We start from the raw sequence: 144,179 nt of genomic DNA on the forward strand, positions 1-144,179 counted from the left end.
AGAATTTTATAAAACCTTTTGGGACACACTGGGGAAGAATATGCATGAGACTCTGATACAGGCACAGATAGGGAACTCAGTTCCACATTCTTGGGCAGGAGCGGACATCGTGATACTTAAGAAGAGACCCCCGCAAGAACCAGGGTCTTACCGGCCAATAACGCTCATGAATGCGGATGCCAAAATATTTTCTAAAACATTGGCACAAAGGTTAAGTAGGGTTATAGAGCACTTAGTTAGCACATCACAGCACGGGTTTATCCCAGGGAAAGGGACCACTCAGCACACGAGACAGATGATTACTGCACTAGATGCTATGGGGGTTGCAGGGGACCCTGTCGCGGCTGTATTCTTGGACGCGGAGAAGGCCTTCGACAGGGTCTCCTGGAACTACCTCTGGAAAGTGATGGAGTGGTTTAGTATTGGCAAGCGCTATATTAAGGCAATACAGGCGTTATACTTAGACCCTTCTGCCAGAGTAAGAATTAACAAAGGCTACACTGAGGCAGTGCAGATAAGGCGTGGGACAAGACAGGGTTGTCCAGCATCACCGCTTCTGTTCGCCCTTTACATTGACCCTATTCTGCGTAGACTAGAAAGGAACAATATGATCCCTCCAGTTAAATTGCATGGTAAAAACTACAAAGTGTTCGCGTATGCGGACGATGTGGCCATCATTACAACTAACCCATAAAAGGGCTTTACCGGAGATCGAGAAGGAGGCAACTTGTTTTGGAGCAATCTCAGGATACCGGATTAACAAAGAGAAAACACAAATAGTTCAGAACAGTTACATGACATATCAAGACACTAGAGTGGTCAAGGAAGCAACATATTTGGGAATAAAAATCACTGCCGATTTAGACAGACTGGTAGAGCTTAATATGAGACCCCTATTAAGTAAAGTAAAGGAAAATACCGAAAGGATACACAATTTGCACTTGACTTTGATGGGTCGTATAAACGTGATCAAGATGATTACTTTCCCCAAAGTTCTTGTATTTGTTCAGAGCCATTCCACTGCTTTTCGAACACTTATGGTTCAATAAAATAGAAGCAATAATGAATATATTTATCTGGGCACAGGGTAAGACCAGGAGAGCCTACCGACACCTTACACTACCAAGGGAAAAAGGGGGTTGGGGAGCACCAGACTTTAGGCTCTATTATTGGGCTGTAGCTATGCAGTATTTCCAGGGGCTAATTGGGAGTGGGGGAGCCGAACAAGGGGACGCTACACCTGGCTTCACTAATGTATACACTGCACTGCTGGGTGATGGGGCTGAGAATGGGTTTCTGAATACAATTGATTTTAGCTACTTCAAACACACAAGGTTCAAGACTTTACGGGCTGCTTACAACATTTGGAAGGCGATCTCAAAAAAATTGGGGCTAGGCAGATATAGCTATACACGTCTATATACGAATCACTCTTTACCTGGGGATATTTTGATACGGTCATGAGGGACTGGGACAACAAAGGGATTAAGAAGATCGGGAACCTCATGGAACATGGGGGTATCCTGCAGTTTCATGATCTCCAAATAAAATTCAAGCTAGCAGGCAGCAGCTTCTTTAAATATCTCCAGGTAAGAAGCTACCTCTTACCTGAACAGGGGGGGTGCACTGGGCTTCGGCTCATGCCGCATAATAGATTACATAGAGCGCTGCACTCACTGTACAATCCGGCAGCTATACGCAGAATTGTATATGTATAAAAGTGATGACAGGGCTAAATTTGCTACGAAGTGGGCAGAAAAAGTGGGATCACAGCCAGAGGGATTTCAGCTCTCCTTAGAGTTGGGTCGTACGGTGTTATGCTCAGCAACCTTACAATCGCAGCATTATAAGACCCTATATTCGCTCTACCATACCCCTGCTAGAATTGCCCAATGGGGAGGCAACTCGGGAATAACTTGTCCGCGCTGCGATTCAACGAATGCAGATATTGTTCACATGTTCTCACAATGCCCACAACTGTATTCTTTAAAAAGTGATATTGAGAATTTTATAGAGGGATCACTGGGTCTAAAGATTAAGCTTTCAGATGAATTAATACTGTTGGGGGTGCTGGCAGGGGCAGGCGGTATTCCCACATAGTTAATGTTTATGGTAACTGCAGTTTATCGCATATGCATAGCAAGATCATGGCTCGATAGGGTACCACCAACCTTCCAAAATTGGATCGCCAGGCTACTCTCAACTTATAATCTGGAAAGAGCAATATATGACAGAAAGGGACGTAGAGCTAGAACTCTGGGCGGGAAGATATGGCAACCTATAGTAAATTTGAAAAATGGGATGATTAACCGAGAGGTGACCACTGCCGCTAATGGCAATACACCTGCCGTCATGGGTTGAAAAAAAAAATGTAATCTTCTGGATTCTATGTGTAGTATTCATTGTGTAATGAATTAATTGATAAATATTTGTGTCATGGTTGAAATGATATAATTTGTATAAGTGTGCTGTACCATTTATTGGATTTCTTGGGAAAAATGAATCATTTTTTTAATGAAAATATATTTTTAAAAAAAGCAAATATCACATGGGTTCTATTCATGCAACCTTTCTTAAATTTGTAATTTAGGATATTCTGCCGTTATATGGATCCATCTAATCCAAAGGGGAAAGAACAGATTACTAAAGAAAGCTTGTTCACATGGCGAACGAATTGTTCCTTAACAGCCTTTCCGTAAACCAGACTCACTCTGAGGTACCCAGGCATCTTACAAGCAGATATTGAAAATTATGTAATGGTTTATTCTTGTTAGCAGAAGGCAACCTCCATGTCAGTGAGTGGAAAACATGCAAAGGGTAACAGTTATACAAGGGATATTTATTGTGCAAGACATTAGACTTTTGGTCTGACCAAACTTTTTTCAAGAGCAGAAGTGGGTGTTTACGTAAACAGAACAGTCCAAACATTTACTATTTTAGCTGTAGTTTCACATTGACCTAAACATTTGAAAATCCTCTAAATATCTTAGCACATCTACTTTTCTGTGGAATGTAAAAACTTTATTTGTGACTATTAGAAGTTTACTTCCATTTACTTTCTCCTTATAAAAAGGAATTCTTGTTCTTTTCCTGCAAATAAAAATGTTTAAATGCCCCAAATAGTTATTAAAATAGATTTGCTATTTCTCCCCCCCAAACACAACCTAAACCCTTGTACCAAAAGGGTCGATAATTCCATTCTGCAGCTGACAGCTTCATTCGATTAGGTGGTAATTAACCCAATACAGAAAACATTTTTAGGTTATGTGTTAGAAAAGGTTTTGCATTTAATATGCGGCAGCATTCAATTCAGACTCGCCACACTGTCTGAAGTCTACTTGCATATTCTTCAATGTACAAAAATGCCCCTACACATTCCTAAACAAATGAAACTCTGCCATTTCTTATTTTATGGTGGCATCCCTTCAAAACTGTCGGATTGGTTTTCCTGTGGCATCATCCGGTTCATCAGGCACTTCCCTTGGTTCGTTTGGTGGTGGAATTTTGATGTCTGAAGGCTCAACACCCCAGATATCCTTGGCATATTCCTTTATGGTCCTGTCGCTTGAGAACTTTCCAGAGGCGGCTATGTTCTTGATCACCACTTTAGTCCATTCCTTGGGGTTCTGAAAGGGATAGTTGACAGAATGTTTTAATCTGCAGCTCTGTAATAAAGTCAATGGCTTTGCTACTACACCTAAGGACTACAAAAAGTATTTCTGCAAATTACTACCTGCAATTGACGTAAACTCAATTGGCCAACAGTTAGCAAAATCGTTCCAATAATGTAAAATAAATCCACGATCCTTCCCTTTTTTCATTCACAGCCCATCGCCAAGGAAAGAGGTTTGCTCAGTTAGGCACTACAGTTTATAAAAAAATGTTGTTAAAGTGCAAATTCTGCCCAATAATTGATTAGCGCAAAAGTGTGTGATCAGTTGAAGACCCAGGAGTTCAGGCTCCACTGTTCCTATTGAAGCAGGACTAAGATGAAGCGGTCTACGGGTGGAGTGGAACAGTGGTAAAAAATAAATAATTTTTCTAAAAGGGGACGCCTGAGCAGTTACCAGTTGATTTGATTAATTCAAGCATTCCACCCATCACTTTGATTGTCTTAATCATAATGCAGTCAAACAAGATATCCTCAACTTCTTGGTCTTGGCAAGAGCTCAGAAGAACTGGCACAGTTTCAAGTTCTGCTACTAGATCCTACTGCCGGCACAGAAGAGGGACATAATTCAGCTGATCCTGGATTTTACAGGTTTATTGCACTCTAAAGGAAGTAAAACGAAATAAGGAACTTGTTTTATAGTGCATCTTTTTTCTAGTGTCTCAGCTCACTTACCCATTACAATAAAGCGAAGGCACAAAGTAATTGGACTTCTGTTGGGCAACCCAGGCCATAAATTACCTTGCATTGATGCATACCGAGTGGTTTCCAGGGATTCCCTCTTACTAGAGGACAAATACACTATTCACTCCCCAGGGCCTTTGTTCAGTGCCACACTAAACAAAGAAGGGCTATAGAGTTTAGAATAATAAAAGTTAAGCCATTCAAGATTTGGCATGCTGTATTTGTAAACCTTCCCCAAAAAGCGTCGCATGGCTTGGGAATAAAAAAAAACAAAACAATAAATCGATTGGTGGTAAATAAACTGTCAAGGACCACGGAGAATAAAAGAGCACTTTCCTGCTATAGTCATACCGGATCCCACTTTCTAAAACGTCTCCATTCATAATGTGTAAAACCAGCACAACTTTGTAAATGGTACCAATAAGTAAGTGACGCTGTTGATGCATGTTCTTACATTTAGACATGCTCCCTATCCATACCACCCTACCTGCATTACTCCAACAAGTGCTTAAAACCACTAAATAGCAGAATGAGGTCACAATTTTAGTGGCCAAAGAGCTGTAGGAGTGTAAGGCATGGCGAACGGAGCTGTGGTGGGGAATGCATTCTGACCACCAAAGAAACTGCAATGCAATAAAAAAAAAGGAAAAAGTCTGCAGCAATCTGACTTACACCACAAATAAAAGAAAACATGTGTTCTTCCAATGGAATGTGGATTTACTGCTCTTTGATTGAACCTCCTGCATATATAGCTTTAAGGAGGCTTCACTTCTTTAACCTGTATGTGTTACTAAGAACCCAAGTCAAACTAGGTAGGATGATCGAACCCAAGTCAAACTAGGTAGGATGATCAAAATGCATCGAAGCCTCTACCAGATTTGACAGAGTGCAACTTAAGGAGGCGGTGTGAGACGGGAGACAAAGAAAGTACATTGGATCAGTGAATCGAGACCATGAACTGAGAAGATCTTTCCTAATTATACAGACCACTAGAACAAGGGATGGATGATTCCTCCACCCCCAGCTAAGAAGAGACACGGCACTTCATCACTGGCTTTGTATTACTATGATTAGGTCAGACAGATTGTCATTTTTATAAGGGGGGGGGGGTCAGAGGACTTTGGCTGATCCTCAGAACATTCTGGCTCCCAGAAGCGCCCGATATCTATTTTTTGTTGTGGTTGGTAGCATTATTTAGGTTTTAAACCCAGAGGTTGGTCTTTTCCATAAATGCCCCAGGATCTTGCTAGGCAGCTTGTTTTGTTGATAGAGGTAATGGTTGCCACTGCAATCTTATGGCACCATATGGAGGTCTAAGCTGTTGATAAGTAAACTAATTAATGCCTTTCAAAGTGAAGAATGACATCTCTGCCCTGGGCATCGTTCATCGGCCCTGAGGCTTCTAGTCACTCATGGCAGTTCTAGTGGTGGCTGAGTTAGCTAGGTCGTAGATATTGCCTAGAAGCAAAGTCAATGAACAGCACACTTTCCATGCTACACTGAAAAACTAAAAAAAATGTTGTACCCGGTTATAGTATCTGTTTTGTAACAGACGGCTCATCTGCTTCCTAGGCATTCCATTCATCTGGTTGTTGTGGCGACAGAATGACAGTACGTCAGGGTGCGAAAAAAAAAATGGGGTGCTACATCTCTCCTGTACTCTCCACTCGCCTGCTTTATTGGGGAGGGAGTTTCACGTGGCAATGCCGGTCGTATGTCAAGCATTGTGGCATGGGGCATTGTTAGACCTCTTCTGGCCATTATCACGTGTTCAGTCTCATTATGAACTAATCCTCAGCTAGAATTTACATTTTTTCACTACAGTATACAAATTTTGGGCATATGATCTAACCCGGTCACAATAAGGGAACCCTGCTACTAATATGTGGTTCACTTTTAAAGTTGTGCTTGACTAGTATCACGCAGCCCAACCATAGATAGCCCAAAAAAGTACACTATGAATTCAAGCATCAAGTCATTGTGAGAGAAGGTTTAGTATACAAATAACAGTATGAAGCATAATTTGACATTCAGTAGCCATACACTTGCAGACGTCCCACCCCCAGAGAGCCAACAATGTCTTACCTTGTACAACTGGTTGACCTTCTCCTGGCTTTTTACATACGCTTCGTAATCAGCAAAGACTTTAAACCTGTTAAGTGATAAAAATGTAGTCCGGTTTATTATTTGCTGTTACAAATTCTAGTATAACAATGTTACTGAGCTATACATAAGTTTAGTGGCATTATTTAGATACCATTACATAAAATTACATTTCTAACGGCGTAGTTACAAAGTGTAAACTGGTAATGTAGTTTTGTTTTGGGCTCACACTGGAACAAAATAAATTTACTATTCACACCCTCACATCTTTCACACGACTCATGCAGACTGGGAAGTTGCTGGAGCACGAATGAAAATCAGTCTCCAGCACCTTTAGGCAGGGTAATGGAATCTTTCATAAAGTTACATTTCCAATCCAGTTAAAAAAAAAGCCATTAGATTGGAGATTTATTAAATCAAAAAGTCTTTGAATGGAATCTGTAGCCGGTACAGGTCAAAAGTTATGAATTCAAGAGTATTATCCATACTTTTATTTTTCCTGTCACACTTACAACCTGACCAGTGACAAAGTTTGGGGCCTAGTCATGGAACGAATATGCCATTTTCTAAGATCACATATGTTTAACTCAAACATTCACCCCCTTCTTTGTGGGCAGCAAGGTGGGTTTAGAAGTGACATCTAATATTTAAATTTAGGTTTTCCAACCAGATTTTGACCAGTCTGTACAGTAGGGTTCAAGAAGCTGCTGTCAGGCTACACAGGGTAGGCTTGAAGCCATGTTTTTACTGCCACTATAGTGAATGGCACAGTAAGTGCTGCTATTCATAGGTGGCATTTAACTTTCCACACCAAGGGTGTATTTCTGCCCCTAAGCTATGGTTTATAAGAATGTTATTTGTGCCAATCGGGTTTAAGGCAGTTTCAATATGTTGAAAAGGGGGGCACAAGCACTTTACATAGGGGTAAAATGCTCAGAGTTCTATAGCCAGCAACAGTAGGGTCCAAAAACAGGCAGACAAATCTGGGATGGTGGTGAGAATTGGGTTACTGGTTGAGGGAGGGTGGGTGAAACCCAACTCAAGTAGAAACCACAATCTGTCATGGTGAAACACAAGCAAACCTCAAATTAACCTGTGCTTAACCCTGTGGCAACTTGGCACAAAACAGTCAGACTTAACTTGGAGGCAAAGTGCAAATAATTTATGCATCACTTTAAACAATATTAAAGTGAAAACACAAGTAGAATGTGAACATTAAGAATAGAATATAATGTAACATAATGAGAAAACAAAATGGCAAAATTCCACTTAGTAGAACAGAGATATGCAATTTTAAAGGATTTAAGTGAAATTAGTGTCTAGAAGCACAAAGTGCCAACTGTTGTTATTTGGTCGCACCGAACCATGACTAAGTCACAAGTTCAGGCCGTCTGCGATGGAGCACAGGCTGGGTTCAGGGACCAGGTTAGGCCCACTGAACGAATTTGCTTTAATATGTTGCAGAGTATTGGGAGATCACACGCTGAAGGTGGGTCATGCAGTGGTGGTTCCGGAGAACTGCGATGCTTCGAAAAGGCGATTGACAAGGGCCTTGTGATGCAGAGGCCTGCATCAAGGATGAATCGCGCAGCAGCAATTCAGATGAGACGTCTGGCATCGGCAAGGCACTGAGCTACAGCGGTACAGATGCGGCTGCGAGTAGATGCATTGGACTACATCGGTTTTGCTTGCAGGACCACAACTGGGCTTGCAGGACCACAACTGGGCTGGCAGAGCACTAACGGGCTCACTTTCAAGGGTCCAGGAGAAGGGTGGCACCGCTTGGGCAAGACTCACCACAAGTAGAGTCAAGGTGTCTGGTTCAAGATCGTTGGAGGCTTTTTGGTCCATGAGGCTCTGATCAAGAGGCTAGTCAACTAACCCTTGAGTCACTCAGATTGTCCTACGTTCAATATGCAGCTCCAGTCCCTTCACTTGAAGACTCCGACAGCAGAACAGTAGTCCTTTTAACAGGTGCACTTCAGAGTTGGGCTTGAAAGTCTAATATTTATACCTAGAGTAAGCTTTTAAATAGGAGATAATTCTAGAGGGCGTTTGGAATTTTCTGCCTCCCTGCCCTGGCAACAGCTTTGTCTGCGGTCACAAAAGACTAGTGTCAAATCTTTTGAGTGTGCTTAATCAGAGCCTTTGTGATGTGCAAGTGTGGTATTTGACCGCTCCTCCCCATCATCCAGTCAGAGATGCCAAAACCTATCCTGCCAAAACCTACTGCCCATGGTCTCACTGTCTGGGATCAATACAGAAAGGCCAACTGCTGGCTACACCTAGTCATGTGACCTAGAGCAGGCACCAAATGGTTGGGAAAAGAAAATGACTAAATTCTAAAACTGGAGTTTTCAGAACATGATTTAAAAATCGGACTTTACCAATAAAGGATTTTAAATTACAATTCCATAAGCGCCAAACTCCATATGGCTAACTGCTCCACTGAAAGTTTACACTTATTAAAATGCCATAAGTTAATCCAATGTTATCCTATGGGAGAGGCAGGCCTAGCAGTAATGAAAAACAAATTTAAGAGTTTCACTACCAGGCATACACCCTATCATATGGGCCTTTTGGGGCCTATCCTGTGGGTGACAAATGTATTTGAAAGATTTAGGCCAGACTAAATGTTTACCTAACCGAAATGGCAGTATAAAACTGCCCGCAGGCTGCAGTGCAAGGCCTGAACCATGTTTAAAGGGCTACTTAAGTGGGTGGCTGTGAGAAGTTGACCTGGTATATGATGTCCACTAATTAAAGTGGGCACCTTGCACCAGTCTAAACAACCCTTATGGTGATTTAAGAGGTCAAAGATAACCTTAGGGATTGTTTGAAGTGGGCACCTTGCACCTGTCCAATTAGTGAACATTACATACCTGGCCAACTTCACATTGGTGAGCAGTGCTTGGTATTCAAGCCTGCATTGTTTTACCTGAAATCTTTGTATTGATAACTGAAAACCACCAAGTACTAGTTACATATAATACTAGCTTAGAATAAGTAAGTTCTACTGAACTTAGGGTTGGGTAAGTCAAGGGTCTAGAACACCCTTTCTACAACCTCAGAGTTAAATTCCCACTAAGTTAGGTAAGTGCAACACCCCAACTAGGTCTTCTAAAGGAGAAGCCAGTGGCTCTCTGCCCTCTGGATAAAGTGAGCTTTCATTCCAAGAATTGAAAGCCCTACGTGGCTGAAGACAGGGAGAACTGTAAACACCCACTGCCTCAGAGGCCTTACTGCTTGATGACCTTAGTAAGACCCCTGGGTCAGATGAACAGGAGAACGTGGGTGGTGCGGGGAATGAGGACAGGTCAGGAGGTGACACCTTTTATGACCTAGACTCAAACCCTGGCCAGGAGGAACAAGATGGTTCCCACCTGGACAACTCAGATCTTCATCGAGATGAGGAAGGCACCCACAATGGCCCCCCTCTTCACCCCTCCTGGAATAGTGCAGAGTTTACCTAGGAGATCTAGATCTCCCTCTGCAGAGTCACATCACTCAGGACAGTCTGTAGGGACCTCTGTATCTAGCAAAAGGGACCACTCTTATGACAGGGAGTACCAATTTCTGGAACTTGGGAAAGCTAAGCTTAGGCTCAGGCAACAGCAATGGGCCCTGGACAAAGTCTTTAGAAGTCCAGGGAGCTAGAAAAACGTTGAGACTAGAGTCCCATGGTGACAGCACCAGCATCCCTAGAGTTAAGGAACATTCACTTGCCAATAGGAACCCAAGCAAGATTGACATAAAATAGAGGGAGGATGCGGGAGGAGAGGACAGGGGAGACGAAAGGAAGTGGAACAATGAGGTTCAACAATATAACAGAAAGATCGACAGTTAAACATTACAACAGACAATCAGCAATACATTATAGAGGAGAGAAAGGAGAGAGAAAAGTAGTGGAGGGTAGGGGAAGTGAGGATAAAGGAAGAGACGGCCGTAGAGACGAAAGGAAGTAGGTGACGACCAAGGAGGGAATCGATGGCCCATCTCCCCTATAGCTAAACCAGGTAGCTCCATCAGGCATCAGACAAAATAGTTCGGTCTCAAAGTCGAGGGAAGAGGTTCACTCAGAAACAGGGTGGGGACAAGGGGCAGGGGCAGGTGATGGCAGAGGACAGAAGCTGGAAAGAGTAGGAGCAGAGAGGGGAGAGGGTAGGGGGGAGAGAGAGGGAGAAGATAAGGTCAGGAGAGACGCGGGAGCGTTTGCCCGAAGTCCGGCTAGGTAGGTGATAGTTCACCGGGTAAATGTCCTGAATGGAGTGCAGGATCCAGGTTGGATGACAGCTAAGATCCAGGTCAGAGCGATGGCCAGTTTTAAGATTGTCCATGATTCGCAGTACATCGTGATGAGGTCGACTGAGGCGGCCATCTTGTGTCTCTCCTTCTCTCCTCTCTCAATGTTTTGAGGCTGAACTATTTTGTCTGATGCCCGATGGACACCTGGTTTAGCTATAGGGGAGATGGGCCGTGGATTCCCTCCTTGGTCGTCACCTACCCAGTCTGTCTTTACAGACTTCTTTTCGTCTCTCCTTATGGTCTTCTCCCTTATCACTCTCTCACCTCCCCTACCCCCCACTACTTCTCTCCTCTCCCAATGTATTGCTGATTGTTTGATGGAATGTGTAATTGTTGATCTTTTTCTGTTATATTGTTGAACCACATTGTTCCACTTCCTTTCATCTCTCCATTCCTCTACTCCTTCATCCTCCCTCTATTTTATGTCTCTCCTCTCCCCTCTCAATGTATCGAGACTGAACTATTTTGTCTGACGCCCGATGGAGCTACCTTGTTTAGCTATAGAGGAGATGGGCTGAGGATTCCCTCCTTGGTCGTCACCTACCCAGTCAGACTGTAGACAGACTTCTTGTCGTCTCTCCTTATTGTCTCTTCCCTTATCCTCCCTTTCTCACCTCCCCTGCCCCCTCCACTACCTCTGTCCTCTCTCCCCTCCTGATTGTATTGCTTATTTTTTGATGTACTGTGTACATGAGAATCAACAATGTAACAGAACAAGTTCAACAAATTAAAGCGCTCCGATACCTTAGGGTCTAGCCAGCGCTATATAAAACTCTTTAAATAAAATAAGAGTCTGACTCACAATCTGATCCCTATCCAGCAAAAGTGCTGTCATCCATTGATTGAATTTGATTTTGAACACCGCCCTGTGTGAGGGGCACATGCCACAAACCTGGAAACATGTGAAAATTCTCCTGCTTTTAATGAACACCACGGCTGACCCAGAGGTCACCGGTACCCACAGGCCTATATCCCTGCTGCCTTTTTTCTCCAAGGTTTTGGAGAAATATGTCAACACAGTTAGCACCGACTATGTGGAGGCCAATCATCTTCTGCACCAGAGTCAGTCGGACTTCAGAGCTAATTTCAGCATGGAAACGGCCTTAGTAGAAGTAGCGGAAACCATGAAAGCTACTCTGGATAGGGGAGGCAATGCGGTTTTGGTGTTGGACCTTTCCGCAACCTTAGATACTGTGCCCCACAATAGACTACTGCAAAGACTTATGGAGGGCGGTATCAGAGGCACGGTATTGAGATGGTTCACTTAATTCTTAAACCACTGTTTGCAAACTATGTGGTCCCCTCCTTTTGCTGGTGTAATCCCTCCCATGAATGTCGGGGTCCCACAGGGCTCAATTTTGAGCCCAACACTGTTCAATTTGTATATGGTCCCTCTCGCACGTCTCACCGAGAAATAAGGGGCCAAAATAGTATTGTAGCGAACGACACGCAATTGTTGTTCACTGGCGAGAAGGGGGCTGAGTTCAAGGGCAATGTGATCAACACTTGTCTTTCAGAGATTGTCTTGGCTTAGACAAACCCAACTGAAGTGCAACTCTGGAAAGTCAGATTATCTTCTTGGGCTCACGTCCTTGTGAAGCATGGCACAAATGGTGGCCGCAGGATATGTCTCCCCCACATCTTCAGTTACCACCATGAAAAATCTTGGGGTCAGATTGGATCTGAACCTTCAAAGAGAGGGCAGCATCCAATCGGTGGCCAGGACCGGTTTTGGGTTTTTGAGAATGCGGAGGAACTTTCTCCGCCTGCTCCCAGTTTCTCACATGAAAACGGGTAGTCCAGGCCTTGGTGGTCTCGAGACTGGACGATGTAAACTCCCTTTACCTGGGACTCCTGGACTACTTACTAGGCCGATTGCAGGTGGTCCAGAATGTGGCAGCCAGGGCAATCTTTCTGGGAGGGCCTAGGACACGCACAACCCATCTTCTGTTTTCCTTGCACCGGCTTCCGGGTCGGAAAATAATCCATTTTAAAGCGTTAGTTTTGGTCTTTAAAGCCTTTCACCAGATAGGAGCCCCTTAACTTAGGGAAAGATTTCAACACTATACCCCTCAACATACCTGGAGGTCCTCTGTTCAGTGTTTGACCTCTACTCCCAAGGTCCTGCTTTCCCGGGTACGGGGAAGATCCTTTCAAGTGGTGGCCTCTCATCTGTGAAATAGCCTACCTCTCTCTCAGACAGGTACAGGACCTCCTCACTTTTAGGAGGAAATTAAAAACATGGCTTCCTCAAATTTTGGTCTCAGACAGTTTCTGTTTTGGGTGTTTTTCTGTTAGCGGTTACGTGTTTTTTTTCATAGCGCCGGGACACTCTTGGGAGTAGCTGCGCGCTTTATAAATACCAAACAACATAACATAACTGGCCCAACAAAAGCGGTGGTTTGTTCAGACCTTCTAGTGGAGTGATTATTGGGCAATGATTTAGAAACTTCAGCCTAGGCTGAAGTGGAATTAAGGGCTCATGCAGCAATGCTGGGCATCACTGTAGATGTGTTTGCTGTGACCAGGTCACAGGCCAAACTGATGTCTACTGAACAGGCACTAGATTCTGAAAAAATGGACCAGGTGCCTTTCAAGAGAAAGAGCAGGAGGGGTAAGGCTTTGTCTCCTTTCCTTCCCCCCCCCCCCCCCCCACGCTCAGAGAGGATCTTGTGAGGGAGATGATCCCAGTCCCTGTGAAGGAACGGTCTCAGATGAACTGGAACATGATCAGGTCGATTTCTTTGAGACATGGGGGCCTTCCAGGGCAGAACTGAGTCAGGAGCAGCACACCTGCCCCTCGCGAACCCCCTAGAAAGCAAGCTGCTGCTGGGAGTGTCAGTGGAGCCCACTGGATCTATGTGGATGAGGGACTCCTTTACTCTGAGGGTAGAGACCCCAAGCCTGGTGCCACCAGGAGGTTGGTCATACCTTTGAAGTTTAGGGGCTCCCTACTCGCCTTGGCACACAACATCCCCTTGCAGGACACCTAGGCCAAAGCAAGACTTGGGACAGGCTTGTCACTCACTTTTATTGGCCTCATATGTCAGAAGACACCAAGGAGTTGTGTCGCTCCTGTACCACCTGTCAAAACAGTGGTAAGTCAGGTGGTACCACAAGGGCCCCCCTAATACCACTACCTGTGGTGGGTTTCTCTTTGAGAGGGTTGGGATTTCCATAGTTGGTCCCACAAACCCTCCAACTGCATCTGGGCAGAGTTATATTCTAGTGGTGGACCACCATGCCACTAGGTATCCAGAGGCTATACCCCTTAGAACCACCACAGCTCCTGTGGTGGCCAGGGCCCTCCAGGGAATTTTTTTCCAGAGTGGGTTTCCCTGAGGAGGTCTTAGATGAGAGGTACGAACTTCATGTCCAATTAGATCACTGCAATGTGGAAGGAGTGTGGAGTAAATTACACAAATTCACAACACCCCATCACTCACAAAGCAATGGGTTGGTTGAAAGATTCAACAAAACCCTAAAGGGCATGATTATGGGCCGCCCAGAAAAGCTTAGGCGAAAATGGGATGTTCTGTTACTCTGCCTTCTCTTTGCCTACAGAGGTCGTCTACAGCCCTTTTAAACTTTTGTTTGGGCATCCGGTTAGGAGTCCCTTGTGTTTGGTAAGGGAGGGATGAGAGTTGCCTCTCAAACCTCCCAAGCAAGACAGAGGACAATGTACTTGGTCTCCACTCTAGGATGGCGGAGAACATGAAGAAAGCCAGCAAAAGCATGGAGGCAAGTCAAGAATTGCAAAAAGCTTGGTATGATCAAAGAATATACCTCTATTATGCTTGCGGTCACCCCACATATTGTTACAACACGGTCGTTACAACGACCGTGTTGTAACAACGCATACCATTACCCAGCTAGTCAGAACGACAACTTGGAGGGGGGCGCTGGATGTTGGAATAGAATAAATTACTATTCCAACTCCAGTCTGTGCAGACAGTAGGGAAGGTGTTGGATTTTAAATCCAACACCTTCTCCCCCCTCTGCAAGTCATGGTTACGCCTTGCGGGGTAATGGTATGCGATGTTACAACGCAATTGTAACGACCACGTTGTAACATGAGTTGACGGATTCGTAGTAAGGGCTGTTTACCATGACCAAAAGGCTGTTTATCAGCCAGGACAGAAAGTATGGGTATTGGAACCTGTGGCCCCAGCAGCTCTCCAAGACAGGTGGAGTGGACCCCATACTATTCTTTAGCAAAAGGTAGAGGTCACCTTCTTTGGAACTCATAGGAGCCCCCACAGGGTGCGCCATGTAAATAGGCTCAAACCCTATGTGAACAGGGCAGACATGGCTACTGAAGGACGTGAGGAAGAGTGACCCACTCCCTGAGCTTCTCACAGAACCCCGATGATGGCTCAGATGGTGTAGCCTGGACAGGCAGCTTCCATGAGCAACAGCAGTTTGATTATAGGAAGACCCTCAATAAATACAGACACATGCTCTTTGACTCATAGTCAGACCACTGGATGTACCCATGAAGTGGACATAGGTGAGAGTCTACCTGTAAAAAAATAAGATTTACAGGCAGCCTGACCATTTCAGAGATCGCATCAGGACTGAGGTCAAAAGGTCTCTGGAATTGGGGGCGATTGAAGCCCTTGGGCTAGTCCAGTGGTCCCGGTACCCAAACATCATACCGAGGGTGGTAAAAGAAAAATGAGGTTGTGTGGACTAGAGGGGGCTCAATGAAGTCACCAAGATGGATGCTCACCCTATTCTTAGGGCAGATGAACTCATTGACACTTTGGCCTCAGCCACATTCTTGAGCACATTTGACCTCACTGCTGATATTGGCAAATCAGACTTGCTGAGGATGCCAAACCAAAAACAGCACTCTCAACCCCTTGTAGGCATTATCAATTTATTGTGATGCCCTTTGATCTGAAGAATGCACCTGCCACATTCCAAAAGTTGGTGAACAAAGTCCTTACAGGCCTGGAAGCCTATAGTCCAGCATATCTTGACGATATAGCGGACTTTAGCTGCACCGGGGAAACACCTGGTCCACCTGAAGAATGCTTTGGAAGCTCTACAGAAGGCAGGTCTCACCATCAAGTGCTAGATAGGGCAGAGTAAGGTTGTGTACCTGGTCCACCTTGTGGATGGAGGGCAAGTTCAACCATTAAAGAGCAAAATCCAGACCATCATGGACTGGGTTGCTCCCACAAACCCAGACTCCGGTCATAGCTTTCTTGGGCCCGACTGGGTACTACAGAAGATTTGTAAAATGATATGGGTCTATAGTGACTCCCTTGAATGACCTCACATCAAAAAGAATTCATAGGAAGGTTCAGTGGACAGTTTGCTGTCAGCAGGCATGTGATGATCTCAAGCTGGCCATGTGCACTGCTCCCATTCTGCAGAGTTCTGACTATTCCAAGCAATTTATTTTCCAAACAGATGCATCTGAGTTGGGGGTAGGGGCTGTGTTATCACTACTTACAGGATCAACCAGTAGCTTTTATTAGCAGAAGGTTCACCTCAGAGAGAAACGTTTGTTAGCCATTGGGAGGGAAGCCTTTGCAGTGGTTTGGGCTCTGAAGAAGCTGAGGCCATACCGGTTTGGCACTCACTTAATTGTTCAGACAGACCATAAGCCCCTCTTATGGCTAAAACAGGGTGAAAACCCCAGACTGTTAAGGTGCTCCATTTCCCTACAGGGGATGGACTATACAGTGGAACAGACCTGGGAGTAACCATGCCAAAGCAGATGGACTCTCCAGATATTTCCACTTAGAAAATGAAGACTCAACTGGACAAGGTAAGTCTCATCTCCTTACATTAGGGGGGGCTGAAGGAAAGTAGGATCTGCTTCTAATGGTTACCCCACTTTTTGCTTGATGTTACAATGTTTTTGACTAGTCTGACTGGGATCTGCTAATCAGGACCCCAGTCTATCTGCTATCTCCTTACAATGTAATGACATGTACTTCACTTCACTATAGATTGGATACTGAGGTACCCTTATAAGTCTCTAGTATATGGTACCCAGGGAATAGGTACCCCAAAGGCCTCCCATGGGCGAAGCATGTATTATGCCACCAATGAGAGGCCATGCAAAATGGAACTACAGGCTTGCCATTGCAGCCTGTGTAAGATAGTGCATGCCCCACTTACACTTACTTTAGATATAGGTTTACTATATCTATAGGTCACTACACTACCTATAAGTCACCCCTATAGCAGGCCTTGACAATTTTGAAGGCAGGGTGCTGGATTTTACGCGAGAGGGTGCCCCTGCATGAGCAGAGCACCCCTGCAGCCTTCGAAGAGTATTCTATCGGGTTGTCGGTGAAGTAGCAAGACATAGTTAGAGGTGCATTATATGGTCGCGTAAAATGCGCTCTTGAAAATGACTTCAACAAACCATGTCGTGTTTGGTATCAAATACCTTGTAATCAGGGCTGTTTCTACCATTAGGCAAGACTAGGCGGCCGCCTAGGGCTGCAAAAGGGGGACTTTTTCTTTAATTTGAACCTACGAAAGTAAAGTTAAACGGCAGCCAAGTCTTGCCTAAAGGTAGAAATGGCCCTGGGAATAACCGAAAGCAACACCCAGCGTGTGCAGTCAGGAGACAGAAATCACACTGTTTGGCACATAAAGCGACCAAAGGCATTTGAAAATAACTGCATTGAGAGGCACTTAAGAAAAATATCCGAAGAAAAGTAATGTGTCGGCCAGTTAAAGGCGCCCATGGAGATAAACACATTTAAGAACGCATGAGGAGACACGTTCGCAAAAAATGCACATGATTTTGAATTACCTACGAAACACACAAGAACAAGTGTACTTAGCAAAAATAACACTGCGAAAACAGGTTGTATGGTGAAGAAAACAGGGTTTACCGACAACAAGACAGCGCAGGGATTCTCTGTACAAAATTGAACTCACGGACTACCAAAAACACTCTGGCAAAGGGAACTACGTGCGTATACACAAGCAGACAGGGCAACTGTGCGTGTACCACAGACACCAGATAATAGGAAGCACAAAAGACCTAACAAAACAGCATGTATTAAACACACATCAGCAAATAAACAAAACCGGGCAGAAGAAATAGTGTAAGTAACACAAATACACAGAACAAGGGTAACTGTGGGTACATCACAGACAGAAAAACTCACGGAAGGAGCCGGGGATAGAAAAGTGGGTATATAACAGACAGACATGAGCAAAAATCAAAAAACCCGATCAAGAGGGACTGTAGCCACTATCATGAGAAAAAACAGAACGTTGGGAATTGTGCTTGTAGCACAAACAGGGCATGCCATGCACACCGTTGAAGGAGTGTGTGTGTGTGTATAAACATGCATCTTAACACTGTAGCTACACAGAGAGAATGACCTCTGAGCCATAAAGGGAAAGAGGGGTTACAGGTAGAGTACAACCTCCCGAGTTAAACGAACTATCACTGAGTATCCCACTGCTCGTCCTGCAACAATTCACTGCAGAATTTAATGAGGAGAGAGGACCCGGGAGAGGATAGTAGGTGATAAGACTGAGGAGTTCAGAGAGGAGAGGAGGACCAAAGGGGGAGAGAGAGAGAGGGGAGAGGTGCAGAGAAACAACTGCAAACTGAGGCGTGAGAAGTTCTAAGAGAAACGTGCATAAGGAGGTGCGAGGGGTCAAGAGAAAGACCCACGGGAGGAGAGGCGCATGAGGACTGGCACAATAGGGAGGGGTATGAAGGACTGGCACTGAGAATTGGTACTCACCAAGGGTCTCAGGACTGATACGGAACAATTGAGCAGTGAAGACTGTTGAGTGAGGGGTACAGAGGACACGTACTGACCAAGTGACCCTGAAGACTGTTCACTAGGGGGTACTAAGGGCAGGTACTGACCGAGTGAGCATTGAAGATTGTTCACTAAGGGGTACTGAATGCAGGTACTGACAGTGAGCTTTGACAACTGTGTTCCCTGTGGGGTACTGAGAACAGGTACTGCCCAAGTGAGCCCCGATGTTGTGTTCACTGATGGGTACTGAGGACAGCTACTGGGTGAGTGAGCAATGCAAGTTACTATTTTTGTTGGTTCTGGTTGGGCATCCTTGTACATAGCTCTGAGAGTGTATGGCTACCATTACGGCTACCGTTACGGTCTGGCCTAGGCCTTCCGTTGAGGTAGTTTGCAGTACTGACTGTTGTGATAGTGTTTCCCGATAGTAAATGAGAGTAATATAGAAGGGGTCGGCAGTAGAGGGTGTTCCCGTCTAGCCTGAATGATCGGGGAGAGAGTGATGGTAGTAAAAGGGAGGGGGCGGCATTTTTCAATTCTAGCCTAGGGCGTCAACACACCTAGAAACATCCCAGCTTGGAATCATACCTCCACTCCAGTAATTGGTTGTCTGAGGTAGGATTCCACCCTTCTGAAGCAAGCTTCGTGGGTGCTTGGTCTTCCCAGTACCAGCCTTCGACCTGGACAGCACAAAATGGTTGCTGCCTACCAGAGACATTTCTGCCCTCCTGCAAGCTCGAGCAGAGGAAGGCAGCACAATAGGCATCCTGTCAAAGGGAGGTGGGACCACCTCCCAGACAGGATTTAGTGTACTGGACCTGGGTCGGTTCACTTCCAAATTGCCTGAAAGTCTGCACAATGGGCACATTTGGTGTCCCTGTGCATAGTCCAGTACAAACCAGTCCTGGGAGCCAGTGGCTCCTACTCTGGCACAAAACTTGACTAAGGACATGGGAGTAGTCTCCCCACTGTCGGAACCCTCCCCTGGAAGGGTCCCCTGAATCGGTCCAACCCTCTCCCGTGGGTACAAAGGGCATACCTGGCTGTAGGTCCCTAGGTTGGAAGTGAACAAGAAACCACTGACCTTCGACCATCTGGACACACTGGACTGCGACTGAGCCCGACTTAGCCTACTTCTCGATCCAAAGCATTGTCTGTGCCCGTGCACGGTACAGGTTCCCTGCAGGACCTTAGGGCATCAAGAACAACTGAAGTACCTCCCTTGGGGAGAAGGAGTCACTCCCCTGCATTTGCAGGCACCGTAATACAACTGACCGGTCTGCTGATCCTGAGCACCTGAGGACTCCGAAGGCTCCAGCAACACAAGAGGTGGGTTCCTATGTCCCTTGAGGTCGAGTTGCCCTCTCACCAAGTTTGAGGCTAGTATCCCTGGTGGGGACCGCATAACCCGAACCCCTGTGGACTGTGAACTTTTGCAAGTGCATATGCTTGTTGGTGTTCCTAAACTTCGTGCATTGGGCTGCAGATAGCTCCAACCTCTGCACACATCTCGTACAAAGGACTTCGGCCTCCTAGCACTCTGTTCCCTGCAAGCTGTTACTTTGTGAAACTGCAAAACTGCAAGAGGTCCCCATGCGACTTCTGTGCCTTCAGCCTATGGGTCCATTTGAGGGACACTGTTTTTCTTGGGTTCCCCTGGTTGCTCCAGGCCTGCCCCGACTCCGGTTGCTCTGGTGAGTCCCCTGGTCCTTGCTGGGCCAGACCGTAACGTTTCTTGACCTTCGTGGGTTGCCGCTGCCGAGGCTTGTTGGTGCTCCCACCGGACAGGACCCCTCAGCACTCTACATCCTTCACGTGACAGCTCGTATCAGGCTCCTGGTCCCTGCAGCTGTACCAGACATCGGTGGGCATTCATCTATCGAGCCCCTGGTCACTCCGGAGTGACCAAGACTACGTTCCCTATGCTTTCAGGTTCCTTCCATCAAGAATCCACTGGTGGGTTCCACCAGACACTTCTTTCCACCAGTGGCATTTCTTTGAACACTACCATGGAGAATGATGGCTGTTTCCGATGTCACTTCAGCCCTATGCACCCGGCTTCCCTGGGATAAGGGACTCAGATACTCCAATATCCAAGGGTGGGTGGTTCTCCAACCTATGTTTCTAAGGGTTTCCTTGAAATCCACTGGGAAGGGTCCTTAAACTGTAAAACTGCAACCATGACTCTCCCATTGAATTGCACGTAGCACACAGTTGTGTTCTCACACTGCACCCATCCTCCATGGGGTCCTTACTTACTCACCTTGGGTGATTCCTTGGGGTCCCAGCGATTCTACACTCTAGACACTGTCTCGACTCGTGGTTCTTATACCACTACTTTAGTATATGGTTTGGTCTCCCGGCAGCCCACTGTGTATTGGTGCTACTTCCGATTGTTTGTGTGCTACAATATTGTGTGCTTTGTGTTTCAGATACTGTTGGGTATTTAAAGTGTTATAATACATATATATTCTTATAGCTGTGTGGTTCTCCTTTCATTTAACCAATACAATAAGGTTGCATTCTGGTAAAACAAGCTGCTTAACAGTCCTTCAAGACTAAGCCTGAAGGCTGCTCGCCACAACTACCACTTGGATAGGTTTGTAAGGTTATCGTTGACCTCTTAAATCACCAAAAGGGTTGTTTGGAATGGTGCAAGAAGCCCACTTTAATTAGTGGGCATTATACCAGGCCAACTTCTCACAGTGACACAATACGTGCTACAGGTCCACTGGTAGCATTAAATTTACAAGCCCTGTATACATGTAGTACCACTATAGCAGGGGCTTCCAAGTAAATTAAATGTGCCAATTTGGTGCGAGCCAGTTTTACCACCTTTAGAGGAGAGGGCACATGCACTAACACGGATTATCAGTGGTAAAATACCAAAGGCCAACAAAAACCATATCACCAAAAACGGAGGAGTATGGAAAAAGTTGGGGTAAGAGCACACTAAGGTGTCATGTTGAACAGGAGGCCTTGCAGAAAAGACAGGTTCCCCACATGTTAAAAAGACAACTAAGGTGGTGAACATGCAAGTAACATGTAGGTGTCCGTGGTCTATGGAAAGCTGTTCTAAGTTAACCAATGTACACTATACATTAATTTCAGAACATATTTGTATACATTAAATAAAATACTAACTACTCAATGGATATCAGTATAGTTGTACAGTTGCAGGCATGGGATGAGCCAAAGGGAAAGTCACTATATCTTTCCATAAACACAGAAGCAAGACAATGCGACAGCCGTACTGACTGTGGATGCAAACAAAGCTTTATATCCTAGCTAACGTGTAAGTAAACACTAACCGGTCGTGGTGGAACAGCATGTCGGTAATGTCCTTGAAGAGGTCAGGCTGCTTAGGAGAGAAGTAGCCACTTTTGATCTGATCCATGACCTGCTTCAGTTCTGGGAGTTTATCGTAGTACTCCTGGGCATTGTACCTAAAAGGCAAACAAAAAAATGGTTCAATCAAAACAAACCTTTCAGGAATAAACATTAAGGAAGCATGACCAAATGCAGGAAGCTTGAAGCCTGGCGGTTCAATAAGATTGGCAATATATAAAGCACTTTATGCCACGTTATATTGTCCCCCAGAAGCTAGCCATAACCCAGCAATCCAAAGCAAAACGTTCTAGTATCCAGTACGGAATGTGGTCTTCCGTACACCCACAGAACGAATATACGTTGGCCTTGCTGTGGCTCAATAAAGTAGGAAGTGTTTAGTCTCAAGCAGAATCTTAATTAGGGCTCCCGGTTATATGTCATTTATTTTTTTGACATTTCCGTCTGTATTTTTCCAGATTTATTTTTTGTTAATTTTATCTGTATTTATCCAAATTTATTTTGGGCTTTGTGGAAAAAGTAAGCTGAAATTAGTATATTTCCACATTTATTTAACCGCTAAATATGCACTCATGCTTGAATCCCTGCCAACACCAGCAGAAAATAAATGAATGCACTTATAAGAAAATACGCACATTTCAGTAACAGCCTTGTGCATTTCTACTGGTGTTAAAGCCTCTTTACTCAAATTCATTTTTTTAATCCCCTTACCTATCAATTCACACAGCTATTGGCGTGGCAGTCATGGCAGACCGTATTTAGAATGTCAAAAAGCAACCCAATTTCCGTTTTTATCCACATTTAAAAATAAATACAGACTAGAAAATAAATGTTTTGTCTGTATTTATGTGTAAAAACGGAACACAGGGAGCCCTCATCTTAATACATAAAATACAGAAGAGTCATATTTTAAGGCTAACTAAAATCTCAGTTTTATAATGTATTAACATTTTTTCCATAAATGGCTGGTCGGGTTTAACAGACGAAAGTGTACCCTTTCTTGTCCAGTTCTGCCACATCTTCTACCCTCATTCCGAAAATGAATAAATTCTCTTCTCCTGCTTCCTCCGCCATCTCCACGTTAGCTCCATCCATGGTGCCTATGGTCAGCGCTCCGTTGAGCATGAATTTCATGTTGCCTGTGCCAGATGCTTCGGTGCCTGCTGTAGAAATCTGTTGGGACAGGTCTGTGGCTGGGATCACTGCAAACAATATTCATCATAATCCCCATCAGTTAAGGCACTTTGGTCAAGGTTTAGTTTTACTTCGGTTTACAGTACACTCATTCCAACTTCACTGGTTAAATAATTTTAAATTAATACTTTTTCTAGATTAGACTGTGCAAACAAATGCAGAAGTAATCGAAAACACAAGATGTTAAACTACACAGAAACGGGGCACTGAATGGACATTAAAATTATTATACAAATAGGAGCTGCTATTAGGTAGTCATTAAAAAAGTTTTTAAAACATGCACACTTACGGCATGAATAAATACCTATGGCTTAAAAATTAGCAGACATTTATATTGGGTAAACAAAAAATAAGGCATTCACCAGGGTTAGGTATAGTATTTAAAAAATCCGATTATAAACTTATCATAAAGTTCTGAAACCAAAGTACAATCCTAAACAGTAATAAACCTTTTCTGATTTACATAAATGACAATCTATTTATATACAGAGGTCTCGGGACCACCCAGAGATTCCAAGGTTAAAGAAATCAAGCGCTATTTAAATGATCTGCCTTTAGAAACACAGGGGCATATTACCAACAACTAGCGATAATTATCGCTATGTTGGCTTAGCGGCAATATTTTTATCGCCGAGCTGCGGCGATTTTTATTTTTGGCCGAAATGCATGAATATCGCTGAAAAAGTCAGCGATATTCATGCATTACCGAGCTAATGTTATCCACCTACCATTGGATAACATGGCTAAGAACTGCTCAGGGGCAGGTGTTAGCTTTTGGAGATATTCACGCTTAGCGCGAATATCTCCAAAAGTTGGTAATAGGAGATAGCGATGTTAGCGACTGTTTCCAGTCGCTAACATCTTGGCACGCCCACTTTGCATGTCATTAGTGATAAATTTCACTGACACGCAAAGCGGGGCCCAAGATGGTCGCTATCTCCTACTAGCTGTCGCTAACTGGTGTTAGTGACAGCTAGGTAAAAGGGAGATAATTTTATCTCCGCTTTCTTGGCTTTTAAAGCCAAAAAAGCAGAGATAAACCCCCTTGATAATATGCTCCACAGTATCTGCTGAATTTCTATGAGTAGTCGGATTGGATAGAGGGAAATCAATCAGGGATTCACTGTGAAGGTTTTTTTTTTTTTTTAAGAAGGAAACTTAACAGCAGCAAGGATAATTCACTATTGTGGAGATCAAGCCAACAGCCTAGAGCCATCTTCTCCAGAGGGGTTCCATTTTAATTGATATTAAGTACACATATGCCTTGACGTTTTTCTCTCAAAGAAGACCCCACAGAACAATGTGGCAAAACTGGCATAGAAGAAAGAATGCTTAACATTTAACTTAATACTTCCAATACTGCTCACTACAAGGTGCTATTCAAATCTTTGATGATAGCTTGGATCTTATACCCTGATGGGACATTAAAATGCCATTTAAAGCAACAGCCTTCCAGGAAATCCCACCACAACTTCCTTTATGTGAAGGGTGTCAGGCAAGTAAATCCCAGTTTCATTCTCCCAGCTTCCATGGTGAGATTTCCAGCAACAGTCTTTAAAATTTCGTTTTGGCTTTAAATATTTGCAGAAATCCTTACGCTTTGTGAAGCAATTGGAAATTAAGGATATGCTCCTATTAGGAAGGGGGGGAAGGGAGGTGTGGGCGGCGTGTGAGGGAGGAGAAAAAAAAAATTTGGAGAGTTTGTACTGGTAATATGATCATAAATGTAAGAGCAAATTGGAAATTAAGGATATGCTCCTAATATGCATGTACTTGCTATTTGGATAGGATGAAGAAATGGCAATATTTGAAAACTTGGTATGCCTAAGCTAAAGATTGGATCTCTCAATATAGGAGGATTAAATGATTGGAAAAAGAGGGGCAAGTTTGAACAATATTTAAATATGATGAATCTAGACATAATATGTCTACAAGAGACCCACTTACCCTGGTTGAAAAAACATTGGTTAAACTTTAAAGGTTACGAACTGTTGTCATGCACATCCCAGACCTCCATGATAAGAGGGGTGGCCATAATTGGCAAAGTTGGGCTGGGGGGCCAAAAGGTGTAAGGCAGACTCACTAGGCAGATGGGCCATATGTGAAATGAATTTAGGAATTACTATCTGCTCTGTATATGGGTCTAACACAGATGAGTCTGAGGTCTTTAGTCGCATCGAAAACGGACTGGCACACCCCCATAGTATTATGTGGGGATTTTAACATCTCAGCTAATTTCTTGGATGGTAGCCCATACACAGGTAGGAAGCCGAGGGTGTTTAGGGCGATAACATCAATGATGCATTCACACGGCCTAGTCGATGTGTGGGGAAATCTAGTGACGGGTGACCCAGGGTTTACTTACTTCTCTCTGCCCTTCAATAAATACTCGAAACTGGATTATTTCATGATTTCGAACACTCAGTTAAAGACTGTCCAAATAAACAAGCTTCCTAAAATTGTCAGATCACAATCCACTGGTCTTGATCACGGACATCAACAAACCATACAAGGTTCCTAGGCCTTGGACATTTGATAAAAAATTACTATCAGATATGGATTATGTTAAACATATGAAAATATGGTCCCAGGCCTTTTTTGATGCTAACAGGTACAGTGCATCAAGGGGAGTGGTTTGGGACACCTTCAAGGCAGGACTAAGAGGAGAGACCATAAGCTATAATACTCGGGAGTGGAAAAAGATCAATAGGGAAAGGGAAGTATTGATGGGAAAGTTGAGCGAGGCAGAGACACAACACAGAAAGGATACAATTTTAGGGGCTCAATCTGTCGAGAGTCTACAGAGAGTAAACTCCATAAAAGCAGAGATCCAGAAACAACTAGCAATAAAGGCGGCAGCCAACTATCACATAGATCACGCCTCTACGAAACTGGGGAACAAGCAGGCAAAGCACTTGCACTTCGAATAAGGCAGGTGGCCACTAAGAACATAGTGACACAAATTGAATATCAGGGCCAAACATATGACAAATCAGGGGAAATTTGAGGCTTTTAGGAAATTTTTTCAAGAATTATATCAGGAGGAGGCGGGTGAAGAGGTTCCCAATATAAGTTGGCTAGACATGGGCAGCGAGCTAAAACAGGCCCACAAAGAATCTTTGGAACAAGATATCACTATGTCAGAGTTATTGGAAGCCCTACAGGATCTGGCAAATGGAAAGGCTGCGGGCCCGGATGCTATACCGCTAGAGCTGTATAAAAGCTTAAGTGAGGAAACAATACCGTTGCTTTTAGATTTATTTAAAGGAGTCATGAATACAGGTATAATACCAGAATCCTGGCAAGAAACCAATATAGTGATCTTTCACAAAAAAGGCAAACCAAAGACTAACCCTGGTTCTTACAGACCAATATCTTTGATTAACAGCGATAACAAGCTATATGCAAAAATTATGGCCGCACGTATGGGGAGGATCATTGCGACCTTGGTTTCCCCCTGGCAGCATGGGTTCATCCCAGGACGGGGTACTACCGACCACATTAGGAGAGCTATCACCCTATTTGACATCGGCGCTGCCAGGGAGGAGGGGGTCGCAATGATCCTCCTCGATGCAGAAGGCATTTGATCGCGTCAGATGGGGCTTTCTCTGGAAGGTCCTGGAGGCAAGGGGGTTTGGTCCAAGATTCTGTCAAGCCATTCAGGCTATGTATTCATCACCTATGGCAAGAATCCAATTAATGGGTGTAAGATCAACATAACAAGGGGTACAAGACAAGGTTGTCCGTGTTCACCAATCCTTTTTGCGCTCTATATAGACCCCTTAATTACACAAATAATGAACAATGTGTCCATTAAACCGGTACTCACTAATGGGTATCAGACCAAACTTCTCGCATATGCGGATGATTTAGCAGTAATCACCAAAGACCCAGAGTCAGCTATGAGGGAAGTAGTTAATATAACCGATCGGTATGGAGATGTGTCGGGGTACCGACTAAATGTAGATAAAACAGAAGTACTATGCTCTAAAAAAATAGTCAAGTTGGATGTTAGATATGTGGATTCGGTGGTTTACATGGGTATAATAATAAATGCAGAATCGGGTAAAATAATTAATGATAATTACACACCGCTCTTGCATTAGATGGAAACAGAGTTAAAAAGAATGGATTCATTACAGCTGTCGTTAATTGGGAGGGCTAACGTTATAAAAATGACAATGTTTCCTAAGGTTCTTTATAAATTAAGGTCAATCCCATTTAAAATGGAAGAGAAGATTATTAAGAAGATAGAGGATATATTCATGAAATTCCTGTGGCAATATGGCAAAACACGGCGAACAAACAGATATATGTCATTACCTCAAGAAAGAGGAGGGCTGGGATTGCCAGATATAAGGAGCTATCATTTTGCCTGTCTTCTTACAGATATGGCAATCCTATTTCATCCAGGGGCCCAACCCTTAGGCAGGCAGTGATACCTTCAATCTTTCAGTTACTGTTGGGAAGTGAAGCAGCAGGGGTTTTACTGCGGAGAACACAGAGGAGTTATTACAAGAAATTTGGGTATAGGTCGCTTGAAGATGTTTGGTATATGTGGAAAACTGTTAAAAAAAAAACTAGATATACCTACTTTTCATCAAGGCACACCACTTTGGAATTCAACACTTTTTCCAAACCTTAGCAGGGATGGATCGTGGCGTCATTGGGAGAGTCGGGGTATTGTAAAGCTGGGGCAAATAATGATTGGAGATCAATGTAGAACACTTGAAGAACTTACGCAACAGTATTCATTGCAAGGTTATCAAGAGTTTAAATACTTGCAGCTTGTCAATAGAATTAAATCAATTAGGCCACGTATTAATCTGACAAGGAGATATGAATTATTGGAATATCTGAAGTCGGGGGTCACAAAATTAGGGATATATACAAAATATTTAGTGAAGCATCAATTGATGATATGGGCAAAATGGAAGCTGCATGGTCCAAAAAATTGGGGGATCCGGAAGTAGATCTTGATAAAGCTCTAGCTATGGATAAAAGATTCCTGCGCTCCTCAAATCTTAGGGCCCAACATTATAAAACCCTGTTCAATCTATACTATACACCGGAAAAATTATTCTCTTGGGGGAAGGCGGCAGATAGCAATTGCCCAAGATGTGGAAATGGCTCAGCTGATATCATACACATATTTTATGGCTGTGAAAAACTAAAAAACATTAAAACTGAAATAGAGCGGTTTTTAGAGGGGCTGCTTGATGTCAAAATTAATCTATCCCCAATCCTGATAATAACTGGATGCGATGTGAAATTAAATATGAACACTGAGGCCGAAGCATTAGTTTTTATCGCTGTAGCAATCCTTAGGATTTTAATTAGTGCAGCATGGAAGGATAAAGAAGCACCTACGTTTCAAATGTGGATGTGTAGAATGTTGGGAATCCACAATATCGAGGAAGCACTATATGAATTAAAGGGAGCAAAGATAAGGGAAATGGGTGTGCGACTTTGGGCCCCAGTTGCTGCCTGGAGGGCAGCAAGAGTGTAAAATGAAAGACACATTGGTATTGGAGCGGTTTAACTTGTTTATTGTTCCTTTGTATGTATCCATTTTTTTTTTTGAATTTGTAATTTACTGGTATGAACTCTCAATCAAAAAAAAAAACGCATTTTCTGAACATTGCATCAGAAACTATTTATGGAGTCATTAACATAAAAGCAAAATAAAAAGGTGCGTTTGAAATTTTAAAGTTGTTCCAAAATAATTAGTTTCCTTTCATCTCATGATATGGACAGTTAGTCTACCATCAATGAAATTCATAATAAATGCAAACAACCAGCTGACACGTGTTCCATGTAGATGTAGGATTTAACCTTCCATGGCCAAACCGGTATCTCTGAATCTCCCATCGGCTCAGACTAAATTTAAATATTTTTAATTTCAATCACCATTGAGTCTAGTCACCAATTAGAAGGCATCTCAAAGAAAGATCTGCAGGCTGGTAAAGTGCAGTAGGGCTCTTGTTAAGATGCAGTTTCTGAACAGAGTGGTCTTCTCAGCATCCAGGAACCTGACTGCCTTTGGAGAAATTATATACCACATACGAAACCACAAAGTGTCCGATATTCAACATTTATAAAGTACTAACTAGCACACAAGCCAGACTATGATGGTCCTATGGAAACTGGGGGGGGGGGGGGGGGGGGGGGGGGGAGTCAGACATCTCTCTGAATCCATGGCAAGTAATTTGGTGAAATATTACAAAAATGGCTTACAGCTTACCGAATGAAGAAACGCCTAACAAAATAATGCTCAGCTGGTATAGGACCCCGAGTAAGCCAAGTAACATAGTTCCTTGAAGCGGACAAACATTGTTGGAGGAAATATGAGCTGATTTGATGTAACTGGCCAATACAATCTACTGACTGGTGGGACATCCAGAGTTGTGTCACAGGGGTGATGGGTCTCCCTATACCAAAAGTCTCAGGGGTTATTGTGACTGGGACACAACAGTATGGATGCAGCCAAACAGGAGATAGCAACGAGATGGAATGGGGTTTCTCCTCCTTCCATGCAAGATTGATTACAGATATAGTCAATCATGGCAATGCTTACGTTGGACCAGCAAAAGGAGAAGCACATTTTGCACAGTTTAGAAATGGGTTCTTGTTTACCTGCAAACATCACTGCCCCACCTTTAAACTCCAATTATACTGAAACCCCTTATTTTTATTGAAAATGGGGGAATGAGCGGCAAGGCTAAAGGGCCCTGAGCAGTGGCGAGTCCTACAGGGATACCCAAGAAACTTTGCAAAAGGACTGCCTTTGTGGCAGGTTCTCCAACCTATGGAATGGGAGGGGTTTGGACAGACAGGACAGCCTTCGTGCAATCACAGAAACCGGATCACTGTAAACAGCAGCCACCTGGACCTAGATATAGCAACAAATTGTGCATTATTGGCCATCGGTTTACAATTCATAAAACGTCTTGTGAAATAAAACATCATTTTTTTGATTACACTCAAGCTACATGGCCATTGCATTTGATGTAAACATTGCTCATATGACAGCTCTATCAGACCTCGCAATCAATAGGTATTCACAACACTGGTCTCAAATCAAGGTCGGATTAGCAACTAAATGAAGTTGGTATTTAAACAAAGGTTTAGTCGAGTATGCCTATGGCATTTAAGCGCATCCAGACATGCATCTTCGTACAATACCTGAACATGTTGCTCTGGAGATTTTATGCAGCCTTTTATCCATATAGGAGATATGCAAATGGGGTATAACATTTGCAAAAACTATCCATATCCTTCTTCACCACGTGTGAAATCACAATAGAGGTTTTACACCTGTAATCACTGTCCTGCAACTCTAGCATACAGTGTTTAAAGCGTGCGATTCGGGGAGTTACTTTGTCGCACTGTGCTCGATCTCTGCCTTTCATGCCTTCCAGGACTCTAAAACTTCTAAGTATTGGTATTTCACAGTTCATAGCCCTGATAATTTCAAATCAATTTTGGAAACGTTTTTCAGTCCTTCGTCAAAGATCTTTTACTTCCAAATGGCCGCCTTCTGTAGCAGCCTTTCTTCATACCCACTACAGCCTTGCTCCCTTGCTCTCACTTTGTTACCATCAAGTAGAAGCACATTAATCCTGGCCCACGCATAAGCCATGGATTCATATTTTTGTCAAGAACCACACCTTAAGTTCATAGCTTTACCAGATTGTTGCAGCTTCCTTTTGGATCACCTCCAAGCACACGCTTGTAAACAATGCTTGCCAGAAAGATTTAACATTTCTGTGCAGCCCTGCTCTCACTTGCTTATTGAACCACGAGTGCACTACATTAACTTCCCCACCCTCTTAAAATGTTATCCACAACACTGCTCCACCCAAACCTTCCCCTCAAATTAGGTCTTGTCAATCTGTTAGGTCCCATGTCCCCTTCTCGAAGTGTTGTTTCGTATGAACTTCTTTACATGCTCTTTTACTACCCTCTTCACTTGAAACACATACTATCTTCGCTTAAAAGCCAACACTAAAATAAGTGAGGTAATAGCAGTTCAAAGCTCTGGAGACTGTCTGGCATGTGATATGTGGGTTTAGAATAGTCTTAAATTCAATCTCAGGTAGGGTTATTATTGGAATGGATGCTTTCCTGCTTTGGTCTTACTTGAACCGGTTTTAAGTGCTGAATATTCTCTTCGCTGGAATGGTACAGCTGATCTCAAAGTACCAAATTTCTGTTCTTTTAATTGCCGTTTAATGGTAGACTACTGTTTCCAAGCACAGCTTTAAAGTCCTTAGCTCACACTGCTAAATTACTTGAACAGCACACACAGTCAGACCACGTCACACCCTCCCTACATTTAAACATTCTCCTAATTTTTTTTTATCACGTGACAACCATCCAATTTGTATGTAGTTCCCCCACAGCCTTTCTTTCTTGTGCTTCCATGCTTTTAAGCTTCTTCCTTTACACCGACGCCAGTCACATGTCACGTTGCATTGTGTACAACATCATTTAAGGGCATTGCCTTGCCAGAAGGACCAGTGCATGCCCTTCCTTGAACGCGGTCAGAACACAGCCCTTATCACAGTACACCAGAGATTGCAATTTCTCCATAGGGATTCATTAGGACCTTCAATGCAGTTCTTGAAACTACTTTGATAAATTGCTGCATTGAGACCAACGTGACACCAATATTTCACATTTCACCTTTTTCCGCCAGAGATACTCTGTAGTTCTCCAAGTAGATGACCTTTAACTTGCTGCCCACAACTGGATCCTTATTCACCACCTCAGCCACAGCAGTAATGAGTCTGATGATCATCTTGGCCATGTGATACCCTGGGGCAGCCTGCAAGATATAACACCATCATTTTGGGATTGTATTTTTATTACAGCAGAAGCCTGGCCACCGAACAGCTTGGATGCATTTTTCCCCAATGACAAACCACTAGTACCCCATATTTATACAGAAGATCTTAACTAGGTTCTAAATATAAACATTTAGTTTTTTTTGCTTCTTACCAGGTGGATCTTTGCTTCGATTGTGCGACATATGAAAGTAGAGTTTTTTATTTTTATTTGTTGTTGGTTATACGGTGGTCTAATACAGACCAAAGTTGTGCAAATGGACGAAAATGCTGTATAGTATGTTTGTATACAGTGTATTTGTACATAAACACAAAATGAACCTACACAGTAAAGCACAATAAATGACCAGGGTTGCGCGAGAGCGTATTACACATAAGGAATTAATGAAGCATGACAATGAAGCATATCCTCCCTTTTTCTCAAGGACTTGATAAGATAATTGTATTCAACATTATTTCCAGCTAGACACTAGGAAGCATAGAGTTTATATTTTGTGCTGAAGAGTAGTATCCCTCAAATGTTATTCTCCAAAATCCAGTGCATATTTGCACGACTTAAAATGCGTCAGTCCCTCTGCATCTACATCTACAGGTGGAGTTGGATGGGGAGCAGTGTCGCAAGCCTGTGTAACCACAAATGAGGATCCTAGTTTCTCCATCTATAACGTTTTATGGTATTCTTCTGTGCTTGGAAATGTTCTATCCACCACCTACTGAGTCTGCAGAATTTCATTCGCCCATCTCAACCCAACAGGTCCTTCACCTTCCCAAAGTCCCAACCCCTGGCCAGTCGATGGCCCACGCGGCTCCAACTGGCAGATGGGGAACTGGGTGCCAGCAAATCTGCCAATCCCGAACAAGTCCACTCTACCTGAATAGATAAACTAACAGCTGTATAGATGAACTAACAGCCATGTTTAGAGTATAGAAACCGCAGTGATCAGCAAGTTAAGCCTAGGCTGACCAAGAGTCAATGTTGCTCACACTGCCACACAATCTACTTTAAATATTCAATGTTTCTCTTCAGTGGAAATTGCATATGGTAGGACCCACTTGTGCAGCTGCACTTCTGCTTTCTAGGCAGATATCTCAAAAAGGAAAAACAGAATCAAGAGCACCAATGGACTGAGGCCCAGGTCTTCTGTGCGTCCCACGCACTCCCCCGTCCCTTGGATCACTACTAGCATAGGCTGCGTAGAGAGTCCATCCTGCCTTCTCATGCTGCTCAATACAGTTCTTACTTTACGGATTGCCGCCTGTGTTACCCTTTCCGCCTTTTTTTGTCAAATTCGTTCTTACCAGTTGATCACTATAGTTTGGATTTACATATCAAGTGAAACCCTGATGTCGTCTAGCACCTTCTTAACATCTATGAAGGAATGTTAGTGCTTTTCAATCATCCGTCATGTCTTTATTCAAAAGATGAAGCCACTGATGGACATCCAATAACCACACCAGCCTTGTGAATTGGGTACCCTATTCTGCTGCAGTCTTTCCGAGAAGGTCGTCTTTCAACATTGCTTCCTAAGCAGAACAGCCATCTGGTCAACAAACCAGTGATAATTCAACCCTGGCACATCTCATGCCTGATCCATCATCCTGGCCGTGAATAGTATTCTTGTAAGGAGAAGGTGGATATTTTGTGGTACATGCCATGCCCCGTGGGACTTCAGCAGTCACAGCTTTCATTCATGGAGAACACCTCTGCCAGTTCAGTCACCTCCCCATTCAAAGCCCTCCCCACCCCCCAAAAAGCAGCAGTTGTGTATGCCTTTCCAGCATCCCATCTTGTGCAACAGTCACCTGCAGTCACATCGACTAGACACCGGTGCATCTCAGGGTAGGGTTTGCAACCAGAACAATGATGGTACTATGAAGGGAGTGATCACCCAGTGACATACCACATTTGTGTGCTTTTAGCCCATCAGTCTCAGCTAGTCCCCTACTGAAATATGCGGTATATTCTCCCACAAAGTGCGTACCAGGTTTGTCGACCCACCACTGCATTCCTTTCAGTCAAACTGTTCTGAAGTAATCTAAAGAAAGCCGGGGTTCTCTGCACAGCCCCTGTCTCAAGCTCTAGTTCACCCACATCACTGCTGTGCCACTTCCTAACCCTACTCCGCTCAGCCTAGTCTTCGCGGCCAAATCATTTTGTCTTTATCCATTTGGGCCTGCACTGTTAGTTTCACCACCTTCCCTTCAGTTGAGTCGGTTATTGTAACCCCTGCAGGATCTCATTGTTGGATACTTCTATTGTTATAAGTAAAGCACACCTGCCTTTTATCAATAGCAGTGCTATAGAAAACTGGAATTACATTTAGTGTGTAGCCCAGAGGTTTCTAATTAAGTTTTTTGGCAATCGCCAACATTTCCCAATAATGTTGGTTGCTGCTAAGGCTCGTAGGATTTTAAGGTTTCATTTCTTTTGAAAGACATAAGCTACAGAAGTCCCGTTAATAAAAGTACTTCTTTAAATAGCTCCAGTTTGGTTTACACTCACTTCCGTGCATTAATGCATGGCTGAGAACAGAAGTCGTGTTGCCAATGAATCAAAGTTTAAAATATTACTACTTTATCAGAAAAAGACAATGAGAAATAGATCTGGGTGCAGACATTCTTTAGCCACAGCTACATAGAATATAAGAATTACAATTCCGATAAAACTAAAGATGCAACAGCTCTGAACTACTTATAGCTTGGTCATTGAAAGATAGTCTATATCACTGGCCTATTTGCAAGTATCTGGCATGAAAGTGATGACACCTAATCCCCCACATGCGTCGACTACATACAGGATTAGTGGACTCATTTTTGCGAAATATTACCCAGAAGTGCATACACCGTGCAGAATAACTACCAAAAACGTATTTATTGACCCATCTGGTGCCTCTACAATAGTGGCTCCATACTTAAGCAACTGACTCCACGTCTGGCAGAGAAAAAAATATGTATGTCCAACCTAGTAACAGCTGCCTATTGGTCAGAGTAGTGGAATCTAATTAAGCACCATTTAGAAAGTCGGTTTATTAAAAATACAATTAAATAAAAGGCCGCTTCCTTGAAATATATGCAACTTATATAAAGGGCTTCAAGACCAATAAGCAATTTTGTTTGCATTAAAGTAATGCTCTATATTGGTTTAGTAAGGCTACAGCACCATCAGACCGTGTGGACAATGGACATCAATTGTACATAGCTAACTAATTATCACCTGTCTCTGTTCCTTTTGTAATTTTTGTTTACAAAGGAGGAGAAGGTTTCACTTATCACACATTCTTTGGAAACCACTGTGTGCTCCGATTACTATTATTCCCGACATCATGGAGAAAAAGTAACTTACTTTGCCTCCAATTATCACAGTCCTTGGTACAAATGGCTTTAAGGGTTCTTTCCGGATACCTGAAACAGATAGAATTATTTGTAAGAGCAGATCCTCATGTTGTCCCAATACATGTGAAATATTCAAGTTGCCAGACAAGACTTCACACACACAAAGCCTTTTCCCCTTCCCATTATGCAGGGTGTGTGTGTTTTGTAGGTTTTGAGTAATCAGTATTAAAGAGTACCTGGTGGCTCATGACGTACATGTGTAGAGTGAATTGCATGCATTAACATTCGAATAGAAAAAACAAATGTTAACCACCATACCAGGTCCTTTAATAACAGAAAAAGTTAAAGTGAATATACAAATGTACACCACACTAATGCCACAGTGTAGCAATATTTTACGTATATGCAGAGCTGCTCTTTAACCGCTTCAGAGAAACAGATTTTCAGAAACGTATTAGAAAAAGCTCACGTTCAACAGGACACCCCCCAAAATATAATGTGAAGCTACATTTAGCTATCTGCAAAAAAGACGTCCAAAAATAAGGATTCTATTGTACAGAGTCCCGATTCAGTCATCAATAGGTAACTATTTTACTAGTCCTCGCCCCAGGAAGCCATAATTAATGATCCAGCCAACATATTTGAAATACATTCTGGTCAAGTGTTCTGTGTCAGCCAAGATCTGCTTCTTAATATGTAAATATGTTTTGTAGTGATTGTTAACAGTAAACTATCCTCTTACATCCGTTATAAGGCCTTCTTCCCTCTTTCTGCCAAACTTTGCATCAAAAGGAAGTATCCAAAACAGCTGCAACAGGATGTTAGATTTATTCGCCCCAATGCTATGGTTACACGTGCCAAAATAATGGCTGAAAGTTACTTACGGTTGTACATGGTAATAATATAAAGGCAGTTCAAGAGCTGACGCTTGTACTCATGGATTCTTTTCACATGCACATCAAACATGGAGGATGGATTGATCTTTACTTTGTATTCTTTCTCCAGGTATTGTGCAAACTTGAGCTTGTTCTCCTAGTGGAAACAAGCATGTACAATGTTAATGAACTGTAGGAGAACTACCAGCCCCCACTTCCCAACCACTATGACCAGATCCATAATCCTTACCTCCTTCACCTTCGACACTTCTCTGATGAACACATCATCGTTGACAAATTTCTTTAGATTGACCAGCTTACTCAGATCTTTCACATATTCTTCTCCAATTTTCTTTCAAAATAAAGGAATTCACGGTTTTAATACAAGTGCTACCCAATACAAGTCATTAAGTATTGCCCTTAACAAAAAACAAGCATTCCAGTCAGAAATAGCACTGGTCATTTCCAATCATTTGCTCCACAACTAATAACCGCATGCATGATACCTCGAAGGATGTGTGATACTAATCAAAAAGTACCTGCATTTTAGATTATGAAATGTGCAACTACTGAAGTGTGTACACCAAGATTTTGTCAGAAGATTAAATGGTGGATTTAGGTTTGGATGGTTTCAAGAACTTCTAAACAAATTACCCAAACATGGCAACTGCCCCATTTCCATTTGTGACATAACCTTTACAAGAGATCTGAAATGTTCCCTCTTCTCCACTAGATTTGACCAGAGATAACTTTCTCTCTCCTCCCAAGGTCATATCTCCAAAATGCAGTGTCTCCATCACCAATTTGGAGCAGAAGGAAGAGTATGTTGGGTGGGGTGGGGTGGGGGGGGGGGGGGGGGGGGGAGGGGAGGGGAGGATAAGTCTTGTTACGTTAGGTGAGGAGATGAGCCATCTGAACAAGGGCTCTTCAAAGGATATGGACTTTGAATGAGATCGTTACAGAAATATCACAGTAATAGATGTTGTTTCCCCGCTTCTAGGAGCTCAAAAGCCTTGGCATGCTTAAGAAGAATATAAATCGAGCCCAGTAAAGCATTAACAGGAGCGCCGGACAATTTGTAATATTTACACAAACAATTTCTTAGGCCAATCTTTGAGATTTACATTTCCCAAAAGTATTCTAGTGCCACGTCAGTTTTCTTTACATTTGTTTATAAGGAAGTGACAATGAAAACGTACCGTAAAACTCAGTTTATGTTTAGAGAACAGATTAGATTTATAAAGGCAATATGTTCTGTATTTATTTTATAATGCAGAATCTATTTTTCATTCTCTGTGCCTTATGTTAGGTTTTCCCTGGGAGGGGAATTTCATTGTGTTAATACCTATAGCTGAATTTCGATAATTTTATGTATAAAACATTTGATTTTTTATACATACAAATTGGTTACTATTGCGTTTGACATGCTCCTCTAGAGCATGCTCCAAGCATTAACACCTTTATTGAACTAGCATCCTCAGAAATGTTACTCTGCTGGTGAGGTTAGTTAGCATGCGTCAGTTCGAATGGGTCAGTGGTGTGCAGTAGACCATTTACACGGCTTGGGTTTTCTGAAGAGTGTTTATATGCAGCCATGTTATTGTGAGAACTTGGCTGAATTTCAAATTCCTATTAAAAGCACTGCTTGACTTCTATGCATGATCGGGCTTAAGACTATTAGTAATGGAATTCATCACAAAGAAAGATCCCTACATTCGAATACTCACACTTGTTTGAGCATGTTGTGCAAATTCATAGCAAAATGCATTTCGATGTTTTGACATTCAGTAGTCTCGCCTACAATGTAATATTTGTTAATACCATATTTAAGCCTGTTTTCCTTTCCAGGACAATATTGTATGTCCAGGCCATATTGCTTTCAATAGAGAACTTTACTGGGCACTTACAAATGTGCTAAGGTATATGCATCTATGTGACTAATCCAGGATATATTTCGCTAAGCATGATGCCCTTTTTAAGTAGTTTTATCTCGTTTAGGCCACAGCTGACTTAATAACTCTTGCTAAGTGGATAACCGCCCACATTTTAACTTTAATGGGAATTACTAAAAGATTACCTCGGCTATTAACTCAGCCAGTCCAGGGTTACACAGCAAGAGCCAGCGTCTGGGAGTGATACCATTAGTTTTGTTCTGAAACTTTTTCGGCTCGAGATCGCTGAAATCTTTGAATCTGAAGATACAAAAATCAATAAAGAGTCACTCAAAATGGTGTAATATTCCCAGCCCATAATGGAGAACCTTCCAAACAAGCATTTGCAATGCAATAGGTCTCGCATTAGGAAACTTTGAGCTATTGGTATTTTAAATGGCAACGTTTTTATTTATGTGTTGTTTTTGAAAATAGCGAAATTAATAGCTTTGTCATTTACAATGCCAATAGTTATAACTTTCGCAAATGTGATACCTATAGCATTTGTAATGCAATATGTTTTGTATTTACATGACTTAGATGTATTGCTATTACAAATAATAATGGTGTTTAATTTTTTTAAATAGCTAATACTTAAATAAAACAATGACAACCCCCCCCCCCAAAAAAAATTAAGAAAATAGCAACCGGACACAAGATCGGGCAGTGGTTAGAGAGGTGCCAACACAAGCAAGAGACAATAGTCTGTCAGAAGCAGATGGGCTTGTAAAAACCTCAGGGACTGTCGCTGCTGGGAGAAATAAGATATGTTGGAAAAGGAACCGTGAATACTCGTTTAGTTCGCCCCAGAGAGGGCGAACTCAAAAACGAATGCATTTTCCACAAAAAACAAGAGGCCAAGTGAAGTGTAACTGGGTCTTGTCTGCTGTCATAACGACGTACAAAGTGTTTCTACTGTTGGTTTAAACGGGGGGGCTTCCTTCTGTAGTCTGGTGCAGGTGTAAAGTGCTCACATTGGTTTCACTTCGCGCTTTATTAAAAGTGCAAACAAAAGAAATGGAAAGAACGTTCTGGGCTCTGGCTCAGTCGGCAGAGACTGGACCAAGGCGGAAACTCCTTTTATTTCTCTATTTTGGTGCAAACTGGGCAGGTGTTTCTCAGGGTCGTTCGGGGTCTTCTATTTTTTATTTCACTCCGACACTAAAGATTCCCTCGTCTAGAGATGGCGTCGACTGTAAAGCCACGCCACAAAATGAATATAATCTTCATTTCATAATTATAGATTTATTTGGGGGGGGGGGGGGCAGAGACTAGTGCAGTCAACCCGTAACTGTCGCCTAAAAGCGGAAAAAAACTTTGAGTGTCTAAATGCAGCGGTCATACTCGGGCATTTACCGCATAATCCTGAATGTAATATTTTTGACACTTAAATTGCCACGCAATTTAAATGACAGGTGTACCTAAAATGTTTCTAGTTCAAATAAACGAATTAATTTGTGTTTTTGCCATGATTTAGATGACCTTCTTCCATGATGTATTCCTCTGTGCCGACTATAGTTCGGAGACTCGACAATAACACAGCTTCGCGGAATGATTTGAGGGCTCTCGTTATGAGATTATGAGTACATTCATGTTACAAAGAGAAACATAAGATATGCCTCAGTCCCCTTTAAAATGTGAGTGTTTATATCTTCGAATTGGGTGAAAAAAAAAACCCACCAAAACCGACAAAATGTAAATATGTTTGGAATATACACGTTTATACGTACAATGTAATAAATAGGCTGATCGTAAGTGATATGTGCGTGTAACACTGGCATTGTTTTAGTTTTAAAAATTAATAAGAAAGGCATATATTTTAGTGCCTCAATTATACGCTGGGATCGAATTCCGGCGTTTGCGTGCGATTCAACTGCTTGACCCTCGGCAGGCCGCTTCTAGGTCGCGCCTTTTGTTTTTCTTGTCCGACTGATGCGAGCGACGCTTGGAGAACTGGTTTTCGTGCGGGAAAGTGCCCAAAACACAACTCGCTCGCGGTACTTCACATGTAAAACAATTTTGACGTATGTACAGTGCACAGGTCAAACCGACAATTTTTGCATCACTCGAGGAAGTCTTTTTTTCCTATTTCAGTATGTTGAAAATGTTGTTTTTTTAGATAATGTTTTGCATGATTTGGATGTGAAATGTATGTACAGATCTGGTCGCGATTTGGCCCACACCGAATGCATTTCAATGTACAGAAACATGTCAAGAAGTTCACATGGGGCACCAGGATCTTCCGGCTACTGACATCAACGAAGCCTCTCGATGGCCTCATAGCCAATAAAAAAAAACGGAAGTCAGGCACTTTTGCCTGAGACGGGGGCGGGGCCTGCAATCCGGCAGGAAGTCCTGCCCGCCGCCGCCGAGGAAGAAGTGGAGCCGGCCGACTGATGGCCTCTCCGCAGCCCGGGGCTCCCAGGTCCTGGAGGGAGCCCCGGAAGTGAAGTCCTGCCCCCTGGTACCAGCGCTGCCGTAGATGAGACACTGAACACGCCAAAAGAGCCCGGTAAGTGGTGGGGGTGGGGGGAGTGGTGGACGCGCGTGTGTCTGTGTGTGTTTGAATGTGTTTGAATGTGTGTGCGTGTGCCTGTGCGTGTGCCTGTGTGTGCGCGTGGGTTTGTGTGTGTATGCAGTGTGTGTGCCTGTGTATGTGCGCGTGAGTGTAGAGTGTTTGCGCAAGTGTATGAGGCAGGAGAGGGGCACGGCGCCGTGCGCGCTCACGAGGTCAAAACTGAGCAGATCTGCGCTCGTGCACCCTCTCCTGTCCACATTCCCAAAAACGGGTGACATTAGTTGTCGAAGCAGACTGCAATCCATGCCTACGCATTGAATGCAGGTCGTGCTTAGACCTAAAAACACGTCCAATAGGATGAAACACAGACATGGGCGTATCTTAGTCAATGGAAGGAGGGGTATTGGGAGCACTGAGGATCAACCCTTCCCCCCCCCGCCCCCACCATCAATTACCACGTGGTCAGTAACATATGATAAAATGAGCAGTGGGGTACTGTGTTAAAGTGTTAGGAGGCCAGAAGTATTGCTGAAAGTATCAGTGAAAGGGGAAAAAAAAAAAAGAATCATTTTGAGAATAAACAAAAATTCATTCTAGAACACATTCAAGCCTCCCCAAGTTGAGGGCATCTATGTGCTCAACAAAAAAACAAAAAAAAACTTGAGAAATTTGAAAATCTGCCATTTTCAACAGTGGCATAGAGTGAGTCTGTCACAGATGGTGCAACACGGTCTGGTTCACCACCTTGGCCTGCCAAACCCCTGTGATGCAAGAATCGAGGGATGATAATAGATACCCAATTTGTACATAGGCTGGCAGGGTGGAAGGAAGGAGGCACCATTAAGTATGACCTTCCCCGTGGAGCACAAGCACCCAAATAAGTAGGGGCCCTGGGGACTCCCTTGCAGATTCCTAGAGCACGTGTAGTACTAGGTGAGCAGATTCTATTTTTGATGGGTAGAGATCTTTGCTCAGTCTAGGAAAGGTAATGTTTGAAACGAAGGCTGCACATTGGGTACTTTGAATCCGAGGAATGTTCAGGATTCCCCTCTGAACTAGCAGCATGATGAGGATCCCCAAGAGCTTGGGGGCTTCCAACAGGCACTGCTTTCACCAGGTAAACCAACAGGACCACCATATGGAACAAGGAAATCAATGTGGTGGTGCTTCACCCACCATGCTGCTGTTCATCACTGTATCACCAATTTCCCAACTCAGCTCAGTCGCCCATATAATAGAGTGTAATTACTGCCAGTGGTGGCAAGGTTTAGGTCTGGGGTGTGAGTGCCCGTCTCCCAGATACTCTTCCTCCTGCAGGGTACATCTCTAGTCCCAATGACTAGCACAGGAGGTGGAGTGTCTTACCAGGATGTATGTAACCTGTTGGCCACAGGTTCCAATAACAGTAAGATGGTTTGGTGGGTTAGTGTACCTGTTGCACAATTGAGTGTGTGTCACTGCAAGTTTAAAATTGAATGCTTGTTCCCAGATATAGTATAAACGCAAGCCTATGTAGCAGTGGAGCCCTTTGCAGAAAACACTTTTCTGGCAAGAGAGCTCCTCAGGTTATGGTGGGGACGAGGCAACTATGTGTTCTTAGGGTCAATTGAAAGCAGATCCCCAAAACAAAAAGAAAACAGAATAGGACGAGTCGAGGAAGTAGGGGACAGCATCAAGTTCACCTGTTACCAATCACATCTTAGGGACTGATGTGCATAGTCATTTGAGGGTCACGAAGTATGCAATATGCAGAAATACATGGTTTGCAACTGCAAAAGGACTTTAAAATCTACGGAACCCATTTCTCAGTATTTGGATTTCTTAAATGCAGGCGCTTTTCCTTTACAGAAACTGGTTGCATTAACAAATACAAACTATGCAACTGGAATGTCCGGGGTATGGGGTCGATATACAAGAGGCACAGGATTTTGGCACAGCTCAACAGGAGGAACGTAATGATAGCCTGCCTCCAGGAAACCCACCTGAACAGTACAGAGGGTAAAAAACTCCTTGCGAAATGGAGGGGACAGCTGTTTGCTACCTCCTATTCTGCATTCTCTAGGGGGGCGGCGGTATGGATCCGGAACTCAGTACCATTTAAGTTGTTGGAGGAGAGGTTGGACAAAAATGGCAGATATGCATTTGTGTACGGGTTGTTGGATGGTTCCCCCGTGGTAATTGGTAGTGTTTATGCCCCGAACACGGGCCAATCAGACTTTCTGACTACCATGAATGGGGTCTTAGCGGACTGGGTGGATTACCGCTGGCTCATAGGCGGGAACTTCAATGCAGTGTTGAACGTTTCTATAGACAGATCGCACCCACCTATGCATAACATCGAGAGCAGAAGGCAGGCAGAAGCGCTGGCGAGGTGGGCGGAGGGGTGGGACTTGATGGATGCTTGGCGCTGCAAACATCTGAGGGATAGGGAATACACTTTCTACTCCCCACCCCATGGCCTGCACACCAGAATTGATCACGTCTTCTGTGCTACGCTACTGCTTGGGGCAATAGAACTGGCGGAACACACGGGCAAGACTCTTTCGGATCACAATCCGGTAGAGGTCACCCTACAGTGGGGGAAGGCCCCGACCCCTATCCCGACGTGGCGACTCCAGCCGGAGCTGCTGGAGGACCCGATTTTTCGGACATCCATAGCTGACGCAATCACAAATTATTTTCACTCAAATGCAGGCACAGCGAGCTCGAGACACGTAGAGTGGGACGCCTTCAAAGTGTACATTAGAGGGGAAGCAATGAGCACTAAAGTGGGCATGAGACATATTGTGATGGACGGGCTCCGAGACGTAGAGGGGCGTCTGGCACTACTCGAAAATGAAGCTGCAGGTACGAACATACCCTTTACACCGCTACAACGGGCACACATACAACACGCTGAATTGCTGGAAGAGCTGAGGGTGCTGGATCATAGGGAATACACAAGCAGACAGCATGCGCAGGCAGAGAGGTCGGACCCCTACTAGCCCGGATGGTTCGGGACGACCCGGTACCTGTGCCCATTACCGAAGTCCTCGATAAAGAGGGAACACGTGTTGAGACCCAACTAGACATTAATAATGCCTTCAGGGATTATTATGCAACACTGTATGGCCCACATCCACCACTGTCAGACCCAGCATTTGAAGAATTCATGGAGGGGCTCACTATACAGAGGCTTAAGGAACAACAGAGTAAGGACCTAGCGCGCCCTATCTCCATAGCGGAGATACGTCAGGCCATGACTGCACTCCCACGTACTAAAACCCCTGGGACAGATGTCCTACCGGCCGAGTTCTATGGGGCCTATATTGATTTGCTAGCCCCACGTTTGCAAGTAGTGTATCAGGAAGCACTGAAGTCAGGGGGACTACCGCAATCGCCATTGCAGGCACTAATAGTCTCAATGTTGAAACCGGGAAGGGACGGCATGCAACTCGCAAACTATAGGCCCCTGTCACTGCTCAACACGGATTTTAAGATTTTGAGTACAATTCTTGCGACAAGACTGGCTCAGTATATCCCACAACTGATTCACCCTGACCAGTGTGGCTTTGTGCCCAGCAGGAGTACGGCTATGAACCTGCGGAGGCTTAGCCAACTCATGCTCGGCGAGCAAGTACAGTCCGGTACGGAGGGCTGTATCTCTCTGGATTTGAGGCAGGCATTTGACTCCCTTAGATGGGATTATATGCTTGCGGCATTCCGGAAATTTGGTATTCCAACCGACTACATCGCATGGGTCCGGTTACTGTACACCAGACCGACGGCCAGGGTCTGTATGAGCAGATGTATTTCAGAACCATTGGACATAGCGAAGGGGACGAGGCAGGGATGTCCACTGTCTCCGCTATTGTTTATTCTGGCACTGGAGCCACTGCTTTGCAAACTCCGCAGCTCGGCGCAACATAGAGGCATCCGTAGGGCTGGGACAAGTCATGTTGTGTCGGCGTATGCGGATGACATTCTCTATCTACACGACTTAAGAGGAGAGCTACACCCCATACCTGCACTCTTTGATAGCTTTAGGGCACTGTCGGGTCTCACTATTAATGAGTAAATCGTACGGGTTTTGTTTCGCCGCCTCTAGAGCGAACACCCAACTGTCCTTCGAGCCACACACCTTCCAGATGGCGGAGACAACGTTCCGCTACCTGGGCATACAGGTGTACAGGTGTACAGGGAAGAAAGGGACATGATAGACGGGAACCTGGGCAGGGCAATATTGGCACTGAAGTCACAAATACAGTTCTGGACTGCGTTGCCACTGTCAGTGGCAGGCCGAGTGGCCATCTCTAAAATGGTGGTCCTACCCCGCCTTCTTTATTATTTTACGAGCTTGCCATTCAGGGTACCGGCCCCATTGTTTACAAGGTTAAATACCTTGCTAACGGAACTGGTGTGGGGCACGGGGAGGCGACGGATTAGCCTAGCGAAGCTACAGCTTCCCACGTCGGCGGGCGGAATGGGGGTCCGGGACATGCGGGCGTACAGCTACGCTAGTCAACTACAGTGGTTGGTGTACTGGCTGGCGGGCCGCAATTTACATGAAATCGACATGTCAGAAGTGGAATGGAATAAAGGAAAGGTCCATGCTTTGTTGCTGCCGAGGGCAGAGGTGCCAGATACAGCACCCCCACTGCTGAAACTAGCGATCACCCATTGGAAGAAAGCGGTGAGATACACCTAGTCTGTGACTTCCTATGCACCTACGATACCGCTTCTGGGACTCCCCCTAAAATCGGGAACGCTATCGAACAGGGCACTCACCGAGTGGCATGAGGCGGGGGTGTCGCATATAGGGGACTTCTTCGCAGAGAGTCTGGTTATGTCCTTTGACGACTTTAGAAACATACACCACACCCCAAGGGGGACGTTTTTAACGCATGCAAGGATATGTCGTTATATAGCTCTGACCTGGGCGCCGCAGGGGGAAGAACCTGATACAAACCCGCTCCTGACAATGCAGTATCTGATGGGCACTGGCAGTCATCTGACTAAGTGGCTCACGAGTGGCATCAGAGAAGGGAGAGCGATAACGTTACGTCCGCTGAGAGATCAGTGGGAGGAAGATCTGGGGAGACCACTACGGGACAAGGAATGGGAGAGGATCCTTAAATTCCCCGAAGGCAGTGTCGAGAAACCCCAAAATTTAATTTATACAGCTTATGCTACTACATAGAGCGTACCCGACTCCGCATCGCTTACACGCCATGTTCCCCAACACAGCTGACACGTGCCCTCGCTGTGGTGCGGAGGCTGCGCGCTTGCTACATATGATGTGGGAATGCCCAAAACTAGGATATTATTGGAAATCAGTGCAGGATACTTTAACTAAGCTGGCCCCCTCCAAGCCCCACACAGCTTGGGAATATGTTATACTGGGATTGGGACCAGTGGAACGTAAGAAGTGTGACCACACGTTTCATTGGCCTGGCACTGCTACTTGCTAAACGCACCATCACAATGAAGTGGAAATCAGCTAGACCACCTGACCCGGCAGTATGGAGGGCGGAGATGATACGATGGGGGAAGGCTGAGAGCGCGACATTGCAGCGCGAAGAGCACAGAGGGCTTAGGAAAAACCAGATATCTTTGGAGTGGAACACACTGCTAGGGTCCTTTGAGTCCGGGGAAGGATACACATCCGAGGATTCGACAACTGCCACTTAAGATGTGGAATGCCTTGAAGGTTGGGAGTGGTGCGCAATTCAGAGGACATTGCCTCATGCCTAGGGGGACAGTTGTAGTTCTAGGCGCATAGTGCGACGATCTTCATACCGGGGTCTTAAATATGGCTCCCAGGGCAGATGCGGTGAACACACACTGTATGCTGATCGTGATGGGATAGACCAGGTTTTATTTTTGATTTATTTGCGTATGTTTGGAGTGAAGGAATTGGAAGTGCCTGAAGGGGGGAGGGACGGGGGGAGGGGTAGTTCGTAGGGTTGTTCAAATTAAAAAGAAAATGTTATACTTTCCTAAGATACAGACATGTACATGAACTGTGAATTACTTATGGCACTGCGAAACGTGATGTACTGCGTCTTCTTTTGTAACATGTGGCAATAAAAACAGATTTTCAAAAAAAAAAAAAAAGAAACTGGTTGCATTCAAACAAACATACTTTATTTAAATGCAATCACAGACATGGTGGTCTGCTGACCCCAGCAGGCCACAATCCACGTGATGCCATCAACTGGAGGGGATTTCAATTTGCAACCTACCTCGTGAATATAAAGGAGGTCGTTCAAATTGTGACACAGCTCGAATGAGGATTCTGTGAACCAACCTAACAGTTTGGAAAATCAGAATGGATTCTCAAAACGTCGGTGTGCAATTTGCAACCACCTTCTGCAAATCAGTTATTTGTAGATCAGGCCCATAATGCCTTAAATATACCCTTAGTTTTTTACAAACTGTGTAGGTCTTTTAGAGAGGAGAGTTCAGTTTAAATAAATACTTCAAAGTGGTGACGCTCGGTCACAATTTTTCGTTTTGCTCATCTCATTAATCAGCATTACATATACGTAAATATAGTGTAATTTTTCAGGTTACAATTCACCATGCTTCGTGATTTCCATGGTAAATTGGCCATAGTTAATGTAGGCCTCAGATTAACGTCTCATGTTGACATAAATCCAATTTCTGTCTGCTGTGCTTTTCTCACTCTCGTTTCAGGAGTCAAGTTAGAGTAGTTGAGCTAATAAAATATTCCATATGTTTTGGTTTGTGCAAGAAAGGTTATCAATAGGTACACCATAGAGTGAATGGTTAATTCCCACACCGGTGCCTGGGACAAGCGGACCTCGATATATCGTCCTATTACGATACATCTCTTGAAGGCCAGGCAGCTCAAAACTTCCACTATTTGAAGTTGGGACAAAGGATAGCCATCTTAACGAGAAATGGTGGATCCTGATAAGTATCTGCTCCCTGGGAAACGTGGGGAGTGTTGCAGATTGTCGAGAATTATATGTTCCGATTGTGCATTGCTGAGCTAGTTTGATTCAAATTCCCCTTTACAGTCATTTAGAGACCTGATGACTTACATTGCTTCTGCTAGAAACGTTAGACTTCAGAGCAATTTCATTTTTTCTTAGCCGACTGAATCTGTCCCATTACTCCTTTTAGAGGCTTAATATGCGGACCACTTCTGCTCCTTATGTCCCAGTCTACCAGCTTTGTAGCGAAGAATATTTCAGAATCTTATCTGCATGGTAAACTGAAATTTCTGGTTTATTAATGATAACAGTCTGTATTTGCGGTTTTGTATTTGCGGTTTTGAATTGCTTTTAATCGTATTTACGATCTCCATTTACCTGAAGAATTAGGATTCATGACTAATTTTAAATAATCTGAATTTGTAAATTTGGTAATCTGCTAAGAAACCTTCAAGATTGTAAATCTACTTTTATCGGTCACCCTTGTGGGCCTGGTGCGTCACTGTTAATGAAGTATTGTTACATTGTAGAGGCCAAAACTCATCCTGGGACGAGAGGTCCATTCGCCTGAGTGCAGCTCGTACTGGAGTTTGCACCAACCACCTGCATGGTGCATATTCCATCTGTGCTGCAACAAAAAAAAAATGAGAATATTCTGTGCGCTGCTTCAGATCTCAGGTGAAGCCAGACACTGACAATCGCACACAGAGTCCCTGGAGCCAAGTGCCTTCATTTAAGAGCAATTATGTTTTTTCCTTTTTTTTTTTTTTTTTTTAAATCAAAGTTCAATAAAAGAATGGGTTTTTGAAAAACAATTGTTGCTGAGCAGGCGACGAAAAATAATGGTACCTCCTTGGTAAACTAGTCTGCTTTTAAAGAAACTAATGTACTGGTAGTTGGTCTAAAGATAGTATGCCATCATTCAGGCAGGGGGAATCTCACTGTAGGGAATGAGGTAATTGGCACCCATTGCAATTGAAATACTCATGTTTTGCTAAACTTTCATAGAGAAAACATAGGCCAGTTACCTAGAGGTAAAGAAATCGGATTCAATCGAAGCCTCACTGGATTAGATTTGCAAAATAACATCCTCTGTGCATGCATATAGCTTCAGTTTTTTGGCTGCATCAGCATATATATGTATTCATAAATCATGCCCCAAAGTATGCATGCTGCCTCAACTCTCCTAGTAACCTTAGCCATCTCAGTGTTCCTGCCCTTCAACCACAATAAAATATATAGTCCCTGTTAGACTCAGAAAGTCAAAAACTCAAGGATAGCAAACATTTAAAGAGACAGCGGCGTCTTCTCTGCAATGGCGGAGCGTTGCCCCACTGGCTCAGAGCCAGCAGCTGAAAAATACAATTATGTTACTATCATTTTATTATTCCGCTGCTGGCTATGAGACAGCGTGTGCAGGGAGGGGCTGGCCAGGCCAGGCCATGGGAGCAGAGGGAGGAGGAGTGGCAAATGTGCACTGTTAAGTGAGCATGTCAGTTTGGCCAGCCATCTGCTGGCTGGCCAAACTGACATGCGCACTTCGGTTTGTGCCTGAGCAAGCGTTGATCCAGCCCTCTCAAGGCCAATCCCCATGCTAGAGAGCATCACGGGCATTGGATGGGGAGTCCGATGCTGTCGCAGGGACTGCTGAGGCCAGGATCAGGGGAGCGGGAGGCGGCTGGCACCAGGAAAGTCTATGTTCATTATGAACTCTAATCACCCCCCCGCTGCGCTCTTCCCCCACGCGTGCCTCACTGCCCCCCCCCCCCCCCCGACCCCGCACCTCCTCCACCTGCCTCACCAGTCTTAGCCTGTCGGCTGCCACTGTAAAGATAGCAGGTTTCTGTGGACTGTATAAGTTCTGCAAGGTATCCACTTAAAAAAAAAAAAAAACACACATTTGCTAGCAAAATGCTCCTAGTGCAGAGTCCATTTCAGTTTTATAATTGTACGGTGTCAATGTTCGAAAAGGTAATTAAAATTTTTTTTTAAACCTCAGCACCCATCAATGGACAGTTGGACTTAATATACCCAAAAACGTCACCTCTGGTTTCAATTCTAAAATCCTTATACAATAACATTTTCAATCACATTTTGCATTTAAATTGAATCTTAAAGTTTATGGTTAATCCCGAAAAAGAAATTGGAGGTTGTGAAATATATACAATTCTTACACTTGGTTCTTGACTATGTCCGAGTGAATCTTCGCCACCCCATTCACAGCGTGGGAGCCAACAATACATAGATGAGCCATATTAATCCGCTTCCCTCCGTCCTCTTCAACCAGCGACATCCTCCGCAGCCGGTCAAGGTCCCCAGGGTACAAGGCAGCAATATTCTGCAATTCAAGAATATGACAAGAAAGGACGGTCTATAAAAGCAAACTTCAGACTCCATTCCAACAAGAAAGAGTTGTACAAATGAGCAGCACCAAGAACAAGAATTTAAGTAGAGCTCCATCACTCATGGTTTACGTTAGGTGGTTTCCACTAGCCCTCCACAGCCTTCTATTTGTGTTACTAGGGAAGGGGAGACCTAAACAGGATAATTTCTTCCCATGGCCATATGGAGCTTAAAGCAACCCTCTGCAAAGGGAAGAGGAGAAAGACATCAAAACCACTGGTGAATTGCCCTTGGGACAAACACTGTAAATTGGTCACCTTTGCCTGGAGCCACATGTACTGGTCTCTGGTACTTTAAAGGGTTAAATCCTGGAGTAAAGGTGGGGGTGAGGGAGGGGGAGCAGGAAGGACATTCATTAAGTTTGTGAAGCTACCCTGAGCACAGAAGACCAAAATCGAAGTATTCGAGGTTATGCTTGCACGTCATTAAGACTAGGGTGGGAGGAGTCTGTAAGAGTTTTTAATGTTAGTTTTACCTACTTTATAACATGAAACATAATTCAATAAAATTTGGTCCTGTTACTTTAACATAAGGGCACCCTAAACCATTAGCTAAGTGTTGCAAACGTTATAAAGCTGATTATGCCAGAAAAGCTGATTATGCCAGAAAAGCCGCTTCACCAGAAAAGAAGTCCTCACCCCAATAGTTCTGATTCAAGCACAGATTTCTGTAATTAATGTTGTACCAAAAAAATATCCCAACTATCGGCAATGCAAAATGGTGTGATAAGTGTGCTGTGCCTCCACATAATTGTAGTTATTTATATCATCCTGCATAGGCGGCATTTCTACTGTTTTGGTCATTTTCATTTTAGATCCACCCAAGAGCTGCTCAAAACAAATTCTTTTCCATAGGTGGATTCGCATTTTGTGCACGCTCACACTTGTCACAATGAAAACGTTGTAATGTACTGAGGCAGGTCAATGACAAAATCATATGCTTCACGACATGAGTTCCTAATCAACCGAGACAGACTTAATTCAAAGAGGCATGCAGACAGGTTTTATTACATTCCATTTAAAATGCAGCCTGCACATGGGCAGGTGCGCCCTTCTGGGCATTTGGGCCTCCATACATCTTATCCCCATGTGAAAACAGATTTTCTTTATGTATGCTAGCGTATTACAGACCAGTTCAACAGGGTGATTAGAAAAGAGCCTTTTTGGTCCACTTTTTACACAGTTGGCAAAACACAGCAGAAACCACAAACCACAAATAAAAAAAAAATATTCAAAACAATATAAAATTAAACTTTGACAGTGAAGGCATAATAGCTACTGCTGTAGCAGTATACTCCAATTTGTTAAACAACCATACTACAAAGCCAAGGAGATAGGCCCTGATCTTGAAATGTGATACCTTAATTTGTTTAAATATTCTTCAGACGGAATATGGTCTAGTGACAAAGCGATTGCCTGAGTAATTTACTTTTTAAACCTGGTATAAGCACTTTAAGTGATTTGAATTACCCTGCAAAAACATACTTTCCTAGTGATGTAAATAATTCTTGCATTGTCTCCCAACACCCCTAAAAATGTACAGTGCGCCCATGCTCCCTCATGTAACTAGCAAAACACGTATAGAATGAACAGGCATGATACAGGTACTACACAAACATCTGCACACACAAACATGCAGGAAGCGGTTTGGAGAATGCTGCTCTGCTCTTCAAAGTCTACTTACATCCAAATGCCGCTGATTGATTTCATAGATGATCTGAAGATGCCGCGGCAACAGCTTTTCAAGAAGTTCCACAGGCCAGCGCTCCAAAGCTTCGGGCAGCACCGTGTGATTGGTGTAAGCAAAGCTCTTCTTAGTTATTTCCCAAGCCTACAAAGTCACAATATGACAACTTCTGTCAACATTTTGAATAATTGAATAAGTACCTCAGAACGTTCAAAGACCAACAAAACTTCACAAAGTAGAATGCCTTCACTCTACATCAACAAAATAGGATGACGAGTAAATTTAGGGTACACCTTAAAACTAACCAGCATCTCTTTAAAAGAAAGATCTACAAATAGTGTAATTAAAAACCTCTTGAAAGATAAGTTGAATTTATTGCTCTCGTTTCTCATTAAATTTGTAATATAAAGTACCAAGACTCCTCTAGTAAGCAGGAGCCGAGAAGTTAACATTCTGTAAAACTGAACTCACAGCAATCCCTTGTGGTTTATTTAGCTACCAGCCCTGCATTTCGAATGGGTGTTAAACAACTCTGGAATAGCAAAATTACGTTTAAATCACAGCTGAATTACAAATTGGTTCACTACGTAGAGTCAACAGTCAAAGCAACAATAAGAGTATAAAACATTACGGGCCACTTTTCTTTGTATTGCTAGTAAATCCTATAGCAAGGTTTCCGGACAGAAAAATGATTCAATTCTTGCTATTTAAATTTCTGTGTCCATGCAAAGCACCACCTGGTAATAGTAGTGAGAATAACGAATCTTGATATTAGGTCACTTGACTGTAATAATTCCAATTGTAATCTGCCACATCAGAAGCAAAGTTGTATAAGGAGTGTCCCCGTAACTGGCAAAGAGGGAAACCCCATAGTTAGTATATGATTTATGTATTGCGCAAACGTTCAACATTCACAGGTATAAAAATGCTTACATTAGCACAATTACTGCTGCACATAATGCATCCCTCTGTACTCCATATTCATGCTCAAATCTCTTTAAATGCACAAGGGCTTTACTGTTGGTCCAATGTTTACTGCATGTGACCAGCGTCTGCCTATAGTCCATGCGATTCCATTTGGATTAAAATGAACCAGACTGAGGTACACATGGTGAAGCCATGAGATGGGACACATCTAGTACCATTGTGTTGCTTTTTTTTTATCGTGAGCTGTAAGTTTCCAAAATGCTAGTACCCTCATTCACTGTGGGATGCAAACTTCTCCAGATTTCACTAAACAGATCAGTTAACCAACCCTGATCCTAGGTAGGGCATCTTCCTATCATTTATTCTCCTGCTTTGATGCCCTTTTCCTCGCAATTTTTGGACTTGCCTCATTTAATAAATTTGAGGTCAGTGGAAGAAATGAGTTTTAAACACAAATTTCGACTTTCAAACCCTTTTAGAATTGCACTTTTAGAATGCGTTAAAACTACTGTAGAAAGGTCATCATGTAGAAACATTGAAAATGTGCTTGCTTTAAACGTGTAAAAGTATCCATTTCAGTTTTAATATGGATGTTCAAATAGAAAATGATACAGATTAAAAGTGTGCCCGGTTTAGAAGGTGCAGGAATTCATTACAACCCATTTAATTTGCTAAAATAACTGAGTAAAACACAAGTAGGAAGAATGTGTTTCCCAACTGTATTCAAGAATAACGTAAAGATTTTTTTAATGTATCTGCCCATCATACTTAAATGTGCCCCTTTGTTTAGGCCCAAGCCTATTCCTCTAGACTCTTGCTCATAAGAGAAATGGACATTTATTTAGGACGTCTTTCCTAGTACCAGCATCCTGCTACAGAAAGTGCTAACTTCAAAATTAGGTTTCCTTAACTTCATGCCAGATTAGATTTTACAAAATAAGTACTGTTGTGAATTCATAATGAATAGACTGATAGATTGAACAATTAGATATATTTTCTGTATGCTTAGCCAAGTCATCATTGATATTTGTTTCAGTCTCTTGACCAGCCATTGTATTCACATCAGACACAGAGCGCAGTTTTATCTTTGGTAAGAAGGTTCTCATGGGAACTTTCCTCCATGTTTTCAGCAATGGCTACAGTGTTTAACTATGTACCGGCATGGCTGTTTACTGTGGGAATCGGGAGGCGAAGCAACATATGTTGACAACACCAATGGACAAGCGTCTTTGTTTTGAAGAGAATATCGAACACCTACTAACTTTCATTACATTGTGTGATTTTATATTAATGAGTGCTCTTGGCTAGCTATGAAGAGATCCTGCATTCTGAGCTCCGAGACTAACGGAGACCCCCCCCCCCCCTTCCCTTAGGACTCTACTGCGAGAGAGTCACGTCCTATTCTTGCTCTATGCTAAAGGGGATTTTATTCTGGTTTCTCCGATTAATGCTACTGCAACGATCATTCTTTTATTATGGATATTCAGACCGTTGTTTCTGCAACTGTGGGGAACTCGGCTGAGTTTCCAGAACGACTCTTTATGGAAGGGTTCTATTCTCCAACTAGGCTTTAAAATCTTGCTGTTTATGTAGGGTAGGTTAGGTGCTTTAGCTAGATTAGTGACAGCATAAATCAACAGTGTTCCATAAAGGAAATTGTCACTCATCAACCTTTATTTGATATTTCTAAAAACTTGATTGACCTGAATAATGACAAAACTATACTAATCCTTTAACATAAATAATGGTTTTGAAAACGTATCCAACCTATCGTTGACTGAACATTAAATATCTGGCAGTCGATATCTGCATAATTTTTGTTCCAGCTCCATTGTTCCATCAAGATTTCCAAATGATGAAATCTGAAAGTTGGGCGTTTAGTCTTAAATACCATTTGGCCAATCCTATTAGGCACTAGCATTTTCTATTTAATCTCTAAAATGTCTTCCCAATGTCAGGTCCAGAGACATGCCCATTAAAAAGAAGGGGGCAGTGCATGCACGTTATACACACTTTAAGCCTTTATGAGATTACTCTTGCTCCAACTTTAGCCACTCAAGTCTCTTATTTGCTGCTTAGTGGCGAAGGGAAGAGCAAGGAATATAAACTACAGAATGCAAACAGACCTCCAAGAGCTCATTTACTTCCTGCCGTTGCCTTCATGACACACTGAGAGACCTCAGGGTAGAAAGGTCGGTACCAAATAGCAATCCTGGGTGGCTGCAACCCCTCGCTGGTGTTCTCACCTAAAGACCCTTTTATAATGACTGACTGGTCATTCCTCTTTGAAGTTGTACTGCAGACTGAAAGCCAAATCTAGAACGTTCCATGAAGGGCAAAGCTCAATACAACAGAGTTTAAAAAATAGCCTGAACAAGTATACCGTGCAGGAACCCAGATATGGCCTTAGACCGTCTGTTTAACATAGGCAAGCATTCAATGTTTTTCAATATCTTTGTGCAACCTTCAAAGAATGTGGCTTAAACAGGGTAAGTAAAAAAAAAAAAAAGAATACATGATTATGTAAGATAATGGCTTAAAATCCAGGTCAATAAATTCTGGGAAAATCTAAAACATTTGTTCAAATCCAAAACTTTTTTTGCGAGGAATTTCACACCTTTTTTTTTTTTTAAACCGACCCAAACAAATGTGAATTAGGGGTTTGTTAATGGACTTCATTTTAAGAAAACTCAATGAGTGGGTCACAATTCTGTAGACCCCGGATCAATATACAAGCAAGGCCAGCTGCATGGCAAGTGGTGATGTTTACCAAAAGCAATTTACAAACCTTTTCCCAAGGAAGCTTCTCAATGTCGACAAAAATTCTCATCAACTCTGGAATGCCGAGAGCAGGATGTGTATCGTTCAGCTGTATCGCCACCTGTATGTGCAAGACAGAGCCATCCTTTACTGTGCAGGAAAATTGTGACAAAGATGCTTTTTAAGTCCGGTTCTAACTGGGTGGCACAAAATGACCACCGGATATAGGTTATTACTTAATTTCTCTGCAAGTATTCTCCTATACGCCACAGCCTTATTTAGTATTTTGAAAAAGTAAACAACAACAATGAAGGTGGCTGTGGAGTAACACTTCACAGCAGAATTAGAGAGACATAGTTGAGAAACCAACAGACCACATAACAGGTCTGAAGAAAACTTTGTTTGGGTTACACCCACCCCCTCCGATATGAAAATAGAAGGGCAGAGCACTAAAGTCAAGATGCTTTAATTGCGTGTGCTCTAGAATACACAAAGTAGTGCGTCTACCTTTTTAACAGTGTAATAACTATGTAAAATAGCAACTATTGTGACAGAATAGTGAACAGAGCAAACCAGGTGTAAATTCACTGGAGATTCAGACTAGTTACCAATACGCCATTATTATTGTTCACATAATCGTATGGCTACGATAGATGTTCAATTGATACTTCAGTGTAGCTTGTGTCATTCCGCTTTAGAAAGCCACCTAGCAGCCACGGAATGAGTGAATGAATATTGGTGAAGGGAGAGCTTAGCTGTCTGTGGGCTAATTTGTGTCAACCTCTGACACTAGGGGTCTGGTCCTGTGCTTTACTCATTCTGGTGGATTTGGGTTTCAGTTATATTGGTTATACTTCGGTCTGGCAGAATATTTCCTTTATCAGTGTCTTTTAAAACTTAATGTTGGGCAACTGTGCCCTTATGGGTTGAAGAGCCTTCTTCGGTTTCAGTTTGATACTACCAAGATTGGCACAAATACTTGACTCTAAGATTTTATTCAGAAGTCTTGCGTATTTCTTTAATGAAGGATCATGACTTAATGTAACATAGTTAACCTATCTATTCATCCATCACAGCATCGAATTTTAATCTGGCTAGCACTATTCCGAGCTATTATGGCAGGTTTGATTATAGACATTTCTAATTGTAGCTCGATGAATAGCTTCTTGATCAGGCCTGTGTAGATCAATTACAATAGTTAATTGAGATGGTAACTGACAAGGTGTCCTGTGAGCTCTGTCTGAAAGGGTAGTAGGACCTTCAAGAGAAGTGCTAGTTGACTGCTGGCTTCCTTCAAAACTCCATTTATTTAGGGTACGAACAGTCAATAAGGAATCCCAGGTTCTTTAATGTTTGTGTTGGGAATCCATATGATTGACAGTAACTTGCCTTAGGTGTACCGATTAACTTAGATTGCTCTCCAAACCTTTGAGGACACCGTGGTCTAATGCCATGATAGGCCTTGGACAACCCTGAGTTGCAGTGCTCCTTGGTTTTCCTCAAGTGCAGTTAGTGTTTTGTCATCCAATGTTATTTTCATCCCTGGCATGAGCATTAGTGCTCAATGGTGCCGAGGGAGAAGTTTGCGTTTTTCCACACAGTCTTACAGTTGTCTTGCACCTGAACATGCAAAGATTTTATTTGAATAGGAAACCTGAAACCGACCTATAATTTGTTAGGTCTTCAGGGTCTGCATTTGGTTTGTTCAGAGGGGGGTCACTGTTGCAGGCTTCAAAATTCGTTTTGCGAATTGGAATTTACAACAGTGTCTCAAACACGGTTTGAGATTTCTAATGGGGTAGCAAATTGCCAGCCTCATTAATATTCATGAGGCAGGTGCAATTTGTGACCCCATAGGGAATGGCTAGCACTACCAGGGATGGTGGCCTGCTGGGGTTAGCAGACCACCATGTCTGTGACTGCTTATTATATAAAGCAGTTTATTTTTTAATGCCGCAAGTTTTCCTTAAGGAAAACAGGATGCATTTAAAAAAAGAAAAATGAAACATTACCGTTTCATTTTTTAAGATTAGGCATTGGTCCGTGGGACCACTGCCTGCTCTTAAAAAATATTTACAATGCCAGTCACAAAGGGAAAGTGCTCCTCTGTGGACCCCTTGCAGTTTGTGAGTGGCTTATCACCAATATGAAATGGTTGGTAAACTGCAAGTGTTTTGCAGCCGCAACACAATCTTACGTTGAAGTGCGAGTCGCTATTAGGAAGGGATGCCCTTGGCACAAACCTTCCTAATAGCGAGTCACAAACCCTATTTTGTGAGTCTGTAATAGGATACAGATTCACAAAATAGGGTTTGTAAATAGGTCAGACCTATTTTGTGGTCACAAACGGGACAATTTCCAGTTTGCGACCGCAAGAAACGGTCGTACATCTGGCCCTTGGTCTTTTTGATAGGCATTAATCAATGAATTAAACTATAATATAAAAACTCAATTAGAAATTTAAAGTGTGCAGGAGATTCAACACAAAAATGGCTACCAAAAGACTTGTATTAAAGCAAAGATTACCAATAACAGCACATATGCAAGTATGTTAGCAGCCTTCATAGGTTATCACAGGTTTTAATAGAACTCTCCTTAAGTAACTCACTTTGGGTAAGTCAACTCAAAGAAATTATTTTTCTGAATGTTGCTTCAATAAGGTGTAAGGCCATGTGCAAGATTCAAGGCAGTGGTGATTACACTGCTATAGTTTGATACTATTAGAAAATTCCTTATCTTAGTTCAGCTGCTAGGTCTGTAAGAAAGATGTATTTACAAATGAATGCTAGCATGATACACTAAAGGCCTGAGAGAACTCCGACTTTATTTACCTGAAACATAGTCAACAATGCAAGGACTACAAAACAAAATAGAGTTTTACTGCCATGAACTAGGCATTTTTACCTTCTCTGGGAAATTATCAAATCCAATCCGAATGGAATCCCGGCATCCAAACCTGGATGCTTTAAAGCGGCGGATGATATCCTGCAATGAGGCGGCCACAACAAAATACTCCTGTTTCAACCGCAGTTCTTTCCCTTCAAAGAACTAGAAGACAAGAAGATGCATTTACACTATTTAGCCAGTTTAAGCAGTGTGCATTAAAACATGTAGGGGTTCTTTGTACAGTTAAAGGCAATTCACTTATGGCAATACAGAAATACCATTCGCAATGTAGAACAAAATCATACATACGCTAGAACGCCGGCGCAGGTTGTGTATTTTCTTGCATACACAACTCACAAGTTAATGGTTCCTCAAATGTGAGCTGCAAAATTAAAAGTCACCATCATGCTTTTTGTTCAAAATTGCTACCTTGTGAACAGAGATTGCAAGGTAGCATCTATCTCGCATTCACTACAAAAGGCAATCTTAGCCACCAACCATTTTCCGCCTTTCGAGTTGGTCACTCCTAAATTAATTGGAGATAAAAATAGGTCTTACAACGAAGGACTTCGAGAAAGGTTTGTAATGCATTTATGTCAAACATGTTAAATTTACCATCATATGCCAGTGTAGGGAGTTACAAGATTATACTCTACGAACCTGAAGGATCCTATTTTTTTCAAATTTAACAATGAAGAAAAGCATTAAATGAAGCATTAAATGGCTTCAGCTAAAGAAGAATACAGTTTCTACAGATTTTATGAAATATGATGACATAAAATCTGTGCTCACTTCCACTACAAACTAAAAACAAATTTGGCACAATGTGCTATATTTCACCTCATTGGTGGGAGGGGGGCGGGGCAAGTGAAAGGACTTGGGGTGGGGGGGGGAGGGGGAGGGGAGGGTAAGAGGAGGTTCAGTACTGCAAAAAGACTACCACTCTAAAGATCATTCATTCCTACTCCCAACTCAAGTGCCACCCTCATAGGCGATGCGAGGATTCCTCCATACAGCAAATTAAACTTTAACGATGCACAACACACAGTATCCAAAGTACTGTAGGATTTCAAATTATCCAAATGATAAAAAATGATTGAAATGACAAAATTAGGCATAGATAGGAATAAATGTTTACCAATAAAATCCAAGCAGTGTTTTTTTACATATATTATATAGCTGCCATCGTGTGAAGTGGCAAAAGAAACCTATCAGAGCACAATTCAATAAAACTGAACATTAGCGCATATATATTACACATACAGCACTAAATTAGATGAGATTTTATTTAAAGAGTAATACATTTTGTTAAGGAACGGTTCTTTGGATAAATTGTATAAGTAGACGTTAAGCTGTTCAAGACAAACACCACTTGTTATTAGACTTTGTTGGATTATTTTTTAGTATGCAGGGCCCCATTTTTGTAATACTCGATCCCCATTTTTGAATCAACCCATTTCCAGATATTAGAGGGAACCAGCAATAAATTCAATGAATGAATGTATTTATTTATTTTATTTGGAGCTTTCCTAAAGCACCAAACAGCTTGACCTGAAAGCACTATTGACACGTGTCCAGCTTCTTGATTGTAGCTGCAAGGGCCAGTTCTTCCTCGAAAAATGAGGGGTAAAGGGTTTGGCACCAGTTATAGAAAGGTAAGCCTAATCTAGGTCATTCCACAGCCAAGGACTTTAACATGCGATACCCAAACTGGGTTTTTTGTGACTGAAATTTGTCGGGAAAACTTTCTTGAATTCTTAACCTCTAGTGTAGTGTGGCTCATACTCCTGTAAGCATTCTGCAGTACAGTTTCGATAGACACTGCAGAGAAACTAGAATTCCCTTCTAAGGGCAAAGGCAATTTAATTTATCTCCTTAGAACAAGAGATGGTCTTACAGCTTGAGTGTATATGTTCTAACTACTTGATCTCTTTTATTGGATCTCACAGTTCCAACCTCAAGAAGGCACAATAGGTTTTCCTTCATTTAATTGTGGATCACTATGCAAGATTTTGTTGTGGCGTTAATCATTCCCCAACTGGATGTGAATCTGGATGTACATTTGGGACTGTAGAATGTATACTGAGACAACGGCCAGCCAAAGGTAGATGTGGTGAGAGTAAGGATCTTTGAAGAACAGCACAAGAAATTAGTTTGATTGCAGAAATGAAGAGCACCATTCCTATAGATTGCTTCTTATCCAACAGCATGCAAAGGACCAAATTCTCTATCAATTACAGACCGTACATACAGCTTCAAACCCCACAAGGGAAGAAAATACTTTTGTGGTTTATGAATCGCTCAGTGTTAGAAATAGGGATGTCTAATTGGCAGAGGTATGCCCCTTAGTCCAAGTAGGGACACTAGCTTCTAGTCAATGTAAGGGAGTTGCACACTTTAGATAACCCCCCCCCCCCCCCACCCCCAGAAGCTTGGCACGAGAAGATCGGCTTATCAAAATATTTGTACTCCAAACACAGTATCAGTGAAAACACCACACCAAATTTAGGAAAATAAAGTATCCCTATCGAACCCATACAAGACCAAACCGACAAAAAGCCAACATACATATAACAAATCACTTAGTACAGTCATTTCAAAAATAGCACTTGTAGAACCAAACAGCCCCACCCAGGTCTATTACGATGCCGTGACAGGCACAAATCCAAAGTACAGCATCGACCGAGAGGTTCACAGCATCAGGCATGGTGTCACAGACCCCCAAACAGTACCTTGGAAACAATGACTATGGACGAAGCACGCTGTCTTATTAAGGTGAGGTGTCAAGGTGGAGCCGGTTCGCTGTTTGCCATGGCGGGGGAAGAAGGGGGGTGGGGGGGGTGGGGGGGGGGGGGACAGACAGTAGGTGAGGAAGAGGTGTTGAATCCAGGACAGGGGAAGTTAGGCTCCGTCATCAGGGATGGGTCGGTTCTGGTGAGGCGATGCAAAGTCGAAGAGTTTGTGAAGTCCCACTCGTCCGTGGTCGGCTATGCAATAACATGCTGGCGTGGTCAGTGCAAGCATCGGGAAAGCTGATTCACTGCTAGAGTTGGAGCGGTGTCATGCACTCCACAAGCGCTGCTCCAGGCCTCCGTGCAAGTTGCGGCGGAGTTGTTTTTCTTGTTTTGCAGAACCAACCACACAATCCTCAGGGCCCAGGAACTGAAATTGGTGCCCTTTTGAATACAGGAGTCCACAGAGGAGTCCAGGTGCTGGTCAGTGGGTTGCAGATGAAGTCTGAGACTTCATAACAGGAGGCCAGCACACCTAAACCCTTGGAGATTCTTCTTCAAGCAGGTTCACAGCAATGTTCCAGTCTTTGTCCTCTTTGGACAAAGTAGCCAATGCAGGCCAACCCAGCAAGCAAACACAGCAAAGGGGCAGCACTCCTTTTTAAAGCTCACCAGCTCTTCTCCTTGGCAGAGGTTCCTCTAGAGGCCACAAGTGATCCAATTCTCTGGGGTTTAAGGTCCAATACTTATTCCCCATTTCCTCAGACTAAAGGTGAAGGTTTTGATTTGTTCTGTATTCTGTCCATCAATTGGTTCCTGCTTTCTCGCCCCAAGTGCACCAGATATGCGCAGACGTGGGTCTCGGGCTCACTGTGCTACTGGATTCAGGCTAACCTGGCCGATTGGGGTGAAACCCCAAACCCGGTCCTAGGATGCTTGTTTCCGGTCCAGGGAGGACTTGGCTTGGCAGTTTGGGCTGTACTGCTCCAATGAGGCACAGGGTCAAGACTGATTGGCATATGGCCAGGTCTAAACTGGGGTGGCATGGCGAGCAAATGAATGATGGATTTAACCCAGATCTTTTGACTGGGGGTAAACTTGATTTGTTCTGCTTTCCGTCCATCTATGGTCTTATTTCCTCTTTGTGGAAGAAATCTGAGCCCAGTCCAAACCACTTCGGTCTTCTCTGGTGCAGCATGACTACAGGAGGTGGAGACAGCATCCTGTACAGAAGACATAGCCTATTCAGGTGCAAGAGAAACTCCTCCCACCACTCTAAATGCAGCCAAGGTCTATTCAACTCAGCTAGGAGCCACCCAGGAAAGGCAGGACATGCCTCAACCCCCCTTGTGGCGGTCTACAGTGAATGCCCATCCCTAGCCCCTGTCACTCCAAAACCAGACAGTCAATACACAAACCAGCAGAGGTACACAGAATGGTTAACACCTTCCATGCTCATGGCGAGCTCAGCTCGTCATGCAGTACACTACTCGTGTGCTCAAGACGAGCAGAGCTCGTCATGAACAAAGGGAATCAATGAGTTCCAGCGCGGAGGTAGAATTGCTGTAGCATTGATGTGGTTAAATAAGAAAATGCCTACTTTCTAAAAGTGGCATTTTCCAACACAATTTAAAAACAATCTTCCTAAAAATATTCATTATTAAATTCAGAGAGCCTAAACTCTCTCTATATTGTCCCAATGGAAAGTTATACATGAAAGATGTTACAAAGCAACTTCAATGTAAGCCTACAAGATATCTTTTCAACAGTGAAAAATGAATAAACAGTATTACACTATTGGGACATGTCATACGAACTAGTACATGTCCTACCTTTCACATACACTGCACCCTGCCCATGGGGGTACCTTGGGCGTACCTTCATGCACAAAAAGGGAAGGTTAGGGTCTGGCAAGTGGGTGCACTTGCCAAGTCGACCTGGCAGTTGAAATCTGTGCAAGCACCTGGCAAGTGGGTGCACTTGCCAAGTCGACCTGGCAGTTGAAATCTGTGCAAGCAGACACTGCAGTGGCAGGTCCGAGTTACATTTGAAAGGCTACTTGTGTGGGGGGGCACAATCAGTGCTGCAGCAAAATAGTTTTATTTGATTTACAGGCCCTGGGCACACAGTGCACGGTACTAGGGACCTACCAGTAAATCAAATATGCCAATCATGGCTAACCAATCATACTAGCAGTGCACACAGGGAGCACTTCCACTTTGACACTGATCAGCAGTGGGAAAGTGCCCAAAGCATCTAAGTCAGCAGAAACGAAATCCAGTATACTGTCAAAAATACAGGAGTTGAGCAAAAAGGCAGGGAAAACCACACCAAGTCTAACAACCAGCAATGCAAGCAAGGACTAAGCATAGAGCCACTGAACATAACCTGGTTGGAATCCACTCTGACATATTGGTATAAGAACTTTGTCAACAGAAAACAAAGCCAAAGGGGAAATATTCCTTCACTCAAGACTGCCAAGGAAATCAGCCACTACAAACGGAATTCATCGCTGTTCCCACATTTGCAAAGGGGCATAACCTACTGAAAAAAAAGTTGGAACAGATATGGTAAGGACTTCTGGACAACTTGTCCTGAGCTGTGTGTAACGATGCACAGGGTCATTGAAACTTTATTTCTTATATATCTTAGATCATTTGGTGAATCAGAACAGGATCTCATTATCAAGAGAACAAAATTCAATAACACAATTTAAGTTTGATATAGTCTCTGTAGACTGCCTCTTTTGTTGTATACTTAATCACCACCTAATCATTATTCATTGGACACTCATCTCTGTCACTTTCTTTTAAAAAAGAGCAAAGCAAGGAGTGCATGTACAAACCACTATACTGAACTTCTCTATCAAACGCACACAACTTCAAATCATCCTTTGCAACAGGTCTGCTCTGCACAGAAACATTGAGAAAGAATAATCAAGCGTTGTACAGTACAATTATGTAAACTATGAATGACGTTGCACAATAAATCATTTTCATAAACCATCAATCATCCACCTAAAGTATTCAATCTCAAACCTGGCTACAAGAAATGCACCCAGCCGTTCAGCAACCTTCATGTTACATACATAAAAGCAAATTAGTAATATACGAGATAAATACATTTGGATATTACATTAAATTGATACTTTCTTATATAGTAAAAAAAATTCAGACTCCAAGTTATAAGCTCCAAAGCATTAAGCGCACATTTTAAATCTTACATTGTCATTTGGGTATAGAACGCGGGATATGTTCTCTGCCAAGTTTCTGTCCAACACTGCCTCAATGTAGTCTCCAACATTAACTGAGAAGAAAAAAAAAAAGATTAAAAGTTATTGCCTATCTTGTGACTTTGTAATTTGAAGTGCCCAAAAATCAAAGAAATGTGGAGCACCCTACAGTGACCAAACACTGGTCATAGATGCAGTAAAATCAGATCGTTTACATTTCAGATATGTAAGAATTTCAGATAAGCAAGAATGAACTAAGATCTCAAACAATTTGGGATAGAAGTAAAAATGGATGGGGCAGTGAAGCAGGCCAACAGGTTAGAAGCGTGAGGATTAAATAATTCAACCACATATCTTGAGCTCAGATGGCATAAATGTTTTTCCTAATCAATTAAACTGCACGTTCTTTAATCCAGATACCACCCAAATATTTATGACCGGGTCAGGTACAGAGGGTTACAACACAATGGGACCGAGGGGCACCGAATAGAATAAAACAGCTGGGGCTTGCAATCCATCAGATGCAATAAACACCAGTTAAGAGTTCCTTCCTGGTAAGGGGACATAATATGCAGATGTTGTTTCCTACGGCACCAAAATACACAAGTCCCTGTAAGTACCAGGTCTTTTTACTCCCCTGCTAACTTCTAGCAGGTTTGGCCAGTAGAATGTTTTGTGATGTATTTACTATGGGTACTGTATCGATCCCCCTATTTCTGACCCTTGTCTGGTTAATAATTAACTAGCAGCCATTCAACTGCACAGAAACCCGTTATCTGATTAGCCATACAACGGCACAGAAGCCCGTTATCTGATTAGGTCATAGCGCATGCCATCTCATTAGGCAATCACTATTCCTCCAGCCCCCTAATAGGCATACGGTGTTCTCAAAACAAATCAAACCTACCACGACCTGGGAAATCCCCACAGCCATTGTTTTGATTTAGCCGAGAACTTCAGTAAAGAATGTGCGAACGACCAGTTCGTATGACATCCTTATTGACGTATTTATGTCCATCCTTGCGTCAATCTCGGCACCTTTCAGGTATAAATAATACCGACATTGCCTTAAGCAAACACACGAGGTGGTGACAAGATTGGAGCAGCGAGACTTGCCGAGGAGCCCAGCTGACAGCGAAGCCCACAGACGCTGCCCCTCCTTTCTGACGCGCGAGAGAGAGACGCTGCCTTTTCTCCTGCCGAGAAATCCAGCTCCGGCGCTTCCAAGCCGCCCTCGCAGGCAGCTGGAATATCAAGCCCTGAGATAGAGATACCAACCCTCCAGCCTTCTAAATCCCAGGTACTGAACTGAATAACCCTTTGTAGAGAATTCTTGAAGCAGACTCTTGGCAAAACAAACTTAACTTAAACTTCTACTTATCTACTCCCGCCCACGTATTAGGCTTAGGTCAGGTACATTGGGGTAGGCGTAGTTAGAAGCACCAGTTGAGTACGATTAGTCAATGTATATATGTATGTATCTATTTTATCCATTTTAAGTATCATATGGCTAAGAAACCATATCAATGCTTTTACAGTATTATTTTATAATTCTGGTATTACTGTATGCACTTTACTTAACTATAAGTATTGCAATAATAGCGATTCATTTCTCTTGTATGAGAAAAGAGACTGATCAATAAATAACATCTTTTTATTGAACACGCCCGTCTCCTCCTTTTCTCTACAATCTGGTGAAACTAAGAATGCACTGAACTGACTGAGTAAAATAAGTTGTCTTGTTTTCACACGACTCTAGAGATACACTCTTGATTATGGGAGAGCAAAGTTGTCATGTTCTATGGTTGTCAGAAACTAAATCCCTTCTTGTCTATCCAGGGAGGTTAAACTCCTCCTTGTCTATTCGAGAATGTTTCTAGTGAACTCTGAGCTAGCTGGCAAACATTAAACTTTAAGTCTAATATCGACAATAGAAGACCCAGTTAACCTCTGTCCTACGTCTATACTATTGAAGATATTATTCCAATGCGCATAGCCTATTGGGATAATAGGAACTACACTACAGTTTAATGGGGTAAGGTGTCAAACTTTGTCACACTTTATTACCGGGTGTGATAATCATTGCTTCACTTCTAGTTACAATTCATGTACAATCAAGTGTCTGCAAAAAGCTTGAAATCTACAGGGCACTTTTAATCAGGACAAATGTCTGTTCTATTTTCTTCAGTGTTGTGATCCCAAACATGTAAAAGAAAAGTGTTAACATTCTAACCTCTTGGTTGTTGTACTCCCAGAGGGCATCGGATGGCCAGACTGTTTCCCCCCAGACAACTAAGAATTTACCATTTTTATGTGACCCCTTAAGTGGAATTGCTTGAATGTTTCTGAAGGTTTTACAAAACGTTTTAGTGGCAGAGTATGCAAGAGCAGTGGGCTATGGGAGATTTCCCCAGGAGAGCTACAAGGATGGATCTGTCCCTGCTGTAGTATTAGGGCTTTTAGATAACTCACTAACAGCAGGCCAGCACGGTTTCACTTCTGGACAATGTTTTAATAAAACCGTACATTTTAGGAGTGATTTTGGTTTACTTCAATTGACGGGATTGAACAAACCCGAAAACAAGGATTTGTGAAGGAAAGAGCCAATATGAGAGAAAAGCCCTCGAGCCAAATAAGATAGCAGGTTGCCCGACTGCAGTCTAAAGCATTTCTGGGATGGATAGGGAAATATTACACTAAAAGCAACAGAAAGACAGCAGGATATTTGGAGGGGGGGGTACATGAATGATCATGTAGAGATGAACAGCATTGAGAGAAAAGATAAATCATGCTGAAGAGTGGGGCTTGATTATAAGCAGAGATGACAAGGGTAGTTGGGAGCTTTCAAGGTAAACACTGCTGAAATGTGGGGTGAGGATGCCCTAAAGGCAATAATAACGAGCTGACCGATCAAGTGCAGATATCAAGAGTGCCCCAAGTGAGTGACTAAGAGCTACAGCTCTTTAAATCAATTAAGCTTTCCTTACGCAAAGAAACACAGAAAAAGTAAGAATTAATCAGTTAATCTAGAGGTTATTTTTGGTGCTGAACTGCAAGACTTAGCAAAGGGCAATTTGGAGATTGCAGCTGTCCAAAAGGTTTCACCTGCCGCACCTTAATGTCTAGCAGACACTTCTGAAAGATATTCAGAGAACAGTTCAATCTAAAGGCAATCTTTGTAATCGGACTCTGAATTGTATTCTGGTACGAGCCCAGAAAGCTAAACAAAACATACAGCTTGATCATAAGGTAGTTTTTTCAGGTAAACAAATACACCATCAATACTTTAGCTCCTTCATTTAAAAAAACAAAAATTTGAGGTTTTCAAAGCCGTGCAATATTCAATATACTTACAGAATAATGGATAATAGCAAGGCTGACAAGTACTAAACAAGAACAGAAGGTGGAGGGGAGCAGGGGAAATCAGTGGGATACAGTTATGCAATCAATAAACCAAGATCACAGCTTAGTGGAAAAATGAAGGCAGTCAGTAGTAATATCAACAGAGGCTCAGTTCTACAGAAGTCTCAAATTACAATATTGCATCCGAAAATACCTTTCATACCAAACACCTACTTGAAACATGTAGCAATCAATGTTAATGGCTGTATCATGGCGGTCATCAGTGTTAACTTGGGGTATTTGGCGTTCTAGACAATGTGGCACTCAGGGCGTTACAGGCAGAGTGGAGGGGCCAAAAACTCTTCCGCAGCCAGGTGATGAATAGAGCCCAGTATCTTTAGGTCTCGGCACAAGGAGCAGAATCTCCCAAAAGCAGATAGTTCTTGACAAGTTATGAGCTCTTTCTTGAATTACATTTGGCCGTAAGTCCAGTCACTTTTGGTTACATTTTTTTTTTTAAACACATATTTGATGGAAATAGCCACTACAGTGAGAATGCCTGTCCTGCTAAACTCAGACCGATCTCATTAAGTCTGGTCTCATGCCTTAGCTTTCTCCAAGAAACACTGTCAGCAATTATTTAAGATATACATAGAGTGGACTTTAGCTCACACCTCATTTTATTGGCAGTTTGGTGAAATACTTCACCTCTACAGACGCTTGCTTTGCACTGCTTCAGTGATTTTACCATCTCAAATGTACCTTGTATCACCACATTACATTCTTGACCCATAGCTACGATGCACACAGAGCAATAACCCCCCCCCACTGTACAAGCTTTTTTAAAATATTGTATTCAGCACTCAAAATGCAATCTGCAGTTCTTGGCTTTCCCAAAGTTTGGTTTCTTTAAACCAGCTGAAGAATGGCAAGCCAACAGGTCTATCTTGGTCCTTAATTTTACACAAATACATCCCAATTCAAAGGCTAGGTTTAAACTCAGTCAATTAGTCGAACATTGTTTGTGCAATTATTCGAAAGCATCAACAGCAGGTCGTACACACTAAGACGTCACTTGGTGTGTGTGTGTGTATGATGAGGATACTCACAGTCCTGAAGGTTAAAGTCATTGGGTGCTCGGGCAGACCACAGCCGCATGGTGTTGACGGTGTTATTCATATAACCAGGAACAGGAGTGTCATATGGCATAGCAAGGACCACCTTCACCCAAAAAAAATAATACAAATCCATACTTTAGAACATTTAGGCAGGCAAGTCAATTGAGTTTTCACATGCAATTCACCTCTGAAAGGGGATTTCTTTTCAGTCCACAGCATTTGAAGATTTTACTACCTGAAATGTTTTACACCTTTTGTAGCGGCATAAGAAAAGGTTTAAAAAAAAAAAAAAAAAAAAAAAAAAAAAAAAAAAAAAGGAAGCAGTACAGAGGAGTGTTTGAGGGGGTCATGTACCCAACCTGGCAGAGGGATGAGAGAGGTAGATGAGGCTGTGAGGTAGTGGCAGTTGCAGGAAGCAGCAGGTTGTGGAAGAGAGGTCTAGAACTGCATCTCAATTGCCAGGTTAAGCCTTTTCCCTCCTGCTGGCCAGTGCACATACTGACACTCTGCGCTTACATTCTCCACCTCCATCCTTTGCTCCTCCCTCATCACCCAATAAAGAGCGCCCAAAATTTGTGTATGGAGAAACCTCAAGCTCAACACATCCTAATGACCTGTCGATTTGCACATATTGCACGTCTGATTCTTTACTTATAAACCAGATTGTCCCTTCCTGCTTTCCGTAGATGCAGGTAGCTTTCCATAGATGCTTATAGCTAACATCCAGTCATCTGGGCTCCAAAAGTCTTCTGGTCTGCCTTTTGTATTAGCTCAGTAGAGCATCCCACCTGGCAACTGAACAATTGCTCCCTAGGTCAACCGCAGAGCCATTCTAAGCAGAAGACAATCCAGATTGCACCAATATATTCTAAGCCCAGGTAAAGATGGATGTGAGATTTACCATCTGTAGATGCAAATCAAAGGTGATCCAAAAGATGGCCTCCCTCTTATCTCTTCAGCCATTCACAAGTAAGAGTTTCACTTGCACAAATTACCACAGCCTTGAATGTTCAATATGACTGCCCAGAGGGTTACACCAAATTCCACTTCCTTGTCTCCCTTATGCTAGATTTGCAGTCATGCTACTCCATATTACCTCAGGGATCAACACTGCAGCACTGTTCATGACAATTTCTGGTCACAGCATGAAGTTCTTAGCTATCATGAGATCATGCTTTAAGATTTATTGGGGCTTGCCGGTCTCCAGGATCTACCATTTTTCATGTCACCCACACCTCTATCAGGACCTGAGCGGTTATAATGGCCCCTGAGGTGTTAGTAGACATAACAGCCCTTGAGGCATGCCATCTATAAGTAGACTGTTTCCTTCTGATGGCCCTGCAAACACTGGCAGTAATCTGTGCTATACTTTCATCACCAACAGATTATTGCTCCCCCTTTGATCTGAATGCCTCTAGAAGATCATCCTAGGAGATTTCAATCATGTTGACTTCTCCCTGCTTAAAGATTCAAGCATCAGCTAGTCAATCTCCCTATCTTCGAACTGCTGCAACTTGTCTGGCCCACACATTTGCCTGGCCACACACTAGACCATATTTTATCTTATGACTGTTCTTATAGCTTCTCCGTTCCCTCTTCTCTGGAGTTATCTTTAGGTCTTCCCTATATTGCGCCTCCTCTTTAATCCCCCCTCAGTCTACTGCCTCACTCCAGTGGCTGTCCTGTTTGGCACAAGCTCACGCTATTATAACAAGCTCTTCTCTAGACCATTCATATACTGCACAACAGGCTGTTAGCTTGCTACAAGAACTAGGCTTGGTGCATCACCCATGGATTTGATGGCGGCTCTGCCTTGTATCGTCATTCTTGATATTGCACTCATTCAGATTCTTTGTTGAAGCAGGTCCTAACCAATACCGAACATTGCCCTGTATGGGCACTATAGCATGCCCAATAAATCTGAATATCAGCACCTTTTGAAACCATATAGAAAAATAACCAGGAAGCAGCCAGCACCAAGTACCACTGTCAACTACTTACGAGCACTTGTCTCTTATGATAAGACTGTTTCACCCTGTGAGCTTCCAGCTTACTACTATGGCCTCATAGCAAATTTGTGACAGTTTCCATTCTCGACTTAGAATCGAGGATTTGTAATGATTTAATGGTGGTCATCTTCTTCGGTCAATATTAACCATTGTTTTCTCCATTTAGCGCTCCGTGCCACATTCTACCACTGCAAAAGAGTATGCCTTCCCAAAATCCAAACGATCACATCAGGACTTCAAATCAGTGCTATTCTTCCAATTTAGTGGGGATAGCTGTTCCGTGGGAGAGCAGGGCCTGGTGCTCACATTATTAAACTTAAGGACTATGGAGAATGTAGTAACAATATTTCTGCTTTTCAGTCTAACTTGATCGATCCATCAAGCAGCATATCAAAAGGACACATTTTCACCATGATTTGCAGCATCTTAAACTCTTATGTTGGGTGTTCCAACTAGATTTAAGAAGGTGAAATGATTAACAATATTAATGATCTTTGGATACTTCACCTCTCTCCAACTTTTGCCTTGTTTTCCTTACTACACCAGCAAAAGTTATAGAAACTTCTGCTTTGGTACAACATTACAGCATTTTGAAAGCATCCAGATTGCTTGATCGTGCTAAGCAAGACTTTCACTTATTCTGTAGCAAAGAATCCATCTTGGTTGCAGCCCTTGCACGTTCTGGACACTAGAGTTGCAGTCTTCAGGTATTTGGATTTTCTTGCTACCTTTAATATCACTGGACAAGCTCATCAACAGGTTCTATGAGATGGTCCAGGATTGAATCACTTAATTTTTGTCAAATCTCTATCAGGCATTTTCTCGCTCGTCCTGGACTTCTGCTTCCACAACCACCACATTTGGGACCCCTCTGGACTCAGTCCCACATCCATTTGTCATTTGGAGCAGTTTGTTCCAATCAGAATCTAAAAGTACTGGTAATCTCACTATTGCACCTGTGACTTAAGCTCAGGAATTAGATGCATATTTCCTTGTACCTTGCCCTGAAAAACAGTCTATTCAGGATGCTCCTTGTTAGACAGCGACATCTTTAGGCATGTTTTCCCTATCTTTTTGCTTTCTGACCTCCTGGCTTTGACTGCTTTTGCTGGTTTAGTGTCTCTGCACACTCACTGCTGTTCAGTGTGCAAGTGCTTCTGTTGTAAATTGTGTTATGTATTGGTATTTCCACGATTGGCACATTTGATTTACTGGCAAGTCCCTAATGAAGTGAGTGCGCCAGGGCCTGTAAATCCTATGCTACTAGGGGCTTGCAGCATGGGTTGTGCCACCCACAGAAGTAGCCGGTAAAAAGGTAACTCAGACCTGCACAGCAGAGTCTGTGAATAGTTTGTAACCACCATGTCGACCCGACAATTGCACCCACATGCCAGGCCCTATCCTTCCCTTACATGTCAGTCACCCCCAAGGTAGGCCCAAGGTACCCCTGTGGGCAGGGTGTAGTGTATGTGAAAGGCAAGACATGCCCTGGTGTATTTGGCATGTTCAGATAGTGAATTACTGCCAATTTCGTTTTCCACTATTGCAAGGCTACCTGCTCCCATAGGACTGAATGGGGAGTTTGTTTTAACAGCTTATACATATAACTGGCCCTGGGAACTAGGTAGAAAAATAAAGTTTAGTATGCCTTAACTCAAAATCTAAAGATGCATCTTTTAGCAAAGGTGATTTTTACATACTGTGTTTGAAAATATCACTTTTAGAAAGTAGCTATTTTCTTGCTCAGCCATCCAGTAGGCCTCTGCTAGGTTTGTGGATTGACTGTCTGTTTTGGATGAGAGGCTGGGGAGGAGCCGTGGCTCCAGAAAGTCTAGGTGGGTCAAGAAAGGGCCGACTAGACCTGGGCTGCATTTAGAGTAGGGGGGGGGGGAAGAGGAGATTTCCTTTCACCTGAATGGGCCTGGTCTGCCTCGGACAATGCTGTTTCCACTTCCTGCCCGGAAGCCACACCAGAGAGGGCGAAACTGGTTCTGGCTGGGCATAGACACTAGCAGAGAGGACAAAGGATTTTGGGCTATAAAAAGTGGGGCCCAAACTCCTGCCCCTTAGAACTCTTTTGGACCAAGAAAACTGCCAAGAAGAAGAGCTGGGAAAGCGGTGAGGAGGAACTACCACTTTGCTGAGTGCTTTGCTGTGTTGGCCTGTAGTGGCTGCTTCAGTCTTGGGCAGTTAAAGGACTGGACTGAACGGTCTGCAATCTATTTTTGTGAGTTTCTCAAAGGGCTTGAGGTAGAGCTTGCCCCTTGTTCAAGAAGTCTCAGGAACAGCAAAGACTTCAAGTTCTTCTGCCCTCAGCACTGGGGACAGTGTTTTGTGCTGCAACATGTGAAAAAAGTAACCAGATGCAGTCTATGACGGCACTGCCGACTCCCGTGTCCTGAAGGCACTGCAGAGGGCCCCGCCGCAACACTGCACCGCAACCCTGGTCTCACCGATGCAGCCATCGGATGCCACCACTGAGCCGCTGCTCTCACCGCGACCTACAGGCATCGCACACCGCCCCACCAGACGCTATCGCTCCGGAATTCAACCGCAAAGCGATCTGTAACACGTGTGACTTCAAGGGCCAGACGACTCCTGCACCGACCACCGGAACAGACGCCGTGCTTTCGGAAGCTCAGAGGTTGCTGACGCCCTTCATTTCTAAAGGTACTGATTTGCGGGTCTTCCCAACACTGTAGCTGGCCCGCGACACCACAGTCAGCCAGAACGGTTTGGATTGGTTTGTTCATGATGCCATGATCGCCCCAGATGGAGCTATTGACTTCAAGTGTATTTCAAGGTTAATTTGATAACAGAAGATTTTAAGTACTGTATTGTGGATTTTTATCGTTTTTGGTCTTGTGAGTATATAAAAATATTGGATATTTTTATAAACTGGTGTGGTATCCTTTTGTAGTGCTTACACTGTATTACTGTTTATTTATGTGCACATGCTTTACACATTGCCTCTAAGATAAGCCTGACTGCTTGTGCCAAGCTACCAAGCTGGTGAGCAGGGGTTATTTTAGGAGTGTAACTCCCTTATCCTGACTAGAAGGAAGGGTCCCTACTTGGACAAAGGTGCAAACCCTTGCCAACTAGAGACCCCCCATTTCCAACACTCATTGAAAAAAAACTAAAAGAAAAAAACATGCCTAGATCTGCTGGGCTTCATCCTTTGAAGTCTTTAAAGAAACGAAACCCTTTGGGTTGGCAGTTTGTAATTTTCAAACGTAACCTCAAGTCATCTGAAGTAGAACAGTGACATTGTACCCTTTTTATTCTTACAAGGACTTTAACATTAAAAAGCAGTAAGGTCACTATGTTAGACAACTGTAGTTGATTCAACTGACAAAACAAAGATGGTTGCTAATTAAGGAATGTTTCTCTTCATGCAAAGTGATACAAAAACTTGCAGGCACTGTGATAATATAGTCTTTACAGTTAAGTTATATTGGAATTCACTAAAAGCATAGAAAATAAGGCTACAAATCAAATGTTGAAAAATGAAACATAAAAATTGCATATTAAAGAGAGTGCAACAATGTATCTAGGTAGGTGACTCTAGACAGGAGCAAATAAATACAAACTTAAATAAGCATGGGTTTTCATGCACAATAAAATTCTGATGCATAGTGGAGGTGATAATGGACTTTATATAAACCCAAGTTGAGAAGTCAGAGAAAGCAGAGAAGGGTCAGATGTCTAACCCAAATTAAGCAATAAAGAAAGACAGTGCAATGAGACAAGAGTAGAATCTGATACGGGATATGAATAGTGGGGAAAATAACTGACATTTCCCAGGATTAAAAAAAAAAAAAAACTTTGGGTAACCACAAAGTTGTGAGTACTACATTTCATGCACGGTTGAATTAGAGACTGAATTTGAATTAATAAAGTTTAAGATGGATAACAAAAAAAAGACAAACTTAGGGTTAACACAGACATAGAATGAAGGAAAGCAACAAACACTGAAGCAACAGTTTTTAAAAATCACGTGTTAAGAGGGTTGTGGTGAGTAAGAGGGAATTCATATATTTGACATCACACATATAATCCCAGAGATAGTAGTAAAAAGAAACAATTTAAATTGTCAACAAAATGGAACTACACAGCAAACACTGTAGTAATAGCAGCTATCAGGGGTGGTTTAACAAACAAAAAGCATTCCATGGGTATTGCCTTTGAGGAACAGCATAATATCAAATTACAGTGAATGTATGAGAAACTTCCAAAGAAACAATTACAGAGGTAGAAAGCTATGGGTGACATCACTAAGTGCAGTGCCTGCGATCAAAAGCATCAAGAGCTGAGAGAATAGTCTGGGGATCCAACCTGAATACAGAACGGAAACCTAACAGAAAAAATAAGATTGGAGTTTTGCATTATTAGCAAACATTTTAAAGTTAGACAGAATAAAGGAGGGTCGTTATCAGTTAGGAAAGGTAAAAATGGTCTGAAGTCATAAGATTTCATTTTAAGATAAATTCAAATGATTGGTACATCTCAGATATAAAATGTAAATTTGGTATTTCAGAAGATACGATCAAGGGAACTCCCCAAAATAGAGTACTGAGAAAGGCTAAATACAGAGATGTCTGAATGCCTCCCCAAAAATAATATATAAGAAAATAAGTGAACAGTCTGGTGGGAAGGTAAACAAAAGCCTCAGATCTAGCTGGATTATTAACAGAAAATAGAAAGAACTTTAGATCCGGTCACATAGGAAAAGCAGCAAAATGGTGTCTAGCAGTCAGGAAAATGAAAATGGTAGAAAGTCTGGAAAATGTATAAAAGGGGTGAATTAGAGTACTGTCATGGAAGAGAAAATTTATTTAATAAGGTGTTGCAAGAGTGAGAATTGCAGCTGCTCAGACAGCGACATAGATAAGTGCTAAAGGCAGCAGAATACTCCACATAAATGTATATCTGAAGTCAGAACTTGTCAGTCTCTGGATTCTGAAATAGCTTCTCTACATGGAAAGAGCAGGAAGTAAGAGATTGGTAGTCAGAATGGTTCCTTGGGGAGGGGGTAAACACCCAACAAATGGAAAATCTCCACTAATACGGATTAGACAAACTTTGAAAGAAAGAAAAGAACGCAGGTATTCGCGAGAGGCTGGGGAACATGTTCCTTGGGAAACAGAAAATGCACTCACAGTATCGGGCAATAAGTTCAGGTTTTACTTAAACGGTCTCAGATTTGCATTTTGTAAAGAGGAAGACTGTAGATGTGCAGCATGTGAAATACCTGTGTATCAACCCATTTAGCTCCAGTCTTTGTGCATTCAACCTTCCCGTAGAAGTGGACTGGCAGCATATATTCAGGGCGAGCCTTCTCCCAAGGGTTTCCATGCCGAAGCCAGTCATCTGCTTCTTCCACCTGAAAATATTCAAATGGATAGTTAAGAAACATGCTAAATACAGTTTAGCAATCCAGACAATATTCACACCACAGGTTTCATCTGCCTGAGAGTACAAAGTGCTATACTAACAGTGTTAAAGACCACCAATACTTTTTGACCCTATGGTGCCTGACCATGGTGGGTCAAATATTTTTTGCAGACGAGATTTTACACAAAATGTTTTTTTTAAAAAACCTTACGTTGTACAAAATAGTCATTTTTAAGTCATCATCCAAACAGAACTGCCAACTCAACTTTTCAACTCTTTGTGGTCAATGATGAATCTGATAATATATAACCACATATAAATCACAATAGGTAATACTGTTGGTTTGGCGGACGTAGGACAGATTGCAAAATAAAACTTGTAGAAATCAATTAAAACGTTGGAGTTAACAAATATAATATGCTCCATATCAGCTACATGAATGAGCTGTAGCGTACAAAGCAGCACAGTAAACCTTGGGAGGAAATATCACCAATATAAAACACTGGAGAAACTTAAGAATGGACCCAACGTTACCACAAAAAAAAACAAACACAAAAAACACAGTTATATAAAAATAATATATCTTTTAATAGAAGATATCATGCGTTATAAAATATCTGCTGGTCCACATGGATATGGCTAGAGCAAACTAACAAAATCCCACAATGCTGCCAGCCCCAGGTACTCCGCTGTTTCCACTAGGTATAGATTGATCCAATAAAGATCACTGCAGGGTATATTCTACACGCCTCCGCCTCATGGGGACCATTCAGTACCCCACATGTCTCCGCTATGAATTGGATAAGAGGTAATTTCTCCATACAGTGTGGAGTTGCAGGGCACTGCAACACTTTTGGTCGGGTGTTCTGTCCTGCATGGGGCGGGTATTGGCATGAGACGTACCAGCAGACCCTAGATTGACACTCCTACATGGCACTGAAGATATCGGGGGGGGAACAGATATAAAAGACACCTTCTGTTCTTGGGCCTCACATTGGCTAAGCAGGACATTGCACAACATTGGAAGGCTACATCCCCACCCCTTATAGCGACTTGTAAAAATGCCATTGATAGGAGCAGGTTGGCTGAGATTGCGGTGTTCCAGGCAAGGCCCTGTCCACAGAAGAACAGGAAGATCTGGGCCGTGTGGGCCAAATACCGAGGCATCGACCTGTCCCTCATGACATCCAGTACACCAGGACCCTCTAGAACGGCTAGTAGTAATCGACTCGCCAGTTTAATGTGATGGAGGTACTCGGATGTAGACGGGAACTCATGCAATGTGTTTGTATCATGTTTTTTACGATGTGTATGGTTGGAGGGAGTGGGGTTGCTTATAGTCTGATGTCCTGCAGACCTCGGGGGGGTGGGGGGTTGGAGAATTCTCAGTACCTAGTACTTCTACAATATGTCTTTTACTTGTATGTTGCTGGCCTGGCCGGGCTTGGCCTATCTGGTACAGCAAAAACTCAATCTGTAAAAAAAAAAAAAAACACACTGCTGCCAGGCGGAGGGTCAGCATCAGATAGCAAAATATTTCCATTAATATTAGAATTCTGAGGGTACATACAGTAGCAAAATGGCAGAAACTAAACCAATAGTTAGAAGCCGTTGCCCAGCATTTGTGAACAAAGATTTTTAGGAAAGGAGCCACTTTGTGAGCATACTTTACAATACGAGCCTTCCTCTAGGTTATTGGCCCTGCTTCATTTCACTACATGTTCTTCATAAGATGAGCCCAAATTCTTTAAAAAAAATGAAACAAATTCACTCCCATTGGGCCGGATTCCCAAAGGTGAACGTGCACATTTGTCTTAGTGCGCGCTTTCAGACTTCAAAAACTGCAGTGGTGTGAAATGTAATAGAAGGTCTACTTGTCCATGGGGCAGGTTGCTTCATAAATCTGCTTTCCCCATAAAAAACAAAATCCACTTGTCCCTTTGGTGCAGTGACAAATTATGGTAACAATCTCATTATAAGAGCTCTGAAAATAGCCTCTCATTATGCTGGTGTTCATACTGTAGTAGAGTTTGAATACTAGCCATGCCCTTATTTTGCAAACTTTCTGCAGCTTTACATACTGGGGCTGGAGGTAGTGGTAAGCAATAGTTACAGTGAGAATGCCCTTTGTCTGTGCAAACCTACTAACTTGCATGTTTAAGGGGATTTTCATCAGCTCTTCTCTAATCTTTTCTGATACAGAGGCTGGAAATTAACTCCCGACAGGGCCGAAGTAAAACTTCTTCTAGGTTTGGGGAAAAAAGTGGTTTGAGGGAAAGTGAACTTGTAAACGCTCAAAAGATTTTCGCATGACCAAACCTATAAATGCTAATTTCCTTGCGCTAAAGTGCAGTTCACAAATATTTTCTAGGAGAAAGATTTCCTGACCTACTTCTATAAATTGTCGCTAATTCATTAAAGCAATAAATCTGCCCTAATGCAAGGACGTACACCATGGGTGAACTTTTGTGCCCTTCTTAAAGATTTGGGTCCCTGATTAGGGATTGCAGTAACCAAGATCTTTTGGTTTTATTAAAATTCTCTACTGATCAGCTGGCTTCACTGTGAGTGACAACATTCTGCTCTTTCACAAGGAGCATATCGGCACACAAAGTGGTGTTCTTCAGTGCCAGGGACTACTGTGACAATGTGTGCTTTTTGAAACCAAAAAATATTTTTGCAAATTTGTTATAATGGTGAGAGCCTAGTATATCTCCCACAATAGGGTTTTACAAAAAGAACGTCACAACAAGATACACCTTGACAACACTAAAAGGCTAACCACCAAGGCTCGACCTATTGGCTTTTGCGAATGCTTTCTCATCTTTGCCATAACCTTGTTGAAACTGGTTACAATAATTTTCCATTATGAATATTTTTGGGAATACATGCATCAACACATTTTGCTAAATGATGCTTCAAAGAAATAATACCTAAACCATCACAGTAGTTTAGCAAAAAAATAAAAATAATGCCCCAGTTGCATTTTTTTGTGAACAAAACAATCTACGATCTTGCTTTCAAGCTTCTGCAAAAATCTGAATTTAATCATAGAACATTCTGGGAGCAGAATATGTAGCCTCATCTAACTTGGCAAACATGTGCATATTTTTATACTGGAACCACTGTAGGCAGCGATGTCCAAACCTAACATTTCCCTACAGCACGGACCCTAATAACATTTTTGCACTAATGAATCACAAGTACAAGTTTGAGCAGCACAAACATATGGACACAAATATTACCTAAACTGCAGACAATGCCCTTTCCTAATCTATAATGTGGTACTGTAACTGGCAGCCAAAGGGTTTGTGCTGCAAGTGTTTGGGCCTACTTGTCCCAAGGACAAAATAAACATTAACACTCACTGTCCTAGACTCCAATCAAACAATATTGCCTGGGTGTTGGGCTGGAAGAATTCCACGTCCCTGAAACTGCATTTTAATACTAAGTTTACGAGTGCAGAGACCCAGCAGCCAGGTCAGAGAACTCGCACATAAGACAGACCGATCTTTTTATGTGTGGAGTTCTCCACCCCACTGGAGAGTCCCCACACTTGTAAACTTACTATTAAAATGCAGTTTTGTGAAGACTAAAAAGCGAAGACTAAAAAGCGAAAACTTACACAAACGTGTAAATGTACCTTTTTGAATCCGGCCCATAGACTAACACCTACATTAGGAGTAAATCAGACTTTTTGAAATCGACAGGTTTCAAATGTACTACTGAAAAGCTGCAACAAGAGCAGTTTATACACATTAATTTTGAAGTGATTTAGCAAGTTTCTCAAAAGTAGAAGAATTTGCACATTCCTAGATCTAACAGATGCACATTGCTAATGCTTGTCTGAATTGTATCTGCACATTTGGAAAAGCCAATAGGTCTCGGATGTGAAACCTATTGGATTTGCCAATGCTCTTTATTGCCTTAAAAGCTGCGAAAGCTTGCGCATCCACGGTGGATACCTTGAATGCATTTTGTTTTAACAAATGCTGCTCAAAGATCGCTGATGTGGGAGTGCAGCGCTGATATCAGAATTGGAATCTATATGATCACTCCAGATCTCGTCACTTACCTGGACATTTTTGGTAGCTGTAAAATGTATCTTGGTGTGTAAATATGGGGAAAATCAGGCCCAGAATGACTGATTCCACCCATAATTCCTTACTAGTTAATGGACCCGTAAAGTCCACCTGTAATGGGCGAGATTCCTCACCCTCGGGTTATCAGTACCAGTAACTTCAGCGATGGGGAAAATACGGCCCATTAAATCAGGTGCATTTATACTGAGCGCCCTAAGATTATGAAATAACCAGCGCAAAATGTATGTAGGTGTAAATCTATTTAAAATGGTATTTCACATCTTGTGGGGAAAAAAAAGTAAGTTGCACTCACAAAGGAAGTTCTCCTCATGCAAGTGTGACTTGTGCCACAGACTGCTTTGTGACTCGGCCTTTAATGAAACTATGAAAGTTTGGTAAACTGAAAAGAGTCCGAACCTTCTGCCCACTTTGTAAAAGTGCAGAACTATTGTTCAATGAGAAACTGGTTGCCAACTCAATAATTTTGCACCATACAAAAACAGAGCATGTGGAAATTTCAATTAAAAGGAAAATGTGCACATTGTAGTAGTTACACACTTAAAATCTACATGTTCGAAGGTCGGGTTGCAACATATTCAAACAGAATAATTTTGCAAAGGTCTCTGCAATGTCCAGTGCACCTTTCATCACCAAGAGGAAAACCCGAAGTAACCGAGTGGCTGAACTCGGCCTCCGTTTGCAAAAGATTCAGTTAATGATTGGCCAACTTCTGCTTTCCCAACCGGCTTTAGAAAGCGCCCGTTTTTTCTGATAATAAACACCTTTTATTTTGGCTTCACAACTGTGAGGATACAACAGTTCATTTGAGAAATTTGCACTGTCGACATGTTTGAAAGCCGAAATCCTTCAGGTTGGCGTCTCTTAACTTTTAACTCTCATGATCATGAACCCCCAATGAATTATTGGAAGCCAGAACTCCTGATTAGGTTACGTCTACGATTTAACCTTCAAAACAAACACCCAAAAAACAAAAACAAAAAAAAACACACTTTTACATCAGATACACAAATTATGTAAATCACAAATACTTTTTTTTACTGTTAATGGGAAAGTTGAGGCTTGTACAAAATCTAATTTATTTTTCTAAAATACAAAGCGAGAGGATACACTCTAGCACATCACTATCTTTCTTGCTCCTAAGGCATGCTCTTTTTGTCGGTCGGTGCATAAAGTTGCTGATTCAATTGAGACCGCCAATAGTTCATACAAGAATAACTACTTCCAAAAATCAAGATAACAAAAAAAGGTTTAGCTTCCAATTTCACTTCCTCAGTTACACGAAACGTTTTAAAACTTGTAATCTTCTGTTTTTGCTTATTTATGTAAATATATTTAATTAATCTGCTAATGCATGGATCCCCGGTCTAGGAGTCGTGGACAGAACCCTAGTGATCCTCGAACTACAGGTAAGGAACTATGGTCTTAAAAAAGGTGTTGCTGTAATTAATTTACTGGGACCAAATTCACTCAGCTTGAAGAAAACTATTTGAGGGGTAGGTATGATCAACAGCATGAACATTAAGGCATCATTCAACCCTCTGCAGATTTGTACTTTTTTTCCCCAATCTTAAAGGAACTTAGTTGATTTTTATTTCAAAATGAAAATAAATAGAAAGGGTCTGGAGTTCTGTGTCCAGGGGCTAGTCTATAATACATACCGTAGGAAATGATTTTCCAAGATTTAAGGGGAAATAATTATATTATATAACTAACATGTATTGGAATGTTGCTTGCATGACGGGTAACCTTGTTGCTCAGAAAGCAATACCTATAACAGCTAAGGTAGTGTCGCAAGTGAAACACACTAGATTTTTAAAGTGGACATTCATGAGAGGGGAGGTAACAGGCGGGGGAATATGAAGCCAATTAATGTAAATAAGAATCTAGTAGTGGTAGACTTTATTTTGGGGTAGTAAGCCATAAAACATACCAACAAGACAATTCACAAAATCTGCACAGCTCAAAGCCATTATATACAGTGTGCAAATTGTGCAGTTGAAAATACATTATAATAGTGGGAAAAAGGATCAAAGTTTAGCCCTAATATTTTCCCTTTGGAACCAGACTGAAAGTAAACATTTCCTTATACCAGAAACAATTGTAGTGCTAGTATCGGACCTAAATACTCTTATAGCTGGCTATCATTGAAACCCTAATTTGCAACAAAGGGGGTAAATCTAATTTCTTCTTGTGAGTGAGTAACTGGGACAGAAAAACAATACCTTTCACTGAATCACATGCTTTACACAAGCCATATTAATACTGCCCCATTTACAGGTGAAAGCAGAAAATCCCCAAACTGCCAAATCTAAAAACGGATTAACGTTTTAGGTAGGGAATAATTTCATCTAAGTATGCTACAAAACATGGCATTGGTTTAAGATCCAAAAATGTGTCCGACAGGCAGCCAGATGGAGTATTCGTCCACCACTTTTCTACAACATAGGCCCAACAGAGCTTCTTTATAATATCGCTTGCTGATCGGTCCGTTAATTGAAGTAGGGTCAGTCCACTTTCTGTCCAACAACAGAGCAGTAAAACAAAACTTAATATGATGTAACAAATTCCTAAAGAGCTTGCTGTACAACCTTAAGACCTCCCTTAGTCCGCTCCTGTAAGGTTGCATCGCTGGGGTTATCCACAGCCTGACCAATACAGTAGTGACCCAAGGACTGGCAAGTCCTCAATTCATTTCAAGGATACGGCAAAGCAGAGTAGACGGACCGGGGTGCTCTGCAGTAGATTTAAAAAGGACCCAACAAATTAATTTTTGGAAATGAGCTCTTCCAGATTAGCCATTCTCCAGATTTCTGCCCCATAAAGGATTGGTAACTGTGCTGTAGCTCTAAAGACCTCAATAGCTGGACATATCGATCTAGCTCATGTATATCTATACAGCTCCACATGACTGTGCCTCTATGAACAATTATTGCCCTACATTTCCGGATATGCGAGGGACTAAGTTTAAGTGTGATCTATCCTAATTCAAGGTAATCAAAATGGTCTATTTCTTCTAAAATGGTCTCTCCCATTGTCAGACTGCTATAAAGGATTTAGGAGGTTAAAATGTCAAGTTTTGTCTTAAGGGTGTTAATCTTCAGGTCCCTTATATTGCAGAATGTTTGGAATTTGTTCAGAAATTTTGCTATCCTACTGGGGTTTTTGAATGGAGCAGGGTGTCGTCTGCAAAAAGTAGACCTGGTGTAAATTTACCAATCGGGGCTACAAGCATCATGGGTACATGAAGACAGATATCAGATATGATTAATAGTGAAAAGAGCAGGGGGGCAAGTATGCAGCCTTAGCATACGCCTCCCATGATAGGGATTCGGTTGGTTAATCAACCCTGCTACCCCATCTCACTTAATATAATGTGTATTTGTAAAGTGCACGTTCACCCAAGGGTATTTTGGTGCTGAATAACAGATTGTTACCCAACTCAATGGTACTCATTTTATCGACCTTGAAAGTATGAAAGGCTGATAGACCCGCCCAGATTTGAACCTAAGACCATGAGGTCAAACACAGGCCCCTACACTGGGCAGATTCGTCCACTAAGCCGTCAGACCTTGTGCATAGTTACTCTCATGCAGCCTAGCAATAATACATTGTAGCCCAGAAGGAACACTCATTGACTTGAGGGAGTACCAGAGTTTAACCCAGGGAACTAAATCAAAAGAAGGCCTCAAGTCCACAAAAGCTACATGCAAGTGCTCCTTGGATAACTGGACATATTTCCATAAAATAAGGGCCAGTTTAAAGGTCTGGCTGACTCTAAAATCAGCCTGGAAAGGCGATGAGAGCTCTACTTCACTCCTCCATTGCTGCAACTTTTCCAGAAAAAACCTTCTGTAAATTATCCAGCAGCTCTTTTTGAAAATTCAAACCACGATTCAATGAATCAAGATTTGCAGAATTTTATTTTGGTCAGGTGTACCTGCTGGTGGATCCAGCCAATGTTGTTGCATTCATAGGTTTACGATTGAACGTTTTGAAGCAGCTAATCTGCTAAAGTTGACGAATACCCACCCACTAAGATTTTGCATATGCCATGTAGTTTCCCAACCTTGCTGCACATGCAAATATTTTGCTGTGGAAAAACGATTAAACACATTTATCCCCATCATTGACTCCGGAAAGAACAAACAACTATTTAATGGGAGTGAGGGGCGCATGTAAAAACATATTCCCCCACAAAAAACGAAAAGAAAAAAAAAAAGTTCATGTGCAGAAGTTGAATTTTCCGCCAGGTGAAAATTGTATGTATGAATTTAAGTCGTTGCAGTACTCCATGAAACTTAAGATTGTCAAAATGTCCAACAAGTACTTGTGGGATCCAGTGTGAATCCTTGAAATATCGAAAATTTACACTAAACAAAAATAGAAGTCACAGAAGCAAATGTTTTACTTCCTTGGTGTATGCTTTGTGACTCGACCCACAGATTTAGACCAGCAGTTACAAAACTGGTTTAAAAGGGCAATACAGGTTTCGATTGCCACTCTAGTGTGAATTTTTTTATTGCTTCCATTGATTAATTTAGAGTATAGAAAAAAGGGTAAATTGGCTCCTTGGCAAGCATTTTAGTTGAAATTATTCAATTGGACTTATGCTTGTTTTCTACTGTAACCTGCGGTCCAAACAAAACAATATGAGGAAAAACCCCACAGGTTGGGAAACAAGGACTTTGAAGAACGCAGGAAAGGTAGAGCGAGAACCAGTCCGAAACACGTTTTCAAAGAAAAATAAAATGTATATATATTCTGGGTCAACATTCTCCTTTCTTAGATTTTGGTTCCTGTATACTTAGGAGTGTCCAGAGTGATAGGACATAGTGGACATTAACAGACAGAAAATATTGCTTGGTAATCAGCAATGACTTATGGATGAGTGTCCAATCTTCTACACACCCATTAGTAACCGTAAAAGAAATCTTTGGAATTGTCAAAAGTTATGAGGGGCCTTTAATGCTTTGTACATTTTTTTTCCCCCAAAAGACTCGGAGGGGAATTCGATGTACAGGTCCTTATTTTAGTTGTGGAGGTCAATATCGGATCTAATTTAATTCCACCTCTTCAAAGAATCTCATTACACTCACAATCATGTCGCACAGATGGCACATTGAACTGCCATTCATAGTCAAACACAGCATAAGCATGCCGGCAGCTGGACACTAAAAGATACATGGTCCATCAGTACCTGCCACCCGTCTCTGATCTTCTGGTTGAAGATTCCATATTCATATCGTATACCATAACCGTAGGCTGCAAGACCCAGGGTGGCCATCGAATCGAGGAAGCATGCTGTAAGGAAGAAAAGCCATGTTGATAAACTGCAGGAAACATGAAGGGCACAGACACTAGCACCTTGCCCTAGAGTAAATTCAAAACAGTCTTCGGGCCAATACTTTTGCTGAGACATCCCTGTGTGACCGAGCTTTCACGAAGGGGCGATAAACACCACCAGTAGAGTCCATGATAAAGCAGATAAGATAAAGGCTTGGTACGCAAGTCTAGGATTTAAGCTAATGCCGAAAAAAAACGACAACGTTCGTGGTGGATTTTCGACCCAGGCCCTTTAAGGCCAGGAGAAGCCCTGGCCACAATATTAAATCCCTTTAGATGCAGGAGGGGTGTTGCTCGGATTAAATTTCCAGTCAGCTTCCCAGACCAGAATTGTGGCATATGAAGACGTTAAATTTACGTTCAGACAAAATATATATTATTCCTTACAGGTCTGAAGGATACGTGCTTGGCTTCCAAATATGGACTAGCCATAAACCACATCATGTGCCACTCTCACCGGCTGGGAAGGGGTGGGACTGGACTAGGAGCTAAATTCAGCCTCAAATATGGCTTACTATGAGGCTCATATTGCACTGTACAAATGTAGCAAGCTTGTACAACCCTCTATAGGAGGGTTTACGTTCTCCCACCCCCAAAAATATGTACACATACTTTTTACGTCGGGCTAAAAAACTAAATGCATAGAACAATTGATCAATCCATTTTCTAAAAGCCACAGGTTTATGGTCCTGTAAGAAAAAGTTACTTATTGTTCCAAAACATCAGCAGCATTAGGTCTATAGATTCAGATAATGCATTTGTCTTTGTAAAAGATTTCAAAGTTAATTTGCTCTTCTAAGTGTAACTGTAACCTGCTCCAGACAATTTTCCTTGCTCAGGCTAACATTGCCCCCATGAAGAGCCCATCCCAGGTGTAAAAACGCCTTGTGGTTTGGATCTTAAGATAAGAAATACATTGAAAAGCTGAAACGGTTTATATTTGGATACTAAGCGACAGTCACTCCTCCCCCTTCTCTTAAGTTGAGCTAGTTACCTGTTGCAGACTTTGTATGGACAACAAAAATGTGATTGTTACTAGTAGTGGTGCAAAACTTGGAGTCTTGCTTGCACTTGTCGAGCAGATCTCCAATTAACTTGTGTAAGAATCCTTGATTGATTGTTCCGCCTACTATTAAATTTTACTTTGGTCAATAACCTTTTTCGGGCTCTTGTGGCTTGCAAGAAGACTTCTTGCACACCTGTAACATAACCAGGTGATGCTCCCAGGACCAGACGAATCAAAGATCCATCATCACATCCATATCCTGAGTTTTGGTTTTGTGTCCTACAGCCAGTTGTATCCTGGGAAGATGATCCTGGATCTTCCTTGCAATGTCTATCCTGCACCAAACCAAGACACCATGGTCATCAGAGACTGTCAAGGCCAATTTACAACCATCACACACCAGCCACATCACTGTCGAGGTAGAATCATGTGTTTAAACCCACGGCCACATATCCAATTTACCCAGTTGTCAAGGTTTTATGGTGAGTGACAGCAAATTAGCTCACTTGATTAATGGCACGATTTGTTCCCATGATCTGTGAATAAACCCAGTGCAGTTAAACACGTAAAGGAAATAGCTCTTACTATTTATTGGGAAGTATTTGTTGGCATAGAAAAGGTAAGCTTTCTTGCCAAGGGATCACTAAGTTCCCATGTTATGATAACGGATCGCAAGGTTACCTGGTTGTGATAACAATGGCTCTTACAGTTCCCATGTTCTGTGACGATGGTCTCTACAGACTAATGACAATGGATCGATAAATTCCTATGCTCTGGTGACCACAGTCTAAGTTACTATGGACTAAAGACAATAGATTTATGGGTTACGTTTTGGGAGACAATGGATCTTTAGGGTCCCCATATTCTGGCGACAATGGATTCTAGGTTCCCAGGTTCCAAGGATAATAGTGTCTAGGTTACTTTGTTATGTTGAGAATGGACCTCCAGGCTCTAATAATAATGGCTCTTAAGATTCCCATGTTCTGGTGACCATGATCTTTAGGTTGCAATGATCTAATGATAATACATCTCATGCCCAGATGAGAGCGGTCTCTAGGTTACTATGTTCCAAACAAAAGTTAATTTCTAGCTTCCTAAGTTCTGATAAACTTGGTCACCAGGTTATAGTGAATATGGTCCTATGTTCTGGTGTTAATGGATCTCTTGGTTCTAAAGTTCTTGAGACAACAATCTCTGGGTCCCTAAGCTCCAGTTACATTAGGTCTTAGTGTTCCACATGTTGCACCTCATTATGTCATAAGCACTGCCCTACTCACTTACCAGCAAGCCTGCCCAGACCGCCATTGCCAAGACCAGCATCTTCTTCCATTTCCTCAAGCTCCTCTATATCCAATCCAAGCTAAAGAAGCAGAAAAGCAAATGTTCAACATTGACAAATCCATATCTATTGTGCAACAATATTGGACTATTTGTTTTGCCTCACTCTAAAGGGTAACAAGCCAATTGTAAAAAAAAAAAAAAAATAAAAAAAAAAAAAATACATTACATAAAGTAGAAAGCAGTGCAGCTGATGTACAAAGCATTGCCTCCCAAAACACCCAAGGGTTTTGGAAAAGAGACGTAATGGACTAAGGAGAGAGGCAGGGATTTAAGAGGTGTAGGACTAGCTGTGGTGAAAGCCCATTCTTTGGAGAGGCAGGGAACTTTGAAAACACTTGTGACCTCCACATAGAGTTGTTCGGTGAGAGGTAAAGTAACAAACTCTAAAATCCTGTCATTATTTATTTATTTTATTTAAAGTATTTATAAAGCGCGACTAACACCTTGCAGGTTTCCTGGCGCTGGAGAATACTCTTTAACTGAGGAGGCTGAGAACGAGTAGCAAACTATTAGAATTTAGGGAAACAGCCAGGTTTTAATACGTTTCCGAAAGGGGAGGAGTTGTGAAGTTTGGCGGATGTCAAGTGGCATACTGTTCCACAGTTTAGCCGCTGCGACTCTGAAGGATCTGCCCCCAGTCCTGACTTTATTGTATCTAGGAACTGTTACCAAACAGGCTGAGGCGGATCGAAGCGTTCTGTTGGGGGTGTACCATGAAAACAATGCTTGCAAAGGTCTGGGCCCGACTCCGTGTAGAGCCTTGAAGACGAGGCAAAGGGCTTTGAATGCCACTCGCTGCCTTAGAGGGAGCCAGTGTAGCTCGGCTAAGGCCACTGTGGCGGAGGACCTCCTGGTCCAGCCAAGAGCTAGCTTGGCGGCGGCCGACTGAATTCTTTGGAGTCGATCCAGCAGCACAGCTGGGGACTCGAGTAACAGTGCGTTGCAGTAGTCAAGGCGACTAAGGCACCTGACTATCAGCGCCCGAGCTTGTGCGGGAAGGAGTGGCATGATTTTGCGCAAGGATCGCATTAGGGCCGAGCAAGTCCCCACTGTTTTTGCCACCTGGGTTTCCATACTCAGCTTATTGTTGAGCATGGCCCCCAGGTTGCGGACCGAGGTGACTGGCAGTGGTTTTTCCGGTGTTTCCGGAGGCCAAAAGTCGCTCGGGAACGGGCGTGGTATTCGGTTACCTGCACAAAACAAAACCTCAGTTTTGGAGGAGTTGAATTGCAGCGAGTTTTTGTGCAACCAACCAGCCGTCTTAGGCAGTCGTGAAATGATGTTAAGGGGATGGAGTCTTCTCCCTCCCAAGAGAGAATGAGCTGGGTGTCGTCCGCATAATTGATGGTTTTTAACCTGTGGGTCTTTATTAACGTGGTCAGGGGTTTGAGATACACGTTAACCCCTTCCACACTCATGACGAGCTGGGCTCGTCATGAGGTAGCCTCCTGCTACGCTGATGACGAGCCCAGCTCGTCATGTAACATGTGTTTTTGTTGCTTCCAGCACACAGCGGGAAAATGCATAGCATCGATGTGGTTAAAGAGGATGGGGCTGATCGAGGAGCCCTGGGGCACTCCCTGAGACACAGGTGCAAATGCGGATTGGAATGGGGGGAGGGACACAGCCTGTCTCCTGTCCCGCAGGTAAGAATGGAACCATAGCAGAGCCGTGCCATCCACCCCAGCCTCACCGAGTCTCTCCAGCAAAATCCCATGGTTGACCGTGTCGAATGCGGCAGACAGGTCCAGCAAGATCAAAGCTACTGCTTGGCCCCTGTCTGCACGCATACGGAGATCTTCCATGGCTGTCAGGACAGCTGTTTCGGTGCCATGGGCTGGACGAAATCCAAATTGGAAGTCGTCCAGGATGTGGTTCTGCTCCAGGTGAGTAGAAAGACAGGAGCTTACCCATCGTTCGGCAACTTTTGCCGGAAATGGCAGGAGGGAGATAGGCCGATAGTTCGGCAGAGCTTCAGGGTTTAAGGAGGGCTTTTTCAGCAGCGGTGTGACAAGCGCTTGCTTCCAGGGCGTTGGAACATATCCGCAATGTAAGGATTGGTTGCAGATTCTGCGCAGAGTGCTGAAAAGTTTGGTTCCAAAGCTTTTCCAAATTTTAGGAGGCAGAGGATCAAGAGGGGAGCCCGAGGTGATTCCGAGCGCCAACTTTTCAAACTCGGTTTCTGGAAGGGGGGGAATTCCCGCAACCTTACCGTGGGAAGGTGACCTGAATGCATTGAATCAGGGCCAATGGTACTAGCCCCCAAGTTGTTGGGGCTGCCCAACGGAGGGGAGGTGTTCAGGTTGTGGATAATGGTATCGATTTTATTTTTAAAGAATGATGCGATATTGTCGCAAAAAGCTTGTGTGGGTGGCATAGTTTTTGTGGCACAGTCGGGGTGGGTGAGGTTTTTAAGAATCTGGAAGGTACTTCGAGCTGTTGGTGGCGTTGACAATGGTGGAGCAAAAGTAGTTGGCTTTGCTTTGCCCCATAGCAGTTTTATATGCCCGAAGGTTTTCTTTCCAGATGGACTTGTTGGTGTCGGAGTAGCCTTGCCTCCATTTTCTCTCCGATTGTCTACAGGCAAGTTTGAGGACTCTCAAAGAGTCATCCAACCAGGGAGCTGGTGCTCTGCCCTTGGGTTTGCACTTTTTCTGGGGGGCGAGGTAGTCCGAGGTAGAGGAGATCTTTGTGCAAAGGGCTTTGTAGTTGTCCTCCACCGAATTAGTGGGGGAGAAACTATTTTCCACTTTGAAAACAGGGCCGGCCGCTCTTAATTTGTCCAGAGCTTTCCAGTCTCTGTACAGGAATTCGGGAGAGATACTATGTAGCGGCCTTCTGGCTCTGTTGCTAGCTATGTGGAATTTAATGAGCGAGTGGTCGGTCCAGCACATAGGCAAGATGTCGCTAAGATGTACTAGCTGGGGGGGAGGAGAAGATTAAGTCGAGTTGGTGTCCTGCTGTGTGGGTGGGTTTGTTAACCAGTTGGGAGAGTCCCACGCTTTCACAGGAAAGTACAAGATTGTTCAAAGCAGTGTCCAGGCTGCCGTTAGGCCAGAGATTGAAGTCGCCTAGAATGATCAGCTTGTTGTGGGTGGTGGCCATATTGGTGAGGGTGGTGAGTAACGCTTGTTGCTGTAGGGAGTTAAAGGCTCCCGGGGGGGCGGTAACATAATGGCCGTAAAGGTGGCTCCGGAGAGACAGTTTATGGAGAGGCTGAAAAGTTCCGTTCCGGCCGCTGGGTCCATGTCAAGGATGTTTATGGACCAAGAGGCTCTATAGATAATGCCCACTCCACCACGACGACCCTTAGGTCTAGGAAGATGCAATATTTTGAAATCTGGGGGACAGGCCCCGTTGAGTTCAATGTTACAGTCCGCGTGGGTCCACGTCTCAGTAAGAAATAATACGTCGAGGTGGTGATTATCAATGAGCAATTGAATTTCGTCGGCGTGTTTAGGCAGCGACCTGACATTCAGCAGGCCACCCGATAGACCCTTAGAAGAAAAGTCGTGCAGAGGGTAGGCAGTGTCAGAGAATGACAAATGACCTTCATGTGCGAAGTCTGAGACGAAGTAGGGACTCACGAGTTAGGTACGGAAGGTGGGGGGTGAACAGCGGGGGGGTCTGGGCATGGGAAGCCGCTCCAGTCGCTTCCGAGGCGCCGACGAGCGCAGACGAGCTTGCCTTATGCGCGCCTTCTCACCAGATTACTAAACTGAATCTAGTATAATACTGCACCCGTGTACCATCTTCAGACAGGAGGATGTGCCCAGTTTCCATAAGTGGACAGCTTAACCCTAAACAAACTTACATAAAACACAGCAGGACCAGGAGTTGTACATGCTCTTTTTAAAGAGATCAGTATGTGGCACCCTGCGCCTCACTAATAGGTAGGAAAAAAGGCTGTTACTGAAGTGCATGGAAAATGGGAAAAAAGTCTGACTGGATAAATCTTGTACCTTTATAAATGTTGGGAAGAGCAGAACTTCAGGTATCTTAACCCAGCCTACCCGAGCAGGCTCAAAGGGCCTGGAGGGGAGAGCCATGCAGAATGTTAGCATGCTTCTAGCTTACACTCAGAAATGGGATGTACGTTACTGCCAAGAAGTCAGCTGACTTCCTACCAAAGTAGTAAGATCAGACTCATTTAACAGCCGCGACAACTGCTGACCACCAAGAATCACTCACTGAGGGACGGTTGCAGATATCTGCCATATTTGTATAGGACTGTTCTTGCAGAATTACTTCCTCATTAATTGCTACATACAAGGATATTCTTAGAAGAATAGTAACATGGGAAAGTGACATGAGCGCGAGTTCTCACAGTGGAAAAAGTAGGGTTATGAAATCCCTGTTTGAACCTTTCTGAAGGCAAAGAAAGGGTTCAAGATGAGAGTAGTTGCTGCATGCTCAAGTAAAAAAACAATGTATATATCCTCAAGATTAACGAATTTGACCCAAAAACCTATGGACATTCAAACTGGTTGCATTTGAAAGTCAGGACTCTAAATCCCCAAAGGGCATAACCGTGAGGCCTAAAAAGGTAAGGCGTTTGCAATAAGAAGCTCGAAGTAAATTCACCAAAGACTCTTCAGATCGGTGGGAAATGTGCACGCTGTGTACCACTCATCTGTGAAACAATTATTAGGAGGCAATACAATAGAAAACCATACGTACCCTGGTAGATCAACCTTGTACCGTCTTATCAAACTACTGGGACGGCCTAGAATAATGCCCTAGACTAAAAATGAACAAGTGTGATTGCCATAAAAAATATCTAATACAATTTCAGATAACTCCCTACTAAACTGAGCCAAACAGGATAAAGGGGCTTAAATAAACAATAAATGTACTGCCTTAAAATTGGATCGCAGGCACTCAATTTGCCATCGACCTTGGTCCTTCCGCTGTACACGTGGGATTCCATTCAATACAAGGCTTTTCATTGGGTTGGTTTTTAATACAATGCCACAACTACTGTTTCTGACCATTGCAAATATAAACCACACAAGATGCACTTTTGTTGCACAAAAAGTCTCTTTTGCATATAGTTATGGCCATCCAAGCTGCCACATTAAACTTCGATTCAAAGAAGATCCTTGCCCCATCCATTCTTTATTCCACAGAAATGCACGTAAAAGCCTTAGTGTAGTGTGGCATCTCCACGCCGCTCACCTTTGCAACTCTCTCATATCACAAAAGGTAAACAGTCTTTACTGTCGGCAACCTTTGTACCCTTGAGCAACAGAACTGCAGTTACTCAACTTTGCAGGGTCTATTTGACTAACCCACTCAATACAAAACCTAAAAAACATGCACACAGAGGGAACCCAGATCACACCGCCATTAAAGACCTCAGGATGCCCAGCGTGCTAGGAAACTGCTTGCTACAGAGATGGCCAGAGGCCTCCGGTACCTGAAATGTAATCCTGAAACATTGCACACAAGTGGCTGCTAAAGGATAAGGTTCTCGGTGACATTTGTAGTGCAACAAAGTGTGAGCAGGAGTCTGAATTATTTTTTTTGGTCTACAGATAACGTTGCTCATGGTGATAAGTGGCCAGTCTTACATAATGAACAGACATTCACTGCTTGAATTCTTGTATTTTGAAAAGTATGGCATTCATAAGACATTTAATCGTTTTAACATACTTTGAAATTGCACTAGCGTGTCTCAATGTGTAGCCATTTCATTGTGTGCAGGTGTGGACTTGCACCAAAAATCACACAGCAGAAGGAGACACCCAAAAACCAGCATAATGGTGCCAGGACTTGGTTGCCATATCTTGCCACGGCATGCTGAAAAAGCCATGGTTTCATAACAGTTATTATTCCATTAATCCTGCGCTGCTAACAAAGTACACTTCCTCACACAAGTAAATCAGGGAACACTGAAACAAGAGCACTGCCACAAGACCAGCACAGGCCTTCAGGACAGCACAACAAGCAGCATATATCTCCTATGTCCTAGCATGAGGAGAAGGCACAATGCCGGTCTGCCTACGGGAGGCAGGGCACATCTTTGCAGAAACTGGGATCAAGCACAACACCCACTGCCCGAGGGTCGCCCCTGAATCTTTCATAATGCCAGTTATCAGAAAGGACTTCATGGACTACGCGTGTCACAGTGAACGGGCACACAAAACGGTGACACTGCCACAAGAGTCAACCCCAGAAGCTCCCCAGTCTTCGGAAGTTCTGTAGGCTGTTCCTACATACTTGGGGCATATATATTGCAATCCGGCACAATTGAGCAACAGTGACACATGCTATTTCACCCACAAAATGTGGCCATAAACCGAGCATATACAGAATGCACTCTGCAATTGAGAACATTTAGATTTAAAAATCAAAACACAAAAACATACAACTTCTGATGAAACAAGTCACATTGCAGATGCTAAAATACTAAATCCATAAAGAAATGGATGGCTTTTTTTTAGCCAGCATGAAACCATGCGTGGGTAGGGCTACCTCCAAAGAGGCAATGAAAAGAGCTGAGCAGACAATGTTTATAAAGAGTTTGTAAAGTTGTCAGGCCAGGGGAGAGTAAACTCTGCAAAGTCATGCAGCCTTGCTGTCACTGCACACTCTAATAAGGGCCGGGTTGCAAGTGTGTCCGGTGGAGTATCACCGGTCAGGATGGCGGAGGGCATTTTCCAGGGGGAGGCAGAGAGCCTGGCCAATTAAACCCTAATGAGAGCAGCAGCTCGAGTAAGGCTTTCAGTCCTTTGTGAGTGAGTGGCTTTTTTTTGCTAACTGGCCCTTGTTATGAATCCAATCCGAAGTGCACGCTCTGCCAGTAATTGTGCTCCGTGGTAGATTCATTCCCGTTTCTACGGGCAAACAGCTCTTGATTTTAAGTGCTTCGGTTTGAAGGATGCTCGTTGGCGCGGCGCCTCTATCCTCGTGTGACCCTCTGCCACAGAGAGCTTTTTGTCAGTCGGGTTCTGGCAGGTTTCTCAGGGTTTTTTCTTATTTTCCTATTTCAACCCAAAAGTCTCCTTTGCGTTCGATGCAAAACTAAGCAACGGGGTCAGACATCTGCACAAGGCAGGAAGAGAGCCTTCCAAGGCTGCAGGCCTTCTCCGTAGGAAATTGCCTGTTTTAAGAAGTTTTGCTTTCTTTTACCCAAACAGAGAAACACATTTTCATTTTTATTGAAAAAAGAAAGCTGGGATCCACCTTGGCCAAGGTTAAGGCCCTCTCGGCCTCTCGGATTTCCATCGTTTCAGTAACTGTTTGCTTAGCTGTAGTGTTAACCCGGGAATGTATACAATGTAAACCGCAAACGTTCCCCGGGAGGGGCCGTGCGTGACTCGGCATTCTGCTTTCTACCCGGCAGTGCGACAGGGCTTGGAACCCTTTATAGCTCGCGGTGTACAGCGGGAGGCGGCCACTTACCAAGCAAGGTGCATTGAATTCGAACAACTACCTGGGTTTTAGCATTTGTTTTGCGAATGTTTTTAAAAGTCAAGTAGTAGGAAGGGTTGTATCGTAGTGCGTTGGATCCCGGTGGCTGTTTAGCTTGAGGAGAGTAGATTAAATGGGAATCTTCCAGCATTAAATAAAGCGTTTGATAGCGTTAAGACCCTTTCTAGGCAGATTCAGTGTTTGGCAGTTCTGGAAATTGCAGCACGCGAGGTGACGCGGCCTGAGGAGATCTGGTCACATATAAGGGGCATAATTTAAAATGCCACGTGCAGAGCCGGTGAATGGTCTATGAATAGAAAAAAAAAACGTTAACAAAGGGTTAAACCGCTATACTAGCATGAAATACCGGTGCACAACCATGCCTGTGGGCATGCTGCAATGTATAGCCTATTAAATGAGTAAGCTGGCTGGGGTTATACCACAGGTCAGTGTGTCCACAGTTGGCGCATTAGTCCTAAAGTCTCATCTCCTGGCAGAGAAACTGAATGGTGCAGCCCCAACGCCACAAGGTGAGGGGCAGCTCAATCCTCGCACCTCGATAATGGACGCAATACTGCATGAAATAAAATGAAAGATTTATAAAGCGCAATACAATTAACTGAGGGTGTCAAGGCGCTAGCTCATCAGGTGACAGAATTCCGAAAGGTCTTAATACAGTATCAAAGATTGAAGAGCCACATCTTTAATTCTTTCCTGAAGGTCAACAAGTGAGTTTCATCTTTTAACTTCTGTGGAAGAGAGTTTCAGAGTCTGGTCGAACAGAAAGCTTCTCTCACACCAGGAGCCTTCCATGAACCTGGGGAATCACCATATTGCACGAGTGAGCTGAATGTGGATAGCTAGCAGGAGTGTATATTGCAACGATTATCTAGGCCACATTCCTTCGCATTTGGTGTACAGTTGCCTTGATTGGTCACATCAAAATCCATGTCCTCGCCACGCCACCACATCTATAAGCATCTTAGTAACTAAGAGCAAGTCTTGGGGCCAGATTTAGAATTCGGCAGACAGTACCCAGGCCTCGAAACTCAGGCTACCGCATTATTTAGGGACGGAGGGACAATAGGCTTTTTGTTGACGCTTCACCAGTTGGGTCAGTTGATGGAAAGCCTTCTCCACATTACACCGCCCCTACTATTTGGGCTGAATGACATAATATTTTTTTTCCCCGTTCATCAGGTAAAACCTGAAGGAGAGGAACAGAAATAAAACCAATAATGTCCCTGACAGTCTGGGAGTAAACTCCCAGGCTGTGGGGGAATCATTCGTTTTTTGATTTTCTAAGGTAAACTACCGCTTTGGGAGTTGGTTTCTGGAAAAACAAATACATTAAGTTTGTACTGCCACCAAAATAGACGATGATCACCCCAAACTTTTTGTACTTTGAAGAGAAATACTGTGACAGTTTCTTTTGAGGCAGCGGTCATTTCTCAATTTGAAAGACTGAGTACCATTGGGATGACAGAGATACTGGTTACAGTGACTGGAAAATGGTAGTGTTGGCGCTCAACTGATAGTTTGCAGGTATTTTTGATGTAATTGGTGCATGATACTCCTGATGCCTAGCGACATATTTGCAGACTCATGGCAAATTAAGTTCTCTGGTACTGGATATGACTGAAACCTAGTTTGTGCATCTTAGAAAGGAGGTGCTGTACTTTATTTGTATGTCTCCAACTGTACGCAAGGAGAGTACACAAAAAACCCAAAAAGACAACATTTTAGTAGTTCCATCATTACCTTGCACATTTCATGCAGGTTATCACCCAGGAATGAAGGCCTCCATTCCATAGCCACCCCCAAACCAGAAATTAGCAGAGCTCAAGAAACAGGTCTTCAAAATCCACTCATGCACAAGTGCCCACACTCACCCAAACAGCCAGCAGCAGTACAAGCTTCTCCCACAGCGAGCTTCAATGCACTGTTCTAATATTACATCACTACACGGTCACTGGTTATCTGAACTAGATGTCCTAAAAGGTGGAGGCCTTAGGTCAGAGCTTATTTAGGCCAGGCCTTGGGATGACAGGAACGAAGGGGAGAGTGGAGAAAGAATTGACATAGAATAGAGAATAGGGCAGGAGATAAGATTGAAACAAGAAAGCAGTGGGATAGAGATTGGGAAAGGAACGCAGGGAAGAAGAGCACTGGAGCAGGCAAGGCCCAGAGAGGAGGAAGAAGAGTAGAGAAGAATGAAGGGAGAGGTGAAAAGAAAAAAGGGGTATGAGAAGGAGAAAAAAAAAAAAAAAGACTGGTGGGAAGAGAGAAGAAAGAACGAAAAAGACAGAAAGGAGTGCAAGGAAGGAAGAAGGTAATAGGATAAAGTAAGGCTGGAGCAAGAAGAGGACTAGAGAAAGGAAGGAAGAATGGTGGGAAGGGCAGAAGAAATTAGATGAGATTGATAGGACAAAAGAAAAAGGCTAAAGGGACGGTAGGAGGGGGATGAATAAGGAAGGAGGAAAAAAGGAAGAGTAAAAGGGGAGGGAGGAGGGAAAGAATAAAACAAACAAATAAGGAGAAAGTAACGTGATACAGAAGTAAAAATGAAAAATGACAGCTTTACCACAGCTTGAGGCTGTCGAGCTCAAAGTACTACTAAAAGAAGTACGGTTAATGTACAAGACACCTCATACCTGGTAAATGGCCTCATCGCAGGCATTCTGTAACCCCAGGTTGATCATGGTGTTCTGTAGGGTGCGGCCCATGTAGAATTCCAAGGACAGGTAGTAGGTTCTCTGGAACAGACAATTAAAAAGCTGATATTGCAAGAAAGGTTTATCCATAAACAAACAATACCAGACAGCTACAAAACATTGATTTAAAGATGAAAGATTTCAATGGGGCCAATGGGCCACGTGGATGGTGTGACTGATGAATTAGGCTTTTAAACCATGTACAAGACTCTTGCTTAATCAGTTGGTTCAGTGCATTGCCAATGAGGATCAAGGTTCTCGTCACCCCTTGTATCGCATAGCTGGATACAGACGCCTTGCAGGGATCTGTAAAGCTACATCTTTAATTAGTGGTTGGCCAGTGGGGAATCATAGCGATAGCCATGGGACGTACTGGCAAATGGCCAACGATTAATTGCCTAGGTGTGCTAGACATAGGCCGGGGCAGCTGTAAAAGCGGATTTCACTGGGAAGAGGTGTACTGTATGCATTGGCCACTTAACTCAACCTGCTTGAGAAAGAAGAACGTTGGAGAGCGGTGCAGCTGGTGTGATAGGCGCAGAGTCCCACAGCGAAAACAAACGTGATCTTCCATTCTAGATGCTGGTCCATGGAGGCCTTGGACAACGATGTCAAGGGCAGACATGCCGCTGTCAAGGACCCGATCCACCAAGCACCATAAGAGGTGCACTTCAGACAAACCCGGGTGGAGAAGTGTGGCTCACTGGTTAGAGGAGGCAGACCTGGAAGCAGAGGTCAGCCCGGGACCAGGGTTCAATTCCCGGCTCGGCGGGGTCTTGAGTCCTAAAATGTCCATGGACTCGACAATTCTCGCTCCGGTGCCTACTCGATTCACAGGTTCACACTCTGCGACTCTGGGCAATAGCTTGCTTAATCTCCACAACGGCCCCTCGCGGCGGGATGCCTGGCTTTCACCTTGCGGATACCCTGCCGGGGTTCTCACAGGGGAATACCAGGACGGGTTCCCTAAGCAAGCGATTAGAAACCGCTTGGTGATTTGCGCTATATAAATTCCTGTACATTTACATGAACTGCCCGAGTACTAATAGTCAAGAGGTGGGGAGACCTCGTTAAGCAGATACATTAAAAAATAATGTCTTAGGTGTTTAATGGCTAATAACCAAACTATGGATCGATCTGTACTCATTAGGATTTGGTGAAAAGCTTGCAAGGGCACTGACTTCACAGCATATTGCTGCAAAGAAGCAGAGCAAGTAAGAGAAAGGTCACTAAAACTGATCACATCATTTTAAGGTGCCAGATCATTTCATGAGCTTAGGACAGTATATCCAGTCTTATGCGCTCAAACCACCAACTGCATTCTAGAAGTTGCAGTCCAGTTACTCTAGAATTCCTGAAAAGGACTGTTCAGTTTTTAAGGCTCGTGTGCTCCATTATATGGTACAACTATTCATCAGTGCAAGAGCTGAAGTGTCCCTCAAGGACCAGACCATCCCCCGTATGACGTAACTAGGCATCAAGGATTACCATATTTGTAACTCATGGACAACATGTAGGCAACTTATGCAGCATTTGTGGGTCCTGTGAAATTAGACAAATCAACAACGCTAGACAGACCGACACCAGCAAGAGCACAGGGAGCCTGCTCCCCACAACAGGGGAAGGTAGGCAGAGGATGGAGGTGGGTAGTGGCCAAGGACATGGGGAAGGGGTTTGGGATATCCCTACATCCTACTGGAGATGGTCTCCACCAGGAAAGGTGTTGCATAGTTTCTCTATGGGATAAGGGATGAAGGGTGTGTGTAGGAGCACGTTCATGAGGTGGTTTGCCCAGGATTGTACAGTGGTACAAAAGGGGTGGTGATGAACGGAGCATCTGAACCAAACACTCACACCCAGTCAACAGATCTGGGTTTAATCCATCACCGTTCGTTAGCCCACTCTGCCACCCCAGTTCAGACATGGCCATATGCAAATCAGTCTGACCCTGTGCCTCATTGGAACAGTCCAGCCCGAACTGCCAAGCCATGCCTTCCCTGGACCGGAAACAAGCTTCCGAGGAGCGGTTTCTGGCATTTCAGCCGTCTTCAGCCCGGCTTGCTTGAATCCAGTGGCAAAGTGAGCAAGAGACTCACGTCTGAGCATACCCTGCCAACCTATGGCGAAAAAAGTGGTACAAAAGGGGGTGGTGATGGACGGAGTTGGCAGGGTATGCTGAGACGTGAGTCCCTTGCTCACTTTGCCACTGGATTCAAGCAAGCCGGGCATCTGTGTCAGGGCCAGGGAACGCCCTAGATACCTAAGGTGAGGTCCAGGGGCCACTCATTAGCCAGGAGAACGGGCCCAAAGGGACCGTGAGGCATGTGCACTGGAAAAAGCCTAGCATGCGCTTTAATTTGTGCGCGGAAACGAGAGAGTCAGGCTTCAACGCAACTGCCTGGTTCCGAGGGGCCATTGGTATTGGCCCCAGTAGGAGTGTTCAGGCGTTTGAGGAAGAAAAACAAGGACAAGCTGAGATCGGGGGGAGGGTGGTATAAAAAGTGGCCAGAAAAGAGAAGTGGCATCAATGAAACTGTACGTTTAAATTGGAATATCGTTTGAAAGAACAGAGTGCAACCCGCCCATATATGATGTTGAATATTGCCTTATCGGGTTAGCACCCACCGAGATAAAGAACTTTGAGAAGATGTATTCGTGGTCCCTCTGCAAGGCGAAACATCCTGGTTCGTTAAGGACGTTTATTTTGAAGGAAGCCAAATGGATACTTAATGACATTATGAAATTTTGGACATACTATCTTTTTTTATGTTAAAGCAGTGATTAGAATGTACAGTTTTAAATGCGCACGGCATTCAGTCCAACAGAGCAATTAACAATTGTATATGGTATATTACAATGCATCATGGGAGTTGAAGTGTCCCAGGGTGGTTTGGGAGGCCCAGGTGAAACTGAGGAAGTGGGAGAAGGGGAGGGAACAGGAAATGAGGGCGGAAGGTTTGTTTAAATACGGGTGGTATTGCAGAAGGGGAAAACTTGGCTGCACGAGAGCAGGAGGATTATGTTTTAGCAGGTATGTGAGGGGGTAATGTGTGTTCAGTTGGTAGAATGGGGGGGATGTGGTGGTGAATAGTAATGAAGAGGGGAAGAGTGTAGTCTGGGACAAGAGGGAAGGTAGGGAGGAGTTATTGAAAGGTTTGGACGGGGAGGTGACGTGTAGTTTGAAAGGAGGTAGGAAATGAAGGAATGAGTGAGTATAAACAGAGACAGCGTATAGGTAGGATAAAGAGGGGAGAGTTTTGCCACACAAAAGAATAGGGTCATTTATTGTAAAAATAAAAAATAAAAATAAAAAAGGTAGTAACATGTTAGTGATTGTTGGGAGAGATGAGTTGCGCAATTCACAGTTAAAGTATATGATATGGAGGTGATGTACATATATCTGTTTTTTAAAAGTATGTCTGATTGTTATTTACAGTTACCCCTGACGAAGGACCCGGTGGGGTCTGAAATGCATTGGGTTAAATAAACTGCTCTTGATGAACTCTGCTTCAGTACGTGTTTTTGGAGAGCGGTTCGGATGGCCCACCATAGCATGAGAAACTTGGGAAATTGCACCACCTTGCAGGAGGATATGAACGTTTAAAAAGAGAATGGATGATGGATTATAAAAAAGGATAAAAAGAATATTACGTTTAAAGAACAGATGCAAATGCAGAAATAAAAAATGGCTGTCGCCACTGGTTTGGGGCAAAAAGCAGCCCCAATTCTGATGTTGTTTGATTAATGAGCACTGTGCCACAGGGCAGAAGAGAGAAGAGGGACCTTGGCATGGGCAAGTCAGACAGAAAAAACCTAGATAGGTAGCTTATGAAGGATAGCAAGGAAGAGCAGACGAAGGGGGGGGGGGTTTGAGGAAGATGTGGAAGGGGGAGACTGCATGAAAGGGGAGGGGGCAGGGGAGTGGGTCCCCAACTTTGCTAGAGGCAGGGGGTGGTTGGAGAAGTACCCACAAGCAATGCGGGGCAGGTGGAATGAAGATGGTGTGTGGGTCCACACAGGGCAGGGGGAAGGACTAGGGATGAGGTAAGCAGCGCATGGGCCCACGTAGAATGCCCAGCAGCAGCACTGGAGTGGAGCCAAGGGAAAGGGGTCGGAGGAGAGAGGAATTGCTAAGTGGAAACGGAGGATTAGTGGCGTGAGGGCCCCCTGTGAGGATGTATTTGTGGCAATGCAGGGCAGGTGGAATGAAGATGGTGTGTGGGTCCACACAGGGCAGGGGGAGGTACTAGGGATGAGGTAAGCAGTGCATGGGCCCTCGTAGAATGCCCAGCATCTGCACTGATAGCAGCAGCACTGGAGTGGAGCCATGGGGAAGGGGTCGGAGGAGAGAGGAATTGCTCAGTGTGAACGGATGATTAGTGGTGTGAGGCCCCCTGTGAGGATGTATTTGTGGTAGTGAGGGTTGGTGCGAGAGGGGTGGAACGGTGCCGGCAAGGAGGCCACTCAGCAGGAAGAGGGACAAGCTAATGGTGCCGTTTACATTACGGAGGCGTGGGGGAGTTGGTGTTGGATGCTGGAGCAGGACAATAGGCAGACAGATAAAGAAACTAACAGAAGTACATCTGGACCTACCTTTTCTTTTCAATGTCACTCGCAGGGGACATGTGGACTCTGGTGAGTCATATGCAGCTCATACACTCAAGGGGAAGAGATGGCAGGGTCCTGGACGGCCAGTTAGAGGTCATTGCGAGACAGCAACAACACTGCCACAAGAAGGTCTAGGGTGGCAGTTGGAGACCGCCCCAGGGGCCGCGTGGTCAGGAGAGCATAGCATGGCACTCTACTGTCCCCCCTAAGGTACCATACTAGGTTCTGCATGTAAGGATGTCAAAGGTACGGTCGCACTGGCCGAGATTGGGGGGGGGGGGGAAATTGGGGAGGGAAATTTGCCACAGAGGCTGTTGGATGTCAGCTGGGAAACGAACAGTTGAATTCAATGAGAAGTTTAGAAGAAGGTGAACTGATGGATGATGAGGTGCAGGAAGAGTGCAAGTGGTGGTCCACAGCTGCGGGGTGGGTAGAATCAGATAATGCAGTTGTCGCTAGTGTATTACATGAGCGCCATGGGACCAAGGGTATCTGGCAAAGATCAGCATGTGGGGGTGCCCCGTCACAACGGGTTGGGCCCTGGATCCAGAATAAAGGCCAACCTTGACGCCAGGTAAGGAAAGCACTAAACGCAGGCAAGGTGTCTGTGGGGGTCAGCGCTGTGGGGAGGGGTGACATTCACTTAGAGGTTTGGAAGTGAAGTAAGACTCAGGGTCTGATGTAGAGTACTAAAGGGGGGGGGGGGTTGGTGCACCAACAAGCCTTGGCAAATGTAACCAACACAGAAGTCGAAGAAGGTGCAATGTCGGGACCAGTAAGGTCCAGGGGAGTCACCACAAGCAGGTGAGTTACGGCAGGTCCCAAGCAATTGGGGAGCCCAAAAGAAACAAAGGTGACCCTCAACAAGAACCACAGGCATTGGAGTTGCAAGTGGACCTCGAACAGCTCACCAAAAGATACAGGCCACGGTGCAAACAATGTGAAGTGGACGAAGACTTTGGTCACAGGAGGTGCTTGAGGTTGTGGCTACTTGGAGGCCGTAGATCTTGGTGGAAGGAAGCCAACCAGGGCCGGACTGGCTACCGGGCAGTTGTGTGTGCTGCCGAGCTAGGGGCTAATTTCTCTGTGGTGGGGGCTTATTTCGTTGATGGGGACCTGCGTGCGTTTTGAAATAAAAAAAGCAAAAACAATTTCGTTTTGCACACGAAGGTCCCCATCAACGAAATTAGCCCCCAGCACGGCAGCACACACAACTGCCTGGTAGCCAGTCCAGCCCTGAAGCCAACAAGCCTTTGCAACTGCAAGTTGATGAAGTGCACAGGAGTTCGGTTATTGCAGCTCCTACGAGGGATATTGTCCTCAAACTTGGTGAGAGGGCAGGCCTTGAGAGCTGTGGAGGACCACCACCTGTGTTGCAGAACGTTATGGAGTCGGGAGGAGCTGAGGATCAGCAAGCCAGTGAACTTAGTTGCGGTGCCTGCGAATGAAGGGAAGTGACTCCTTCACTTCAAGGGAGATTCCTTCAGGTGTCCGATGCCCAGAGGCCTTGGAAGGTTCCTGTAGGGTACACGGGCACAGACGATGCAGCAGACTGGAAGGGAATCGAAGTCGAGCCCAACAAAGTCCAGAGTGCCCAGACGGTAGAAAAAGTGGTGTCTGATCTGTATCTTGTGCCATGACGAATCTAGGGACCTACACCCAGATAAGCCTTTAAGTACCCTAAAGAAAGGGTTTGGGCGATTCAGGTGACCCTCCCACAGGAAGATCTTGGGGGAGGGGGGGGGGGGGAGCAGGGCGGGAGAGAAGGTTACTCACTTCTTTTGTTCAGTTTCATGCCGGAGTGGGAGCCAAAGGGGTGTTTGGCTCATGCAGGGGCACCCTCACACTTAGAACCAAGCACCGTGCCTTCAAGATTCATAAGGCCTGCTATAGGGGTGACTTATAGGTATTAAATGCAGTGACGCTAGATATAGGAAACCTATATCTTTATTAAGTGGTGCTAGCACCAGCTTACACAGGCTGCAATGGCAGGCCTGTAGTTTTATTTTGAATGGGGTCCCATGGGTGGCACAATGCATGCTTCAGCCCATGGGGGACCGCTGGGGTACCTATTCCCTGGGTACATTAGTACCATATACTAGGGACTGATGAGGGTATCCCAGTATTCAATATGGGATGTACCAAGTACTAATCACAACAATTTAAAGGGAGAAAGCACAGACTGGGGTCCTGATTAGCAGGATCCCAGTCAGACTAGTCAATAACAGCTTAGCATCAGGCAAAAAGTGGGGGTACTATAAAAGCAGATCCTACTTTCCTACAGAGCCCTTAATGCAACCATGAGAAAAGGCCATAAACCAGCCTTCAGATTTATGCAATTAAAAGAGTTACAACAGACAATACGAATGATTTCAAACCCATGTTCAATTTGCTTTATGTAATATTAGGATGTGCAGTACTTTACTAGGTTGCGCTTAGAACTCAAGTATCCAAAGCAGATGTCCCGCACATAAAATTACATAAGATTAACTGGTTTCATAACGTGGTTTCAAATTAAGACAGTCATCGGAAAAAAAAAAACATTTGAACACAAGTAGCATTGTTTTGTACGAAAGACAACAGAAAGCAGTAGAATTTTAACAGATGCACACAATCAGCAAATGCAAAATACATTAAGTTTGCAAGTAACTAGACGCGGCAATATTGTTAAAGAAACAGCGATGAAGCAGGAATGGCTGGGAGGGCAGGGCAGGGAAGGCAAAGTAGTGCTCAAAGGCTACTCGTAAATTAACATTGCGAAAGGAATGTGATGGGGAGACGTCTGAAAACACGGGTACACTTAAAGTGCTAGCAATTAAGTATATATTAAAAAAAAAAAAAAAAAAAAAAAAAAAAAAACACATTCACACACACGAGTGGGTGCCTGCTTTTGTTTTCCAGATTGGTACTGGAGGCACTTAAAAGAAGATCCACCAAAGCGGATGACCGCAGAACTTTGCATATAAGAGACTGATAAGAGAAACACACGAAAGAACAGGAAATAGAACCCCTACAACCAATAGAAACAAAGAAAAGTAAAGTGACAATCACAACGTACACACAGCTACCTTGAAAACAGATACCAATGTATTAAAAGTGAAGAGTGTCTCCAAATCAACCTCTATACCCGGTAGTGTACTCCAGAGATTAATCCTGGCCCCTTCACTTTTCAATATCTATCCTGAATCCCTTGGAGCACTTATAACCATTCAAGGAGCTCAGAATCATCACCAGTCAGTTAATACCCAGATATACCTCTGAGTCTCTGCCAATGCAGATTATACCATCTGATTTTCATGTCACTCCGACATTCAGTGGATAAAAGTAAATAAATGGATAAAAACAGAATTTCTCTTATTCTCTTCGAAACCTAATGGACTGGAACCTGCGAACCCCCCCCCCCCCCCCCCCCGATCACCTTGAGACCCTTACGGGTGAGAAGTCGTGCTCAAACACCTGATTTGATTATTGGCCAAACAATCTGATCGGCCCTCTCACCCTCAAATTTCTGACCTTGCCAAATCACTAGGTATCATTGGACAAGAAACATAACACTGAAGCCCATAACAAGAATCTGGCAAAGGGGGATTTTAGCCACTGCACTTTTCTAGAACTACAAACCTTTCCTACAACCTAGGGACTTACACTGCTGTGTAATCTCTTGAAATTTCCTACCTTGACAATGGAAACACTCTTGTTTTTGGTTATATTTCTTTCCTGGACTGTTAATAAAAAAATGTTTTTTTTAAAAAAAGGAAATTCTCTTCACCAAAAACAGACATTTTACACACTGTGCCAGATTTGGATGTCGGGCAGAAAGCTTGTGACCAGTGGTCAGAGGCACTCACCCGACATTCTGAGCTTTTCCTCTGGCTGCCAGATTTTGATTATGGCGGTCGCAGGGAAAACTGCAAGGGATTACGCTCCTCTTCAGACTGGCTCTGTGAGCCCGTTGGAACAGGAGAGGACTAGTAATCCCATCAATGACAGCGGAGTCAGGCTTGGCTCCGCCATCTGAATTACGGATTACTTTCCTTTTCAGCCTTTCGACATGAAAAGGCTGTCGGAAATAGACATTGGGGGCCCTATAGAAGGCGCCCTTGGTCCTCCGGTTGGGGGGTCAGGGGAAGACCTATGGTGCCCTCCCTGAAAATCCCTGCACCGTGGGGCGGCTGCCACACAGTGCAGGGATTGTCACAAACTCATTTCTCAAGGACCATAAAGTGGGAGTTTGCGACTGCCCCACATACAGTCGCATTGTAATCAGGTGCGGTTCCCTCAGAAACTGTTGCCTCAACCGACCGGTATCGCAATGAGGGCCATTACATCACTAAAGACGGTTCTACATGCAGCGGGCTGGTAGCCAACTCAAATGCAACCACATCAAACGGGTCCTCCCGAAGGTAGGGCACTCCCTACGTGCCCATTAGCCCGCTCTAAGGCTTTAAATTATTTAAACGATCCTGGATCTCTCACTTACTGGATGCATTTCTCAATACCTGACCCCCCCCTCTCCAGCCTAACCACGTTACCTTTTGTCACTCCAGTAAATACTTTTAAACCAAGAAAGTGCTTTAGAAACCAAGAAAGTGCTTTAGAAACCGTAGTGTACTCCATCCTAGTTTAGCTAAACAAATACGGCAAATACTAGACCCTTGGTTTTAAAGATGAAACTTTAGACTGATTCTTAGTCCTTCTCTTATATAATGTCTTTATGCACTGAATTTGTAAACTCACTTTGTTATCTCATAAAAATTTTTTTTTCCAAAACACAAGATACTGTTTCTTTCGATGTTTTCTTTTAATATTGCATTTGTAATCTAGGTAAACCTGAAGCGCTCAGACGCACGTGGACCCTGCTTCGTGCTTAAACAATACTTCCCAAATAAACTAGCAGATTTTGGGGTCTGTCCATAAACCACCGGGGTGCAGAGCAGTGATAAACAATGAAACTAAAAGGACTCTGGACAGGCAGACGAGAACGCTAGGATTCTCGTAGTAACTAAGCAATACATAGGCACTGCCATTCCCTGATTTCATGCACCATAGTGTGGGGCCCAGGATCACACATTGCCATTGTAGAGGTAGAAGGGAGATCCTGGATGTCTCTGAAATTATTTTCTATTTATTGAAGCGCCAGTAGGAACTAATTCCAGTCTAACGTAGAAGGCAGTGTGCAGCTTGTGGGCAACAGAAGTGAATAATGATGAAACCGACAGAAAAGGGTTTTATTCCGCTTTAAGGTGCAAGGCTGGGACGCACAGCCTTTGCATCCCACATAAATTTGGGATTGTACAGATTCTAAGCAGGGCTTACTCGATCCTTGTGTTTTACAATCCAATCCAATCCAAAAATTCTTTATTTCGGTCTTTTTAGACCATAAAAGATACATGCAAAATACATTAAAACAGCACGTTAAAAACGATTACATTAGTATAATACAATAATTAAAAACAATTGCCAAATTTATACGGACATAATAAAGATAAAAAATAGATCATGTTAGAAAAAGCATTTCAAATCCTGATTAAGAGCACAATTCATACTTTTAAGAAACAGATTCATATTGTCAACAGTTGTGCCTTTAACAGTTTTTTCCTAATCAACCACATAGCCATAATGCATTTCGCTACTTCAAAAACTATGTGGGGCAGGGTACTGGTTCTCAATACTCTGTACGCATGCATATGGCTCCTGAATCCCAGGTTCCTATATAGAGGGACCAGCCAGTACTTCCTTGGTCTATGATATGCAGGACAAAAGAAGAGAAAATGGACTTCATCTTCGTCATGAGAATTACAACCTGGGCAAGTTTTATCGTCGCTCTGGAGCCATTTGCAGGTAAAGGATTTAATAGGCAGAGTGCCATGCCTCCACTGTATAAACAATTTCCTGGCAAAAATGGGGAAAATTATGTCCATAAAACATTCAAAGCCATATGTGTTTTTGGATTGTAAAAAACGTTTGGTTAAGGTGCCGTTGTTAGTTGCGGTCAGGATAAGTTCTAGGCTTTTTTCCTTGTGAATTTGGACTAGGCGTTTACGAGAAAGCCTCTGGCATCCTTGTTCTGGAGCCTCCCAAAGCTCAGGCAAATCTAAGCGATAGAGTTCCTTCTTGACAAATGCCAGCCAGGGAATTCTGTCCCGCTTATTCAGATCCATTACATGGGTAAGTTCACTCCTATATTGTGTAAGCTCACTGGTGGACCAGAGCCTATGCCAGAATCTTAATGGCTTGGACTCTAGCTCGGCAGCGATGGACGGTAAACCCACGTCCAGTCTTAAGGGAAGCAAAGGAGTGCCACGTGGAAGGGCCAGCAGACGTCTAAGAAAGGTGTTTTCCACTAGCGCGAGATCTTTCCCCGCTTTATGCCCCCACAGCTCGCTGCCATAAGATGCTGCCGCTTTTGCCTTATACATTTCCAGTGCAGGACTTATGGGTTTGAAGGTGGAAGTATTTACGACCTTCAAGATTGCACCAGATAGTTGCGACAACTTTAGCCTAGATCTGGCTATTTGGGGGTCCCAGGATAAATTCTCATGCAGTGTTACCCCCAGATATTGGAAAGTTGTAACCCTTTCCAAAGTGGCGGAGCCCAGAATGGGATTGGGTCTGGCTTTTGGGGATGGATTAAAGATCATGAACTTGGTCTTCTCTGTGTTGATCTCTAGACCGTGTTGACTACAGAAAAGACCAAATCCATCTAAAATCCGTTGGATCCCCATTGGGGATTTGGAAAGCAGGAGCGTGTCGTCAGCAAACATAATAGCTGGCACCCTCCTGCCTGCCAAAAACGGGGCGTCATTGTCCTCAACATTATCAAGGTGGGATATAACGCTGTTAACAAAGAGGCAAAACAGGGTCGGCGCCAAGACGCAGCCCTGCCTTACCCCTCTGAGAACAGGAAACCTTGAAGACAATGCGCCGTCCCTCCCACACCTGACCTGCGCATAATTGTCATCATGGAGTCTAATTATGGCATGGAGCAGCTGGGATGGAACACCCAACTCCTTTAGGACCTCCCATAGTTTTTTCCGCGGGACCAGGTCGAAGGCTGACCTCAGATCCACGAACACCATGTAAAGTCTCCCGCCCTCAATCCTCACCGTTTTCCAATACAGGAGGATGAGGCGGAAGATCTGGTCCATGGTGGACGTGTTCTTTCTGAAGCCAGCCTGGAGGGGACTCAGGATTTCATTTACCTCCATCCATTCGAGGAGATGGTCCAGAAGGAGCCGAGAGAAGAGTTTTTGGGGGACATCTATGAGGCTGATCGGCCTGTAGTTGGCTGGGAGGAGAAGAGAGCCCTTTTTGAAAATTGGCACTATCTCTGCTCCCAGCCAAGTACAGGGGATCTCCATACCTCCCAGGATGGCATTGAAGATAATAAGGAGGTACGGGGCCCAGATTTCAGGTTGATGTCTAAAAAGGTCACCAGGCAATCTGTCCAAACCCGGGGCTTTCCCCATTGCCAGTCTCTCTACTGCACTGACCACCTCTCCGAGTGAAAATTCCAAACCAGCTGCAGGGGTGGATGTATCATCACAGGCCACTACATGGGCGGGCTGATCAGTATCCTGATACAATTTGCCATAATGGGCTTCCCAGGCAGATGGTGCAATATTAGGCTCCACAGCGGGTTTAGCTTCTCCTGTGCCATTATTTACCAGGGACCAGAACTTTTTCGAGTCCCTGGTTTCCAATGCAGAGGAGAGATCCCGCCAGTGGTTCCAATCCGACTTTGCCAGAGCCAAGGCTTCCTTATAGCTACGTCTAAGATTGGCGACCTTGCCCTTGTCTGTTCCTGCTTTAATTGTGGCAATTAGCTCTGTCTTCACCTTTTTACAGGAGGAATTGTATCATGTTGGAGTTCGGGTCTGTTTTCGCCGAGGTACTACCGCTGGATGAAAAACCTCAGCTAGAGATCCCACAAGGTTTGCATGTATATGGCCGAGATGATCGCCAAAATCAGATCTAGGTTGATTAATTAGTTCATCTATTTCTGCAAACCTTGGGAGCGCTATATCAAAGATCTTTCTTATATTTTCCTCTGAGCTAATTATTTTCGCCCATTTTACCCTTCTCCTATTAGAACTAAGAACCAGATTTCCTGGGTCGTCACTGGGATTGGTAGATAGAGACTCAGGAGCGGGAGCAGGATGTTTCATATCTAACATGAGTGCATTATGGTCGCTATCTATTCTCGGGGAAACTCTGAAGTCCTGAACCTTTGACCATAAGCTAATATCAACAAGGATATAATCCAGCCTGGAATCATGATCCCTCCTGTTAAAGGTACACACAGAGGGGCTGTCTGACGCAGTACGACCATTACAGGCCCTCAATGCGTAATTCAAAGTGAGGGACATGATTTGCAACGCAAGGGGTGACCAGGATTTGGGGTGGGGAGATGAGCAGGGTGGAACACCCCAGAAGTCATCTTCAGAGGTGAGGGCACCCTCCTTTAGACCTTCAAGAGGCTCGAAATGACAATTAAAATCTCCCACATCACAATTTTGTATTTGCTTGGCAGTGAGCCCAGAAAGGATGAGAGGTCTTCCAGAGTGGGCGATTCCTTAGCTGCACTGACTGGATCGCCAATTTAACTGCATTGGGCCAACTAAGAAGTACACATTGGATGTCCCGCGAGAACGTAGGAACATTTTCCGCAACACATCCAATGTGACTAGCCACCCAAATCGCCAGACCACCCGAAGGTCTCCCCCTTCCGCTCCAGCTTGCCTTGATTTCAAAAACTGCGAAACCCACTCTAGTCACATGGTCCCTTGACCACGTCTCCTGGAAGAGGCAGATGTCGCTGGAGCCTACAAGATCATCCCATTCTGCCCCATGAATTTTGTTTGCGATACCTGCCACATTCCAAGAGAGGATCTTTAGGGTTTCAGTCACAGGTTTGGAAGGGGGCCCCTCAGTTGTTCCAGATGCAGTGCCCATAGCAAGGTATGCTGGCAACCGTTCATGTGATTCCATGTTGCGGTCAGCAGTAGATGTTGTAATTGGGACACCTGGGGCATTAGAATGGTGCCCATTTGGCTCAATGGGAGTGTACCTTCAAGGCCCCTGGGGCTAGGGGTTTTCAGACTACCATCTTGGAGTGAGCCCAACTCTCTGATAGCGATGTCAGCTGCCCCGATTCCAATCCCCTGATCAGCAGATTCAGCTGCGATGACCTGGAAGGACTGAGCGGGAAAACCCCTTCGAAGTCAATCCACCTCATCAAGGCAATTGAATCTGTTGGAATGTACATAATTTACAGTGGCAGGATGAGCATTATACCTGGGCCTATATCTGGTCCCATCCACAGCAAAACCCACCCGAGTCCAGCCATCGTCCCTCCTCATAGGTGGCTTACATAAGTTAGGATAGAAATATGAGAGAGGGACCAGCTCAATGGATGAGTTACCCACATTTCCCAGCCAATTACATACATAGGTGACAACCTGGGGGCTCTTGAAGCTAACAATTATACAGTCCCCATCGCTTTTCTTGGCAGTATAGCCCACCCACGAGACCCTTCTAACCATAAGAACATTGCCTTTTAGGTTGGATGGTAGTGGCCTTTGGATGTTTAACCAGCTAATTACCTTATTACGTAATGAATCGTAAGACTCAATGACGCCGCTGGCCAGCTCTGGAACACCCATTAATATCACAGTATAACTCGCCGCCTCGGGGGCAGGTTAACTGCCTTGTGCCTGGATTTGGGGTTATCCTGCTGGTTAGAAGTGAGGACTGGTGCATTTGGTAGTTTACCCTGAGTAGATGAGCTGGCCGGGGCTGTTTGCATAGGTCTCCTGGGGGGGAGGAATGGGGGGCACTGACCTGGGAAGTGGTATAGGAGCGGTTTGGGGGACAGGAACTGTACTCATGTTACTAAGATCCCCCTTAGTGGTAGAAGGAGGTATTGGAGCAAGAACCATACTAATCTGGGGGCGGTATTGAGATCCACCAACACCCCCATATAATCCCTCTGGGCTTACTTTTGTCCCCAGGTGTCCACTATTGCCCACACTTGTGTTTTACCTTTACCCATTTTTTAAGAGGTCTTTGCAGACCAGTCACCACCACTAGGTGCATCAGGGAAGCTTCCAAGGTAAACAGGATTGCTTCATAGACTGGAGCACAATGGGGTAAATTTCAAAGCATTAGTTCTACTTTTACGTGTATGTGGTCAGGTAAGCTTCGAAAGGGCCACGTAGGCCACCAAATGGACACAGTTTCCACTACTGGGCTTTTATTCAACAAATGAGTGGTTGCATGTAGTATTTCTTTCACGTCAATCTAGCCAGAAGGCAGCGGGCGTGTACATGTGCATTCTGGGAGTTGTAGTCTGGGTTCAGACCAAGTGACCCAATTCAACTAACAAACAATAAATCCCAGAAATTGACAAGCTGTGTCACTGACATGCCAGGCAACCTCAATGACATTTATAAGGAACATTCTAGCAAAGGACCTTGGCTTTCAGGTCCATTCATCTCCTTTGTTAACTCTACACCAACCATTTGCCATACACAGGGCCAGCTTTAGCGCTGATGGAGCCTGGTACGACAATGTTGGTCGGTGCCCACCAATGACCTCCTTCTCCACCGAATCCCTCACTACCACCGTTTAACAGTGCCCCTCAAGTCTCCATAACCACTCTCTCATGCATTTCTTTTATAGCACCACTCATACCACTGTAAGGTGTCAGCACTTTACATCACCTACACATTACACAGAGACAATTAATCATTAGCATGTAAATCCGTGTATAAGAAAGGTTACATACATAACACAGAGGAAACTGTAGGAGTCACACGTTATGCTTACTGGTAGGCAGTATAGTTTACGAGTGCTTGGTCTCGAAAAGCACAAATTCAGAATTTAAAAACGTAACACCATGATAGGGAGGTCAACTATACTTATAAGAATTTGAATCTTTTTGGTTGCCTGAAAGTTCCTGGAGGCCAAGAACGCAGCAGCATCGGTTTAGAAAGTTCAATAACATATCCTGTTCCAGGAGGCCATTCATAGTTTAGTAATTCTGGGACCAGAAACGTCCTGCCCCCGCAACACAACAGTTTATCTTGGGGGTCAAAATGTCACCACACCTCCTGGCCAAACCCCTCTACACGGTGTAGTTACACCAGGAACACCCTAAAGATGTTGGGGGGTCCTGAGCCAGATGAATCTTATGGTCCCCTGCTCTAACAGCTTTGCATTTATGATCCAATTTCAGCTCTTTCATGCCCTCTTTGGCCAGGTCACTGAGTGAACAGACACTTGTCCAAATTCTAAATGGGTTTACATCTAATATTCAGGGATAGTGACCTGGGTTTTTAATATTGTAACACCGTAGTAACTCACGTTTTATTGCAAATAATGCCTGTGACTCCCTCCGATTTCTCATATGTGAGGTCTTGTTTTGAACTAAAATGAACTTTATATGGTTGCATGGAACATACACAGCCTTCCTCTGAAAAAATGTCTGTAATAGACTCCCATGCATCACCCAAATTAAAAAAAAATTAAAGGGTTAAAGTATCAAAAACACAGTTTAAGAATTATTCAAGGTCATCAGGGCAAGACTTTGCAGAACAGAGCTGTCTCTCAGCTCCCCTCGATCTTTGAAAGGCTGGGCCTGCGCCCACTTTTTCCTAGCCTTAAACCATCCAGGGTCACACTGAGTAAGACATCTCTCCTCGGACCCGTGCACTCCGGAACCGGGTTCATGGGCCTATAGCCCCTCTTCCTGTGCTCGGTCACACTCACTACCCCCAGCTCGTCCCAACCCTCACCACGGGGCCCTTCTCGCAGTACCCGTGTGATGGGTACTGACCCACCTTCATGAGGTCAAGGTATTACAGAATCAGCACCCTGGCGGCCTCAATTAAACCCTACCCGTCACCTTAGGGGTCTGCTCTTAGCTGAAATGCTAGGTCCGGCTGCATTACCATTTAGGCTCGCGCCCTTAGTAAGAGGGTGACGCCCCCCTCCATCACCTTCAGGTCAGTCTGGTACTTGTGCATACTGCTATTCCCTCAGGAGTCCGATAATCGCAGGGTCACGCCATTGAAGTCACCCCCTCACCTTCGTTTCCGCCCCTTGCAGTGGACGCCAGCAATCAGGGGCGAGCAAGCAGTGCTTTAAATGGGCCGGTACTGTCCGGTACTTTTTTTATTTTGATAAGTTTGTACTGGCACTTCAAGAGAAATGCTAAACTTTTAATTGGAGAATACCGGCACTTCTCAGGGACAAGTAGGTACTCTGGTACAGAGTACCGGCACTTCTCTTTTTCCATTTCAAGCACTGCGAGCAAGGATACCTTTCTGCGCCGATTCACCCAAGAAACCTGGGCACTTGGCCGCTGCTCGCATAGCAAAACCCAGTAAGACCCAGTGAGCCCCTCGGGCCTATGTGCCCGGGTGCCACTGCACCCGCTGCACCCCTGACAGCTGCGCCCCAGGATCCCAGTAGCCACAGGCCCACAGGCGCCCGGCCACGCGCCCTCACCTTGGGGTCATGCTCGTAGTAGTATTGCTGCGTGCGGATCCACCGTCCCACCAGGTGGTCGCGCACGGTGTTCGCCAGGGCGAAGTAGTAGTCGCGCGGGGTGGCCACATTGCGGTCCTTGACCAGGGTGAAGTGCAGGTGCCGGTTGAAGCCCTTCTTCAGCTCGGACACGTTCTCCACGCCCACGATGCCGCGGATGCTGATCTGTTTGCGCTTCTCCTGGTCCGTCAGGGGCCGCTGCGACATCTTGAGGGTGGTGGGTGTGTGAGAGACGGGCAAGAAGCGGAGAGCAGCCGGAGCCGAGACTTTTTATGGGAAGTTAAAGTCCACTTCCCCGCCCCTGGGTCCCGCCCTTCGCCCCTCCCACTGACCGACCTCTGAAGGCCAAAGAAAGCCGAATGTACAGCTTTCATCATGCGTTGCAAGGCTGTACGTGACGGGAGGGATGTGGTGCTGACAGCCACTCCCACTCCTGCTGTCAGTCTGTCATCTGGGGAAGTGCTAACTCTAGTCGAGAACTAGACTAAGGGAAATTGGATTTTTTTTTTTTTTACTTAAAGGTGTGCATCATTGATAATCCAGTGTGGCTGTGGAAACGTCATTTGCATGTGAGGTAAAGACGGGGCCCAGCCATGAAACCTCTGACACCACACTCTAGTTGTCATGTAGCTCAGCCTTCGCGAGCCACCCTTTGATACTCCTTCCGCACTTTTTACCTCACTTTTTTTTTTTTATGTTTCGCAGTTGCCAAAAGTCCGCCCGTCTGCTTCCTCTCCCCGGGCTGGTTTGTTCATCGGTCACGCCCACGGTACAACCTCCCGGAAGACACCACTAACACCTAAACTGCCTTAATTAAGGCCCTGCAGGCAAGAGGAGTGGTAGGGCTATTGAAAGGGGAAACGAAGATAAGAGGGAAAGGAAGGGGTGGACGAAAAGGAAGCCAGTTAAAGGGAAGCGGAGAACAGAGATGAGGGGAAGAAGAAAGGGAAGGGTGGAGAAAGAAATGCGGCCGGAGAAGAGTTAAGGCAGGGTGGAGTTGGATCAGAGGATCGGAAGGAGACGCCTCTCGGAGCCCACCTTGCTGAGTCACGGTCGAGCATCATCTCAGCTCAAAGACGCCATAGAAGAAATATTTACATTTTTAAAGTGTTACATGTTGCAACGCAGCTGCGTTTTAATTCCGGAATGGAATTAAAGTCAGCAGATGCGCACCTAAAACCAAACTTAGGGTGGGGGGTGAGCGGAAGGGGCATTGGGATACTTTTTCGAAAAATGTGGGCACAGGCATCTTTAGATCCTACTCCGAATTACCATAGGCACTCCCTTTACTGTTCTGGAACAATACTGGAGGGTAATTTCCCGGGAAACAGCGCATTTTAAAACGCACTGAGCCATTTGGTCTTGGCATAGAAGGCTTAACAACTTGCTGTTTAAGTAAATTTCTGTAGTTAATTATTTAGCATACTGCATTTCTCAGCACATAGCACAATTAAGTAAGTTGCAAAATGGAATATTGGTGCAGCAGACAACTCTTGCAACTGGGCGCGCTTGACCCATGGTAAGGCTCCCCAGCACTTAGAGTGACTTTGTGATTTACCGGTAATCTTCATTTACAACAATTAAATCATAGCTGTTTGTAAAACCATTTTACCAACGTTTTCCAAAGAACGTGAAAACCAGTCCCACTTGTAATGATACAAAAAAGTATTATGATTGACTCGTGTCTGCCCTACATATCTCGGTGAGTGAAACCCACCTGCCTCAGCCCAGGAAGCAGCCACTTTTCTGGTAGATCTGGATACAACACCTTCTGGCAACACTTAATTCATGGAAAAATGGTAGAGTACTCGCCTGACTGTCCCATCTACAGATAGTCATACCTGAAGTTTTCTTCCCTTTACACACTGAACCATGTGACACAAAGGAGGACAGGAAAGACCGAAAAGACTTAGGGGCCGGTTAGGATGGCGGACGGACTTTGTCCGTCCGCCATCCCGGTGGAAACGGGACCGTCCGCCACGTGTGCGGCGGTCCCGCCATAGCAATTATGATGCGCCCGCCACAGTGGCGGGCACATCCAGCATTTTTAACATTGTGGCGGGCGGTGCTCTCAGCACCACCCGCCGCAATGCTAAAAATGCACGTTGTACATTTCAATGCACAACATGACAGGCACCGCGCGGTGCCTGTCATGTTGTACATTGAAATGCAGGGTGTACCATAGGTACCCCCCATGGGCACCCCCCACCCCCTTCACCCTGGGGGCATGCAACAGGCCCCCAAAGCAAAGACCGTATGCCTTTCTGTGACGGCATTGCCGCCACAGAAAGGCATACCCCGAAACCCATCCTAATATGGCTGGCAGTGTCTGATAGACACCGCCACTAAGAAAAGCGGCAGACGGTCTTTCCTGTCCGCCGCGGCCCCCCCGCCATTGTAATATGGCAGGGGGGTAAATTGCTGGCGGACGGTGACGGATGGCGGACGGATCGCCACCGCCTGCACGGCGGTGGCGATCCGTCCGCCATCCTAATCGGCCCCTTAGTACGGTCTAAGTACACAATAGAGCTCTCTGTACAACCACCATAGACAGAAAAAACAGAAGGTTGACTTCCTATGAGCAGTGAAAAACGGATTGAACCTTGGAATGAAAACTAGGGTCAGGTGGGTCTTCTTAAGACCCCCTTGTCTTGGAAAAACAACAGGTAAGGATAGGTGCTAATCAAGGAGGACAATTCATCTAAACTCTTATCTGAGGTGTTGGTAACTGGGATCAGCACTTTAGCTGAAAGCCAGGTTAAAGTTTGCTTGCTCCAAAGGCTCAAAGAGGATTGTCCGAAGACCTTCCAACACCACTGATACGTCCCAGGAGTGTTCCGGATAAGAAGCCACTGGATTTCTTAACCTAAAACCCCTCAGCCGTTTCATGGCCAATGGGATAACCACAGAAAATTCACCCCTAGTACCTCTACATGTTTATAGCAGCCCACTTGGAAGCAAAGGTGGAAGGAGCCAATCCCTTGGAGAACCCATTCTTCAGAAAAGCTAAAACATGAAATGGATTTCCCAAAAGTGGGTCACAAGATTTCTTAGAGCACCATACACAAACATTCCCCAGTGTTTAGAATACGCCTTGAGCGTGGACTTTTTCTTCACTGATTGTATATCATAAGCCACTTCCTGTGAGCAACCTGACTGCTGCAACCCAATCCTCTCAACTTCCAGGCTGTCAGCCTCAATTAAGAGACCTGATGGGAGTGAGATACGGAAACTGGCTAGGACTGGGAGAGAAAGGAAATTGCATAGGAGGCTCTACCATCAGGAGACTCAACAAATGAAACAATGGTCTCCTGGGCCAGAAAGGGGCTGCCAAAATAACTGTGACACTCTTCCTCTAAATCCTCTGAAGCACCTTCTGGAGGACGGCAAGTGAATGGAAGAGTTCTTGTGGACAAGGGACTACCTGGGTATCTATCCCCATGCCTCTTAACATGACCACTGTGTGAAAAACCGAGGCACCAGCACGTTTTCCAGAGAGGCAAAACGATCTATAAAAAGAACACCCAGGAGAGATCTCATCAGTTGGAAAGCCTGAACACTGAGACGAAATTCTACTAACAAAGGCATATTCCAGTTGAGACTGTCCGCCTGCAGGTTGATCACCCCTGGGATATACATTGCCTTAATGGATAACAAATGAACCTCCGCCCAAGATAGAATCTCTGTGGCTAACAGTGCCAGAGAGGGCGACTTCATGCGGCCCTGTCTGATCAGATACAACTTCGCCATTTGATTCTTTGTCCTCACAACAATTGCCTCCCCCTGGATATCAAGAGCTAACCGCAGCAGAGCACTGCCCACGGCTGCTAGCTCCCGCCAATTGGACACATTGTGGGCTTCCCATCTCGACCAACTGTCCTGGGCCTCTTTCACTCTCAAGGTTGCACCCTAACCCCATTTGCTTCTCCTCGTCCACCGTCAGGACCAACAGTAATGGCTCCACAAATGGAACTCTTTTCAGGAGATTCAAAGAATACAGCCACCACTGGAGATTCTAAACAACATGCAAGACACTGGAATAAGGACATTGTAATCCAGAGGGTCTGGAGCCCATTGAGCCAGAACACGATGAACTAGAGGTTTCAATTGGAAGTGAGCCCAGTGTACCACAGTTGTACAGGTCAACATGAGACCCTGAACCCTCAACCAATGATGCTAAGGAACTGACTGCAACTGAAGGATGGACTGGAGATGATGCTTGAGTGATAACATCTGATCCTCTGGAAGAAAGACCCATGCCACCTCAGTATTGAAGAGAGCCTCAATGAACTTCTTGTGTGCAGGCACGGTTGTGACTTGCCTGCGTTCAGGAGAAATCCTAGGGACTTCAGAACATCGCACACTTGGAGTACATCTTCCCCTGCCTTGGAAAAAAAGAAGCCATGACTAACCAGTCATCCAGGTATGGAAATACACGTTCCTCAAGTAAATGTAAATGTGCCACCACTGGCACCTTTGTGAAAATCCACAGGGATGAGGACAGGCCAAAAGGCAGAACCTTGAACTGAAAATGATTCTCCCCAACAGCAAACTGAAGAAACCTCAATCAATCAAGGATTTCTTAAAGCCCGCTACTCACCCGTGAGGGTCTCAAGGCACGGGGGGTGGTGCAGCTCTGGGTTAACCAAAAAATCAGGTCTTGAGGCTCTTCCTGAAGGTGTGCAGAGTAGGGGACGTCTGATGTTGACTGGAAGCTCGTTCCAGGCCTTGGCAGCGATGTAGGAGAAAGCTATCCCACCTGCTCTGGTTCTGCGGAAGCACAGGTTTCTGCTAGGGCAAGCTCGGTTGATCAGAGGTTCCTTTTGGGTATGTGGAAAAAGACTCTTTCTTTGAGGTATTTGAGTCCGAGGTTGTGTAGTGATGTGTAGGCATGGGTGAGTAGCTTGAAGGTTACTCTTTTCTCAACAGGGAGCCAGTGGAGGTCTTGTAGGTGTTGGGCCATGTGTTCATGTCGTAGAGTGCTGATAACGAGTCTGGCTGCGTTGTTCTGGATGGTCAGGAGGTTTGTGTAGCAGGGATTTGTTGATTCCAGTGTAGAGGGTGTTTCTGTAGTTGAGCCTGCTGGTTAGGAGTGCGTGGGTGATGGTCCTTCTGGCTTCGAGTGGGATCCACTTGCAGGTCTTGTGGAGGATTCGGAGGGAGTTAAAGCAGGTGGAGGCGACGTCATTGATTGGGCCAGTCATGGTGAGGGAGGAGTTGAGGATGATGATGAGGTTCTGGGTGTGGTCAGTAGGGGTGGAAGGTTTTCCGAGGGTGGGGGGCCACCAGTTGTATCAAGCGGTGGGTGAGGGTCCGAGGATGAGGAGCTCAGTCTTCTCTGAGTTGTGCTTTAGGCAGCTTCTCCTCATCCAAGCTGCAGCGTCTTTCATTCCTTCCTGGAAGCTGAGTCTGGTGTCTTCGGTGTTCTTCCTGAGGGAGAGGATGAGCTCGGTGTCATCGGCGTAGGATACTATGCTGAGTCCGTGCTGTCTGACGAATGGGGCAAGGGGGGCCATGTAGATTTTGAAAAGCGTGGGGCTGAGAAATGATACTTGGGGTACTCCGCAGTTGATTTCTGTCTGTTTGTTGAGGAAACGAGGGAGTCTTATCCTTTGGGTTCTGCCGGCGAGAAAGGAGCGGATCCAGTCGAGGGCTGTTCCCCATATGCTGGCGTGGTGGAGTCTGGCTGCGAGAGTGCAGTGGGAGATGTTGTTGAAGGCTGCAGAGAAGTCTATCAAGATGAGGGCCGCAGTGTGGCCTTGATCGAGGAGCATGCAGGTGTTGTTGGTGGTGGCAAGGAATCCGGACTGCGAAGAGTCGAGAATGGCGTTCTCTTTCATGAAGGTGGTTAGCTGGGCGTTGATGATTTTTTTCGGTGACCTTGGCTGCGAAGGGAAGGAGAGAGATGGGATGGTAGTTCTTCAGGTCTGTAGGGTCAGCAGAGGGTTTCTTGAGGAGGGGCTTGACCCCTGCCTGATTCCAGTCGTTGGGGGAAATGCCAGATTCAAAGGTGGCATTGATGGTGCGGCGTAGCTGGGGTGCTATGATGGCAATGGCTCTGGGGAGGATGTGAGGCACGCAGGGGTCAATGGGGGCTCCTGAGTGGATGTTCTTCATGGTCCTGGTGGTATTTTCTGTGGTGACTGGGGTACAGGTGGTGATGGTGGGCTGGCTGTTATCGCTGGAGGCGATGGTGGTTTCTGGAATCTGTTCACTGAAGTTGTCGTAGAGGGTCTTGATTTTCAGGTGGAAGTTGGAGCTGAGCTTGTTGCAGATGTCCTGGGAGGGTGTGACGTCCGTGGCTTTGCTGGGGGGTTTGGGGAATTGCTGGATGATGTTGAAAAGTTCCTTCGAGTTGCTGAAGTTGGTGAAGATTTTGTTCCGGATGAAGGTCCTCTTGGTGGATCTTATGAGTTGGTGGTATTCTGTCATGGCAGTCTTGTAGGCGGTCTGGTCTTTGGTGGTTTTGCTGTTGTCTTTGGTGGTTTTGCTGTTTCTCCATCGTTTTTCATGGTATATGAAGAAGCGTCTGGCTTCTTGGAGGTCGGTGGTGAACCAAGTGGCCTTCCGGGGACGATGTCTGTCGGTTTTAAGGAGGGGTGCAAGCTTGTCTGTGCAGCTAGTGAACCAGCGGTGTAGTTTCTTGGCTGTAGCGTTGGCGACAGTCGTGGCCGAGATGGGTTCGTGGATGGGGGCGGAGTTGAGGTGCTCCTGTGTGACCTTGCTTCAATATCTTCATGGTGGGCGTGGCGTGGGCTTGTGAGCGTTGGTGGTGTTGACAGAGGAGTGTACGCAGTGGTGGTCTGTCCAGAGGGGTTGCAGGGTGTGTCCTGCCTTGTGTGTGGGGTGGTGACTAGCTGCTTCAGACCAAGATTAGAGAGGTAGTCTAGGAGGGCGGTTGATTCAGGGTCACTGCGGTTGTTGAGGTGGAAGTTCAGGTCTCCAATGAGTATGTAGTCCACTGAGGCCTTGGCGTGGGGTGCGATGAGGTCCACAATGGTAGTGATGGAAGAAGCGCGCGGCCCGGGGGGTCTGTAGGCGAGGGTACAGCGAAGTGTGGTTTTGGGGCTGGTCTGGAACAGGAAGTGGAGATGTTGGAGAGGGGGTCTGTCGTGCTGGAGGTGGAGAGTTGGAGGGAGCTCTTGTGTACGATTGCGAGTCCTTCTCCTGGGTGGTAGGGGTGGTCCTTCCTCTGGATCTTGTATCTGTCGGGGATGGCGGTGGCGCTGTCGGGGGCTGAGGAGAGGCCTTTGTACAGGTTTCCGTGAGAAGGCGACGTCTGGCGAAAGGTCCCAGATCCCAGATCTCTATGGCGGTATGCAGACCAGAATATCGATGTTTAAATATCAATGTGGCACAATATTGACCTGCAAGAATATCGTCGACAGAATGTCGACATGCAGGTAAGAAATTTAGTTTTACTTAATATCGAAGTTAGTAATATCATTAGTAAAAATATTGTTGTCAATAATGTCAATTTGTTTTTAGCGTTCCTTATTTTAGTACATGTGTTAAAAGTATGTGATTTAAATATTTTGTATAAGGATAGCTTATTTTTGTATTGTATGTTTGAAATTTTTAGAAATAATTAATTTATTGATAATTCATTTTTGCGTATTTTAGTTCCATGGCGGGTTGTGGGTTTATAGGGGAATAGAGTGGGAAGTAATTTAATTATAATATATTTATTAATAATTTTTAGAAGTTATTCATTTTATGAAAATTTAGGGGCCCATTAGGATGGCAGGCGAATCGCCCCCGCTGGGCCGACGGTAGCCACCGCCGGCCGGTGTGGGCGATCTGCCCGCTATCCATGCATGAATGACCCCCTACCATATTATGATGGCTGGGGGGTCTGCGGCGGACGGGAAGACCGTCCACCGCTTTTCCACCCGTCGACGAGTCGGTGGCGGTAATGCAAGACCATCCATATTAGCATGCAGGCGGAGATGTGCCTTTCCATGGCGGCAAAGGCTGCTGTTTTTGCCTTTGGGGGCCCATAGCGGGCCCCCAGGATGTTGGTGGGGTGTGGAGGGTGCACATAAGGGGTAGCTATGGTACCCGCCTGCATTGGAATGGACAAAGTGGCAGGCACCCTGCAGCGTCTGTCACTTTGTGCATGACAATTCCCAGCATTGTGGCGGGCGGTGCTGTGAGCACCGCCCCCCACAATGCTGGGAATAGGGGATGCCACTGCCACGTGGCGGTGGCATCTTAAGTGCAGGTGCGGGACCGCCGCACCCCTTGCAGACGGTCCCGCATTCCTTTACAGTGGCGGGCGGACTTTGTCTGCCCGCCATCATAATAGACCCCTTAATATTACATTTTAGTTCTGTAGCGGGTTGTGGGTTTATAGGGGAATAGGGTGGGATGTAATTCAATTTTAATTAATTAATAATTGTAATTAATTCATCTTTTTGTATTTAATAATTTATATTGTTAATTGTGTTAATTTGTTATTAATTAGTTACTAATTGGTCAGTAATTATTAATTGGTAAATACGTTTATTGTGTCATTTTTTAGGGCTGGGTTGTGGGTTTATAGGGGAGTAGGGTGGGAAGTAATTCAATTATAATTGATTAATTAATAATTTTATTAATTAATATATGTGTATTTACTATTTTATTTGGTTAATTATGTTAAATAATTTGTTATTAATTGGATTTTAATGATTAATTATTAATTGGTAAATATGTTAATTGTTTGACTTTTGTTAGGAACCGGTTGTGGGTTTATTAGGGAGTAGGGTAGGAAGTAATTTAATTATAATTAATACATTACAATTTTTATTAATTAATATTTATGTACTTAATATTTTATATTGTTAATTGTGTTAAATCATTTAATATTAATACATTATGAATTGGTTATTAATTAATAATTGGTAAATATGTAAATTGGGTCTTTTTTTTAGGAGCAGCTTGTGGATATATAGGGGAGTAGTGTGGGAAGTAATTAAAATGTAATATATTTGTAAATATTTTTAATATAATATTTAGTTATTGCTATTTTATAGTCTTAATAGCGTGAATTAGTTTATCACTGATTGTTTTTAATTTGATTGTTCATTGTTATTACTTAATTAATTATTTGTTAAGTAATTATGTTAATTGTGTCATGTTTTACAATATTGGTAATGTAATTTATAGAGGGATTTTGTGGGAGGTTAATTATTCGTTATTATTTAAGTATTTGTTAATTAATGTTTATTATTTTGCTGGAGTGGGAATAGTAAATTATTCCCCTCCGCTATCCAACACTTTCCCTACTGTAGCAATTATTGGAAAGGGAATCGTAATTTTATCCCCTCTGCTATCCACCACTTTCCCTACTGTTGCACTCCCTGGAGTGGGAATAGTAAATTATCCCCCTCCGCTATCCAACACTTTCCCTACTGTTGCACTCCCTGGAGTGGGAATAGTAATTTTATCCCCTCCGCTATCCAGCATTTTCCCTACTGGTGCACTTGCTGGAGTGGGAATACTAAATTATTCCCCTCTGCTATCCAACACTTTCCCTACTCTTGCACTCCCTGGAGTGGGAATAGTAATTTTATCCCCTACCCTATCCAACACTTTCCTTACTGCTGCACTTGTTGGAGTGGGAATAGTAAATGATTCCCCTCCGCTATCCAACACTTTCCCTACTGTTGCACTCCCTGGAGTGGGAATAGTAATTGTATTCCCTCTGCTATCCAACACTTTCCCTACTGTTGCACTTGCTGGAGTGGAAATACAAAATTATTCCCCTCTGCTATTCAACACTTTCCTATTGTTGCAATTGCTGAAGTAGGAATAGTAATTTTATCCCCTCCGCTATCTAACACTTTCCCTACTGTTGCACTTGCTGGAGTGGGAATAGTCATTTTATCCCCTCTGCTATCCAACACTTTCCCTACTGTTGCACTCTGTGGAGTGGGAATAGTAAATTTTTCCCCTCTGCTATCCAACACTTTCCCTACTGTTGCATTTGCTGGAGTGGGAATAGTAAATGATTCCCCTATGCTATCCAACACTTTCCTACTGTTGCAATTGCTAAAGTGGGATTTTGTGGGAGGTAAATTATTCTTTATTATTTAAGTATTTGTTAATTAATGTTTATTATTTTGCTGGAGTGGGAATATTGAATTATTCCACTCCGCTATCCAACACTTTCCCTACTGTAGCAATTATTGGAGTGGGAATCGTAATTTTATCCCCTCTGCTATCCAACACTTTCCCTACTCTTGCACTCCCTGGAGTGGGAATAGTAATTTTATCCCCTACGCTATCCAACACTTTCCCTTCTGTTGCACTCCATGGAGTGGGAATAGTAAATTATTCCCCTCTGCTATCCAACACTTTCCCTACTGTTGCACTCCCTGGAGTGTGAATAGTAATTTGATCCCCTCCGCTATCCAGCATTTTCCCTACTGTTGCACTTGCTGGAGTGGGAATACTAAATTATTCCCCTCTGCTATCCAACACTTTCCCTATTCTTGCACTCCCTGGAGTGGGAATAGTAATTTTATTTCCTACGCTATACAACACTTTCCCTACTGTTGCACTTGTTGGAGTGGGAATAGTAAATGATTCCCCTCCGCTATCCAGCATTTTCCCTACTGTTGCACTTGCTGGAGTGGGAATACTTAATTATTCCCCTCTGCTATCCAACACTTTCCTATTGTTGCAATTGCTAAAGTGGGAATAGTAATTTTATCCCCTCCGCTATCCAACACTTTACCTACTGTTGCACTTACTGGAGTGGGAATACTAAATTATTCCCCTCTGCTATTCAACACTTTCCTATTGTTGCAATTGCTGAAGTGGGAATAGTAATTTTATCCCCTCCGCTATCTAACACTTTCCCTACTGTTGCACTTGCTGGTGTGGGAATAGTCATTTTATCCCCTCTCCTATCCAACACTTTCCCTACTGTTGCACTCTGTGGAGTGGGAATAGTAAATTTCTCCCCTCTGCTATCCAACACTTACCCTACTGTTGCATTTGCTGGAGTGGGAATAGTAAATTATTTCCCTTTGCTATCCAACACTTTCCTACTGTTTTACTTGCTGGAGTGGGAATAGTAATTTTATCCCCTCCTCTATCCAACACTTTCCCTACTGTTGCACTAGTTGGAGTGGGAATAGTAATTCTATCCCCTCCGCTATCCAACACTTTCCCTACTTTTACATTCCCTGGAGTGGGAATAGTCCTTTTATCCTCTACGCTATCCAACATTTTCCCTACTGTTTTAGTTAATGTAGTGTAAAATGTTGTTTTAAAATTAAATAATAATTTAATATTTACATTTATTATGTATACATATATATATTATTTTTATATTTATGTTACAGGTATTTAACCCAAAGAGCGTTTCACCAAGTGAGTGCGAGGATGAAATAAGTATCAACATACAAACTGCACAACAGCTTAGTGCATCACTTTCTTTAAGTGAAGTGGAGGAGGCCCTGAGAAAGGGTATTCCCCTAAAAGCTCCCGAGCCAGACGGTGTGCCCCTGGATTTATTTGAAAGCAACCCACAAATATGGGCCCCACTGTTACTTAAGGGTTTTAAAGCAGCAATTGTGGGCCGTATTCCATCATCATGGAAAAGAGCAGTGGTGGCGCCAATTTTTAAAATGGGAAATAGAAATGACCCTAAATGCTACAGGCTGATTTGTCTTATTGATGCTTCATGCAAGTTGCTGGGGATTGCAATTCTTGCACGCCTGGAGTCATGGGGCAATACTTCTGGCCTTAGAGTGAACCCTCAATTTGGCTTCAGGAAGGGAAGGGGAATGACTGAGCAGTGCCTTAACTTGTCTATGATTATGGGCAAGTGCATGAAGGCTAGGGGTGTTTCAATCCATCTGGCCTTCATGGACTTGTCCAGTGCCTTCGACACGGGTTGTCGGGGAAAGCTGTGGTCACTTATGGACACTATGGGATTTGAGGAACCGCTTGTCACCCTGTTGCGCAGATTACACACATCTACTACTCTAGCTATCCAGTATGGTCCAAGGGGAGAAAAGACTAACCAAATTACCTCAATCGAGGGAATGCGCCAGGGCTGTATATTGGTTCCCTTCTTATTTTTAATATACACCAATGGCCTAGAACATTTTTACTACAACAACACTTGGATTTTCCAAGAATAGGAGGAAAACAGGTACCCCATTGTCCTATGCGGACAATACAGTCCTGATGACCTTAACAGCCAATAGCCTACAAAAATGTTTGAATGCATCACTGAGTTTATGACAGGAGTGGACCTTAAGGTTAATTTTAGTAAATCTTTTATTATGGTCTGCGGTCCAAACAAAACTAAAACACGTAAATATAGAGTACATGATATTGCTATTGACAAAGTGCCAAATTGTACTTACTTGGGGAACCTTTTTAATAATAAACTAAGAGGTCGATTAGGATGGCGGACGGAAACGGGTCAGACCACCATGGTCGCGGCAAATATACTCCCGAACGCACCGCGGATAAACCGCCGGTGCGATTGGGATTTTTCCGCCATCACACACCGACCGCGGCGGACGGATCACACCAAAGACCGCCGCACATGGACGGTACCACAGAAAAACCGTCTGCCGCGGACGCAACGCCCGCGGAAACAGGCCCAACCTCCGCCAGACCTGTGGAGGGACCGCCCGCACGATTATGATAACCCCGCCATCCCAACGGAACTCACCACCGTCCACGACCGCCGCGGAAAAAAAGCATCAACAAACGGAGCTTGGCTGCGGAAGCACCAAACAAATATCACCCCTGCCATCAAACTGAAACAAAAATGGCGGACGGAAGTAAATAGTAAACCAAAAAAACAGGACACACATCTACCTGGAACACCCACCCCCAACAACTACACACCCCAATGCCACACCCCCTAGCACAAACAAGAGCATCCAAGTATCCACACCCACAGAACACCTGACTGCAAAAAACCATTGGGACACAACCACCACACAGAGTAAAAAAGGAATCCCTCCCATTACCACAATCCTTTGCACTACAGCACAGCTGCAAGAAAGAGGCACACATCACACACAACAGACACACACAAACACACATACAACCTGCACACCAACACACCCACCACACCAACCCCCACAACACCATCCCTACATACCACACACCTGCACACCCAACACCCCCAACACCTTGCACATCACACACCATGGCCCCCAAGAAAAACCTTAAGTTCACAGAGAGTGAGTTGAAGGTCATAGTGGATTAAATCATCCGTGTAGAACCACATCTGTTCGGTACCCTAGTGCAGCAGACCACCGTGGCAAAGAAAACCACAATGTGGGACAGGATAGTGACCAGAGTGAATGCTTCAGGGACCGTGCCACGCACCAAACAGGATATCCAGAGGCGGTGGCACGGCCTCAAGGCAAGGGTGACAGGCATCAGGGCCAAGAACCACCTGCGGGCACACAACACTGGCGGTGGCGCTCCCATGGATCCAATACCATACACCGAATGGGAGGAGAAGGTGCTAGGCACACTGCACCCTGAGAGCCTGGAAGGAATAGATGAGGGAGTGGAGGCTAGTAAGTACAAACCAATGACCATCATCACACTGTTATGTCCTGCCTTGCACAACTGCTAAGACACATCTCCCAGGCTTCAATCCATGCATGTGGACCACACAGTCACCCAAATGTGAAGCCCAGGGCTCAAATGCACCCACCATGATAAACCACAAATGTAGCCTCCTATGTTCCCAGGCTTGCATGTGGTCAAGCAGCTAACATCACAACTCCCAACAGGCCCCCATGTCTACAGGGAGGGTGGGGGTGGTTGAGAGGCCAGCACTACAACTCACAACAGGCCCCCATGTCAACAGGGAGGGTGGGGGTGGTTGAGAGGCCAGCACTACAACTCCCAACAGGCCCCCATGTCTACAGGGAGGGTGGGGGTGATTGAGAGGCCAACACTACAACTCCCAACAGTCCCCCATGTCTACAGGGAGGGTGGGGGTGGGTGAGAGGCCAGCACTACAACTCCCAACAGGCCCCTATGTCTACAGGGAGGGAGGGGGTGGTTAAGAGGCCAGCACTACAACTCCCAACAGGCCCCCATGTCTACAGGGAGGGTGGGGGTGGGTGAGAGGCCAGCACTACAACTCCCAACAGGCCCCTATGTCTACAGGGAGGATGGGGGTGGTTGAGAGGCCAGCACTACAACTCCCAACAGGTCCCCATGTCTACAGGGAGGGTGGGGGTGGGTGAGAGGCCAGCACTACAACTCCCAACAGGCCCACATATCTATAGGGAGTGTGGGGGTGGTTGAGAGGCCAGCACTACAACTCCCAACAGGCCCGCATGTCTACAGGGAGTGTGGGGGTGGTTGAGAGGCCAGTACTACAACTCCCAACAGGCCCCTTGTCCCATCCCAGAGCAAGATGGAGTCCCCCACCATGTGCTGACCAGTGCATCTCCCTCTTCAAACTTACAGGTAGGTAGCCATCTTCACAGGGAGGGGTGGGTGTGAGGGGGAAGTCTGTACTCCAAATTCCAATGTGCACCCTACACCGTCATGATTGCAGCGAGGAGCAACACAACACATGGCTTCGTAGTAACTCCATGGTTAAAATGTCAAATTAAACATGGGACAGGTGAGTACGCAGTGCCTGCATACTGCATTAGTCGAACAACAAACAAGTACCATATGTCCACAGAAGGACCCACATATTACAGACCCTTGGCCACATGTTAGAGAAGCGTCACATCTGCACACATCAAATAACCAGCAAGGGGAAACTTGGACATGGTGGCAGTCCACACAATCCATGTAGTAGGCAGTCTGTGCATGCTGTGAGACTTGACATACCCACAACAGCAAGTACAATGTGTTTCCTGACACAAGGCACATGGATGCAATGTCCAAAGCCTGTCCCTAACACAAGGTAGGCCATCCACAGGAAAGACCAACATATGCCTTTTTTGACAATGACTAGACCAGGTACAGTAGTAAGGTAGGTTGTCCACAACCCTGGTGAACATGCCCTAGTCCACATTGCTGAGCCACAGCAAAAATGACTACAAAACTACACAGAGTCCAGTCCACCATCCAATAGCAGAACAGCACAACACATATCTAAGTATTCTCTCCCCACCTCCACACCACCATAATGACCAGTACTGTGTACCACACCAATGTGATGACATCAACAACCATGTCCTGAATCCCTAGAAAATTGAAATGTAACAACAAAAAAACGGTCATGTCCACAGCATTGATTCTTACATTCTTGTCCCTCAGGTGACTGAGAACTGGCAGGAGAAACCAGCAACCGCCAGCACCCGTGACTCTTCGGTGATGATTCCCTGGACACCTCGGGTGTGGAGGGTGATGTCGTTCCGCCTATACTCCCAGGGCCATCAGAGTCCCAGGACATCCCTGCCCCCACCACCTTGGCCAGTGGAACCACAGAAACTTCTGCCGTTGTGACCTGTGCAGCTACCACCACCACCACCACCACCACCACCAGTCCTGCCTGTGCCACCCTCCCTGACCCATTGGACGATGGCGGACCATCAACATCACAAGCTAGCAGGGAGAGTGGACGGGTGAGGACACAGGTGAGACTACAGCTTCCGGGCAGGAGGGCAGGTGCAAGGCGAGGTGGGGGACAAGACCCACCCAATCCTGGGACCGAGACCCTGGATGTCATTGCAAGAGTGCATGCGTCGTACGAGCGGTCGCAGGCACAGGCGGATTGGGTGCACCAAGACTCGCTTGAGACCCGCCAGCTGTTGAGGTCCATGGACAACCGTATGGGACAAATGGTGGACCTCATGGGGCAGCAAACATCTGTTTGGAGGGAGTGGTTATCCCGCAAAACACCACCTCCCCCTCCCCCAAGTGGCCAGCGGGACAGGACACCACCACGACCACCATCACCTGAGTCCACTGACAGGGAGGTGTCCCCCGAATAAGCTGTCCACACAGCTGGGTCCACTCCGGCTCGAATGTGGTGTCTACATGGTGGGATCATCTGACATGACCTTCAACTCACTCTTCCCCTCCACCACCATTTTGTAAATATGTACTAACACAAATCCGCACCCTGTAAATAAACACCACGCAAACACTCAAGGCTGTGTGACCTCCATGTTTTAAACACAGGTTTGTCTTAGTTGTTGTCATTACCAGGTGCAGGGATCAATGTTGTTCAGAATCATGGCTCTGTGTGAGTGACCTAGGGATAATGAGAGAACAACAAGCGCAGGTCAGGAAACTGAATCACACCCATCACACCACACCGTACTGCAGCATCCCATAAACCACACTCATCACAAATTAAGTGGATCACAGGACACACATCAGGGAGCATTGCATGTACACCATGTCCCACACCCATGTGCAAACAGAACATACCCGAACAGGCAGCATTCACACACCACATCCACCCATAACCAGCAAACATACATCACGCATTGAACAGCAGCACAAGACGTAGTTACTCACATTGAAGGAAAGTAGCGGTCAATGAGCTGACGCCTCTGGTCCACACCTTCTTCCTCCCCCCTATCCTCATCACTGGACATGGGTGGGATGGGAGGCGGAGCAACCTGTTGGTCTGCAGCGTCCATGATCAGTTCAATATTCTTGCGCAAGGCCAGGTTGTGGAGCATGCAGCAGGCAACCATGATTTTGCATACTTTGCCGGGTGAGTATGTCAGGGCCCCTCCGGTTTTATCCAGGCAGCGAAACCTAGACTTCAGCAGTCCAAATGTACGTTCCACCACCCGACGTGTCTTCCCATGGGCCTCATTATAGCGCATTTCACCTGAGGTAATTGGATTCCGTAGGGGGCTCAGCAGCCATGGGCGGTTTGGGTACGCAGAGTCACCTAGGTGGGGGGATGACAGACACATACATCAGTACCAGTACTGGTGGGAACAGCATGGCACACATACAACACAGTAGTCATCACAGCACACTCACCTACAAGCCATGCAACATCTTGATGCAAATTAGCCATCAGTTGGGGGACAATGCTGCTCCGCAGGATGTGGGAGTCATGTGCGGACGGGTCCGGGCAGTGGTTGCCGCTATGTGTATTGATGTTACCGTGGCATGGATAGCCATGGGCGCTTACCCACCGCCGGGTCCGGGCGGGGGTAAGCGCCCATGGCCATCCATGCCACGGTAACATCAATACACATAGCGGCACCCACCGCCCGGACCCGGCAGTGGGTAAGCGCCCATGGACTTCCATGCCACGGTAACATCAATACACATAGCGGCACCCACCGCCCCACCCGGCGGTGGGTGCCGCTATGTGACTGAATGGGGGATACCAACTGCCAATTCCGCTTGCACATTCAAATGTATCTGTTAGCCTGCCCCGCCCCCGCGGAATGCGCGCTCCGCCATTGCGAGGCCAGCGAGTGATGATTTTCAAATGATGCACCATCGCGGTAGCGTGCACATGCGGTTGGCGGTGTGTGACCGTGATGGTCCTTGCACATGAAGCCAATGGAAACAGGTACCGCGTGATGCATAAGCGATTTCCAAAAAAACGGAAGCCGTGAACCGCCACAGCGGGGCCAGTCATTGACTCATTTTGAATGAGGCAGCCCGGGAACACCAATTGCTGCAGACGTGTGCCACTGATATCAGCTCAGGGCCCTATAAATGCGTGAATTTGAGCACCACACATCCACTGCTTCCAGCCACTGCTGCCTGCACCCATCACCTCTACCTGCTGATGCTGACCACTCCACCAAATGCTGCTGTTGTGTCAGTGTCCTGGACCTTGCCATGGCGAGAGTTGGAGAGATCCGGTCCCGTCCCTTCAGTGCAGAAGAGCTGGAGGTCCTTGTGGACGGTGTGCTCCGCCACTATGAACGGCTCCACGGTGCCCCAGGACAGGTGGTAAGTGCAGTGAGGGACATGTTAGTGTGCATGAGGTGGTCCCTGACTCCTGGCCTCTGCAATCTGGGTGGGGTTCTGTGGGAGGCAGTGTGGGTATGCCCCAGCAGGCCAGGCACGCTGTGATGTGTTCCTGGTTCTGTCACTGACTGATTGACCTCTATGCTGCGAAGTGTTTTTTTTTGTGGGGTCACACACATGACATGTGTAGTCTTGTGGCCGTGCTGGGCCACGACCGATCACATCTATCTTGTGGGTGTCTACCTCACCTGCTTTCCATGATGGACTAATGCCATATTGACCTGTCAGTCACATATGTTGTACTGCGCATGGCTGCTGACAGATACCTGTACCTTCTATCTGTGTGAACGGCTAACTGTTCACTGACTTGCCCCCTCTTGTCTTCCATTATGGTAGGCCAAGCTGCACCATCGCAAGGCCGTTTGGAGGGCACTTAGGTATACCTCTTATCTCTCACTTTCAGCTTTGGACGAGGGCACTGACAGACAAACGACGGAGCTAAGTGGTGGCAATGCATCCGGATCAGAGATCACACAAACGCAGACTGAGACTGAAGAGAGCAGCCCCGGAGAGGGGGACAGAACTATGCCTGATGACTCACCTGTGGAGATACCATCGTCCTCATCTTCAGACAGCGGTGGTGAGTCATCACTGTTGGTAGACACAGGGAGTGTACAATCTACTCCTTCAATCGGTACACAGCACACTGGGCCCACACTGCCACCAACTGCAACAAGTACTGCTCGTGCTCGCCAGAGTAGGGGGAGCAGAGTGGCCTTTGGTGCAGGCACCGCTGCCCCTGCCCCAGTGACACAAACTGCCCTTAGTGCTGAGGCGGTTGATCTGCTGCGACAGCTGTGTGTAGGGCAGACAAACATGATAAATGCATTCCTGGACCACGATAGGAAGTTGGGGCAGGTGGTAGTGATAGAGCGCGCGAGGCCACCCGGCCAATAGTTTTTCGCCGTTTCCGGCTTCAGGGCCCATATACTTTCCAAATCACCATATACATCGATCGGGTGACTTCACGAGCTCTGCCAGGTTGATGTGTGTGTGTTCCCTGCTACCAAATTTCGGTGCACCCGACTTACCATCCACCGATGCGGGTGCCTAATGACCACAATGAATCAGGGAGCTAGCTGTAAAAGAAAGGCAGCAAAATACAAACCCAACCAATAACATTCAAATACTGTTTAAAATGACCACGGACAACTGGAAGTTTTAAAATGTTTATCTAAAGTTCAATATTTTCTTGCATGAGGTACAGTAAAATAAGGCAATCAATAACCAAGATAACGTAAATCACATAAGCATGAAGAAATAATGACAGAGTAATCATCAAGGTACTAAATAAAATGTAGCGAGAAAATACTATGCAAGTCAGTATTATCTAGACAGGGATAGACTAAGTGTGGGTGACTATAGGAGAGCTTATAATGAATAACACGCTTCACTTAAGGTGAAGGGGCCTTTGAACAATCTAGGCAACGAAGTTCTAGACCATATCAGGAAATGACACACTGCTATGCAAAATATAATTTCTAACAAATGAGAAGGCATAGGAATAACTTTGCAAAATTATAAATGACTTTCAATAGTTGCAGAAAGGAATGAAAAATATCACATATGCAATGTTGAACTTTATTAAAGCAAAAGTTAGAAATTCAGAAGGTGCAAGAATTTCAAGAGGTTCAGAGCAATATTTACCTAGAAAGGTGTGGAAACCAAACCCTGGCCACGGGTCAGTTAAGGACAGGAAACCCTCAAGGAAGGATACCCCTCAAAGGACAGCAGGTGCAGAATGGACACCCAGGATAGGACAGGATACCCTCGGAATAGGAATCAGGACAGGACCCTCAGGACAGGACAGCAAACCCTCAGGACAGAACCCTCTTCAGGACAGGACCGGAACCCACAGTTCGGAAGCAACGCCTGCGCTCCACCCGCTCTGCAGCTATCGATCAAGACCCCGATTGGGTCAGCGAACTCCCAGCTAAGTGCCTTGCCAGCACTTTAAGGTTCAGTAGAACCTTAGTCTATGGTCAAATTCGGACAGAGTGCTCCGCAGCGCTCTGTATCTTCAGTCACCTATTGAGTGCGTTGGGTCAGTGACAGGTCAGCTAAACCAGACAAGTCGGACGGTTCACTAGGTGAACCCATGGTAGATATACAGTTTGGGGACAGTGTACCACCCCCCAATGTTGCAAAGTGTCAGAATCCCTCAATTTCAATTGGTCCTAAGGTAGGGTTTGGGTAACACACCAATCACAATACACGATTTGAAGCCTTCATTAACATATTTGGGTACCGCCTAGCAGGTTTGGGGTTCCCAGGAGAAACTGTGCAGAAACACAATGACAATTTAACATTGTATCATATGAGGAGCAACATTCGCTGTTCTCGCAGGGCAGAGGTGACTTTCTCAGGAGCATCTCGCCCATCACTGCCAACTGGCTATGTTCCATCAGCCAAGGTCCCTCGTGCTGCCGAATGTCGCACAGGCGCAGAAGGGACCTCCAATATGGCTCTCCTCTCACTCAGACCCCCATTTCCCGCGGTACATGAAAAGTAAGCGAAAACAAATTAATACATAATAATGTCATTATGAAAACACATCACAGGGTTTGTACTTTTAACTCATCATCAAGAAATAAACTTATTGCATCTAAATGTTAGCTACATTGATACGGACACAAGAGCAGTGGCACGAGCAGTACCACATGATAAGCACAGCTATGAATTACGCATGCGCATAACTTTCCCTCCACTTCTGCAGACGCGTCAGGACACGTGAGTGTGGCTGACGCATGCGCAGTAACTAAAATACAAGCGGCGGCCATTTTTAGGGACACGGATTAATTCATTAGAAATACACATAGGCAAGCTTCGGGAACTTTGCCTAAACAAAATAAATGTTAGTAAAACATACACTTTTGTTACCTTATTACACATAAACGAGGTTCTTGATTTCGGCAAGCCGCAAAATATGCGAAGCTTTGCTTCATCAATCCCCTCTTTGATGATATCTACTATCATCACAAATTATAATGGAACCAGATGCCAACTTTCTTTCACACTTTATAAAGTTCTATTTCTTCCAGCAACCGTTCTAACTTTTCTCTTTCAGTTTTAGCAGGGTGAGAAGTCTTCACCTTTTTGTATATCTGATCATTCACTTCCTCTAATTCAATCTCATCCACACTTCGTTTCACTCCTCTTGCATTTACCTCGTGCTTTTTGGTGCGCTTGCGGTATTTACAGCATAAGAAAATGGAAAGTATAATAAGACCTATAATACCAATTGGCATCAGAATTTTGAATAATAAGCTTTTACCTATGCTAGCAAGCCAATGACCTACATTTGAGAGACCATCTACTAGTCTCTTCCAGGCACTATCAACCTCGAGTGGTTTGAGTTCCTTTGCCAAATTAGTAATGTTTTTCACATATCTTTTGATCTGCACACTTTTATCCGGAATATAAGTGCAACAATGTTGCGCCTTCAACATCCGGCAGACTCCGCCCTCTTTCGCTAATAAGGTGTCAAGAGCAAGTCGATTTTGTAAAACCATTGATCTGATCGCAACCATTTCGGTATTGACCAGCAGAAATCCATGAGCTGTTTCAGTAGACAGCACATCTACTATAGTAGACAATTTGCAAATTCTGTGAGTATTCAGAACCACTCCCACTCCAGGTATCAGTGCACTGAAAATACTACCCATAATTTCACCTATACTTTCTCTTTTACTACGCACTAAGCCATTAGTATCTTCATTGCTTCCAGCTTTTCCATTCACATGGTATATTTTCGGGAAAACAATGCCAAAGTAGCAGCTTCCATACCAGTGATCCGGCAATTTGAAATAAGCCTTGTCCCCACAAATGTAATAAATTCCAGGAAACACAGGCTCTGACCCATTTTTGAAACCCCAACCTCCAATTACCTTGTAATTATGTTCGCATTCACTGGAACCAATGAAAACATTATTATAATAGCTAGTCTTCTCGCGGTGAAGACATAGCTTGCCTTTCTTTTCAAAATCCAGCAACAGAGCAGGACCCGCTCCACCAGATGAGGTGCCTTCCATGTTTTCTGCCCACTTTGGCTTTTTCTGACTTTCGTCATTAGCCTTCTTCTGAATTTTAATTCTCCTTTTCTCTGCCATGTTCAGGAACATCTTTTCCTGCTCACGCAAAGAACAAGTCAAGTTATCTCTGTGTGCGTCTGCTATGTCAATGTTCCCTATAGTCAGAAAGTAGTCTCCCATATATCTTATGGTGTCAGTTTTGGTATGTACAGGATTCAAGTTCCCACGTATAGGAAGTTCAGAAAAAATCACGTCATTGTTAGAGTAATAATACTGTAACGGTCCCCTTTTGTAAAATAAACTAGCTAAAATGCTACAGGAAATTCCATATGTCAATGGCAGATGATGGTATGTCACGCCTTCAGCCACCGAAGTAGGTAGCTTCATGCAGACATAGCAATCTTCAATTTCCATAGTCTCTACATAGTGTATTAACAAATTTGCGAAAACATTTAAATGTGTCCTGTTCTTCATTCCATGATAATGTAGTCCTCCCTCATCTGATGCTTCTAAGTCTCGTTTAGTTTGTCTCAATGCTCTCTCATGTCTTTCTACACTCTGTGTTGTTAGCTCCTCATTGTCAGTATTTACAACTTCAGTAGGGACAATGTTAGTATCTTTACTTACAGCAAAGGGAATGAAAATTGTTAATCCTATCCAGATAACTATCAGTACTACTACACTACATATACACACCTTGCAACACGTCTTAAAACGGCTGCAACTAGGTCTACCATTCACTGTTGAATCAGACATTTTAGCTCAGAAGGAGTGTTCTCACCCCTCTTTTTGCTTTTTACACAACTAGCTTACTTTGTGCAAATTCACGGTGGTTCGTCTTCCTCTTCAGCTGAGTACTCTGGGACGGGCTCTCCGTCGCTCACGTCAGTTATATCAAGATCTTCAAGTTCCTCCAAAACCAGTGTCCATTCAGGAGACTTGTACTTTTTGTTTTGTCTTTTTATTCGCTCACTCCTTCTTTTGGAAGAGTCTTCCTCTTGCTCTGCTATCCGAGCACTTCTTCTTGCCTCTGCACGTTTTTCTTCCACTGTCTTTATCCTAAGTCTCAATCTTTTTACAAACCTAGGCTCAAGGTTGTTTCTTTTCTTTAGTCTCTTAGTCGGTACTTGGACTTCACTTTCTTTTCTTATTTTCTTGTTCTCTCTATCTTGTGGTAATTCTTCTCCACTTTCTTCTCCTACTTCCCTTATCTGGCTAGTTCCAGGGCTAGCATCAAATTCTTCTGCCTGGTTGCTAATCTGGCCTTGTTCAGGAATATTTTGTTTTTGGCTTTCGATTGTCTTTATTTCTGTTTCTGTTTCCTGAACCCGTTCTCCTAACCCTCTCTGATCCTGTTCAAGCACTTCGATCTCTTGATTTTCTTCTGCTCGAACTATCACTCTATTTCTAATCTCTCCCTTATCTGCATCAGGTGTTCGCGGTGGTGTATCGAATATCTGCTCTGTCCCTGTCTGACCTTCTCCTTCCTCAGTTTTGATTTGAATCTCAAGCGGCTGAGGTTCTTCGCCTGTGCCTTGCTTTTCCTGACTAGTCCACTCTCTACCTTCACTAAGTCGTTCTCTTGTTCTGATAGGATCTTCGGTCAGATCAATCATCGGTATCCATTCTTCTGGCCATATGCTTGGCAGCTCGTCTTCAGCTACTCCTGGCTCAGTTTCCTGGACCTCTTCAGCAGGCTGGATTCTTGGCAGTTCGTAGTCAACTACTCCTGGGCCAACGTCTGCTGTTCCTGCAACCTGACTGGTGCTGGGCTGCTCGTTGTCAGTTGCTTCTGGTCTGGCTCCTTCAGGGTCCTCTGCTGGTTGCCCTTCTTCTTCAAATCCTCTGTCTGGCAATACCTTCTGGGTGTGTCCAGCGTGGATCCACTGAGGAACACCTGCGACCTTCACTGCAGTGGTTGTCACCAGGATTACTTGGCGTTTCTTTCCCCACCTTGGTGCCAGACAGCTTGATCGAGTGTGCTTCTTTATTTTGACCCAATCTCCTGGAACCAAGCTGTGGAGAGGAGTCGTTGGATTGAGGATGCCGTCGTCTCCAATCTGGCGAGAGATAGAACGCACTTGGTCACCCAATCTTCTGCAGTATTCAAGCACCAAATCATCAGTAATACTCAACAGTTTGCTTCCTGGCACCCATGCTTGTCTCATCACTCTTCCCATAATGATTTCATGGGGACTTAGGCCTGTCTTGCGGTCTGGAACACTTCTCAGTCCCATCAGGACCAGGGGTAGGGCCTTCACCCAGGTCATGCCAGTAGCATCTGTCAGCTTTGCTAGTCTGTTTTTGATAGTTCCATTTACTTGTTCCACTATTCCAGAAGCCTCTGGGTGGTATGCACAATGGAGTTTCTGCCTTATTCCAAAGGCCTTACAGAGTTCAGCCAGTATGTCATTCTGGAAATGTCCACCCTTATCTGATTCAATAATGCATGGTATTCCGAACCTAGGTATCAGTTCTTTTAGTAAACACTTCGCTACTGTCAGTGCGTCACTTTGAGGAGTAGGGTAAGCTTCTACCCATTTTGAAAATACGCAAACAATGACAAGGACATATCGTTTCCCTTCACAACGGGGCATGGTGATGAAATCAACCTGTATCCTTATAAAGGGACCCCCTGATCTCCCAATCTTGCTCAGTTCAACCATTGTCCTCTTGCCTGGGTTCATCTGTTGACATGACAGGCACCTCTGGCAAAGGGACTCCGCTACCTTCCTGAACTTTTTACTGTACCAAGTCTGTTGAAATACCAGAATCATGGCATCCCTACCAATGTGTGATCCTTCATGTATTAATCTAGCCATTGTGCCAAGCAAGTGTCGGGGTAACACAGGCATACCAGTTGGGCCCAAGATGACACCATCCACACGTCTCGGTCTACACCCATCCTCCTTCCATTTCTCTCTTTCTTGCCAAGGAGCCGACTCCTGCCACTCTCTCACCTCATCCCATGTAGGCACTTCCTCAAACACCTGAAGCTGGCAGCTGGTTCCTGGCCCCCCTCGTTTTGGATTTACAATATACCGATCTTTGGCACACCATTGAGCCACTCGATCAGCATAATCGTTTCCCAGTGATACTCTGTCCATGCTCCTTTGATGAGCAGTACATTTTACCACTGCCAGTTCTTTGGGCAACTGGATGGCCTCTAAAAGGTCATGAACAACTTTTGCATTCCGAATGGGAGTACCTGAGGAAGTCATGAATTCCCTCTGTAGCCATAATTGGCCAAAGTCATGCACAACGCCATAACAGTACTGACTGTCAGTATACACTGTTATGCGTAAGTCCTTCCCAATTTTGCAAGCCTTTATCATGGCTATCAATTCGGCTACTTGTGCAGACTTGATGTTATATAGGTAACCTGCTTGTTCAATTTTTGTGAAAGACACTACTGCATAAGCAGCACTCAAGCCTCCTAATTCATGTCTTAGACAGGAACCATCCACAAATAGTTCTTTATCATGCTCAGGCAATGGTACTTCTTTTATGTCTGGGCGTGGCTTAGTACTGAACTCTGTCAGGTCAATACAATCATGTTCATCATCATCCCCACCTTCTATTTCCAATGGGTCGGGGAGTAAGGTGGCAGGGTTCAGAATACCGCACCTAACAATGCTTACATTTGCTGCACCCACAAGAATCCTCTCGTATTTAGTCAGCCGACTAGGGGTGAGATACTGTGTTTTAGTTCTGGTCAATAGAATTACCACTCCATGTGAAACATACACGGTCACAGGATGTCCCATGACAATGGACTCACTCTGTTCCAAACTTGCACAGGTAGCAGCTACCGCTTTCAGACAGCCTGGTAACCCAGCAGCTACTGGGTCCAATGTGGCAGAGAAATAAGCCACAGGCCTTCTGGTCGTGCCATGTTCTTGAGTCAGGACAGACAATGCGCAATTATCGCGAGTGTCACAGAAAAGGGCAAACTCTTTGGAATAATCTGGCATTCCCAGCGCAGGGGCTGTACACAGACAGTTCTTCAATCTTGTGAAAGCCATTAGACTTTCATCGTCCCACTGTACAACATCTGGCATTCCTCTCGTGGTCATTTTTATCAAGGGCCTGGCTAAGGCTGCAAATCCCAGAATCCACTGCCTGCAGTACCCTAATACACCCAGGAACATTCTGACATCTTTTTGAGTACGGGGCAACTGCATTTTTTGAATTATTCTCACTCTTTCTGATGTGACTTTTCTGACACCCTTTTCTATTTGGTGTCCCAGATATTTTACAGATTTCGCACAGAACTGTAGTTTGTCAGGGGCTACTTTATGCCCTTTCTCACACAGATGATTTAGGAGGGCAATGGTGTCAACTACACAGTCCCGGTGACTTTTAGACGCCAGTAGAAGGTCGTCTATGTACTGCACTAACACAGAGTTCCCAGGTAAGATCAAAGTCTCTAGACATTTTTTCAAGATCTGATTAAAGATAGAGGGGCTCTCTGTATACCCCTGAGGGACCCTGTTCCAACAATACACGTGACCCTCAAAAGCAAATGAGAAAAGAAATTTGCTGTCGGGGTGCAGGGGTATCGAAAAGAATGCATGACACAAATCAATCACAGTGAACCATTCAGCATCCCAAGGAATCTGGTACAATATCACTGCAGGGTTTGGGACAATAGGGCAGCAAGGAACTACAATTTTGTTAACCTTTCTCAGGTCCTGCACTACCCTATACTTGCCACTAGGCTTTTTGATGCCCATAATCGGTGAGTTGCATGGGCTGCTCATCACTTCCTGTATGATGTTTCCTTCCAATAATTTTTGTATTTCCAGAGTGACACCTGCTTTCACTTCAGCATTCATTCGGTAGGGCCTAGTGTTAGGATATACTGCATTGTCCTTGATGGCTATCTGTATGGGGTCCACATCTTTCATCAAACCCACATCTTTTCCTGTGAAATCCCACACTTCTGGCTTTACGGCTTCCTGGAGTTCTTGGGGCAAGTCCTGCAGGGTCAATCTTTTAATTTCTGAGTCAGGTCTAAGCAACAATAATTTATAAATGCCGTCTTCATCTGGGGTCTGTATTTCAACACCTTTTGGTGTGCAAAAGATGGTACAGTTCATTTTGCACAGCAAATCACGTCCCAGTAGATTCACTGGACTGGTGTCACAGACGACAAATCTATGCATCTGTTTAAAATTTCCAATTGAAATCTCCATTGGTTCGGTAACAGGAGTACTAATCAATTGATTAGATACACCTACTACTTGGATATTTTCTCCCGAGAGGGGTAGGTTTGGAACGTCCACTGTTCTTACAGTAGAACGGGTAGCGCCAGTGTCCAACAGGAAGGTGACATCATTTCCGTCAACCTTTCCTTCAATATATGGTCCAGACTGGTCTACCGGCAAGGAAGCGCCAAGTACGCACTCCTCGTCCTCCCCTCTCAGGCCCCGTCAGTCCTGATCGTTACAAAGGAAGGTATCATTTAGCAGATACTGCGAAGTTGCTGTATTTCTGTTCTCCCCGCTTTCCCAAACCTCTATCTCTTCATTTTCTGCCTGTCTTCCCCTGTATACCTGCTTGGGTGCTCGAGGCACCTGAACTGTTTTTACCTGGGGTTGAGTCTTTCTTGGTCTTTCTTTCTGCGTCTGTGGAGTTAAATCAGGAGTTTTCTCATTAACATCGACTAATTGGGGACACTCGTTTCGCCAGTGTCCAATTTCGCCGCACTGATGGCAGGGAAATTTTTTCATAGCCTCTTCCCTGCTAAATTTGGGCCGGGGCTTTCCTCCACCCCCTCCCCCAGGACCTTTGTTCTCAGCATTTTTAACCATGTTACTCAATTGTTTTTCCTGTTGTTCTGCGAGCTTCACCTGAGCCCACATAACCTTCTCCTTAAGGGCCTTTTTCTTTTCTGCCATCTCGTCCTCGCAGTACTTAGCGTACCGCAGGACCTCATCCATTTTCTTAGTATGCCAACAGATTTTATTATCTTTTATCCACTGACAAATTTCAGGTCTTAAACCATTTACAAACCTGTAAATAAAGTGCGTCATATCCTTCAGGTCGATGTTATCAATACCGCTGTATGTTTTAAATACCTGCAATAACCTCTCATAGAAGGAGTGCACTGTCTCGTCCCTTTCCTGTGTTGTTCTATCTATTTTTGTCCAATCAGTTTCCTTTGCGGGCACCTTTTCTTTCAAATGCTGAATTACCTGCTCATATTTTCGCATGACATCCTTTGATGGCTCTCCAGTTTCCTTGTTTCTGGGGTACTCCTCACTCGGCCAGTCTATGTTTATTTTACACTGGGTCCATAAATCTACTGGAACCACAATGTCGAAAAACCCATCCAGGTCTTTCCACAGACATTTCTGTACCTTCACGAACCTTTCCACCTGCCTGTACCAGTCAACTGGTTTCTCTCGTAATTTTGGGAAATCGTTCGTGAAGGACACAATATCCTGCCTAGACCAGGGGACATGCACATATTTCCCCCCTGGAACTTCGCGCATGGGGCATAACTGCTCAGGTTTTTCTACCTCTCTTAAAGCAAACTCGGGAGTCACTTGTCGGGAGCGAACCTCTTCCCTCTTTTTCGCCCACCTGCTTCTCCATCTTTCCACATCTCCCCATTTCTGCAGTACCCCCATTAATTCTTTAATCTGCAACTTCTTCCCTGCCACATTCAGGTGTTCTATGTCTTTGTCTGAGAAGTCTGCTCTGTACGGTTTCTGTAAGGGCTTGGATTTTGAGATATCTACCCCCATACTAACTGCTGTTTCGGTCAGTTTTTCGTGGAGCACTCTGGTGTTCCTTGTAAAGCTTTTACATATGAACGACAATTCTTCTTCAGAGTAGGTATTCAATCGATCCAACCCCACATTTCCTGCCATTAATTCTTCTATTTCGACCCTCAGCTTGTAGAGATCTAAAGGCTTTGTTTGCGGAGTCTGCTTCTCTAATTCACGACTCCAACTCTCAATTTCATCCGGAGTTACCAGAGAGACATTCCTAGTACCTGTTGCTGTCTCTAATTTAATTTCTTTTGTATTAAAAGGGTTATACCTCTGCTGTATTCCCTTTCCAGTCTGTTTGTTTGGCAATTCCAAAAACGCA

General features: G+C 44.4%; 1 protein-coding gene across 1 annotated transcript; it reads right to left on the bottom strand.

Annotated features, from left to right (window-relative positions):
* Positions 1-2,818: 2,818 nt before the first annotated feature.
* On the bottom strand, positions 2,819-115,832 carry PYGL (glycogen phosphorylase L). Its single transcript, XM_078659733.1, has 20 exons — positions 115,045-115,832; positions 97,864-97,965; positions 87,734-87,812; positions 85,301-85,404; positions 75,858-75,989; positions 68,586-68,697; positions 64,126-64,208; positions 58,189-58,332; positions 55,313-55,405; positions 51,595-51,741; positions 49,683-49,846; positions 38,196-38,310; positions 36,369-36,470; positions 36,128-36,275; positions 35,254-35,312; positions 31,750-31,891; positions 22,862-23,069; positions 21,831-21,965; positions 6,440-6,506; positions 2,819-3,626 (listed from the first exon to the last, which is right to left on the bottom strand). The coding sequence occupies exons 1-20, from the start codon at positions 115,288-115,290 to the stop codon at positions 3,426-3,428; spliced, it is 2,583 nt and encodes an 860-aa protein (XP_078515859.1). The 5' UTR covers positions 115,291-115,832; the 3' UTR covers positions 2,819-3,425.
* Between the last annotated feature and the right edge of the window lie 28,347 nt (positions 115,833-144,179).

This window comes from Lissotriton helveticus, chromosome 9, assembly GCF_964261635.1.
Source record: "Lissotriton helveticus chromosome 9, aLisHel1.1, whole genome shotgun sequence".
NCBI classification, from domain to species: domain Eukaryota; kingdom Metazoa; phylum Chordata; class Amphibia; order Caudata; family Salamandridae; genus Lissotriton; species Lissotriton helveticus.

Bases quoted from the DNA above. Each gene is read 5' to 3' on its own strand.
- PYGL (XM_078659733.1), bottom strand. From the start codon at position 115,290: ATGTCGCAGCGGCCCCTGACGGACCAGGAGAAGCGCAAACAGATCAGC. The intron at 68,698-75,857 runs GTATTTCACATG...TTTTGGGTGAAG, and splicing joins CTAAATGGGTTGATACACAG to GTGGTCCTTGCTATGCCATA. The intron at 51,742-55,312 runs GTTTGTAAATTG...GTGACTTTGTAG, and splicing joins AGAAGCTTCCTTGGGAAAAG to GCTTGGGAAATAACTAAGAA.